The 144,179-nt window shown below is 41.6% G+C and overlaps 3 protein-coding genes and 1 pseudogene across 9 annotated transcripts; 3 read left to right on the plus strand and 1 right to left on the minus strand.

The window, feature by feature from the left end:
- Positions 1-10,646: 10,646 nt before the first annotated feature.
- On the plus strand, positions 10,647-11,240 carry LOC114037548 (annotated as a pseudogene).
- A 3,308-nt stretch (positions 11,241-14,548) lies between these two features.
- Positions 14,549-81,054, plus strand: TMEM150C (transmembrane protein 150C). 3 transcript variants are annotated; one of them, XM_027854459.1, is made up of 8 exons: positions 14,549-14,620; positions 54,588-54,677; positions 57,644-57,697; positions 57,827-57,859; positions 57,965-58,032; positions 64,521-64,648; positions 76,281-76,458; positions 79,022-81,054. In XM_027854459.1, exons 2-8 carry the CDS (start codon positions 54,598-54,600, stop codon positions 79,228-79,230), a joined length of 750 nt encoding a protein of 249 aa, XP_027710260.1. In that variant the 5' UTR covers positions 14,549-14,620; positions 54,588-54,597; the 3' UTR covers positions 79,231-81,054. The 3 variants fall into 3 exon arrangements, with proteins under 3 accessions (XP_027710260.1, XP_027710259.1, XP_027710258.1); XM_027854458.1 differs by having other exon boundaries at positions 14,604-14,670; XM_027854457.1 differs by having other exon boundaries at positions 14,606-14,678.
- Positions 81,055-88,657: 7,603 nt separating this feature from the next.
- On the minus strand, positions 88,658-115,612 carry ENOPH1 (enolase-phosphatase 1). Of its 3 annotated transcripts, none has more exons than XM_027854587.1 (6): positions 115,456-115,612; positions 106,987-107,088; positions 106,094-106,293; positions 100,384-100,516; positions 98,630-98,753; positions 88,658-89,764 (listed from the first exon to the last, which is right to left on the minus strand). In XM_027854587.1, exons 1-6 carry the CDS (start codon positions 115,537-115,539, stop codon positions 89,625-89,627), a joined length of 783 nt encoding a protein of 260 aa, XP_027710388.1. In that variant the 5' UTR covers positions 115,540-115,612; the 3' UTR covers positions 88,658-89,624. The 3 variants fall into 3 exon arrangements, with proteins under 3 accessions (XP_027710388.1, XP_027710391.1, XP_027710390.1); XM_027854590.1 differs by having other exon boundaries at positions 115,485-115,568; XM_027854589.1 differs by lacking the exon at positions 115,456-115,612 and adding an exon at positions 108,415-108,485.
- An 813-nt stretch (positions 115,613-116,425) lies between these two features.
- On the plus strand, positions 116,426-122,605 carry HNRNPDL (heterogeneous nuclear ribonucleoprotein D like). 3 transcript variants are annotated; one of them, XR_003568468.1, is made up of 9 exons: positions 116,426-116,885; positions 117,296-117,464; positions 117,564-117,725; positions 118,035-118,166; positions 118,309-118,423; positions 118,955-119,125; positions 119,512-119,603; positions 119,972-120,076; positions 120,753-122,605. XR_003568468.1 is itself a non-coding variant. In XM_027854527.1 (8 exons), exons 1-7 carry the CDS (start codon positions 116,452-116,454, stop codon positions 119,580-119,582), a joined length of 1,254 nt encoding a protein of 417 aa, XP_027710328.1. In that variant the 5' UTR covers positions 116,426-116,451; the 3' UTR covers positions 119,583-119,603; positions 120,753-122,605. The 3 variants fall into 3 exon arrangements, 2 of the variants coding, with proteins under 2 accessions (XP_027710328.1, XP_027710329.1); XM_027854527.1 differs by lacking the exon at positions 119,972-120,076; XM_027854528.1 differs by lacking the exons at positions 118,955-119,125; positions 119,972-120,076.
- Positions 122,606-144,179: the final 21,574 nt, after the last annotated feature.

Raw genomic sequence — 144,179 nt, forward strand, 5'->3', positions numbered from 1 at the left:
TTAGATGTATTTCCAAATTACTTTACATAGAAAATTATTCATCCTATCACAGGTGTCTTCAATATAGCTAAACAAATTTAGGTGGAACGAACTTCCTTAACATGGGCAGCTAGGTGGTGAAGTGGGTAGTGTGCCAGGCCTAGAGTCAGGAAGACTCTTCTTCCTGGGTTCAAATCGGGCCTCAGACACTTACTAACTGGGTGACCCTGGGCAAGTCACTTAACCCTGTGGGCCTCGGTTTCCTCATCTGGAGAAGGAAATGCAAACCACTGCAGTATTTTTGCCAAGAAAATCCCAAATGGGATCACGAAGAGTCAGATATGACTGAAATGACTGAACAAAGATCCCATGTTTTAGGTTCGTTCATCCTTCATTTTCTTTTTTTTTTATTTTAATTTTTTTTATTTTTAACATGTGTTTTTAAAACTTTGGGTTACAAATTTTCTCCCTTCCTCCCTCCCCACCCACCCTCATTGAAAAGGCAACCATCTCGGTACAGGTTATAGATGTGTAGTCATGCAAGACACTTCTATAGTGGTTCTGTTGTGGAAAACTAAGTATATTTCCCTTCATCCTATCCTACCCCCCAGTTATTCTATTCTCTCTTTTGACCTTGTCCCTCCTCAGAAGTGTTTGCTTTTGATTATCTCCTCCCCCAATCTGCCCTCCCCTCTATCAACCCCCTGCTCTCTTGTCCCCTTCCCCCCTTATTTTCCTGTAGGGTAAGATAGATTTCCATACTCCATTGTGTATGTTATTCCCTCCTTAAGCCAAATCCTATGAGAACAAGATTCACTCATTCCCTCTCACCTTCCCCCGTTTTCCCTCCACTATAAAAGCCTTTTCTTGTCTGTTTCATGTGAGATAATTTACCCCTTTCTACTTCTCCCTTTCTCCTTCTCCTATATAATCCTCTCTCACCCCTTAATTTTATTTTCCAGATATTACCCCTTCATCTTCAACTAACCCTGTGCCCTCTATATATCTATCTATACATACATATAATTTTTTTTCTTCTCATTACCCCAATACTGACAAAGGACTCATGAGTTGCAAATATCATCTTTCCATGCAGGAATGTAAACAATTCAACCTTAATAAGTCTCTTATGTTTTCTCTTTCCTGTTTACCTCTTTCATGTTTTACTTGAGTCTTGTGTTTGAAGGTCAAATATTCTTTTCAGCTCTGCTCTTTTCCACAGGAATGCTTGAAAGTCCTCTATTTCATTGAATGACCATTTTTTACCCTGAAGGATTATACTCAGTATTGCTGGGTAGGTGATTCTAGGTTGTAGTCCTAACTCCTTTTTGCCCTCCAGAATATCATACTCCATGCCCTCCGAACCCTTAATGTAGAAGCTGCTAAACCTTGTGTTATCCTGATTGTGTTTCTACAATACTTGAATTGTTTCCTTCTGGCTGCTTGCAATATCTTCTCCTTGACCTGGGAATTCTGGAATTTGGCTACAACATTTCTAGGAATTTTCCTTTGGGGATCTCTTTCAGGAGGTGATTGGTGGATTCTTTCAATTTCTATTTTGCCCTCTGGTTCTAAAATATCAGGGCAGTTTTTCTTGATAATTTCTTGAAAGATGATGTCTAGGCTCTTTTTTTGATCGTGGCTTTCAGATAGTCCAATAATTTTTAAGTTCTCTCTGCCGGATCTATTTTCCAGGTCAGTTGTTTTTCCAATGAGATATTTCACATTCTCTTCTATTTTTTCATTCCTTTGGATTAGTGTTACAGTGCCTTGATTTCTCAAATTGTCCCTAGTTTCCAATTTCTCCATTCTAATTTTTAAGGAAGTATTTTCTTCAGTAAGCTTTTGGACTTCCTTTTCCATTTGGCCAATTTTGCTTTTTAGGGCATTCTTCTCCTCATTGGCTTTTTGGACCTCTTTTGCCCTTTGGGTTAGGCTATTTTTAAGGTGTTATTTTCTTCAGTATTTTTTGGGGTCTCCTTTAGCATCACTCTCAGTTTTTCCTCTTCTTCTCTTACTTGCTTCTCAAAATCCTTTTTAAGCTCTTCCATGGCTTTGGAGGCTTTGGATGTAGGAGCTTTGACTTCGTTGTCTTCTTCTGACTGTGTGTTTTGATCTTCTTTGTCACCAAAATAAGATAATATAGTCTGACTCTTTTTGCACTGCTTGCTCATGATTTCAGCCAATTACTTGAGTTATAGACTCTTTGTTAAGGTAGGGGTCTGTTTCCAGTGTGGAGAATGTACTGTCCCAAGCTTCAGGTGTTTTGTGCAGCTGTTTTCAGAGGTACTTCTAGGGACCTGAAAAGTGTCAGTTCTTCCAAGGTGCTATGATCAAGGGCCAGGTGTTTACTCTTTTCCTGGCCTGTGCTCTGGTCTATGAGTGACCACAAGCACTCTTTTCTGTCTTGGAACTGTGAGGAGGGTTTCCTCTCCACAGCTATAAGCTCCACCACATCAGCGCTCCTTCTCGCCCCAGGACTGCCACCCAGAACTGTGACCCAGATCCAAGCACAGGCAAAGCAAGAGAATCCTGCACCAGCAGAGAGATCCCTGCAATCCCCCTCTGATCAGCCACTCAATTCCCCCTCAGTCTGTGGGCCGGAAGCTCAGGAGGCAGCCACTGCCCCAGGCGCATTCGGGGAATGGGCCTGAAATCCCACCGTCAGACTTTTCCCACTGACCTTCCAAGTTGTCTTTGGCGTTTGTGGGTTGAGAAGTTTGGAAACCGCCACAGCTGCCCGCGATTCAGTCCTCTGAGGCCTGCTCCAGGGTCGCTGTGGCCTGTGTGCCCACGCCAAATTGCATTCCTCTCCCAGCCCAGCGTGATATACCTTTCCTATCAACCACCCAGGCTGTCTTGGGCTGGAAATTTGTTTCACTCTGTCTTTTTGTGGGTTCTGCTGCTTTAGAATTTGTTTAGAGCCATTTTTATAGGTATTTGGAGGGGTTTGGGGGAGAACTCAAGTCACTGCTTTTACTCTGCCATCTTGGCTCCACCCCCATCCTTCATTTTCAAAGAGGACCAATGACATCATTGGGGTGATATCTTGACTCATGCATGAATTGGATTTAAATGAGGCAGAGCTGCACAAAGTTGTCAGCCTCACTGTCTCTTCCAGAGTCATCAGAAGTCCAGGCCTAGACAAAAATCAGGACAACTGGCAACGGCGCAGGATGCAGCGGATGACCTTGGGGTCTTCGATGTCTGACCAAGCTCTTTGGGCTCCACCAGGCCTGCTTCAGATGCCTTCATGGCTGTTGGAACAAGCTGTCCTCATCCACCCATTCTTCAGGGAGAAGTCTTCACATGCTTGGGGTAGACATCCCCCTAACTCAGCGATGGGTTTGAAGCCTGGTTTAACTCATCTGCTGAGATGGTTTCACCAGGGTGTGGCTGCTGCTCATGTTACAGCTTCTTGGAGCCACAGGTGAGAACTGGGTGAAGGTGGACACCGAAGGTGCATGAGCAGCCCTCATACCAGAGGTACTTGTCCTCCCTCAACATCCCTTGCACCCCACAATCATCCTGACAGGGAAGCACCTTCAAAACCACAGTTTTAGGACATATTTTAACCAAACTAAATCTGGGTTTTATATCTGCTAATGGCAACATGTAAAAATCTCCAAAATTCTCAGCAGAGCTTCAGGATTAAAAACTCATTATTATTCTCTGTTTCATTCTTAAAAATGCATGGGGACACTCCCACTTCCCTGTAATTTTTCTCTATTTACCTTCAAAGAGCCTGATTAAGTTCTTGTCCCCACCCAGTTCCTTGGCAGCCTTGAGCCCCCATGCCCTGCTTTGGAGCCTGGGAACTTCAAGCTGCATATCGTAAAGAATAGCCAAATAAAGCTTCCCATTTCCTTTTTATTTCTATGAAATAAAAAAAAATTCCTAAAACCTTTTTTTTAACATACTTATACTTTCTCCCTTAATTTCTCTCTCCCCCACCTCCCTCTCTCTCTCTCTCTATATATATATATGTATATGTTTACATATATGTGTATGTGTGTATATGTGTATGTACATTTATCCTTTCCACATTGTGGGGGTAGGGGCACAGCACCCCTGGATCTGGAAAATCTATGTGAAATCTTTCATACCAGAAAAGATCTGAATTTTTTCTTTTTCTTTTATAGGGTGTTTGCAGTACCTTATTATAAAATTTGTGCTATTATATATTACTATACATATATTTTATGCATTTCTGAGTTTTTAAACTTCTGCATTGTCTTCTGGCCTTCACGTGTCCTCTGCAGCTTCTGCAAAACTCCCCCCAAATTCCCATTTAATTTCTTATGCTGCCCCTTGATATATCAAAACTGTAATTATATATATATATATAACATGTACATATATACTCACATGTATGTATATACACATATGATGTGTGTTATTTGTATAAACCTCAAAAGGAAGATGTCCTTAGTAATTGCAAAAATCTTTAGGCCATGACCTGTCAAGGCAGGAGGCCTACAATGGCTGATACTCCTGCTGGAACACAGTATGGGGAGGGTGGCAGGTTCTGAGTTCTCCTAGCTTAGTTAACAGCTACAAAAAAAAGAAAAAAGAAAGAAAAGAAAAGAAAAACAGGACTGCTTAGTCAAGATTGGTTACATCATTCACAAACATTTTTTCCAAATTAAAATGTGCTTACATTCTTTTCTTTACTGTTTACTTAACTCTTCACTTTTCAGAATCTGGATAGAATGAATATTCTGTATTTTCCAAATCAAGAGAGTTGCATTTTCCAATTCTTAATAACATTTCTTATACAAATAGCTCTTACAATAGTAATGTATGTCTTAAAGATTATTGGCTGACATTTTAAATCGATAGCATTTGAGGCCACTAGAGAGAAACCTCCATCAGAGTATACCTTAAAGGACAAAAGACTCACTTTTGCAGTTTTAAACACATTGCCCTGATGTTAGTTATTCGGCGGGCAGCTGGAGGAACAGAATAGCATACGGGAGCAGGGAATGGTACCTCCAGGTTTGCATACGAGATCTTCTTCCAAAGATTAGTTTAATATTAATCTTTGGGCATAATTCCATATTGCTCTCCAAGATAGTAGGATCAGTTCAGAACTCCACCACAATGAATTAGTGTCCCAATTTTTCCACATCCTCTCCAACATTTGTTATTTTAGACAATATGGTGGGTGAAAAATAATATCTTCCTCAACAGTCTTACAAGGTGATTTAGGTATAAGGAGAAAGGAATGTTCTCCAAAAAGGGGACTCATGGAGCCACACTTAGGGAGTCATTTAGGAAGACGCTGATGTTCCTCTGAAACCCCTCAAAACATTTAAAATTTAGAGGCTTTGGTATCAAGCAAATGTGTTCTGAACCTTAAGGCTAACATGGGTTTATGTGGATAACTGAGGTTAGGACCTTAGGTTCTGAGGGAGCAAAAAAAAATTCTTCTCCAAAAACAATAAATTTCACGCATCTCTAAGTCACATCTTTAAATAACCTTCCCCTGTTCATGAACCAGTAAAGGGTTAACATCTAAAATTCTGTTTGGCAGCCAAGAAGCTAGACAGTTCCCAAGATTTAAATTGAACATAATCTACAAACCTTAGTTTTGGGATCCAATTAAACCTGGATTTACTAACTTTTACTATTCAAGATCATTTTCTAATTAAAGTTTTAGTCTTAAAAATCAGGAAAAAAAGGGGCAGCTAGATGGCACAATGGATAGAGTTCAGCCTTGGAGACAGGAGGACCTAAGTTCAAATCTGGCCTCAGATACTTGACACTTACTAGCTGTGTGACCCTGGGCAAGTCACTTAACCCTGATTGCCTCATCAAAAAAAAAAAAAAAGCAAAAAGCAGGAAGAAAAGTTACCCTGTAGCTGTTTTCTTTCCACACTCCTTTTCAGTTAGTCAATTGCATTTATTAATTTTCTACTAGGTACCTTATCAATTGAAAGGGTAGTTATTTACCTTCCAAAATTGGTGGAAAGGGTGGATGAAGGGAATTTCCTGGAGAGAATTAGGGGCTAGGATGTTGGGGTATGGAAAATAAATCTGTTTTCAAAATCCACAGCTCTTACCCCTCCTGCTTCGTGCATTACTCCTCTTTAGGGATCCTACTGGTGCTATTTCCTTTCTTATATCTGGGGTCCCATTTTCTTCTTTCTACAATTTTGGGCAATATGGCCCTTTCCTCATTCCCCCTCACCCCTCATCTCAGCCCACCTCCACACCCTGCAGTGAGGCTCATGTATGTCTTCAGATATATACCCTGTCTATCACACTGTTGTGTCAGGGTCCCTGAGACAGCAGGTAAGAGACTCCGGATGACAGCCTGATCTTTTTCCAATTCCTGTCCCTCCTATTCCTCCTTTCCTCTCTCCTGTCGTTCTTTTTCTTCATAGAAAGTTTATAAAACCGCAGGTTCAATGTGCTCAGTGGTCAGATTATACCAACTGGGATACTGATTATAGAAACTTGCTTATATCTCTTTCCCGGATTAATTAACAAAATGGGTACAAATGAAAGATGCATCTAGGGGGTTAATTGGGTCTAAATGAGCTTATCACCTAGCACTTTCACACACTCTATCATCAAAGTGATCAGGATTCTCACTCTCTTCTTGCACTGTTTCCTGAAACTTATTCTAGTTTGCTGGACACGCTACACAAATATTGGCACCCGAAAACAAAGATTGTCTGGCCTGCTATAATCTGCTGTAATTATCAGCGTTGTTATGAGTCCTGTAAAGGTCAACGGGGGTCAACCCAGCAGTTGGGGGCTGCCCCTCCTACCAGAGTTAACCTATTCATTGCTTCGATGACAGGTAGTTTTTCCCTTGGGAAGAGCAGAGCTACCATTAAATCGGTTCTGTCTCTCCAAGTAGAATAGCATTAAACCGATCTATTCCTAGTCTGGGGTCCTCATCAAATCTAGGAATGTTCCTTCTCCAGGGAGAGAGGTCAGAGGAACTGGAAGGTTTGTGACATCTAATAACAAGTTACACTAATTGCTTTTTCACTTTCCGTTTTCCCTGACCCAGGGGTCTTTCCAAGGGAACCTCTTCTACCGTGTTGTTTTTTGCTATTCTTACTTCCTATTACACTGAAAAAAATTTTTAAAGATGATCTAAACCTGAATCTTTCAGTTTAATTTCCAACTCAGTTTTCTGAGTAGCCAATAGAGGTAAATATCCGAGAATGTCTTTCTAAAATTTCAATTGAGGGACCACACGATTTAGTGTGGGTGGTAAACTACTAATTAATCCCAATTGAGACCTGAGTGATATGTCAACCAAAAATTAAAGGTACAGGACACATAAAAATCCGGGGGGGGGGGGGGGGGGGAGGCAGACAACTCCCTTACCTTCTATAAATGAGTTCTCAAAGCCCTTTTGCTCAATCAGAGACATGACTGTCCATAAATTCTGTTCTCTGTTTAGGAAAAAAAAAAGTGAAGCAAAGAAAAAAGAAACCCAGAAGTAGCCTTTCCTTCAAAACCTAGACACCTAGGTCATCCTTGCTACAAGAAACTTGCCAGGCTGCATTAATTTTTACATGTTGCTATCCTTTATGAGTCCCTGGCTTGTTTATTAACATAGAGAAATACCTATAGCAAGCTACTACAGGACACTCCAGTTAGGAATATTATCCTCAACTCCCAGACTGATGACAAAATACTGGAGAGCACCAATGTTTCTCACACACACATACACACACAAATAGTGTCTGCATTTTGTTAGGAACATAGGATTTCCTAGCTAATTTCTCTATTTCTCTAGCTAATTAAAGAAACTGTCACTCTGGTGCATGCTTAAAAGTTGGTACCTTCACCTCCTTATCCTAATCTTAGGAGGTATGCCTGTGGAAGCTTATCTCCATGAAGGCTACCCATAGAGAGCAAATTTTAAAAATTGTAATCTAAATCTAATTATTTTCAAATTCAAAGCTGCAGCTTATTTTATTTACCTATTATTTTTGCTTAAAAAAACTTTTCTCTTTACTCTTGCTGCTCAAAAAAAAACCAAAACAACCAAAAAAACCAAAAAACCTAGTTTTATTTGAATATAAAACACATACTTAATAAATAAGGCTGGTCCCAAGCACCTTGATATTATCAGTTTGGCTTGCCAGAAGTCTTCAAATACCAGGTAATGGACTCACAGAGACAAAGACATGGTGCTCCTAAGAAATTCTTCTTACCTTAAACCTGGTTGGAACCGTGAAATTTTAGGTTGAGGGGAGAACCAGATCCCAGCCCATGGTCCTCTAGGAAAAGCTCTCCTTCCAGGTGAGAAAGTTTCACCAGTGAGCACTCTAGGAAAAAAAAGATTTTTCCAGGAAACATGAGCAAGACTGGCCTCTCTTCCTCACAATCCCACCACTGTCACCACAAATTGTGGTGAAGGAAATTCCAAGAGTCAGAGTTCCAGGTATGATTACTCAATTTATTAATTAGGCTACCATCAACAAATCAAGGTCAGTGGTCTCTTTTGGTGGCCAAAAACCCCAAATGAGAGTAGTCTCAGGCCACCTTAAATTCAGGTCCCCTTCTTCTGGCAGCACATCATTGGGACCTCCCTTGACATGAGAAAAACAATCCTGATTGGTGGACATTTAATGAGGAGTTGGGCTAAGATCTCTCAACTCCACATAATTACTTCATTGTTGGGGAGAAATGGAGGGAGAGTCAGCTGAGAAATGAAGCCTGGTCATGGGATTCAGCAGCCTCAATCAATCTTGGCAAGGAAAACCACCCCATTCGGGATCTCTCTAGCTTAGTTTTTCTTTTGTAGGATTGGTTGCCTAATTTTGATTAGGAATCAAGGACTCGAGAGTTACTTCTTAGTAGTGTGGACTAGCTCAAGTTGGCTTCTGTTTATGGGATACTGCCCATAACTGGTCCCTGCCCATGGAGATGCCTTGAGGCGTATCAACACTCCAGGTACCTTCATCTCTCCAGCTCATTTTTCAGCTGTTTTTTGTCTGTTGTTTGCCCTCATTAGGATGTAATGGGTAAGAACTCCATTTGTTCTGTATCCCCAGTGCTTAACACACCATCTAGTAAATGCTTAACAAATGCTTCCCACAAGGGCAACTCACCCTCTTTCCTCCCCAGCTTCATGTGAATGAGAAGGGTGAACTTCTATGGGTATCCACGTCTGGGAGGAGCCATGAGCTCTCTCTTACCAGAGCCACCATGAAACTATGAGTCCAAGACAGGGTTCTTCTGTCTCTATGAGGTTAAATCTTTCTTTTTCATAGAGTGTTGAACATGGTTATGAATTTGTGATCTTTGAGAGGTCAGATGAGTGACCCATCCTAGGTCCAGGAACTGGAATGCATATCAGAGTTTGCTAGCATCCCTAAGAAACAACCTGCTTGACCCAACCCATCATTAGATTACAGCTGTACAAGGTAGGGACTTATCCAGAGCGCAGGCTGCCTTATGAAGTGAATTTGGAGGAGTGAAGGCTTTGTAAGTGGTTTCTTTAAATTTGAGCCCACTGTTTCAAGGGATCAAGCTGGTACAGGGGAGAATGCCCTTCTGATGCAGAGGTGATCTGTTCATACTTCTATTCTTGCTGCATCTTCTTAGCAAATATCCCTTTACAAAAGTCAATTTATGTTAATTTGTCAAATGATAGTGGGGTGCTCATCAATGGGTCAACCAATAATTTTGAAGAGAAAACTGACAGAGTGGGGCTCAAGCTTGGAACATGGGGATGCCCCTTAGGGGTATCCCTAGAGCCTGAGTGAGGAGATATAGCCAGCCTTGCTCTGGGGCCCTGAAAAGTATGAGAAAGGATAAGGACCCCCAAGTCTATGTGGGCTACAAATATAGAATTTTAAAAAGAGTAATGCACATGAAACCACAACCACTACCTATAGCTTTGTTTCCTTTAAAGATATTTAATAGATTCGACATGGAACTTTCGAAGCTGTCCTGCTTGTCTGTCTTGATTCTGTCTGGCCTTTCTATTCTCTTCTGTACATTTAAAAAAAATGTCAATGACTTCCTTCCTTCCTATTTATCTATCTTTTTCTACCTTATCCCTACCCTTCTTTTCCCTTCCTCCCTCAGGAGGAATCCATATGGAAGAATCCATAATAATGTATTATGTAATAATGTAATAAGGCAAAATAAATGCCTATATTGGCCATGTGTAAAAAAAAGATTCTTATTCTGTGCCTTGAATTCTTCACCTCTTCATCAGGAAGCAGGCAGCATTCTTCACCACATGTCCTCTGAAATTGCATTTTGGTCACATAATTGAATTTTTCAAAGTTGTTTTCCTTCAAAATGTTGTTATTATATAAATTGTCCTCTATGTTCTGCTCATTTTATATAGGTCTTCCCAGGTTTCACTTTCATTTTTTTCTTACTGTGTAATAATAAAAAATAACCTTTTGTTATCTCTTACTGTACAATAACATTACATCATATTCATAGACCACACTTTGTTCAGCCATTCCTCAGTTAATGGGCACTTCTTAGTTTCTGGTGTTTTGCTATTACAATAATAATTTTTGTATACATGGGTCCTTTTTCTCTTTATTTTTTTTAAATGATTTTATTGGCCTTATTTCCCACACTGCCACTCGCTTCTTGCTTTTCTCTCTCTCTCACTTTGGCCTCTTCCGGTCAGTGGAGAGCCCGTTAGCACAGGCTGCAGTGTAAAGATGGCCAAGTCTAGGGCCCACACCACCCATAAATGGCACAGAAATGGCATTAAGAAACCAAGTCACAGAGATACGAGTCTCTGAGAGGGGCTGACTCCAAGTTTCTGAGAAACATGCGCTTTGTCAAGAAACACAACAAAAAGGGGCTGAAGGAGATGCAGGCCAACAACGCCAGAGCCGTCAAGGCCCTGAGCACCAAGGCCTCCACGGCCAAGCTCCCCAGGCCCAAGGTCCCCCAAGGCCAGTGCTGGCCACAAGATGGCTACCAAGAATCCAGGTCCTAGAGTCGGCACCAAACGACCAGGCCCCAGGATCACAAAGCCTGACTCTAAGGTTGCCAGGACCACTGACCCCAAGGCTGCCAAGTCTGCCCCCAAGATCAGTAAGTCTGATCCCAAGGCTGCCAAATCTGGCCCCAAGGCCAGCAAATCTGACGCCTAGGCTTCCAAGTCCAATCCCAAGGCAGCCAAGTCTGATTCTAAGGCCACAAAGCCCAGGGATTCCAAGGCTGCTAAGCCTGCTGACCCCAAGCCTGCCAAGTCCAAACCCAAAGATGTTGGGGCTAAAGCCGCTAGTCCCAAGCCTTCAAAATAGATGCTTCAGGACAGGACTTGTTTAAACCCTAAATCACCGTTTTTTCCCAGTCAGGGTATGATTATTCTATTCACTATTTTGTACAAATAAAGAAAATGGTGTCATAAAAATTTTTATTGATGTCCTTTTATATTACCTATTTTTCTTTTTTTATATTATATTTTTATATTACCTAAATTTCTCCTTGTGTCCCTCTCTTTTCTCCTCCCAGGGACTCATCCTTTATAACAAACAATTCTTTTAAAAAGAAAAATAGGAAGAAATGAGGGGGGGAAATCAGCTAATCCCATTAATACATTAAAAACATCTGACAATTCATGCAACATCCCAGATTCATGGACAGCATCGCCACCCTACTCCCAAACAACTTCTCTATGAAGGAGTAGGGGAGATGTCTTCTTGTAGCTCTTCTTTAGGGTCAAACTTGTTATTTGTCATTTTGTTACATTCATTTTTTACTGTTTTGCAGTGGATTCTTTCCACTTACATTCTGGTAGTTGTTGTGTATATTGCTTTCTTGACTCTTCTTCCTTCATTTGGCATCACTTCATGTAAATCTTTTTTTTTTGTCATCTTTGACAAACTGATCAATGTGTAGTAGAACTTCAAAGTTGCTTTAATTTGCTTTTCTCTAATTATTAATGATTAGGAGCATTTTTTCATGAGGTTACTGATAACTCATACTTCTTCCCTTGAGAATTTCCTGTTCCTATCTTTTAACCATTTATCTATTGGGGAATGGCTCTTGTTCTTATACATTTAAATCAGTTCTTTATATACTCTTAGATGTGAAACCTTTATGAGAGAAATTGGCTACAAGTATTTTTCCAATTACTAGAGTATAAATTCCCTAAGCAAAGGACCCTTATTTGTATTCATCTTTGTAGTTCCCCCAGTGCCTAGCACAAGAACACTGCAATTAGAAAATGCTGAATAAATGTTTTTTTGAATGAATGAGTAATAAGAAAAGAAGGACAATTTCACTAATTGTTACAGGGTTTTTTCTTTTTTTTTTCCCATGGGAGAGAATGGGTTGGGAGGAAAAAAAAAAGAAAGGAAAAAAGAAAAAGAAGAGGAGGGATAGGAGGAGAAGAAAATAAATATTTGTTAGTTTTTTTAAAAAAGAAAGAGAGAAAATTAAAATAGAAAAGAAGGGCCTTCATCACAGCACACCCACTGAGGTCAGAGCTATGTTTTCACTAGTCCAAGGGGATGAGAGGGTATTATTAGTAATGGGAGCAGCCAGGACAGTAAGCCTACCCACAAAAATAGCTCATCCCTCTTCAGGAAGTCTCCTTTTGGCAAGCAGCATTCTGCCTTATGAGACATTAGCATCAAGAGAACTAAAAGCCCTAAGGAAAAGTTCTGTGGAGATTATGGCCAATGTGGACTTTGGGAACAGGCTAGATGTTTTGTGGGGCTAGGTGTTAAAGAAGAAAGATGTAAGCATTGACTGGGCTTGAAGGTGGGTGGAGGAGAAGAGATAGAGATTGAGTGAAAAACAGAAACCTGACACAATTCAAGGAAACTTTAACCCAGTTCTAGGCTGGACTAGGGGGAGTAATCAGAATAATCAGATAGAGTGTAGACAGTGAGTGGACAAATTTGAAGGCAAACATCAGAAATTGGTGGAATATTTATTTAGAAGGTAATTCATAAAGTAGTAGAATAATATATAATACATTACATATATTGTACATGTTATAATATAGAATAATATATAATATGTTGTGTTATATATAATGTATCATAATATAATAGAATAACATATTATAATATAATATGAAATAATGGGTTCTGGGTGTAGACCTTAAGTTTAAATGAACAAAATGTTTAGGAGTTAGGTAAAAGTTGGCAGGCCAGCAAGAAAAGATGACAACAGTCCAGGTTCAAGTGACTATTGGACGAGGGATTTTGATTCAATGTCATGTTTTGTTGACTTGGAGAAGCAGCTTGGGACTCTCATTTTTGGTCTTGGAATACCCAGAACCTAACACAGTTTCTGGCTTGTTGGTAAATTGTTGGATTTGTAGGCCAGAAGATATGGGTTCAAATCCTGCTTCCCCTTTACTAACTATGCTTCTCTTTTTGACTAAACTTGCATTTATTTTTAATATATAGTTTCATGTCCAATTGCCACTAGTAGTCTCTGGATTATCTTTGTGGACTACCCAATAGGGCTCTTCTCACTGTGGTCCAGGATGTCAAATCAATATTTATTAAATACCTACTATGTGCTAGACACGGCAGTTAGATGGCTCAGTGGATAGAGCACTGGGCCTGGAGTCAGGAAGACCTGAGTTCAAATCTGGCCTCCGACACTTCCTGGCTGTATGACCCTGGTCAAGTAATTTAACCTTGGTTTGTCTTGATCCACTGGAGAAGGATCCCAGTTAGGGCTCTGTCCTGGTTCTCAGGTCTGCAAAGTCAAAGTTTCTCCTCTCCTCCAGCTGGCACATTTCCTCACTCTCCAGTGAAAAGTGGAAGATGCTTTAGCTGAATGCACTTCAAACACTGTCTGGGGTTCTGGAAGGATCCCTAATCTTCCGTGAGTATGCTGTAGAATGGAAGCTGCTTGAGAGCAGGGACCGTTGGTATCCCCAGATCCCAGCACTGCTCCCTGCACACAGTAGGTGCTCAAAGAGTTCCGCTGTCTTGACTAATGTCAAACTTTGTGGCCATGCCAAAATCCCTTAAACCTCTGTGACCCTCAAGCAACTCCCCCAAGACTTTATTTCTGAATTATAGAGGGAATTGCAGAGGAAATCCCGGATCATGGAGGTAGGAGAGGCAAAAGAGGAAAACCATTTCGAGGAGGGCCAGGTTTGGTTTTGTTAAAATTCCAGCAACCAGTGAGAAAGTCTTACGATGGAAATCTGTGTCTGGGAGCCGCCCTCCAGTTCCTAGAGAAGCCCCGGCCGTAACCCAGCCCACGGTGAGGGGGGCGGTGGTCCCCGCTGCTTCTCTCCACCTGTCCTTTCTCCTCTCTCTCCCTCCCTCTCTCTCTGTCTCTCACACACACACTCACTCTCACACACACTTTCTCTCTCTCTCTCTCTCTCTGTCTCTCACACACACACTCACTCTCACACACACTTTCTCTCTCTCTGTCTCTCACACACACACACACACACAGACACACACACACACACACAGACACACACACACACACACACACACACACACTCTCTATCTAAGAGGAGGAGTCGGGAGGCCGCCCACCACGCAGAGTCCGGCTTGAGCAAATCCCACCTCCTCTTCCTGAAGGCAGTGCCCTCCTCCCCCTCCTCCCCCTCCTCCCTCTCCTCCCCGTCCTCCCTCCAGGCTCGGCTCCGGGCTCTGCGGCGTTGCGGCTGTGACGGCTCCCGGCGCCTCCCACGGTGAGCTGCAGCCCGGACGTCAGTCGGTGGGGACCAGACCTCCTCCGCAGGTGGGCAGGTAGGCCAGGGAGGCAGGCGGCCGGGCGGCCAGGTAGCCGCGGGCTGCCGCTCCCATTCCGCCCTGTCCGCCCCCCACCTCAGCCCCAGCCGCAGAGCCGGCTCGCTCGCTGCCCGGGGCAGCAAGGGTCGGAGGGCGGCCGGAGGCTTGCGCGCCTTCATCCTGGCAGTGCTGCGCCCTCCATGGCAGCCACCGGCCTCTGGGGTGGCACGGGAGGCGGTGGGGCGCCGCTGCTGCCGCAGTGGGGCTGGGGCCGGGTCTGCCACGCTCTTGGGGCTCCTCCTGGGTAGCTGCTCCTCCCCCCCAAACCCTCACTTTAAACCCCTGCGGGCGCTGGACGGTGGGATGCGTTGGAGCTCCCCTCCGAAAGAAACGTGCCGAGCCCAGAAGGCTTGGGAGGTTCGCTCCCCCCGATCCTGCTGGGATGGGTTGGGACACGCCGGTCCGTTAGTGTCCCCGAGCTGCTGTGGCTACCACCCGCCGCCGGCAGCCCTCCTGCTGCATTGCTGCCGCTGGGGGAGCCCCTTCTGCCCCGTGCACCCCACCCCACCTGCCTGCTGGCCAGCTCTTCCACCCTCTCTCCCGGGACAGGTGTCTCGGCCCTTCTCGCTCTCCCTAGCTGGTTTATGCATCTGTTCAGCAGGCACTCCAACTAACCCAGGCCTCCCTCGCTTCCCGGTCTCATCAGCCCCACCTCTCTTTTCCGCTGATCAGCCTAGCCCGCAAGTTGCCTTAGGAAGCCTGTAAGCTGGGCCCTTGGCTCTCCTCTCCCCCGATTTGTTTTCTTTCTCTCTCTCTCTGTCTCTCTCTTTTTTTTTTTGTTGCACCATTGAAAAGAAACATGATGTTCTTCTTCTCGGGGATGCAAGAGTTTGGTCATTCCCTGTAATAATTACTATGTGGGGAGGCTTAGGTATTATGGACAAGGGTCTATCTTTCCTAAAAAGGAAAATAATCAAGCTAGATAAGGTGGATTGAAATGGGCTTTTAGAGCCACCTCCCCTTTCTACCCACCCAGAAGGGAGCTGTCCCCCTCGCCCCACGTCCATAGCAGCTCTCCAAAATGCTACAATGCAGTACCATCCTTTCACAGTTATTTTATGGTGCAGGCTCCTGCCAGACCACCCTTCGGCAACTGAGTATGAAAGAACAAAAGAATGAAAGGATATAGGTTTTGCAACTCAACTCCTAAACTCACAGGGAAAGCTAAGGCATTGTTAGATATGTGCCAGAAGTCTCATCGAATTTTAAAATATATCTAAGCTATATATAAAACCTCAAAAGCAATATTAGGTTCTGTTTCCCTCCCTGGTTTGATCCCGTTAAAGACAGATCTCCAGTAATGGAAGATTGTAACTCGTTCAGGTAGGCAGTGGATGAAGTGAATCCCCCATAGCATTAAATAAGCTTACCTAGGTCAAGCCTTCTCTTCCCAAGGAGTTTGCAAAGGACACCCGTCAATCAAGGAACCTTCCGGTTAGTTGCAGCAGTCATGAATCGCCCCAAACTTTTTTTCCTGAGCACCACAAATACAATCTTTCCAAGATCAAGTATAGTTGACAGATCCTCAATAGGCTAGGAATTTGATTATCCAGAATTTCCAGTGGTGTATTCTTAGTAGAGGATCGAGAACTGATCTAGAAAAGACCTGAGTTTGGGACTCTTCTCTGACAATTAAAAAAATAAATTAAATTAAAATTTTAAAAGTGTGTGGCTCTGAAGAAATCACTTAATTTCTCAGGGCTCTATTTAACTAAGATTATACATTGATAGAGGGAGTCTATCTTACCTCATAGCTCCCAACAGTAGTTCAACCCCTTTCCTACTTCTAATTTTAAAATTCTTCAATGAGCATATAGAAAGTTTCCATAGCTGATAGCTCAGATATGGTAAGTAAGTGTCATTAACTTCACAGAATTAGCTTTTAATATCTATTTGCTAAACAGTATTTAGAAAAAGAGTACATGTTTATGATAACTATTATTATTTATTATATGATTATTTTTATTATAACAACCCTGAATGGATAAAGGAAGCTTTTCTCTTTCTCCAAATATATTTGGATGCTTCTGATCTTTGTGATAAATCTTAATACTTTTTATCAGGTTGTTTTGCTTAATGTTCTAACTTCTCTCTGGTCTCTACTTTGGCCAGCTTGCTCTGAGAAGCAATTACAGTTTTCTGTCTGTCGTATGTTTTTGTTTTTTGTTTTTTAAAACATGGACATAGTCACATTGTCATTATTTCCTTAGGCCCTGTATCTCTGAAAAATGCCATATGATTTAGAAAGATGCCTCATCCATGCTTAATGTATTGTTGGCAAGATTAAAAAAATAAAATATGTGGTTATTTCTGGCCTACCTATTGTCAATAAGGCATGTGCTATGAATTGTTTCTCCAGGAGATGTGGTTAATTAGTACAAATTCATCCCCTTTTCAGCATACATACAGGCATCCACATGCACATACATACACACACTTTTAATATTTTTCTTCCCTATAAAACATAGAATCTGTATGTTTTTAATTAGCTGTTCTTTCACATTATTTTTGCAGTAAACTAACAGTTATTGGGATTCTCTATCTCCAAGTACTTTCCAATGACTTTTGAATTTTCAAAGAGGACCCAGGTAATGGATGTACTTTAACCCAAGGGAATGAATTTCTGATGGTGGAAATTCTAGGCAGAGGCATGCAAGAGAGATTTTTTAAATAGTGGGATCTTTCATGATCACCCTACCCATGACTTCATGTAGGGTTCTGTAAGGACAGCCCTTTGTCAGGAGGGCTGTTTATACAAAATAAGGTACAGTCAAGCCAAATTTCAAGGTTGCCTCTTGGCCTTTTCTTCTCGCATTCTCACTCTTAGTCCTCTCTATCTTCATGACTAATTTAAGAATTTGTGATAATCCTGGAATAAGAAAGAAAGTAAATGTTGGTGTCTGATGGGAAACATGGTTCCCAAATTGACCCTATAACTTGGTTATTATGATACTCATTTTCACTTTGAAGGACGACCTTGGTATTGGTGAAATTCAACTCTACTCTTGACACAATTAAGGGCCCTTTCTTAATCCCAACTGTGTGCATATGTGTAAATCAACCAACATGGAGGATTGTTGAGATGCTTGGACACTTTGGAGAAAATTCCTCAGTTTGTCCAGTCAAGTCAACAAGGGCTTAATAAGCACCTATCATGTGTCAAGTGTTGAGAGGGCACTTATATCCCCAATGATGAATGCTGGGGAAAGAAAGAAAGAAAGAAGAAAGAAAGGAATGGAAGAAGGGAGGGAAGAAGGAAGGAAGGAGGGAAGGAAGGAAGGAAGAAAGGAAGGAAGGAAGGAAAGAAGGAAGGAAGGAAAGAAGGAAGGAAGGAATTATTTCCACTTCAACGGAAACTAACTTTAATGGAAGTTGACAATTGTGTATAACAATCCCTTCATTTCTAGACACTCAATATGGTGACAAAAAGTTAATAAGATCAAATGGGATAATATCTATAAACTGCTTAGCAGAGTGCTTGGCACGTTAGGTGCTTAATGAATTCTTGTTCCTTCCCCTCCCCCTCCCCAATAACTGATCTTGTTCTCAAGGATAGTTGAAGATGGGAAAAATGAGATATCCCAAAGCATAAAACAGACTCCTGTGTCACACAAATACTTACCTAAAGAAATGAATGGATAAAAAAAATTAATCATAGGCATGAGAAAAGGGATAGGTGAACATTGTGAATTAGTGGAAGTCTTGGATGTTGCATGTTTAAATAGAGGGCTCTCTTGATGGCCTGTGGACTCATTGTGGAAGTGCTTTCTAGATGAGAATCTTATAAGGCAAACTAGAGCTATACCTCCAGGACTTCATGTTCTGAGAACCGGTGTTCTCTTCCCAATATCACACACTAGTTTGTTTGTAGACTTCATTCTAAAGAGTAACCTCAATCCATTGGTGAGAAATCCATTCTTAAGTCCATCTCCTGGATTCTCTACTTTTGTGTCAATGCCTTAAGTGGCATCCTGTTTCTTTAAATTAAATTTTGTTTTGTTTCAATCAGCAAAAACTCAAGCTTATCTCCCTCCCACTCACAAATCCCCAATTGAAAATGAAAGAAAAGCAAAATCCCTGTTACAAGCATGTGCAGTCAAGCAAAACAAATTTCTGCATTGGAGATACACATACATACGTGTATACAAACACAGACACACAGTTATGTATGTGTGTATGTCTGTATGTATGTATGTACATCCTGTACTCTGAGTCCTTCACCTCTTTATCAGAAGGTGGATAACATAATTTCATCCTAAGTTGATCAAAGTTCCTAAGCCTTTCAAAGCCATCTGTCTGTATGATATTGTTTTTTTCTTTTTCTTTTTTTGCACTTAATAGTATTTCATTTTTTCTAATTACATATAAAGGTAGTTTTTAATATTCATTTTTATAAAATTTTGAGTTCCAAATTTTTCTCCTTCCTTCCCTTCCCTCCCCTCCTCAAGACAGCAATCTGATATAGGTTATACATGTATAATCATGTTAAACATATTTCCACATTTGTCATGTTGTGAAAGAAGAATCAGAACAAAAGGGAAAAGCCATGAGGAAAAAAAAAAGTGAAAATAGTATGCTTCGATCTGCATTCAGACTCCACAGTTCTTTCTCTGGATGTGGACAGCATTTTCCATTATGAATCTTTTGGAATTGTCTTGGTTCATTGTACAATAGTTTTCCTTTTATAAATTGTTCCTCTAGTTCTGCTAGAGGCAACTAGGTGGCATAGTAGATAGAGTGCTAGCCCTGTAGTCATGGGGAACTTGAGTTCAAGTATATTCTAAGACACTTACTAGCTGTGTGACCCTGGGCAAGTCACTTAACCCTGTTTGCCTCAGTTTCCTCATCTATAAAATGAGCTAGAGAAGAAAATGGCAAACACCACAGTATCTTTGCCAAGAAAATCTCAAATAGGGTCATGGAGAGTAGGATATAACTGAAACAACTCAACAACAAAAAGTTGTGTTCACATCACTCTATAGTCAAGTATTCCAATACATTTCTATAACATAACTTGTTTAGCTATTCCCCAATTAATAGGCACCCCTTTGATTCTAATTCTTTGCATCAGGGCAGCTAGGTGGTGAAGTGGATAGAGCACTGGCCCTGGAGTCAGGAGGACCTGAGTTCAAATTCAGACCAGACACTTGACACTTACTAGCTATGTGACCCTGGGCAAGTCACTTAACCCCAATTGCCTAGTTAAAAAAGAATTTGAAACTAATTCTTTGCACCAAAAAGAGCTACAAATATTTTGGTACTTCCATAGAGCTTGTTTTAATTAGGACTAATCCTTCCCTTAATATATTTTCCCTCTAATTCTCCCTTCTCCCCTTTCCCTCTATTTTCCTTCTTGAGTGAAATGTATTTCTGTGTATGTATTCTTCCCTCTCTTGATCAGTGAGAGTGAGTTTTAAGTGTCAGCCACTCTCCCAGTCCCTAACTCCTTATTCATATAAACTTCTACATGCACATGTTGATGATATGAGAAAATTTTCCATGACCTTCCTCCACTGCACCTCCTCCTCTATTCCCCCCACCCTGCCCCTGTGGATTTCTTTTCCATTCTTATTTTAAGGTCTTCAAGATATAACAGAACTACTCCCAGGCTTTCTGTCTAGTTAGACTTTTTCTTTGAACACTGATGGTAGAGTTTAGAGAAAATGCATCATATCTTCATATTAGAATATAAGCAGTTTATCCTTGCTTAGTCCCATACAGTTGTTTATTTGTGTTTACTTTTATATTTCTCTTGACTCCTGTGTTTGCACTTCAAAGTTTCTAAGCAGCTTTGATCATCAGGAATGCTTTAAAGTCTCCTATTTCATTAAAGGTATATTTTAAAGTTATTCTTGGTTATAAGCCTATATCCTTTGCCTTCTAGAATATTGTATTCCAAGCTCTCCATTCCTTTTTAGTGTTGGATTCTAACTCATGTATGATCCTGACTGTGACTCCTTATTATTTGAATTTCTCCTTCTGGGTGCTTGTAGTGTATGTGTGTTGTGTGTTGTGTGTGTGTGTGTGTGTGTGTGTGTGTAAAATATACACACTTATATAATATGTATACACAAATACATACACAATATGTACACACATACATATATGCATACAAGTATACAGGTAAATATGAATGTGTGTACATATGTCTGCACATATGTGTCTATATGTTTGTATATGAACATACATATACAAACATATACACATGTAAATGCAGCTATATGCACATGTGTATATGTATATATGTGTATGTATTTATTTATTTTACTTAGAAGCTGTGGATTTTGGTTATAATGTTCCTAGAAGTTTTCATTTGGAGGATTTTGAGGAAGTGACTGGTTGATTCTTTCTATTTCTTCTTTGCCCTCTGGTTTGAAGACATCTGGGCAGTTTTCTTTAATGATTTCTTGAAATATATGTAGGCTTTTTTTTTTTGGTCCTGACTCTCATTATCTTTAAATTATTATCTTTAAATTATTAAATTATCTTTCCTTGATCAGTTTTCCAGGGAGGTGTTTTGCTATAAGACTTTAGATTTCCTTCTATTTTTTTCAATATTTTGGCTTTATTTTGCTATTTTTTATTATCTTCATAAAGTTATTAGCTTCTATTTGGTTCATTCTATTTCTTAATGATTTATTGTTTGGGTAAGATTTTATATCTTTTGTACCAAGCCGTTAATTTCTTTTCTAATTCTTTCTTCCATAGTTTAATTTCTTTTCCAGTCTTTTTCTCTAGTGCTCTCATTACATTTATAAAAAAACATTTTAAAGTCTTTTTTTTCACTCTTGCTTTGTCTCTTCCAGAAATTCTAGTTGAATTTGTGTCCAAGCTGTGTTTTGTTTCGAGGCATTGCTTGTAGATGTTTTGGAGTCATTCTCTCTTTTTTTGGTTTATGTCTTGAGCATCCCTATCGCCATGATAGCTTTTTATGGTGGGATTTTTTTTTGTTTGCTCATTCTTCTAGCCTGCTTCCTAAATTTGGAATTTATGCTAAAGTCAGGCTTTGTGCATTTCCAGACGGACTGTCTAGTCTGGTACTACTGCTTCTCTCTTGGCAATATTGAGTATTGTGTTATTCCAGGCTTTTAGGGACAGCTCAGGCTGGCACCTGAAACTTTTCAGCATTCCCAAAATTGTCTGATCCGGGAAAAAGTTGCTGCCCCCTGGTCTGAGTTCTGCATGTTCCTGACATGGTTTTGGGTCTAAGCAATATGTCTAGTCCTCTCTGGAGCTGTGACCTAGACCTGGGCAGTAAATGAAAGTGTTGCCAGTTGGCACTGGTTCCTGCACTCTGCACAAACCCTTTGTGCTGGATCTGCCCTAATATATAGCTTTCCCTCGCACCAGAATGTTCCACACAACTACCTTCTGGCCAGACCCTGTCCCCAGGGTCCACAGACCTTTTGTTTATTCTGACCTGATTGGAAAAATGACTCACTCATTTTTTTTCCTTGGATTTCCTGATCAAGATTTGACTTCCAACATTTCTTAGATTTGTTTAGAGGAGTTGGGTTGGGGGTGGGGGGCTAGAAAGGGATTCTCATCTGGAAGAAGATACTGCTACTCCTCTATCTTAGGGTATGCTATTTCTAAGATCACTCTCCTCCTTTAAGATGTTGCATACAATAGTGATGCTTTTACAAATAAAAATGCATGACAATTAGTTTTGTTTGGGGAATTTCACGTAACATCAAGAGAGAGACAGACAAAGAGAGAGATGCTATGGGGTACCTCAAAATTGTTGTTCGTTGCTACTCTGTCTTACGCAAGCTAGAATGTGAAATTAATTTTATTTAGGGGTCACGTTCTTGGTTTCACTTTAAGATAGAAAAATGGGAGTAGTTATGTGTTTTCCCATGGCATTGTAACATGCTAGGAGGATGTCCCCTCATATGTAGCAAGATATCGGAGGGCTATAGGTCAGCCTTCAGCCTACTACTTTACCCCCAAGAGTTTCATATAGAGAGACCTGACCCAGGACTACAGTATCCTATGGTCCATTCTTATGTGAGACTTCAACTAATGGCATGGGCCATTTTCAGCTGCCCTCTTAGTAAAATGTAGAGAGGGGGGAAAATGGATTGAAAGACCCAGGAAAAGAGTTTTAACGGGTGTCTTACCTAAAACTAAGATCATGCAGTTGTGTTCTTATTAGAAGAAATAGAAAAAATTAGTTATTATCTTCCAACTTTAAAATGGTTAGAATGCTTTTCAACTGAAAATCAGCTTAAATGTTCCCAAAGATAGCATAGTTCTATTTGTTAATCAAGCAGCTGGTATGTTAACATAAACTTGTTCCTAGTTTTATTTTATTTATAAAGATTTACTCCCTGATAGATTGTTAATCTAGTGATTGGAAATGCTGAGTTTTAACACAGACAGCCGTAGTAAGGGTTATTGTTCAGTTGTGTCCAACTCTTCGTGATTCCATTTGGGGTTTTTGTGGCAAAGGTACTAGATTGGTTTGCCATTTCCTCCTCCAGCTCATTTTTACAGATGAGGAAACTGAGGCAAACCAGGTGAAGTGATTTGCCCAGGGTCATATAGTTAGAAAGTATCTGAGGCCAAATTTGAATTCAGATCTTTCTGACTCCAGGCTCAGCACTCTATCTACTGTGCCACCTAGTAAGGGTTACTATCACTTTAAACCTGGCTAGTTAATAAAATTGTTCTTCAAATTACTTTTCATTTTGTTGATTCATGAGTCAAAAGGAGTCAATATGGAGCAGTCCAAGTAGGGAAATTTCTTCTGCTGTGTAGAAAGAACTCTTATAAACAGTAATTATGGGAAAGTTTATTTAGCAACAGTAATTATGGGAAAGTTTATTTAGCATAATGTATTTGAGATTTTCTAAATGCTATCCTTCACAAAAATTCTTTAAGGTATATTACCTTTATAGTACTGATAATTAAAATAGTATTATTAATTAATAATATTATTTATAATAATATCTAATTAATTAAATGCCCCAAACAGGCAACAACCTTTTGTTACTGTTGTGCTTATCTGATGTCACATTGTCACATGCTTCATTAAGGCATTGAGAATGTGGCATTTGGAAAGATCTGGTAGGATTCTTCACGGAGGGATAGTTTTATTTGAAATCCATATCTGAGGGTCAAATCTATAAACTGTAGGCCAGTGAGCTTGACTTAGACTCATGGGAAAATGTTATAATATGCTAGCAAAGGATGGTTGCTGATCATCCAGAAAAGAGTAAGGATAGATGGATGGCTTCATCAAAAACAGGTAGTGCCGGTCTAATCTTATTTCTGTTTTTGAAAGGCTGATTAAACTGGGACATGAAGGTGATGCTACAGATAGACTTTACCTAGATTTTAGCAAAGTATTTAACAAAGTATGCCAAGTTATTTTTATGGGAAAGACAGAGAGATGAGAGGAAGGAAAAAATACAATTAGATATGTTTGGAACTGTTGAATGGCTGGCTGAAAGAATAATCATTAACGGTTCCATGACAATTTGAAAGGAGGAATCTGGTGGAGTGCTCTGGGGAGCTGTGCTTGACCCTGTGCCAGGTAAGATTTTTATCAATGATTTTGATAAAAGGATAGGTAGCCTCTTTATCAAATTTTCAAGTGACATAAATCTAGGAGACAAACCTGGCACACTTGATGATAGAATTAGGATCCAAAAGTATCTTGACAGGCTAAAGCATTGAGTCAAATCTAATAAGAAATTAGAATAAACACCTAATAAAGAAATTTGATTAGGATAAATGTAAATTCTTATACTTGGGAACAAAAAATCATCTTCCCAAGTACAAGGTGGGGAAGGCATGCTTAGAAAGCAGTTCATCAAAGAACCTATTTGTACAAAAATATTTATAGCAGCTCTTTTAGTGGTGGCAAAGAACTGGAAATTGAGGGGTTGCCCATCAATTGGGGAATGGCTGAACAAGTTGTGGTATATGATTGTGATGTAATATTATTGTGCTATAAAAAATGATGAGCAGGATACTTTCAGAAAAGTCTGGAAAAACTTACATGAACTGATGGAAAGTGAAGTGAGCAGAACCAGGAGAACATCGTACACAGTAAAAACAATATTGTATGATGAACAACTGTGAACAACTTAGCTGTTATTATCAATACAATGATCCAAGACAATCCCAAAGGACTCATGATAAAAAATACTATCTGCCTCCAGAGAAAGAACTGATGGAATCTGAATACAGAACGAAGCATGCTATTTCTTTCTTTCTTTCTTTCTTTCTTACTTTCCTTTGAGTTTTCTTCCACAAAATGACTAATATGGAAATGTTTTACATGACTGCATATGTATAACCTATATCAGATTGCTTACCATCTCATGGATGGTTGAGGGGAGGGAAGAAGGGATAGAATCTGGAGCTCAAAACTTTAAAAAAATGTTAAAATTGTTTTACATGTAATTAGGAAAAATAATATTTTAGGGAAAAGTAATTATTTTTTAAAAAGCAGTTCATCTGACAGACTGGGGGGGGATCTGAATCTCATTTCATTATGAGGCAACAGTATGATAAGGTTGCCAAAAAAAACTAACATAATTTTGGGCTGCACTGAGAGAGGCATAGTTTCAAGGAATGTAATTAGATAGTTCAACACAATGGTCTGGTCATATGAGTGATGGTTTAGAGTTCACACTCTCTCTACCTTGAACTTTGTGTAGCTTTTTCTGAGGGTACTTATATGTGAATTGGGGGTGGGGGTGCTCCCAGGAGCTATGTTGATATTTTCTTAGCATCCATTTTTGTATTAATCACATCTGGGATTTCCTTCCCTAGGCCCTTAATAGCCTCTCCTCTTTCTCATACCTTAATAATATATCCCTCAATGCCCTCAAAATTGTGTGCACCTCCATCAGCAACTTCCCCTGTGCATTTATTCTACTTCTATTTATTTATTTATTTATTTTGGCTGGGCAATGGGGTTAAGTGACTTGCCCTGGGCCACACAGCTAGTAAGTGTTATGTGTCTGAGGCCAGATTTGAACTCAGGTCCTCCTGAATCCAGGGCTGGTGCTCTATCCACTGCGCCACCTAGCTGCCCCTCTCCTTCTTCATGTAGCACAACAGGAATGGGAATGTTAAGATCCAAATGCAGTGGTTGCTCCTCTGTGATTGATAGAGCTAATCATTTGTTACAGTAATATTGACAGATCTTTACCATTTTAAAAAATGATTTTTGTCCTCCCAATTTCATTAAGTGTATTCTTGTTTATCTGGCTTAATTAGGTCTTGCCAAGTTTTATGTGAACTTTCCCCCCTATCACTCATTATACTTTATAAGACTATATTTCTCATAATCTTCCACAGCCTTGCTCTCCAAGATTTTACAAATGAACTTATTTTCTAAAATGATGTTGCCATTGGCTGCCATATCTTCCTACTTGGCAGGAGGAACAAGTATTTGCTCGCTGGGGTTCTTTTAACCTCCTTGTTCTTACAGTTAATTAGAAATAGCTAATAAAGTTAGCAAAATTTCCTTAGGAAATTATCATAGTCTCTACTGATATCTGCTCTTTTACTCGTTTTCCACTTTTCAACTTTAATAGCTTCTTTATGATGTTGGAGTACTTCTCTGGGCAGTAATCATTCTTCATCCATTTGGTTTTTCCTGTATGAATGGTTAGGGCAAACTCTTTTGTGTGGTTATAAATTTCTTTGAGAAAGCTTTGCAGGGTCCTGGGGCTTGGTGCAACCAACACAGTGACATCTACAAAGAGGAGCATTCAGAGGATCTCATCACCCATAGGGAATCTCCCCTCAGCTTGGACTCTACCTCCTGATTTATGCCTTGCTGGATGCTTATGTTGAGAGGGTCATCGAACAACATTATCTCTAATGAATCACTCAAGAAATCTTCAAAAACTTTGATGTATGGATCTGAGATACTTTGCTAGAAGAGAACTTTTGAGGAGTTGTTTTGTTTCACTGAATCAAATTCTTTAAAATAAAACCTTAGTCAGTCATATAATAAACTTTAGCCAATCATGTAATAAATAATGTAATAAAGATACGGTCTGCTGTGAAATTTCATTTGTGAAAGTTTGCCTGTTCGCTGCTTATACCCTCAGAGAAGATACTCTCAAGGCACACATAGATATTCCCATACAAATTTTTATACACATGGGGAAGTTAGCATCTAGGTTAATAGTTAGCAATGCTCTCTTAAATGCTTTATTAATAAAGTTGAAGATTTTTTTCCATGCCTTTGGCGTCTTCCCCTTTTTCAGACAGATTGTGAGTGGATCCATTAAAATCCTCATAGTACATATGTATGTATGTATGTATATATGTATGTATGTGTATATATATATATATATCTGGTACAGACAGTCCAAATGGGCAATGAGTTTAGTCCAGAATTAAACATGAGAAGGAGAGTAGGCTGGATCTCCTTGAGGAAATCACAAAACTCCTTTAATGGTCCCAACCGGTCGCAGAAACAAAGACCCATCTTTTTACTATTGGTATTTTAACAGTGGTATTGTTATGTGTGACATGGAATACAAAGGTTTCAAAAAAGCTGTAAGTTAATAACATAGATGGCAATGGAAGTGTGCATGGGGGTGTGAGTAGACTATAACATAGCCTAAGGAACTAATTTCCTAACTAGTAACTAAGTACCTAATAAGGAACTTAGAAGAATTATAGTGATGTCTTCAAGGAAAATTATGATTGAAAAAGGTGGACTGGCCATATGGGAAGGGCACGGACAAGAGATAACAGCTTCCCTGTCCTACTGGTATCTTCATAATAATAGGAGAAATCAAGAAAGATCCCTAACATGACCCTCTGTGACAAACATATAGGGAACATATGTGAGAGTTGCACAGGATGGGCAGCCATGATTGTTATAATCTGTATCATTAGAAGTAACATCCAAATTGATGAGATCAGAGAAGTATTTGGGTAACTACTCATTTTTAGTCTTCTAATTTGTGGGGTTTTTTTTCCTTTGCTCTAACAAGTTGATGGTCTGTGTACAAACAACTGATTTGGAAATCACTTCAGCATCCAGTCATTTCCTATCTGTTAAGACATAGTCAATTTCATTTTGGAAGCACCTCTTGTCTCTCTTCTTGAAGAAATATTCATAATATATAAGCACGAGGCTTTGAGGGAGTCTTAAAATTTTTTGCCTCTTTTGTTTCTCAATTCTGAGCCATGTTTTCCAACATTTTTCACCATCTTCCCCTGTGCACATTTTTGTATCTAAGTGATCCTTTTGGTTTCAGGTCCATATGTTATCTGGTTTCTTTTATAGTAAGAATGTGAGGATATGTTATCTTACACCTCCCTAACATACAGCAACATCAGTAGAATGTTGCTATAGATGGGCCATCATTTCCATGGGAAGCGTGAGGTTATTAAAGGAGTTTTTCACTTTCCTAAAGGCAATCCAGCCTATTCGTCCATTGGACAGTTCTGGGCCCAAGCCAGTACTGCCGGTCCTAGATGGTCAAGTTCTATAGGTCATCCATGTGTGACATAATCTGAATATAGTACAGGTGTGACCAGGTATTCCTTCTCTCTTGATTCACTTTCTGGGCTAGCCAAGATGATACCATTAACTCTTAATGATTAAACATTAAACAAGAAAGCAAAAGTAAGACAGCTAGATGGCATGGTGAAAAGAGCGCTGGACCTGGAGTCAGGAAGACCTGAGTTAAAATCTGGCCTCTGACACTTACTAGCTGTGTGACCCTGGCCAAGTCATTTAACCTGTCTCAGACTCAGTTTCTTTATCTTTAAAATACAGATGATAATAACAGAACTACCTCTCAGGGTTGCTGGAAGGATAAAATGAGATATTAGTAAAGCCTTGTCAAACCTCAAGTTGCTATATACATGCTAACTCAAGTATAATCCTAGCATAACAGTCCAGCTGGATCACACTTGCTTAACCAAGGCATGCAGATTTCAGGGGGAGAGTGGGCATAAACTTGCAGAAAACTATCAGGAAGGCATCGAACAGGGAAACCAATGTGTCTGGGACAACTCACATCTCTGCACCATATCCCTTGACGTCCTTGATCTGCTAAGAGAATGGTCTTCCTCAGGGAGGAGTTCCTTCCTCACTCTTCAGGAATTCTCTGCTCTCCTATAGGACAAGGTCACTTCTTAGCTGGATAATACTATCAGACTGTTGCCCAGCTAACAGTTATATGGAATTTTAAGGTCTGCAAAGTACTTGATATTCTGTAAAATGATATTAAACTATAAAAACTGTGGAAGCCGTTACAAGGTCTTTCAGAGAAAGCAGAGAACTGCTCCCATGGCTGGTCTCTGATGTAACAGCATGAGCTGTTGCAGCAAAACGCTCCGGAATCAATAGAGCTATTCAGGGCTCACTAAGGTCTGAGAAGCTTCCGCATCTCAAGCCATAGGTAGCAGTAAAAAGCACGGAGGATGGAGCTCTGAGGATTCCCGTCTTTCAAGCTGTAGGTGACGGTAAAGAGCTCACCTTTCCACATTGTGCTTTTCACAAAGCTTTTATTCCAATCCTCAAAGCTGCTGCTTCCCTCTCATCATCTCTTCTGTCTCTTCCTTCTCCTGGGTTTGCCTTTGGTGTCTCTGCATCTTCTGTCTCTTTGGCTTTGATCATTAAATCTCAAAGCACGATTTCTTGTGAAATGCCCCACCTTGCTACCTTAGGGTAATACACCAAAATTCACATTTCTGCCCTGCCCAGCATGGACAGACAATATACAAATGTCCCACAGTTACCCAGAAGCTCTGGATAAGAGGGTTTCCTGGGTATCTGCACAACAGTTTCATGTAAATGAGCTACTAAGAAATGAACCATTTTGGACATCTTTGCCTCTGAACGTGTTGCTTCCTCTAAGCCCTTTTCCCCTGAGAGGCTATTTTCTCTCAGATCCTTTCAAAATTGTTTTTCCCAAGTATTTCTCCCCTAGAAGCTGCTTTTCTCAATGATTCTCAATGATTCCTGAATTCTTTTCGATAAATAAAAATACCCAAGTGAGCAGTAGACATGCTTTATCTAATTCTCTTCAAAACGGCTCTGTGATATTCTGGTGATGACATCACAATGTATTCAGCAAACAGAAGCATCTGAAGAAAGTCCCCATCCACAGGAATCCCTAACTTAGCCTCCCTGCTAGATTCACAATAGTGAATCCCTGGAATGAGTCTCCAGCTTCTTGTTTTATATCTCACTTTATGTTTATAATCAGAGAGTCAGTGCACAGTGTTATTTTTGTTATGTCCTTCCAGGAATCTTGAATGATCTTGAAGCATTATTCTACTGGTTTGGCTGTTTGGCAGGGAGGCGGGCAAGACAGTCTCCAACAAATTAAAAATTTCTATCATCTAGAAAGAGGTGCATGATGGGTGTGAGTAGACCGTCATGTATGGCCAGGAAGAACTTTGAAGAACAGGAATAAGAGATGTCAGCAAGGAAATGGACAATGTAAAAAGAAGATAGGCTGATCGCGTATGGAGGGCAAAGGATGACAGGTGTATACCCAGCGTGCTTCCTTTAATGTCGGGGAAAGGAAGGAAGGCTTCCAACACATTGGAGTCAGTCAATCAACAAGCATTTATGCAGTGCCAACTATATGCCAGGCATTGTGCTAAGTGGTGAGATACAAAGAAAAGCAAAAAAACAATCCCTGCTCTCAAGGAACTCACAGGAAAATGATGCTCACCATGCGTGAGCTGAAGTGAGCAGGCAGACAAAAACAATGCAGGTTGGGACAGAACTGAATGGTTTGCAGTTGGCATCTTTGAAGGGGCTTCCTAAAACGATCCATTTGAGTATGTCAAGATAGAAATGATTCATTTCCTCCAATTTAATTCTATATCTATTCAGTGGTCGCTGGACAAGGGTCTCAGATATAGAGTACCAGCACTTAAGTCAATGCCTATAGCCCCCTCTGAATCCCCTTCTCTTTCTTTTTTTCACAATTTGCAAGTTTTATTATTGGTCATTTGTAGTTGGGAAAAATACAAATGTTACCTAGGCACAGGCTTTGTTCACTAAATTCAATCAGCAAAGACTTCTTGAGCTTCTACATTTTGGGCACATAAAGATCTAGTCCTTTAATGTCCAGAATGAAAATGACATAAAAAGTTTTACAACATAATCCAAGATTAACTGGAGTCTTTGTTCAATCTATTTTCTTTCTTTTCAGGGAAAGCCTACTTTGATAAAGTAATCCTTTTTGTAATTTGATATGGCACTCAATCTATAAATCAATTTCAGTTGCATTTTCATTTTTAACATACTTGCACAGCCCAGGCATGAGTAATTGATATCTCACCAATTATTTGTCTGTCTCTATTTTCACAGTTATTTATCAGGTTTTTATTCTTCAGCAAATGGTCAGTTTTATAAATATGCTATTTATAGCTGAGAAACATGTATACTTTATTATTCCCATTTAGTAATCACCAGAGACCCATCATCTCTAAATTTTCTAAAATTCTGTTTAGGTCCTTGATTTTTTTTCTTCATTATATTTTTGTTAGATTAATCTAGGTCTGAATGTGGACCTTTGAGATCCCCAACTATTATAGTTTTAATGTCTACTTCTCATTCCAATTTGTTTAACTTTTCCTTTAAAGTTTTTAAGTGCTATGCCTTTTGGTGAAATCATCACATATTGATATTATTTCATTACCTATGGTGCCTTTAAACACGTACTTTCTCTGCTTATCAGTTTTAATCATTTCTATTTTACTGTTGTCTGAGAACATTTTCATTACTCCTCCCTTTATGAGTTTGCCTAAAGCCCAATATATTGTGCTGTGACCCTTCATTTGAAATCTGGGTAGAATCTTATGTTTCAAGTGTGTTTCTTGTAAACAATATGTTGCTGGATTCTGCTTTTTCATTATTATTTATATTATATTTATAATCTTCTTTATGTTTAAGAAACCTTGTCTTCCTAATCTAATTCTAACTTTCTTTCTAATATCTTTTGTGTATAATCTTTCTAATATATTTTTGTAACGTATTTGTTACTATTTTATTTGAAATGTTGTATCAATATTCATTAGGGATATTGGTTCATAGTTTTCTTCCTCTGCTTTGTCTCTCTCCAGTTTAGGAATAAATTCTTGACAGACCAAGGGATAAATAAGATTACAGGTAAATAGGCATGGACAATTCTGAGTACATAAAATTAAAAAGTTTTTGCACAAACAAAATTAACATAGTTGAAATTAGAAGGAAAATAGTTAACTGGGGAAAAATCTTAGCAGCAGTCATTTCTGATGAAAGTCTGATATTCAACCTATAAAGGGAACTGATTCAAATATATGACTAGTTTCATATATTTTTTTAAAAATTTGGAAGGGTGCTTCTTTGCCTTTTATTGTGAACAGTTTACATCATACTGGATTTAATTGTCCTTTGAATATTTGATAAAATTTACTTGTAGATCCATCTGGCCCTGGAGTTTTTTTTCCTTTGGGAGTTCATTTATGACCTGTTGAATTTCTTTTTCTAGTATTGTATTACTTAAATAGTCTATTTCTTCTTTTGTTATATATTTTTATATTATATATTTTATATTTTTGAGTAAGAAATGTTTCCCTAAGTTGCCAGTTTTGTTGGCTGGATGAAGTAGCTGTCATATAACTGTAATCTCTAATTCTGGGGAGGCTGAGGGTGGTGGATGACAGCGACAATATGATGAGCTCTAGGAAGCAGGGGACCACCAGACTGCCTATGGAGTGGCAAACCCTGGGCAAAGCCCAGGTCAGAAGCAAAATAAATCAGAGCTTCTGTGTCGATCAGTAGGATCAGACCCATGAATGGCTGAAATAGAGAGACCCATCTGAGGGACACAGACAGAGACAGGAAGACAGACTCAGAGAGACACAGAGACCAAAAAAGAGGGGGTCAGGGAAAGAGAGAGATACAGAGACAGAGAAAATATGAGCATATTCTTGTGGGTATCTCAAACTTGCCATGTCCAAATTAGATATTTACCCCAAACACAACACTCTTCCTAACTTTTCTATTTCTATTGAGGGCATTCCTTTCAGACACCCAGGTTCTCAAGCTCAGGGTCATTGCCCATTCTTCCATCTCCCCCACTGCCCATATCCAGTCAGTTGCCAAATCCTGTCAATTTTTCCTCTACCATGTCTCTCACATCCATCCTCTTCTCTTCAATCACATAGTCACCATCTTTGCCCAATCTCTGATCACTTCTCATCTAGACTGTTATAACAGCTTCCTAATTGGTCTCCCCTTGCTGTTCCATCCTCCACTAAGCTGCCAAATTGATATTCTTAAAAAGCCTGGGTCTAGGGGCAGCTAGGTGGTGCAGTGGATAGAGCAGAGCACCGGCCCTGAAGTCAGGAGGACCTGAGTTCAAATCCGACCTCAAACCAAACACTTGACACTTGCTAGCTGTGTGACCCTGGGCAAGTCACTTGTAACCCCAATTGCCTAAAAAAAAAAAAAAAAAAGCATAGGTCTGATCACATCACTCCCCTGCTTAAGAAGGTCCATGATTTTCCTCTTGCCCCAGAGTGGTGGCAGCGTCACAGGAGAGAAGGGGGCATATAGAGAGATAAAGGTAGCCTTTTTAAAAATAATAATGATAGCACTTTAAAACATTTTACAAATATTGTCTCATGTGATCCTCATAACAATACTGTAGGTGATATTATTATCCTCATTTTATGGATGAGGATAGAGGTTAACTGACTTGCCTAGGGTCACCCAGCTAACTGAGGCTAGATTTCAACTTAGGTCCTCCTGACTCCAGGTTCAATACTCTATCTACTATACCATCTAGCTATCTATTATGATGCTTTCAGGGCATTTTTCCAAGAATCAATGATTAGATCAAAGAGTATATATATATATTTTTTTGTAATTTTTACCATCTATCAACAAACAGCTATGGGGTGCTGCAGATAGTGCTAGGCTTGGGTTTAGTAACTCTCCACATTCAAATCCAGCCTCAGACGCTTGCTAGTTACCTGATCTTGGGCCAGGTTGTGGTAGGCATAATTTTCTAATGCCCCACCCCCATGCAAATCAGGCTAGTTTTTCCTTAAAAGGTTTCAGAACTATCCCTGAGATTTGACTGGCTCAGGAGACCAAACATACAAGATGCTCCAGCCTCTCTTTGAGTCTTGGCTGGCAGACCACAATGGGACCCTCGGAGGCAGGAAAGCTTAGCTCCACTGAATCTACTCAGTGTACTAGATAAACATCCTTGTTGAATATCCTTCCCCTGCCATACTAAGTAAATCTCCTTTTTAAAAAGTGTTAAATGACCTTTACCCCAATACTGAATCTAAACTACCAGGGAACTAACCTGAGTCAGGACTAACCTAGAACATAGGTACTGTGTTAGGTTCTGGGATCACAAAAACAAAGTTGAAACAGCCACTACTCTCAAGGAGTTGACATTCTAGCTAGAAGAAACAATGTTTATGTAGAATGCTTTTCTCTATAAAACACACACAAAAGATACAAGATAACTTGACAATTTGGTAGGAAAGACACTAGCAGCTAGGGAATCAGGAAAAGCTTTAATAGAAAATGGCAGATGGGCAACATATATTTATTAAGCTCTGACTATGTGGCATGCAGGCAGCTAGGTGGCGCAGTGGATAGAACACTGGACTCAGAATCAGGAAGACTCAACTTCATGAGTTCAAAGATACTCATTAGCTATGGGGCCCTGGTCAAGTCATTTAACCCTGTTTGATTCAGTTTCCTCATCTGTAAAATGAGCTAGGGAAGGAAAGGGCAAATCACTCCAGTATCTTTGCCAAGAAAACCTCATGTGGGGTCAGGAAAAGTCAGACGTGATTGAAAAATGACTAAACAAATAGTCTCAGTTACCCCCTCTGTAAAATGGGGATAATAATATTACCCACCTCCCAGGATGTTATGAAGATAAAATGAGATAACATTTATAACGCACTTTGCAAACATTAAAAGTCTCCATATGGGCTAGCTTTAAAAATTGATACCTCATTCCAATTTTTATAGAGTTCTCTCTCAAGCAACAGGATTGGTTGCTGTTTGTTTTTTTATCTTTTGTCTCTCACTGCTGGAAATCACTAGAGTATATATGTTGTAACATGTGGGTCTAAACCTCTTTCTCCTATTGCCATATCCAAATGCACAATTGATTTTATTTTAAATGAATCCTTTCCCTGGTTTTTCTTTTCTCTAGATTGATCACTCACTACATATTTCATATACACTCAGGTGGATGCCTGATGTATCTTTTCTATTGCATTAATCTGTTTCTTTAATTTTTTTCCTTGTACCTGATAGTTTTGGTGATAACCTTTTTCTCCCCTTGATTTTCTTACCATTTTGTTGTTTTCTCTTATGCATTTCATGATGATTCTGTCTCATTCTATGAAGAAGTCGCCTGGTATTTTGATTGCTATTGATGCATTTTTATAGACGCTTTTGATGAGATTCCTTGACTTTTTGAATTGTGCCTATGACTGGCTAACATGTCTTTGTCCTCAGCCTGTTTGCACAGCATTAAGTCCTCCATGATTCTCCCAATGACAGTTCTTTGTTGCTTTTTTCAAATCAGCTGCCCCCCTCGTCTGATAATGGGACAATCAGACTCCCTGATAAGAAATAGGCCAGCGCGAGTACCACATACAACCATCACTTAATTACCTTCACAGCCAAGCACTGATTGCCCAAGTTAAGCTAGAGATGTGCTGCCCTCTGCTGGTCCCTGATTATGATGGAAGCAGACAGCATTTACAGGTGTGGAGCAAGCACCATAAATCCCAGAATCTTTCCTGACTGCCTGCCACACTAAGTTGAATGAAAAGTAGATGATCTATCTGTGAAAATAGATTATATGGAAAAAAGTTATAAATAGAAATATTTATGGAATGATTTTACATATATACATACATATATATATATATATATATATACACACATATTTATATCTAATGGTAGCCATCTCTAGGGTAGGGGGAAGAGAATAAAGGGGGAAAAAAGAAATAGCAATTTGCATGATAACTTTATTATATATTTAAAAGGAATAGCAAGGGGGCAGCTAGGTGGCACAGTGGATAGAGCACTAGCCCTGAAGTCAGGAGGACCTGAGTTCAAATCCAGCCTCAGACCAAACACTTGACACTTACTAGCTGTGTGACCTTGGGCAAGTCACTTAACCCCAATTGCCTAAAACAAAACAAAACAAAACAAAACTAACCAAAAGAAAAAACAAACCTAAAAGGAATAGCAAGTTTTACAATATAGATTTGCAGTCTCATGTGCAATCATTTTTTAAAAATTGTATTATGGTATGGAAATGCTTGCTTTTTTCCATATATTAAAAACAAAATACATTTATTTTTTTAATTAGACAATAAAAATAAATAAGATAGAAATTAAAATTTGTCAATAACAGTTCAATCTCTGATTTAGGAATCTAAGATCACATTATATACCCATTGTTTCTGGTGCTGACCTGGTCTGGATGGGCAGGTACAGGAACCAATGAGACTTTAGAAATGCAGAAAAAGGTTTGGGTAGGAGTTGGGGGCATTTAATTGCTTATTTTTTAAATAAAGGGAGTGGTTTGGAACCCAGAGGAGAAAAATATTTGAACTACCTATTTCTGTCCTCGCCTGCCCTCAGGCAGAACAATTTTCTGTTCATTTTTGGTTTTGCACAAACAAAATTAATGCTGTTAGTTTAGAAGGGAAAGAGATTACTTTTAGGGGAAAAATCTTTGTAGCAAGTTTCTCTGATGGAGGATTCATCTCCAAGATGCATAAGGAACTGAAAGTCTAAGAACCCCAATTAAAAAAATGGCCAAAGGATATGAAATGATACACACATTGTTGGCCATGGCCAACATGAGAATTATTTTGCTGGATGATGCATGTTTGTTATTTTTTATTTTAGTTTTATGTTTAATCTGGGCAGCAGTAGGAGGGAGAGATCATAAATGATTATAAATTAAATAATTTCAACTATTCATTGTTTGTTAAATTACAGTATTGGTCAAACAGGCATTGTATGTATGCTCTGTGTTTAATACATTTTTGGTGCTCAATTAATGTCTTAGTGTAACCTCCTTTGCCATACCCACAGGTGTACTGTTCCTATAATAAATAATAATAATAACTAGCATTTATATGATGGTTTAAGATTGGCAAAGCACTTCATATGCATTATCCTAGTTTATCCTCCCATCAACCCTGGGAGTAGGGAAGTACGTGCTATTTTTATCCCCATTTTATAAATAAGGAAACTGAGACAGAGGTTAAGTGATTTACCCAGGGTCATACAGTTAGTATCTGAGGCAGGCTTCAAACTTAGTTGTTCTGGACTCAAGTCCTTTAGGAATAGCAAGTGGAAGGGTTCTTGATTGACAGCAGAAGCTGCTTCACTCTGGGTGGATACAGAAGAGGCAAGGAGGCTAAGTCCCTCACTGCTACTGGAGGCAGGTTACTGCTAAGTTGTGCTTCCAGCTCACTCTTGGTCAGCCTGAATGCTTCTGAATCCTCTCTCCCAGGCTAGTGATCCAGGCCATGTTCAAATGGCCCTCAGTCTCCTTCCATAACTTGTGCAGTCGTCTTTTTTTTTTTTTTGGTGAGGCAATTGGGGTTAAGTGACTTGCCCAGCGTCACACAGCTAGTGAGTGTTTTATGTCTGAGCTCGAGCCCACATTTGAACTCAGGTCCTCCTGACTCCAGGGCTGGTGCTCTATCCACTGCGCCACCCAGATGCCCCTAGAGTCATCTTTGATACCTTCTTCCTACACTCAGTGTCTGCACCAACATTGCCAAGCTCATACTCCAGAGCACCTGGGAACTCTGCGTAGTCTGCCCCCGGCTGAATATGAGGCCCTTGAGAATTCAGGAATTCTTGGAAACACACCCCAAATAGCAGGCAAGTCATTCCCCATATCCCCAGTTTCCACAGCAACATCTCTGAATTTAGCAGGTTACATGTGCCAGACTACACCTGAATCTTTCTATGTGCCTTGCACAAAGGGGCCAGGTTACTGTTGCTGTGGAAACCACAGGTCTGAATTCTCTGATTAGGGGAGCATGTGAATTCTCTCCTTTATCAATGCATTAAAACCATTTATTAACATTTATTTTTGGAGACTCCTGGTTAAGATGGGTATGTCAAAGGTCACAGAAGAGGCTAGTGTCCCATATAACATCCATCAAATATGTCTAAAAGGACACGAGACAAAGAAACACTCAGTAACGTTGGCTGAAGAGAAGCAAGGACGAGCCCCTGCATCTCATCCTGGTCTACACAAGATGACAGCCACAAGTCTTCCTGTGCTTGGGTTCCAAAGGGGAGGTGGAAGCCAGCAAGAGCCTGAAGTGATGACGTCTGGTCAGGGATGAGCGGGGGAGGCTGGGAAGCAGTCTGATCTCAGGTCCCAAAGGTTCTATGTGCTCCGCTCCTGAGTAAGCATGAACCTCACAGAATTTAAAACATGCTGACAAAATGAGGAGAGAATCAAGCTTACAGGCTGGTCATCCTCCTTTGGAGTCCACCTGTCACCCAGCTCTTACCTGGGGCTCCAAGAAGTTGTGGCGTGAACAGCAGCCATCTCAGCAGATGGGCTAGACCGGGTTGAGGGTTGTAAGGATTAAAATTGTCCAACCTACAATCAAAGAGACTGAGGCAGAGCTCTGAGCCAATGGCACTGTATTAAAAGGTCCATGGTCCCCTCTAATGAAGTGGACCTCAGATCTTTCTCACGATCTGAGATGCCCCCTTCTTCCAGTACCTTCTTTTTATAGGGTTTGGTCCCCAAATATGCAAAAGAGGCATGGTGAAATACAGAATCTCACTGGTTGCTCTTGAGGGCCAAAAATGACATATTAGCAGGGGTGTCACAGGTTGGGTGAAGCCTTGGGTGTCCCCCCCTGACTAGGTGGTCATAAGACGGTCACCTGCTTGCGTTGGACAAGAGAGAATGGTCCGGAGGAACAAAAATAAGTTGGGGTACTTTCCAAAGCATCAAGGCATCCCACCCATGCTGGGTTTGGACATGGAATTTGAGTAAAACAGGATGGAGACACCCTTGTCAGCACTCTTGTGGTTGTACAAGTGAGCTTCATAACTTAGCAAACAAGTAGTGAACATTACAATGAAGGTTGACACCCACTATAAGAAACTATCTATCCATATGTGATTTATGTAGAATATCAAACTGATTAGTACTGGTTGGAATAGAGTAGAGGTCCAAATGAATTATTTCTCACAGGGTGACCAACAGACCTCAAACCTGTCAGTGAGTTAGGGGGGGTGTCTACCCCAAGCATGTAAAGACTTCCCCCGGCAAAATGGGCGGATGAGAACAATTTGTTCCAGTGGCCATGAAGGTGGTTGAAGCAGGCACTGTGGAGCACTTGGAGCTTGGTTAGGCATTTAAGATGCCAGGGTCATCTACTGAATCCTGGCCATCATCGGTCATCTTGACTTTTGTCCTGCCACTGGACTTCGATGACTCTGGAAGGAGTGAGGCTGATGACTTTGCACAGCTCTGCTTCTCTTAAATCTAATTCACACAGAAGTCAAGACATCACTCTGTGATATTGCTGACCTCTTTGAAAATGAAGGGCAAACAATAGGGGCAGAGGCCTGTGTATGCCATGAACAGTAATGAACCAGGGGAACCTGTAAAAATAACAGCTAGTATTTGCACAGCTAATGCATTAAGGTTTGCAAAGCACTTTGCAAATGTTATTTCGTTTGATCCCCATAACTACTCTAATAATAGATGCTACTATTACCCCCATTTTACAGATGAGGAATCTGAGGCAGGCTGTCCAGGCCACAGAGCAGAGAAGTATCTGAGGCAGAATTCAAACTCAGGTCCTCCCGACCCTAGAAGCTTGGGATTCTCTAAGTGGAGGCATTCCAGTGAGGGGCCTGTGCCCAGCCCCCTCTCAGAGGGCGGAAGTCTGTAAGCACACTGTAGGCTCATGTCCACTTGTAGCTTGTCAGAGCCACAACAGGGGAAGGGACCATTGCTGCAAGTAGAAGAAGACTCAGGGATGCAGAGGCCTAATCCCTTCACCAGGCCACCGGGAAAGATGGCAGGGCCTGCTCCCAGACAAGCCATTGAGAACCATGGCAGTGATGTCATCCAAACTGTAAAGGAAACATAGCCAGACAGGGCCTGCTCATCCCATCTAAGGGATGCCCAAAATCCCAGTAGAGAACTGAAGCTGAGGATATGAGCAAACAGAATAAAACTCTGAACACAGTAAAGAAATATCATGGGTTAAGAGAATTCCAAGTAGTTATCCCAGAAGAAGACAGTATCTTCACAAAAATCAACAAGCTAAAATTCAAAGAAAAAAAATGGCTTGACTATAAGGACTCCAGGAGTGATTGAAAGAAAAAAGGCAAGGTTTAAAAAATAAAATTAGAACTCGAGGGAGAAAATGGAAGGAGAATAAATAGATTAAAAGAGAAGATGGGGCACCTCACTCAGCCAGTGTTAGGAGATTCCCCGAGAAAGAGGGGAGTAAACCAAATTAAATGATTCCATGAGACAACCAGAAATATTAGAATAAAGTCAAAAGATTAAAAAAATAGAAAATGTCAAATATCTACTGTCAAAAATGATGGGCATTGAAAACAAGTTAAAGAGTTAAGTTAACCTTAAGAATAATCAGACTTCCTGAAATACATGACCAAAAAAAAGCCCAGAAAACCACCTGGCTAACATATTTTTAGAGATCACAAAAGAAAACTGCCTACACCTATTTAAACCAGAGGGAGATGTGAAAACAGAGAAACTCCATCTGTCACCTGCTGAAAGAAACCCCAAACTGAAAATATTCGGGAATGTCATAGCCACAATTCAAAGCTTACAGGGTAAATAAAAATACTGCAAGCCACCAGAAAGAAAGAGTTTGACTATGAAGGAGCCACTGACATAATCAGACAGTGATCTAATGCTCTGATTACTTCAAAGGTGAGAAAATCTCGGAATACTTTATTCCAAAAGGCAAAGGATAAAGACTTTTGGGGTAAGAACAACTTACCTTTGAAACTGAGTGAAATCCTCAATGGAGGGAAATGGACCTTTCAAGTATTCCTGATGAACAACGCAAAACTGAGCAGTATCTTTGACATGCAAACATTGGAGACAAGAGAAACCTAGAAAGAGAAATACATTAGAGAAATCAGAAGGAGCTAAATGATGATAAAATGTTTGCATGGAGATAGAAGAAAAAGAAATGTGGGTCCATTCAGAATCCCATTGCCTTTCAGAATGAGAGCTAAGAAAGACAAGCATAAAACCAGCTAGATCTCTGGCAATCACTGAATAGGAACTGGAGAAAAGAAAAAAGATACTATTTCTCATGCCTTTGCAAAAATTGAACACATCCTAGGGTATTCAGAACCTCATTAGCAAGTTTAGAAAAATCTTTTACTGACTACAATGCTTGCTAGAGATGTAACATATCGCTATTCAGTACAGAATCCCAATGGAAGAGGAGTTCCCCATAGATAGTCTTCCAGGATGCGTCTTCCTAATACTAGGAACTGGTAGGAGTACCTTCCATACACTCCTGTCTACAGAGGGGTCTATTCTAACTCCTCAAGCCTTAAACGCTGAAAAGCTTTTAAAATGAGATCCGTAATCATGTATATGACTTCGACATTACTGGCCACACAGGTATAACCAGATCAATGAATAATTATAATTATAATAACTATCACTTGTGTGGGGCTCTAAGGTTGGCAAAGTTCTTTTCATATGTTACCTCATTTGAGCCTCTCAACAACCCTATGAAGTACGTGCTAGAGGTTTTGTAATCCCCATTTTACAGATGAAGAAATGGGCTTAGAGTGATGGGCCCATAGTCACACAGTCAGTAGAAGTCAAATGTGGGATTTGAACTCAAGTCTTATTGACCCCAAGTCCAGCCTTCTTTCCCCTGCATCTGGAGAATGACTTGTCCAGACCTGATAGGCATGTCTAATTGACTGGCAGAAGAGGACTGGGCAGGACTGCCTTTGAGAAATTGTTTTTAATGTGTATTTAATGGACCTTTATTTCTCCCCTTTCTTGAAGGCTCAATCACAGATTGAGTGATAGAGAGAGAGACAAACAGACTGAGACAGAGATGGAGAGAGACAGAGACAAAGAGACAGAGAAAGACAGAGATAGAGACAGAGAAGTCCTGAATTCCCTGATTATGAGGACATGTGTACTCTCTCCTATCTCATTGTCCATGTGTTCCATTGGTAGCCGTACAAAATCAAGGCAGTGGAGAATCTACGGGAGGATACTGACCAGCTTTGGGAAGGTATGGATGGGTTACAATCTCCATTGTTGTTGGGAATAGACCGTCAATGAGATCATCGATCCGCCCAAGTATTTAAAATATATATTAGACCGGATGACTTCTGAGGTTCCTCCTAGCTATAACATTCTATTATTCTAAGAACTTTACAATTTTTAAATGCTAATAAACATAAGTTATTATTATTATTATTATCATCACCAACAAATTACAATTTGTTGAGGTCAGATGACTTGAATCTATTTTGATTTGCTGCTTGTTTTCCATCTTTGGCTCTAATTCTCTGTTTGTTCTAAATTATCCAATCTAAAAATAATTCTCCTTGATAGAAACAAAATGGAAATTGACTAACCCTCTTTTTTCTCTTTCATTTAAAATTTTAATATGTGCGTCTTTCAAAGAATCCAGTTTATTCTTGATTTCAAAAAAATAAAAAAGTTTCCTGACAATGTGAGTTATCCATAAAGCAATGGGCTGCCTTGAATGTTAGTAAGTTCCCTCCTCCATTGGAGATCCCGACTATGTTCTAATGTAGATTCCTTTCCAGACATACATTAGATGAGGAAGTCATTAAGGTTCTCGCCAACTCTAAAATTCTGTGATTTACATGACACTGTTACAGGAACACGACCCTTCTTTGTTCTTTTTATCACAGACAAACATTTTTTCTTTTTTTTGGAGGCAATCAGGGTTAAGTGACTTGCCCAGGGTCACACAGCTAGTAAGTGTCTGAGGTCACATTTGAACTCAGGTCCTCTTGACTCCAAGGCTGGTGCTCTATCCACTGCACCACCTAGCTGCCTCTTGTAGACAAACTTTTGAAAGTTTTTTTGTAAGGTTATTCTTGTTATCTTTATTATTTATTGAGCTAAACTTAGTCTGGGATTTGCACTTCCCAACATTATTCTTACTGGCTTTATGTCTCCCTTTTATATTCTTCTTTGATTTCATACTTCTGCTTTTACTAAAAGGTATAATAATATATGCCCTTCTTAAATCTGAGCTCATCAGGGATCTCCCTGAGGAATCATTAAGGTTTCTTTATGTGTCCTTTCCTTTGCTTCTCAACCCCTATAGAAATGTGAGCTCTCATCATCATCGTTACTATCCTTAATTCACTATTCTCTACCATGCTCCCCTATCCAAGTTTTTGGATTAATCTTACTGACATATGGCACTACTCTGCCTCCTTTTTCATTTAGAGTAATGTCTTTTGAAGAAGTGAAATCGTAAGGTCTTGGTCTTCTTTGACAGAAGAAGCTGCCAAGGTTCAAGCTTACTAATAACATCCTAAATTTTGGTTAGGACAGATTATCATTGTATTTTACTTGATGGTTATAGGCACAGATCTGGCATTCTTTAACCTTAGTGTTCTACCAGTAATTATTCTTCTTACTCGATTCTACTTCTCAAATCCTTATATATTTTCCCTGTGCTTATTGTATTTAAGGACTCTAAGTCAAGCCAACAAGCATTTATTAAGCACCTACTATGTGCCTGGCACTGGGCCAGGACTGGGGATATAAACAAAGGCAAAAATAATCCCTGCACTCAAGTAGCTAATGGTCTAACGGATGAGACAACATGCAAACAAACTAGATACAGGCAAGATAAATAGGAGATGTTCTCATAGGGTAGGCATTAACCTTAAGGGAGATTGGGAAAGGCTTCTTGTGGAAGGTGAGATTTGTAGTTGAGACTTGAAGGAAGCCAGGGAAACCAGAAGATGGAAATGAGGAGGGAGAGCCTTGCAGGCATGAGGGAGACAGCCTGATATTGGTGGTGCATTTTTTTATTTTAACATACTGGTTTGGGAGTCATCAAACTAGTCATCTTACTTTCATTGAATAGTACCTGTTGGCAGTGGCTCCTAGAACCCAGCAACCAGGGGTATAGCATCGTGAAGGCTCAGTGTTTGCTCTAGTACCCGTAGCTGTGACCAGATAGGACTACTGTCATAGTTTTGCAGAGCTATCAGTCAATGGGTTAGGGCCACAGGGATTTCAAATCGAGTCAGTTACTGAGCCAGAAACACCCTTTGCAAAATGCCCTGGCAGAGCACCAGTGAACATTTGACTGTGTAGCATAGTAGAAAATGGCGAATGTTCAGAAGAAATCAGGTGAAGCTTCTACAGCCTTGTAGTGTGTCAGATAGATGCTGCCAGGGTTGGGATTGACCATAATCCTTGTACCTGATTTCCTTCCCTGGAATGTTGTGAGTACTAATGGAATTTAAAAGTCTATAAATCATAGCTGACTCTTTGAAAAGAAAAAAAAGGTATTGGTTATACATTGTGCTCAATCTTCTTGGGTGAGGAAGTCACTCTTTGTGGTTTTTTCCCTGGACCTATAGAGAAATAACCTACTCCTAAAATGAGCTATTATTTGGTGCATTGGTATAGTAATTCACTAAAGATGATGTGTGTGTCTGTGTGTGTGTGTGTGTGTCTGTGCGTACTATGTATATATGTGTATATGTATATGCATATTTGTGTATACACACACTCAGTTATATGGACCTGACACGTGTATTTCAGGTACTATGAGAGACACCTCAGTTCTTTTATGGTACCAAATTTAGTAAAGTACTATATCAATACACCAAGTAATAGTTAATTTATGTATATCTCTATATTTTTATATACATACATGCATACATACATACATACATACTAAGGGGCTTATTTATCTAGTAGAACTTAACTTAAGGAGAGAGTTGCATTGGTTGTGGAACGTTCACTACCAGAGATGTTTCAGAGGGTCAACGTTTCATGTGACTTCTTAAATTCGTTATCCTGTAACTAGGGAAGAGAGGGGAAGAAAGGGAGAAAGGGGAGAAAATGGAACAAGGGTAAAAGAGAAAGAACAGAAGAGTGTGGTAAAAGAGACAAAGAAGGACAATAATTTTTTGCCCTATAAATGATGAAAATGGTGAAAAATGATGACATAAAATTACTGGATGAACACAAAGGGATTCTCCTTATGGAAGAACTTGTTACAAGATACTAAAGAAGGTCTAGAATCTTGGCAGGAAGGAATTGTGGGTGGTAAGAGGAGATGTGGGTGATGAAAAAATAAATTCAATATATACTGAGTGACTTATTTTTTTTCTTTTCCCTACAATTATTTTGCCAATTGAGTGGATATGAACGCTAAGGTGTCAAGATAATATTGAAGAAAACCCATTTTCTGCTCAGAAAATGTAGTATTCTCTTGAGCAACACAATCTTTTTAAAAAAAACACCCACCAACTTCTAAACGCATCTAAGCAGTTATTAAACATTCAAGAGGTCAGTCTGATTGGGGTAGTGTTGGGACTGTACTGTCCTTCAAGAGGCTACAATCAATCTAAGCAAAACCATGAGGTGGGAATTTCTCAGAAGGATACCTAGAACATCTTTTTCCTCTGGGGTGAAAACAGAAGTTTAAAAGGAAATGTGGTGGATATGATATTATTTTCTGGAACGTTCCTGATAGTGCTTGCTGTCAGAGAGCATGTAAATATTTGAGGAAAATAAAAATATATTATTAATGCCTATGTTCTCAGAAGGATCTTTACATAAAGATTATCACACTTAGAAACCTTGGACTTGGAAAATGACCTACCCAAATTCAAAGAAATAAAGAAAGAATGAAGAGAAAGAGGAAAAGAGAAAGAGAAAGAGAGAGAAATAAATGAATGAATAAACATAAAGAAATAGGAAGAAATTAAATAAGTAAAACTGAATAATTGTAAAGGAGTAAAAATGAATGAATGAATAGGCTGATAAATAGAAATCAATAAGCATACAAATATATAAAGAAATATATAAATAAATGTATGTATACATAAATAAGTTAATATAAATATACATATTAATAAACATAAATACATACCTAAAGAAATAGTAATAAGCATGCATGTATAAATATAAGTTAATATAATTTATAAAATAAATGTGCATAGATTAATTTATATTTATAAATATATTCATAAATAAATATACTTATAAATAAATAGCACCCAGTCCACAGCAACAGGGAGAGTTGTGCCAGTTTCAGAGGAATGTGCAGGGAACTTGTGTAAGGAACCAATTCTGAATTAATTTCTTCTACTCCCCTTCAGCTACTCCCTTCCAAATGAAAAAAATGCATGTGTCAGGGAGCTCAATCCTAATAACTCTCAGAAGGAAAAGGTGAACATTGAGGAAAGAGAGCATAGTACTGAACAGCCAAAGTAAGGCCATGTCCACAGGAAGTAAAGAATCTTTCAAAACTTGCTTTGAGTCATCCCTCTCTAGAAACACTGAACATTGTCTAATTGACATGGCATATCAAGTTTTTATCAGCTTTGTCTTACAAAATTTTTGTTTTGGAGAATTCCCCACAAACATCAAATCTAAAAGGGTTCAGTTAATGAGGGAGAAACAAAACCAGAGAGTAACACTGCATTACCTTTGACATCAGTCAATTTACCAGAAAGGTCAAGCAGTCATTTGTGGATGTTCAGAATTTGTTTTTTTTTTGTTGTTTGTTTTTGTTGTTTTAGGCAATTGGGGTTAAGTGACTTGCCCAAGGTCACACAGCTAGTGTCAAGGGTTTGGTCTGAAGTCAGATTTGAACTCAGGTCCTCCTGATTTCAGGGCCGGTGCTTTATCCACTGTGCCACCTAGCTGCCCCGCTGTTCAGAATTTGGAATTGAAACAGATTTGGCAGAATATTTCAAGAACTAACAAACCTTTGTGGAAGGTCAGTTACACCTGACCTTTTTTTTTTTTTTTAATCCATTTGAAAGCATTTGAGGGTAGCTACTCCAGACTAATCAGTATCTGTGGTCTTCTCTTAGGCATTTGGGTTCAAAATTTTCTCTGCTTAAACAAAATGGAAAAGCCCCAAGGATGTCATGTCAAAAAACAAAGGTACTAGGGAGAAGACATGGTAGGAAGGCCAGCCAAGAGATTCTTGGATGAGAAAGAATAGGAAAACATTAGCCATTTCAACTCAATCTACAATTGGGTTAAAAAAACAAAGATCATGAGATTGTTGGGGAAACATTTATGTTAGAGGATAAGTAGCATTCCTAGAGTAATTTCCCTTTCTTCAATACGCTAATGTATTCCACTAGGTCAGATGGAATACAAGTGAATTCTAGCAAACATCTAAATACTCATGCTATGGAAATCATTTTCAAAAATAGATAAATTCCTTTTATCAAACAAATATGGTCCTGATACCCGAACCAGGAAGAGACAAAGCAGAAAAGGAGAACTATAGACAGTGTCACTGATGAAAAATGATGCAAACATTTTAGATAAAATCTACCAAAGAAATATATCCAAAAAATAATTTTCTATTACCAAGTTAGAGCCACATCAGGGATAGAAGGATGATTCAACTTAGAAAAATAGTTAGCATAATTAATCATAAAATCAACAAAAATAACAAAAGCCACATAATTATTTTGCTAGATACAAAACAAAAGGGGCAGCTAGGTGGTGCAGTGGATAGAGCACCGGCCCTGAAGTCAGGAGGACCTGAGTTCAAATCCACCCTCAGACCAAACACTTGACACTTACTAGCTGTGTGACCCTGGGCAAGTTACTTAACCCCAATTGCCTAAAAAAATAAAAAAAAAATAGATACAGAAAAGAAAACTTTGATAAAATATAGTACTAGTTTGTTTGAAAAAAAAAAACTAAACCAAAAAACATAGGCAAGGAAGCTTTGAATGATTAAAAGCATGTATTTAAAACCAAGAGCTAGCATTATTTGGATTGTTTATAACAGAAAAGCCTCTAGTATTTTTCCTAGAAGCTTTTTTGATATAAAGAGAAATAAAGCCCCTCTGCCCACTATTATTTGACATAGTTCTTGGATGCTACCTATAGCAATAAGGCAAGGGTACAAAATAAAAAGCATAAATATCAGCAAAGAGAAGACAGAATTATTCTCATCTGAAAATAACATGATGTTCTACTTAGAATATCAAGTTAAAAGTATTGGGTCCCAGAGAAGATAATAAATCGTGCCAACCTGAGGATGTCCTTTTAAACCAAATCTAAATGATAGAATTTTATCATGAAAGTTTACAACACCTCCATTTCATTCTTCCCTTTGTCATTAAATTCATTTTGGTCATTTTGTATAAGATGTAGTTTCCATCAAATAAATAAGAATTTATTCATTCTTTGTTTGTTTTTGGTTAGGACTCGTGATTTCATTGGCATAGAAAATTCCCAATAAAGTCACTCCCTCAACTAACGCTCAGCTACAACCATTCTGCAATTTATAATCTTAGAAAAGGAGGAAGCATGTTAGTGTGGTAATCGTGGCAGCACAGGTCTTCCTGGGCTCCTGGGCTCAAGGCTGTCTCACTATCCACTATACCACATTGCCCCTCACATCCATAGCTCATGTAGAGAAAAGAAAACTAGATTTGGAGCCAGAGAAGCTGCGTGCTTTTTTGTGTGACTTGTATCATACCTTCTATTTATAAATATTCTTCCAACTATCCTTTGATTGAGTGGGAACAGCTAGTATTTTCCTTCTTTCTTAACACCCAGAATCACATGGTTGGTCTTCCTGACATGAACTTGGTTTCCTCACCCATAAATTGAGGGGGTTTGAGCAGATGATGTCTGAGGTCCTTTCTGTCTGTAAATCCTATATTACATAAATCCTATACCTAATTCTACAGTCATCCAGGCTTTGATAGCTGAGTTTTCACCATCATGGTCCTCTTTGAGGAGAAAGGACAAACAATAACAATAACAGCCCAAAACCAGACCTCCACATCACTTGCAGACATCTCCAACTCAAAGTTGTGGGGACACTGCCACCCCTTCCCAACTCCCCTTCATGTATTGCCTTTCCCTATTAGAATGTAAGCTACTTGTGGGCAAGGACTGTCTTGCCTGCACTTAGCATAGTGGTTCAACCGTCACCAACCACCCATCTCCTTCACTCCTATTCACCTGCCACAGAACAGAGCTGGAGGAAATCATGCAACCATGCTGGCTGGGTCCACAACAAATTTATGTTGTCTCATCTCCCAGGGGTCCCTCACTACAAAATGGCAAACTTTCTATTACTCCCAAATCAGTGAAATCATTCATGACTGCTCCATTTTGGTCAAACACTGGGTCAAGTGCTACATAAATAGTTGTTGGTTGATTGATTGATTTGTAGACCCAGGATCTAAGAATCTAAGTCTGATTCCCAGTGTTAAAATAGACTGTGTTGTTTCACCACAGTGAGCTCAGGTACTGCTCCAAAAATTATTTGTTCTGCATTATAGATATATGTGCCACTGCCGTTTACTTATCTCACCAAAGGCAACCATTGTTGAGAGTGTCATTATCAATAATATGTACTAGGTGATAGAGTGGATAGAGTACCTGGACTGAAATCAAAAAGAATCCAAACTTTGAAACTCACTAGCTGTGGGACCCTGGGTAAATCACTTGACCTCTGTCTGCTTTGATTGTCCTTTTTATAAAATGGGGATAATCATAACACCTACCTCCCAGGGCTTAAATATTAAATGAAATACTACTTTTATGGTGCTTTGCAGACTTAAAGCCCTCTATAAATACTAGCTATTATTATTAACAACTCTCTGGGCACCATGTAGCAGCAAATTGATAGTACTTCCCCTGAAGCAAGTGTTATCACTGGGACCCAAACCTTTTAACTTTATATTCTAAGTACACCATTATGGTATTTGCCAAAAAAGGATAACTTTGTCTTCTCTTTACTGATGTTTTTCTCTTGGTAGAGTATAAACAGAAGCTAGCATTTCTGTATATTGGGATACCCCACCCATTCTAACAGCCTCACGAACTCTAGACTTGAGCCTGAGTGGCATATAACAGATACTACATCAGTACAGACTAATGCTGCTATTTAATACTTTTAGACCTCAAAGTGACTCCGAGGTCTTTTGCTTCCCCTAGAGTGGTGGTTCTCAAAGTGTGGTTTGAGTTCCCTGGAGGATGATCCCCAGACCTTTTTAGTGGGTCCACGAAGTCAAAACTAATTTCACAATAATACTAAGATATTATTTGCCTATTAAAATGTTTCTCTCTCTTCCATAACTGTGTTACCTAAAACAATATATCTCAGTAGTTTAAACACAGAAGCACATATGGGAATCCAGCTGTCTGAAGCCAGACATTAAAGAGATTTGCAAAAATATGTAAAAATATGCCACTCTTCTCACTGTTTTTGTTCTGAAAAACATAGTTACTTTTCATGAGATATATTATTTATGTTAACATGTGATGAATTTGTTTATTTTAAAATGAATCGATAAATATTTTAGTTTTGATTAATTAAATTATTATTTGATTATAATTATAAAATATTTTATTAATGTGATTAATAAATATTTTCCTTTTCATTTCTATCACATAAGCATCAATTGATACAACCAACATTAACAAAAACTCTTCGGAGTCTTCAATAATTGAGGATCACTGTCCTAAAGATATATCTCAAAATTACAGTGACTTTCTCCAAAGATTGACTGTTCAATAGTTTTAAAGAGTAGGGTTCTAAGGCAGCTAAGTGGTGCAGTGGAAGAGTACCAACCTTGGAGTCAAGAGGATCTGACTTCAAATTTGGCTTTGGACACATACTAGCTGTGTGACCCTAGGCAAGTCACTTAACCCTGATTGCCTTAAAAAAAAAAAAAAAAAGAATGAAGGAGTCCTGAAACCGGAACATTTTAGAATCACTGCCTTATAACCCATAAAGATATGTGTCAAAATTAAAGTAAATCTTATTCCAAAGATAATATTATTGGCCCTTGAAGCCCCTCTTCTCAAAGACCTCGGTTAGTGGATCTTTTCTGGAATCTTTCATGGCTATTTTGAACTGAACCAAAAGCTTTCCTAAATATAGCCGGTTCCCAGGAGATCCCTATTTGCCCAGACTAGGGCCATTGTAGCCTAAAGCTTCTAGCCCTCCAGGTCACACTCTAGAGCTTGGCCAATGTGTCTTGAGGCCTCAAAGAAGCCCCAGTCTCTGAAAGCTCATGCCATGGGGTGCTGGTGGTGATGAGAGCCATCTTGAGTCTTCTAGTAAATGACTCATGAGGTCATGAGGGTTACAACAACCACCAAAAAGAAAATGGTGGCTAATCACGGGACACCCCGAGGATGCCCTTCAGACATGGTGTTATTCCATGGGGTTAGGTCAGTCATGACACCCTCCAGGGTTCCTGAGATGTCAGGGACCCTTGTTTCCTGAGGTTAATTTCTATTGTGAAGCTGGAGAAGGCTGAGGGGTGGTCTGCTGTGGGAGTCAATGACTCTCAAGTGCCTTTCACTGGATGATGCCATGTAGGAGCAGCATTTGAGCATCTAGAAAACACTACTGATAAAAGGTCTTTCCATTTCAAGTACAGAAGAGATTATGGTGTGTGTGTGTGTGTGTGTGTGTGTGAGAGAGAGAGAGAGAGAGAGAGAGAGGGAGAGGGAGACAGATGGAGACAGAGAGAGGGAGGGGGAGAGAGGCAGAAAAAGACACAGAGAGAGCTTCTTTGTTCTTTTTCCCTTCCATTCAGTGACTGTCGCCTTTTTAAACCCTTGTTTCTAAAGCTGTTTGGATTTCTATTCATTTCCTTTGTGGCATTTTTTTACTGCGGAGGAGGGGAAAGTGAGATTTATATTGTAATACCCAGAATGCTTGACATGTAATTCCTCACGTATATTCTGGTACAAGTGACTTGGTGCTCTGTACCCCTGCTGCTTTGTCTGGTATGTCGATCTTCATTGTCTCCTGAGGGCATTGCTCAGAAGTTTCCTGACAGATGCTCCAGTTTCCAAACTTGTAATTCCTTTCTTCAGTTGCCAGAATGAGTGGTATTCATTTGTTTCTGTTACTATTTTCCCTAAACATTTAGTACTGTGAGAACCCTCAAATATTAATAATAGCACCAGAAATGGAAAGCTGGCCATAAGGGCAAAACTTGGGTACCCGAGGTTTCTCCAAAGGTCCTAAACAATAACAAAAATACAGTTATTGAGGTTGGTGATGATTCTGCCTGTCTGCAACAGAAAGACAAAGGCCTTGTTAGGAGCACCACCCTCTGTCTTTTCAGAGAAGACAATGAAATAACTGATTTCCTGCTGTGGGTACCATGCCCATAACTTCCTGTAGGAGAAGGAGCTCTCTGTGTGTGAAGTTATAAGAAACGGACTTCCTTTGCTTTGTGGCTAAAATTAAAATCTATAGGATTTAACTCTAGGAATACTGTTATTTCCATTTTCTTCTATCTCTTGTCATTCTTTTGATTTTGTTTGACTGATTCCCGGTGTCTCATAGAGTCATTAGCTTCCACTTGTCCAATTCTAATTTTGAATGAATTGTTTTCTTCAGTTAGCTTTTGTACCCCCTTTTCCATTTGGCCAGTTCTACTTTTTAAGGAGTTGTTTTCTTCAATGTACTTTTTTTCCTTTTTGTCAGCTGTATTTTTAAAGGAATTGTTCAGTTTTTCTTCCACTTCTCTTATTTGACTTTTAAAATCCTTCCTGAGCTCTTCTGAGAAGGTTTTTCGGGCTTGAGGCCAGTTCACATTCCCCTTTGAGGTTTCGGGTGTGGGTATATTGACAATGTTGTCCTCTCCTGAATTTGTGTTTTGATCTTCCCTGTCATCAAGATACTTCTCCATGGTCATTGTTTTTCTTTGTTGCTTTTTGGTCATGGTGTTTGCCTTTTTCCTGGCTTTTAAAGTTGATCTCTGCTCCTGGGGCACAGAGTGCACTGTCCCACGCTTCTTGTGCCGGGAGCTAGGGGCCTGGTCACTGACTTTGTGTGGCGGGCCTCAGGTGCTGGCGGCTGGAGGCTGTAGGAGTCTGGTAGCTTACCTAGTGCTGAACTGGAGCTGGTGGTGGTGTGTGCTGAGGCTGGGTGGGGCCCTTCCGCATTTCCCTGGGGTTACACTGAAGCTCGAGGGGTGCAGCCTCAGGGTGATCTGGCTGCTGGAGGTTACCCCTTCACCTGGGGTTGTACTCGAGCATGAGTAAGTTCAGCTGTTGGTGGATGCTTGTCCACTAGTGCACGTGGTGGTTCCTTGAGCTTGTGTCTACCAATTCCCCTGGCTGTGCCAAGGCACGTGGGTCAGGGGGAGGGTCCTGGTGTTGGCACTTGTCCGCTCCACCACCCTGGGGCTCAGGATCTCCCACTGGTTTGCTGAGGTGGGGCTTGCCACTGGCTTGCTGGGATGCCTCTTGTTCTGTACCGGTCCCCTTCAGCCACAGCAAGAGGGACCTTTCCGTTAATCCCCCTAGCCTCCCAAGCTAAAAGATTGCTGTACCTTGTCTTTCTGCTGGCTCCACTATTCCAAGATTTTTCCTGAGGCAACATTCTCCGGGTTTTTCAAGGTCAACAAGGGAGGGTGAGAGTGATTTACTGCTTACTCCGCCATTGTGGCTCCCGGAAATCTAAATAGGTGACTTTCAATAACTCCGTCTGTGGGCTGATAGCTCCAGAAACAGCTGCTGCCACTGCCTATTCAGTCACTCCCAAGGCCTGCTCCTGGTTTGCTGGGGCCAGAGCTGTACTGGTACAGCCTGTACTGGACTGTGCTACTCTCTCATCCGGGTCCAACAGACTCCTCCTGCTGACCTTCTAAGTTGTTTCTGGAGTCTGTGGGTTGAGAAATTTGGAAACCGCCACTACTGCCAGTGAGTCAGTCCTCCGGGGCCTGCTCTGGTTTTGCCGGGACTGGGTCTGCACTGGCACAGCCGACTTGGGCTCTCCTCCTCTCTCAGCCTGGTGCAACAGACCTTTTGACCTTCCAGGTTGTCTCGGGCTGTAAATTTGTTTCACTCTGTCTTCCTGTGGGCTCTGCTGCTCTAGAACTTGTTCAGTCACTTTTTAAAGGTATTTGAAGGGGTTTGGGGGGAAAGCTCAGGTGAGTCCCTGCCTTCACTCTGCCATCTTGGTTCTACCCCAACACTATTGCTATTTCAACAATCATAATAGCTAGCATTTATATAGTGCTATGAAGTCTACAAAGCACATAAATATGATCACATTTTATATTCAGAAAACCTGGGGGTAGGTACTATTATTGTCCCCATTAAAAAAAAAAGTGATTAGTTGTGTCCAACTCTTCATGACCCCATTTGGGGTTTTCTTGGCAAAGATACTTGAGTGGTTTGCCATTGCCTTCTCCAGCTCATTTTACAGATGAGGAAACTGAGGCAAATAGGGTTAAGTGACTTGCCTGGGGCCACACAGCTAGTAAGTATCTAAAGCCAATTTTGAACTTAGGTCTTCCTGACTTCAAGGCTGGTACTCTAACCACTTTGCCACCTAGCTGCCTCATTTTGCAGGAGGAGAAACTGAGGCAAGCAGAGGTTATTGAGTGACTTGCCCAGGACTGAACAGCTAGTAAGTGTCTGAGACTAGATTTTAACTCAGATCTTCCTGATTTCTTCTGGGCCCAGGGCTCTATCCACTGTGTCACAAGGAAAGTAAATATGGTTGAACCCTCCCCCCCAAAACCCTGAAAAAAAGTGAGCTGTATTTGTCAGGAGGGAATTATTCCTCAGTAATCTGTCTCTTTTCCCTTTATTTCAGTGGAGCAGGCATGGATGGGAAGAAATGCAGCGTGTGGATGTTTTTACCCCTTGTTTTCACCCTGTTTACTTCAGCTGGACTCTGGATAGTGTAAGTGGCTTGCCATTCATTCAGGTATCTGGGGATCCAGATGCCAGGATAAACATGGGAGAATGAACATGGAAGGATTCTTTGTCCCATCCCACTGCTCACTACCCTGCATTTCATGGCCTCAGTGAAGTTGATAGGAACCCTAGCGATCCCTTCACTTCACAGATGAGGAAATCGAGGGCCAGGGAATTATGAAATGCTTGGCAAAACATACTCCCTTCTTCTTGCTAAATTCCTTTACGGGGAGGGAGGGGGAAGGGAAAGAGAAACTATACAAGGCATCTGTTGATAACTACTGATAATTTATTTAATTTTATTAGTAAATGTAAAACAGTTTATGACCTGGTAACATTTTAAAAATTTACTTGTAGCAAAATGACTAACATGGAATTGTTTTATTTGATTGCATGTGTATAACCTGTGTCAGACCGCTTACTGTCTCAGGAAGGGAGGAGGGAAGAAAGGGAGGGATGGAACTCAAAACTAAAAATAAAAAAGAATGTTAAATAAATAAATGAATGCATACATGGATTGACTTGCAAGTTTTACTCCTCTGACCTTGGTAGAACAAGGATTTATTCCATAGTCTCATTCATAGGTAGTGATCCATGCAGAGGTAAAAGTTAAATTCGAGTCATCACAATAGATTTAGAGCAAACTCCTTCATCTTACAAATGAGGAAACTGAGGCTCAGAGAAATGAACATTCTTGCCCAAGATCACACAGGCAGTGAATGACAGAGCCAACATTTGAACTCAAAGCTTCTGATGCCAAAGTCAGTGCTTTTCCACACACTAAATATTATAATGAAATCATACACACACACATACGTGTAATACACACATAAATACATTCTCAATAACTCATCATTCAATAAACCAATCTCATAAGAGCATTTTTGGCTTAACCTTTGTTGACAGTGAATTTTTGAGAGAACGTAACTGATTCCATCCTGTATGCGCCATTTTGAAACGTATGATCTATCCAAAGGCAACAGCTAATTCTCTTCAGTGTCTTTCTTTGCTCCCCTAATTGGTACAAAAAGATTTGCCTTAACAAAAGGGTGGATTTCAGGCTCTGGAATGTTCCCTTCACTTATCTAATCTGTCAGATAGTTCCCTCTGATTGAGTGAAAGCAGCCATCCTAACAAAGACATATCCCTCATCTATCTCCTTAACAAGTATATTTTATTTCTTTTTATAACTAGTTGCTCTATAGCAAGCAGCTGTTTTTTCTTACTTTTTTTCATGTAATAATGTATATAATAGTATATATTATTATATATAATAGTAGTATATAACATATAGAATATAATATATAATAGTAGCATAAAATGGTAGTATATATGTATATGTGTTATATATATATAAAATAGTAGTAGCATTAAAACTATATCTAAATATATATATAAAATAGTAGTAGTAGAAAAACTATATATATGTGTGTGTATATATATATATATAAAATAGTAGTAGTATAAAAGCTACTAGCTGACTTGTGAAGGTTATTCATTCCCATCACCTGTTGGTAGGGTGGGTCATATGTATTCTGGATATAATAAAACTCATCATTCTGATTCATTCTTATTTGCACTAGCTAGTCAAACAATGTCTAAATTCACGCAACAGTCAAAAACACAAATTACCTGAGGAAGAACTCTGTATTTGATACGAATTAAAAAGTACTGCTCCAAGTCACTAGGGAGAGAAATGCAAATCAAAACAACTGAGGTTTCAACTCATACCCACTAATTAGCAAAGATGACAAAAGATGGGAAGAGTCAGTGTTGGAAGGGTTATAGAAAAACAGGGGCACTAATGCATTGTTGGTGGAGCTGTAAATTTGCAAAAACTATTCTAAAAGGCAATTTGGAATTGGGCTAAGAAAGTGACTCAAATATTCATATCCTCTGACCCAGAGATCTTCCTGTCAGGCATATAATCCAAAGAGGTCAATGATCAAAAGAAAGGCATACATGGTAAATGCCAAGAGGTATATGATTTACAAGTATATATGGAACGCCAAATATTTAGAACAATGTTTTTTTGTAGTAGCAAAGAACTTGAAACAAATAGGTGCCCTGTGGTTGGGGAATGGCCAAAGAAGCTGTAGTATGTGTATATAATAGAATTTCACTCTGCTGTAAGAATTGGTGACCATGATGAACACAGAGAAGCCTGGGAAGACCTATATGAACTGATATAAAATGAAGTAAGCAGAACCAGGAAAATAATATAAATAACGACTACAACAAAACGAATGGAAAGAACAACAGAACAACCAAAACTGAATGTGAAATAATAATGATCAAACTTGACCCTAAAGAAGAGACGTGAGAATGCACCGCTGGCACCTCTTCTTGTAGAGGTGGAGAACTGTTGTTGTGGAACACTGCAATGTGTTGGCTAGCATTTGCTAAGCTTTCCCCCCTCTTTTTTATATGCTTTGTCATAAAAGATGGCTTCCCAGAAAGGGAAGAAATGGAAGGGAAATGTAGTTGATGTAAAAAATATCAATAAAAAGAAAATGCCAGGCATGCTCCCAATTCCTAGGAAATGGCCACCTGATTTCAGGCAACTTAAAGGCAAGAAAAATTCGATTTAAGCCAAAAAATGGGGGGCAGTTAACTGAACTGCCCTTTGGAGTCATTCCCTTATAATCCTGGTTTTGCCGCTTGCAAAAGAGAGAGGTCTACTCTCTTCACATCTCGCTTCCTCTTTCCGGAATGATTTTATGTCATCTAGGTCAGGGGTATGCATTGAGGACTAAGATGATATTAGTGGAACTTTTGACTTCCATGGTTAAATGAAATCTAGTGATAGTCATTGAGAAATCAGTTAATTAGATAAATAATTTCATTCATTTTTCTAATAAATTTAATAAATTTCTAATAAAACCATGAACCAAGAGAAATCATTCTCATCTCTCTCTTTCTTTCTCTCTCTGTCTCTCTCTCTCTCTCTAGATACTTCATAGCTGTGGAAGATAACAAAATTTTCTCTTTAAATGCACCCGAAAGGTAAAGTGTATCTCTGTTGTTTTACTTCTGTTCATTAAGCTCAGCAAAAAGTTCACCAGTGGGTGAAGCTCACCTTTGAACTAAAAAATCAGTCCTTTAATGTGGGCTTCCCTGTTTTATATTCTCTAGGAAACCTGGTCAGAAACACGCACCCTATATAAGGTAATTGGCTGCTTCCTGTTTCGGGTCTTTGTGGAAGGGAGGGGGTGATGTGCCCACAGGGAAGGAGAATTTGAGCCCAGCTCTAATGAAACTTTTTTTTTTAAGTATTGCAGGTGATGAACCTCCTGCAAGCTGTGTGTTTAGTCAAGTGATGAACATGGCAGCGTTTCTTGGTAAGAACAACATGAAGAATGGTTTGTTTACTTATGGGGATATATGTTCTTTTAAAAGATTCTTCTTTTTTAATTTAATATTTTATTTTTTTCTCCAATCACATGTAAAATAGTTTTAACATTCTTTTTTTTTTTCCAAGTTAAAAGATTCTTCTAAGCCCGAGTCAAGCGCATTTCATGCTGCTCTTCCAACATGCTGAAATGGCCTTTTGTTTCTGTTCTGCACAAAAATGCAATTTAATGTGAATGCAATTATATGGCAAAGAATGTCATCTTTACTCTTCTCCCTTCCCACTCCCTGCTGTAAAGATGAAAAGCATTCCAGGGTTCTTTTGAATGTGGCAAATGAATTCAGAAAAACATTTGGTTTGTGCAGATACTATTAGCTTTATGTCCAAAGCTCAATAGTAGCATCAGAGAGGCATCCTCTGATGTTGTCCTAGAAGCTGTGAAGTAACCAAAATAATCTCTCTTGTTCATAGCCTCTTCTCTAACACCATTTTGGGGAACATCTGTCTTCTCTTTCCTAGGATCCAATGTCCCCACAGTGTAATGCATCAACCCTAATTGAATCTCCTTTATGGGTAGCACATGTAAATGGAGCCAGCAGATGTCGCTATAGTGGGCAAAATTGGCAAACCATTACTGACTTTTTTATTCCCTCCTCCCTTTATGGAAGGGGGCAGAGGGAAATCCTGCCTGGCCATGCCCATCCTCTCCCATGGGCCGGCTCAGCTCGGAGAGGGGACTTTCCCTTGTACTCCCCACCCTCTTTCTCCTAATCCCTCCCTCCTCGCTTTCCTCTCTGGTCCCCTCCCTCTCTTGTTGAGAAATTAAGAGTGATTGATAAAGTTATACCCCCAGGAAGGCTGTGGCTGCCATGCTGGAATGGAAAATTCTGCATAGTCAACTAGGTAATGACTTTCCAGCCAGGTTTGAACCTATAAGACTCAGCTTTTCATGCCCAGCCAGAGGTTTTATAATATGCAGAAAAAGTAAAGTCATTCTGAAGGCATAATTAAAGCACAGCAAAGACAAATCACAAACTGAAGCCAGATAGTAAAATAAAGCATAGGAGAGAGACGATGGAAGGGAGAAACATGTCTGGAGTTCTTGGGGTCTCAAAAGGGTGGCCACCCCCTGGCAAAACATAATCGGTGTTCCCTTGTTCAAAGAGGGAAACTCTTGCAGCCAGCAGCCTCCAGGCTTAGTTGGTAACTGTGATCAACATAACGGATTGCCACAACTCAGCTCCCCGGCTGACCCGGAGAGATCTTTTAAAATCTGCATCTGGCCCAGCCTCGGCTCCCCATTTCTTCCCCAGGGTGGTGAATTACGACTCCCAAAACGCTTAGCTAGAATTCAAACACTGAACCTTGCAGGACAACCAGCCCAAGGCCTGATTACAGAAGCCTCCTGTGCTCCCCTTCTAATCCTAAAACTTGGGTTTCATAGCTCATTCCTTCAAGCCAGGCTTTCATTATACCTTCCACACTCTTACGACAACAATCTACCATCATAAATACCTATTATGATCATACTGGCATCTACCTTCTAGGGCCTGTGGGTATCAAATGAGGTAATATTTGTAAAGCACTTAGGACTGTGCCTAGCACAAAGCAGGTGTTTAATAAATACTTGTTTCCTTGTTTACTTCTGCCTTCCTCTCTCCCTTCCTTCTTCCTTCCTTTCTTTCCTTCCTCCCACCCTCCTGTCCTTCCTTTCCTCTCTTTCTTGCTCCCTCCATCCTTTCTTTCCTTCTTCCTTCCTTTCCTTCCTTTCTCCTTCCCTTTTTCCCTTCCTTCCTTCCTTCCTTCCTTCTAACTCCAAGGCCAATGCTCTTTCCATGACAACATAAATGAACTTTCCTCTATTTCATAAAGTAGTCCTACTGGGCACAAACCTACATATTGGACAATTTTAGGGCTGCCTTATCCTCATTCAAGTACAAGGATACTAATCCATATGTTGGAGTCACAAACTGCTCCTTCCGTAGTCTTAAAAATAGGTCTCACATTCTCAATGTTTTCCATTTTTCTTTAGTGTTATTTTTAAAAAATCATAGCTAGGCCCACTAGGTAGTGCAGTGGATAGAGCACTGGCCCTGAAGTCAGGAAAACCTAAGATAAAATCTTGTGTCAGACACATATCAGTTGTGTGACCCCGGGCAAGTCACTTAACTCTGATTGCCTCCAAAATAAAACAAAAAAAATTTAAAAAAATCATAATTTATGAACAGCCCAGCAAAGTGATTCATATGCAAAGCCTCCAGTTAATTGCTGAAGTATTACCAATTTTCTAACACCAAACACATCCTTCACTTTCTTAAATTTCAACCACTCTCTGCTCCCCTAGGATGCAAATGATGTGAATTGTTTTTTCCTAATTTTAGCACAAAGGCGGCATGTGGTGTTCTTTTTTTTTTTCTTTTTCATCTTTCATTATGCTTAGTGCCATATGGTACATGCAGAACTCCTCACAAGGAGTGTTTGGGGAGAATGGAACTCACGGGTGATGTGTCTCTTTTGGTGTGGAAGGCAGCTCTTCCCTAAATGATTTTTCTGCTCTAGCTGCAAATACTTTCTTTTCTCTGCTCAAATCCCTTACTTGGGATTATATCATCGATCCCCAACCGGAAGGGACCTCTGAGATCATCTAATCTAATAGCCTCATTTTACAGATGAGAAGACTGAGGGGCAAGGACGCTGACTGGCCTGACTTGATCTGACTTTATTCGGGGCACAACGGTAGTGAGTGATACAGGCAGGATTTGAACCTAAGCCCTTTGCTGCCAGAGCCTGGTGCTCTTTCCACTAAATCAAGCTAACTAATAACAACAAACAAATCACCTGCATTTGTCCATCAGTCGGCATGCTTTGGCAGCCTTATATGACACAGCACACCATTTACAAATGGGTCTGTACAATGTTTATTCAGATTCAGGGAGCCTCTATCTTCTAGACAGACTAAGCAAAGATTGAACACTTGGTTATTTTCCTTCCTGGAGTTAGGAAACCCAAGTTCAAATCCAGCCTCAAACACTAGCTCTGTGACCTTGGGCAAGTCACTTAACCTCTGTCTGCCTTAGTTTCCTCGGCTGTAAGATGGGGATAATAATAGCACCTAGCTCCAGAATTGTTGTGAGGATCAAATGAGAAAATTTTTTTGTAAATTTGTAAAATTTACTTTGTAAAGCCTGGCACACAGTAGGCACTTGATACATGTTTTTCTTGTCTTTCTTTCTTTCCCTCCTTCCTTCATCTTCTTCCTTCCTTCCTTCCCTCCTTCCCTCCCTCCCTCCTTCTTTCTCTCCTTCCTACCTTTCTTCTTACCTTCCAAAATTGACAACTCCAACAGGCCCCTATCTCCCCTAAACATTGAAGCAGTAAGACATTAATAAGCATCCTGTCTCCTAAGGGACATTATTGTATGCCTTAGAGTGGCTATGAGGAATAAGACTAAAACTGAATTATTTGTTACCTAAATAATGTCACTTTGCTCCCGCCTAACCTTTACCCCAAATAGATTGATTGCCGCATCCTGCTGCAATCATAAATAGAAATTACAGATGGATAAATAGTGAAACAAGAATTTGGCCATGGACTGGAAAAGAACTGCTGATAGAAGAATTTATAATAAGTCTTCCTCCGACGCAGATGATATGAATGGGGAAGGGGGAGGGGGGAGGGCGAGGATGTGATTTTCTGAGCGCCGAAAGCAGAATGGGAAAGATCTGTCTTTTCATTTCTTCTAAAATGTAATGTTAGACCTAAAAGCTAAAATGAAAATTGCTGGCTCTTTCTTTTAAAGGTTTTTATTTTAATTAATTATTCCTACTAAGTAGGTGCCATGCTCTCATCTTTTTTTTTTCAATGCAGAAAGCTAATTAGTGCCCTCTAAATTTCAGTGCCTATGTGACAAAGCCTCTGCCTCTCCACCCTAGTTAGGCTCCACTGGACACATAATTAGGGCCGTAATTAGGTAGGAATTTCTAGACTTTTTCGGTGTAACTAGTAAAGACCCAGAGAGTTCAGCTTTTGAAAAGTAATGCCAACTGTGTCTTTTCAACCCACCAGTACCGAGTCCAGTTAAGGCCCGAATCAATTTAGACACTGGATAGGTATCACTTTGTTTCGGGCTTTTATTGTATTCATATACGAATTGCTAGCTAAAGCCAGCAATTCAGTATCTTTGAGGAGTTGCTCACCAGCCCCCAGTGGCTTTGCCGTTTGCTTGGGTTAACCCAGTGGCCAAGCTCCTTTGTCATGGTGGACAAGGTCATGACCCCAACCCCCACTGGAACCTGCCCCAAAGAGTATCTCACTGCCAGCTGTCATGCTGATTTGGGGAACAGAACTTTAACCACAACATAACTGAGTTGTGCTATGTGGGGGGCCAGGATGGGGAGATACTGCTCATAATAAGGTGTTCCTTTCTAGTCATCAAACTCAGGGCCACAACTCCACCTTCTAAGGCCAGTTCTCTGCTCCAACGACCTAGATAGATGGTGTCTCCAGTTTTCAAATGTTAGTAATTCACTGAGTATTTTTCTTCACTGGTAAAGATTATTGAAATTAAACCAGATCAACAAGCATTTATTAAACTTTATATTACTATATATATGCTATACTATACTACTACTATGCTATAGTATATTCTACCAGTGATACAGCATATGCTATACTATACTATATATACTATATATTATATTATATATTGCTATATACATTATATATTACTATGTACCAGGTAAGCCCTGCTAAGCCCTATAATGAAAAGCAAAAATAGTTCCAGGACAGCCCGCTTGTAGAAGGTGAGATTTTATCTGAGACTTGAAAGAAGCCTGAGAAGCCAGGAAGTAAAGGTAAGGAGGAAGTAAACCCCATGGAGGACAACCAGTGAAAATGCCCAGTCAGGAGGAGTGCCCTGTGTGAGGAGCAGTAAGGAGGCCAGTGTCAATGGATTAGGGAGTACGTGGAAAACTAGGGAGGGGACAGGCTTCACAAAGACTTTACAAGTGGATTTCCTATTTGGTCCTTGATGTAATAGAGAGTTACTGAAGTTGATTGAATAAGAGGCGGACATGGTCAGAGCTGCTCTTTGGGAAAATCGCTGAGAGCTGAGTGAAGGATGAAGTGAAGTCAGGAGAGATTTGTGGCAGGCCCACCAGCGGCTACTCCAGTAGACCAGGCATGAGGTGATGAGGGCCTGCCCCAGGATGGTGGCAGTGCTGGAGGAGAGGAGAGGGCATGTACAACTGATGTTATGAAGACATCATTGACGTAACAAATTGGATATGGGAGGACAGAGATTGAGGAGTGGAGGATGATGCCTAGGATTTGAGTTGGGGTGACTGGGAGAATGGGGGTGCCCTCGAGAGTAATAGGGAAGTTTAAAAAGAGGGAAAGGCTTGGAAGGGGAAGATAATAAGTTCCCTTTTGGACATGCTAAGTTTGATAAGTCTATGGGACATCTAGTTTGAGATTTCCAAAAGGCAGTTGGAGATATGAGACTTTTATTGTTGTTCAGCCATTTCAGTCATGTCTAACTCTTCATGACCTCATTTGGGGTTTTCTTGGCAAACATACTGGAGTGGTTTGCTGTTTCCTTCTCCAGCTTGTTTTACAGATGAGGAAACTGAGGCAAACAGGGTTAAGTGACTTGCCTAGGGTCACACAGCTAGTAAATGTGCGAGGCCAAATTTGAACTCAGGAACATGAATCTTCCCGGGCCCAGCACTCTATCCACTGTGCCACCTAGATTAGGGCAGGATAAATCTATCCTGAGAATTATCTGCATAGAGTTGATAGATGAATCCATAGGAGCTGATGAAATCAAGTGAAATAATATAGATGGAGGAAAGAAAAGGGCTCATGACAGAGTTTTGGGGGACACTGATAATTAGTAGTCATGACCTAAATATAATTATTAATCTGAGAGTGCTTTTACAGGAAAGACAAATACAGAGGGAAAGACTTCACCATGACTCTTCACAACCCCCATCAATCACCTTTCCCTTCTACTTTCGTAACATTTTAAATATAATATATTAAAAATACCAGCCATCTACAGGAGAAAAATGTAAGTGACTTGCCCAAGGTCATGCAAGTAGGAAATGGTAAAGCAACAATCTGAGCTCAGATTTTGAACCCCAAGTAAAGCACAGTGTGAAGAGTATGAAGCTGACTTCAGCTGACAAGGGTCTCCTAAGCCTCTCTGGCCTGCACTGACCTTGTTTTCTGGAGCTCCAAGGATGTTATTTTGCAGCTCCCTCTTCCCTGCAATGCACAAACACATATGTCATCACTGCCCACTTGAGGTACAATCAGATTCCCCAAAGATAGCTTAACAACTCAAGCACCAAATGGAAATTTTCTCAATGATTATCAGTGTTGACGGGCATTTCTACACATATAGTATGAAGAGTATGCTATTGTGACTTCTAAATTTTATTTTGTGTTGTGTGTGTGTTTTTGTTTGAATTTTAGCCCTTGTGGTAGCAATTCTCCGCTTCATACAGTTGAAACCCAAAGTTTTGAACCCGTGGCTAAACGTGAGTGGCTTGGTGGCCCTGTGCCTGGCTTCCTTTGGAATGACATTACTCGGTAATTTTCAGGTACTTTCTTTTCTGCCTTTTCTCCTGCCCCATACTAGTTATGCTTTCATCTTACCTTTATTTCCAACATAACCACTAGATTCCTGCTTACTTAAATATGGCAGCCAACCATTTGCTTTTCCTGTATCTCTGTGAGTCTCTAGGAAGAAGTCTAAGGATGCTAATGGAAGCACATCACCCCCCCACCTCCAGTGGACTGAGAGGTCTGGATGGGTTTATTTTTGGGGGGAGGGGTATTCTTTCATTCTGTTCTGCCTTTGTTATGTATGTGTTTGGAACTGGGTGCTGGGAATAGGAGCATAGATTTCTCAGTGTCACTTAGACCAACCCCTTCATTTGACAGATAGAGAAACTGAGTCCAGAGCAGTAAAGTTAGTTACTAAGCAACTTGCTACCAGTAAGTGTCAGAGCTAGGATTTGAACTAAGGTTCTTCAATTCCAAATTCAATGTACTTTTACTATACCAGTGATGTCAAACTCTGCTAGCTGTATATTACCTTAGAAAACAACAAAGTAACATTATCTATGTTGTATTGTATTTTTATTTATTCTGTTCACATTTCCCAACATTGGCCCTCAATACAATGAACTTACTGGAAGGTAGCTGAGAAACAGGGCAGCTAGGGGGTGCCATAATGCATAGAGCACAGGGCCTGGAGTCAGGAATTCATCCTGAATTCAAATCTAGCCTCAGACACTTACTAGCTGTGTGACCCTGGGCAAGTCACTTCACCTTGTTTGCCTCAGTTTCCTCATCTGTAAAATGAGCTGCAGAAGGAAATGGCAAACCACCCCAGTATCTTCTGCCAAGAAAACCCCAAATGGCATCACAAAGAGTTGGAAAAACTGAAAAAAAAGACTGAAAAACATCTATCCCTATTTTATAAATTAGAAAACCAAGGTAGACAGAGGTGAAATGACTTATCCAAGGTCATGCCATGAGTGTCTAAGGCAGGGTTTGAACTCAGGTTTTCCTGACTTCAAATTCACAACCTAAACAAGCCTGAAGGCTATGAGATGAGTGAACCTGGTACTGGGTGGTTTCATCAAAGGATAAAGGAATGATCCTTGGAAGCATGATTATTATTCCAGTCAGCTGACCAGTAGCCATAGCTATTACAAAATGGATATTCTGAATGACTACACTGATTGTTCCATTACAGCTATAAATTTCATCTGGGGACTGTCCTTCCCGTTTTTTGTCCAAGCTAGCAAATTTTGTCATATCCTACAACTACATACTAATCTCTGATCATTGTGTGCTTAGCAAGTGAACGGTTGTACAGGTCAGAGAATTCTCTAGTTCTGTACTCCATACCAAATATCTGGTGTTATTTCAAGAACACTTGCTATGAATCAGCTGGGCTCTCTCAGTGCATCAAGCCCCAACATGTTACGGAAAATTATTCAATCTCACATGCATCTTTCCTAGCGTCCCTTTAGGCCCCTGTAAGTCAGGGCCCAGCTTCGCCTCATGAAAGTATAGGTATGGCAGGCACATTGTGAGTGGTTGTATTTCCAAACTGAGAATCTCCAGGAATAAATTCCATGACCATTGGTCAGAAGGGATCCCTAATTCATTATGTAGCTCAACAGGCTGATATTGATGACGAGGTCATCCTGTATGGACCACTGGTAGTCATTCAAGGAATCCTGGACCTCAGAGCACACTCTGACCCATTGGAATCTCAGGCCATCAGAAAGTCTCACACATTAATGAGGATTGTCCATGTGGAACTTACCCCCAACCCACCTAGACTTGATGCATTTGGAGTCTGGCCAGTGACTTGTTTTAATTGGCTCAACCAGTGGTATCCTTTTTATATAGTCCAGATTGTCACTGTAGTGTTGGCCTCCTCCCAGAGGTATCTAATTAAATCTTATTTACTTCTCTTAGTAAAGACACTCCAGTACTAGTCATGCCTCTAAGATGTGGCAATCAGTCATCCTCGTGAAGCAATAAGAACATTGGCAAGAAACGGGTTATTAAAGAAAGTGATTTCTATCATTCCTGGTTTATCATTTACAATTGTCTTACCTTCTTTCCCAAATTTTTTGTTATTTCATCGTTTCAGTCATGTCTGACTCTCTATTTGGGGTATTCTTGGCAAAGATACTATAATGGTTTGCCATTTCCTTCTCTAGCTCATTTTACAGATGAGGAAACTGAGGCAAACAGGCTTAAGTGACTTGCCCAAGGTCACATAGATAGTGTGGCCAGATCTGAACTCAAGAAGATGAGTCTTCCTGACTCCAGGCCCAGCTCTCTATGTGCTATGCCCCCTAGCCGCCCTTCCCAATATTAGAGAGAGTAATATGGTCCCTTTGCATTAAGATTACCAGTACCCAGGTACTCAGCTGTATCTATTTGCTTATAGAATGTAGTAATACCCATGCTTAAAACAGCGTGGTTTGATTTGCACATCAGTGAATACAGATATTTTGCATATCAGTATGTACTTTTATCCAATCCCTTCTTAAATAAATATTTGTGGCCACAAAGGTCAGGAATAGCAAGTGAAGGAAACAGTAAGGACAGCTATCTGGTATTGTGGCTAAGCCTTCCACAAAGGCACTCACTGGGACTTAGCCATAAAGGGATTCACGGACAGTCGTTTTTTTGTCCCAGAAGTGGTAGACACTACCATGGGGTACAGCCTTTTTGCTCCAGAGTGCCAATGCCTTATCTTTGGACAGGGGAGTGGTTACTAACCCAGTCAACTTGACCCTGTGCTCCAAGCTTTTGAGTCAACTAGGTGGCTAGCACTGAGCAGAGAGACAACAAGATCTGAGTTCAGATGTGACCTCAGACACTTGCTAGGTGTGTGACCCTGGACAAGTCACTTCACTTCTGTTTGCCTCAGTTTCCTCATTTGTAAAATGGGGATAATAATAGCACCTACCTTCATGAGTTGTTGTGAGGATCAAATAAGATAATTGCAGAGTACTTAGTATGATATTGGGCACATGGTAAGCATTATATGTATTAGTTATCATTATTATTATCTCTGTGGGGGCAAAGGTTCTTTTACAATGAGAGGCATGATTGAAAGATCTCAACTTAATGGGGTCATGAAGAGGCAGACACAACTGAAACAACTGAATAAAAAAAACAAAAACAAAAACCCAACATCTGCTTACAAAATCTTTCAGCCGTTACTTAATTCTAGTTCTTTTCCTCTGTTAATTATTTCCCATTTATCCTGTATGTAGGTGTAGATTATAAGCTCCTTGAGGGCAGGGACTGTTCTTTTGCCTCTTTTTATATCCCCAGTGCTTAGCACAGTGACTGTCTGTCACCCAGTATCTCTGGAAGTCTTTCCAAGCTCATGTTTGTTGCTTCTATGAGCTGGCACATAGTAGGCACTTTATAAATGTTTACTGATTGACAGCTTTGGAATCTGCTCTTGCAACAGAGTGACATTGAAAGATATTCTATTCATCCCCAAACATTCTATAACAAGAATATATTTATAACTGTAGCATTTAATTATTTGCATAAGATCAACCCATATTTTTAAAAATACCCATGATGCATGCTTTTCTCTTTATCTTGACTGGTTTCCCAACACGATATTCTTACCAATCAGTTTTGGACTAGAGCCACAGTAATTGCCCCAATGCCCTGAAATCTAGGAACAAGGGAAAGAAAGATCTTCCTCCTTCCATCTTAGATGGAAACAGGGGCTGGTCTTGCACAAAATCAAGGTCTTCTAGACCGGAAATAGAAGCTGAGGAAGAAGTCAAAGAAACTAATAATTGTTTGATCTTTGTAAAGACATTCTCACTTCATTTTACCCTCCGTGACTCAGTAATTTTTTCATAGCTGGTTGTATGTTGTCCTTTATGCTCAAAAAGGACCCAAATGACATCAGTACATTGGGGTCAGGGTCCAGTGTGTGCAACTGTGGCTAATCAGACCAATACAAGCTTAGAAAGACTCTACCACAAGTTGGCCCCACATTGTCCATATGAACATTTGGAATGGAGATGTCTCTAAATTTGCACATCTCACATTTCTTTTGAGCTACTACAATTTTGCTTTGCATTTTATCATGGTACCCTTAGGCCAAAAGAAATACCTAACAGTTCTATTTATTAAGTAGTCAGGTCCAACAATTGAATAAGTACTTATAACTTACTAGCCATCTGGAAAAATAATATACATAGATGGATAGAAAAAATAATATATTTCTTTCATTCTTAACCACAATTACTTATTCATGGCATGTTGTGCCAATTGGACACTGAACAACTCAAACCTTAGGATCAGAATGGACACCACCACTCTCATTTCCTGTTCCATGTTGATTTTTTTAGGGTACTCGCTTTTAAATCACAGCAACTACCCAAAACCCAGCTTCTCAAAGATTGATAGGACTTCTCAAATGGAAGCTTTAGCACTCAGCAGGAAATAGTTACTTTTATCCTCTGTCTTTTCCTAGAAAATTTAAAATATCCCTGAGAACCACAGCCTGAATAGGTGAAAAATAAAAGGCCATGGCCTTGATTATGAAGCCAGCGTAGGCCTTCTGTCTCTAAATTGCCTGGCTATTTTCAGGATGGCCTTGGATTGGACTTCTGAGAAACCACTCTGGACAGGCTATTCCTGGCCTGAATTTTGTTAAAAAATTTTTTTAACTTTTTATTCTCTGGAACCAGGCTTCTGCCTATAAAGTTTGCTATTTTCAGCATCAAGGAGAAGGCCTTGGAAATTGCCTGGGACTAATGGAAGCCCTATCAGAAACATCATTTGGTGAAAATTAACAATCTTAAAGCTAAAATGGAAGGAATTTGAATTAGAGGGAAATCACACAAATTTATTGCTCGTTTACCTCTGATAGTATTTCCAGTTTTCTGACATCTGCTGTACTATTTACCAAAACCAAATTAACTTTTGACATACTGGAAAAGACATGCTTAAATATTTACAACAATCATTAATGGGAAGAGCCCTATGTCTCCCAGACAAACTTTTATACTAAATATTAGCAATAAATTCGTAAGTCAAATAGCATTCAGATCAAAGAGGTTCCAACCTCCAAATTTTACATAACATTAATGTTAATATAAAAACAACAATAATAATAATGCTAGCATTTATATAGCACTTAAAGATTTGTAAAGTGCTTTACATATCTCATTTTAGTCAGCCAGTAAAGAAACAGTTATTAAGTGCCTATTGTGTGCAGGGCACTGTGCTAAGCACTTTTTTGTTGTTCAGTCATTTTTTCAGTCATGTCTGACTCATTGTGACCCAAATCTGGGGTTTTGGGGACAGATATACTAGAGTGGTTTGCCATTTCCTTCTCCAGTTCACTTTACGGAGGAGGAAACTGAGGCAAACAGGGTTAAGTGGCTTGCCCAGGGTTACACAGCTAGTAAATGTCTGAGGCTAAATTTGAACTCAGGTCCTGCTGACTCCATCGCTGGTGTCACCTAAATGCCTTGCTAAGCACGAGAGATACAAAGAAAGGCAAAAGACAGTCTGCTCTCAAGGAGCTCACGGTCTAATGGGAGAGACAGCCTGCCATGTACAAATGAGATTTAGACAAGATAAATTGGAAATACTCAATGGAGGGAAAGCAGTAATGAAGGAAATGGGATGGGAGGGACACCTTGGGAGATGAGTGCTATTATTATCACCGCTTTACAGATGAGGAAACCGGGACAAAAAGAGGCTGAGTGATTTGCCCAAGTTGATACAGCTAGTGAATGTCTGAAGCAGGATTTGAACTCAACTCTCCTTGTCTTGAGCAAAATGTAGTATCTATCTCACCATCTAAGGACATTACATATGCACAATTCTCTAACTATCATTCCCAAAGAGCAATAGCATTGCTTTGTATTGGGCTTCCGTGACACATCTCCTTTCCTTGGGGCTGTGTTCTGTGGGACTGAGCAGAAGCCACAATGTGGAAGATTTAGAATAGAATGAAAAGAGAGGAAGAGCACTGAGTGTAGGGGACTTTTTCATGGAGTTTAGCAAATGAGAGAAGAATTTTAATATGAGTGCTAGCTAGCAATAATAGGAGGATCGAGTAAGAGAGTTTTTGTTGTTGTTTTTTAACAATGGAGGAAACACAGGCATGTTGGTAGGGAAAAGGAAAAGTGCAAGTCGATAGAGATTGAAGAGAGAGAGGGAGAGACAGAGAGAAAGAAAGAGAGAAGAGAGAAAAAAGAGAGAAAGAGGAGAGGGAGGGAGAGAGAGAGAGAGAGAGAGAGAGGGGAGAGAGAGACAGAGAGAGAAAGAGGAGAGAGAGAGAGAGGAGAGGAGAGAGAGGAGAGACAGAGACAGAAAGAAAGGAGAGAGACAGAGAGAGAGAGAGAGAAAGGAGAGAGAGAATGATAGTAAACTCAGTCTGCCCTAGGAAACAGAGGAGATGGAATCATGAGTGCAGGAATCAAACCTGCCACTTATTTCTCTGCCAGCTCTGAAACCCTGGACCAAGAGCCACAAGGTTCATGGAACTCTCAGGAGCTGGCAGAGGTTAAGCTCCTAGTCACCAAATGAGGCCATTTAATTGTGGGGGAAATTCTGTTCTCTACACTTTAAGCAAAGTCTGCCCAAGATCGTTCCTTACTATACCAGTATTCTCACTTGGAGAGAGGCCCAGCTCTTCAAAGATTCTTCCTGCTCATTGGAATTCTCTCTGACCTGTGAAGTGTGTCCACTCACATCTTACTCATGAGATAAAATACAAAGATAAAAGATAAAATTCCACAGCACAGGAAAACAGAAGTACAGAGGTTAGATTTGGGTTTGGTTTTTTTTTTTTAATTTGTTTGCAATGAACAATAGTAATATTGAAGAAATATTTCCCTGAAACCAATTACTTCCTCTTTAACTACTCCCTCTAAGATTTCCCCTTTCTTTTGCTCAAAAGTATACAGGAAGATTAAGTCATTTAATTGGATTTTTTTTTAAAAGGCATTCCTGCTCCTAGCTGAGTCACCAAAGGCTAAGTCTCTTAGCTTCAGGAAATTAAGATCCTTCCCTTAAGCTGATTAAATCTTCTCAGGGAAAAAGGAAAAGAACCTATATGTTCTAAAATATTTATAGCAGCTCTCTTTGTGGTGACAAAGAACTGGAAATTAAGGGGATGCCCATCAGCTGGGGAATAGCTGAACAAGTTGTGGTATGTGAATGTAATGGAATACTATTGTGCTATAAGAGATGGTGAGTGGGTTGGTTTTAGAAAAACACAGAACGACTTGCATGAAATAATGCAGAGTGAAATGAACAGAACCAAGAGAACACTGTATACAGTAACAGCAATTTTGTTCAATGAGTAACTGTGAATGATTAAGCTGTTCTGAGTGATATGAATATTCAAATCAACCACAAACGACTTATGCTATCTGTCCTTCGAGAAAGAAATTACATACGCAAGTATATATTGTATGGTTCCATATATATCTATATCAAATGTTGGCCTCCTATAGTACGGGGTTGGGAAGGGAGGGACAGAAACAACTTGGAATTCAAAACGTAACAAAAATAAATTAAATAAATATAAGGTAATTTTTAAAATGATCAATTCCTCTATTCAAGGAAGGAATATCACTTAGGTTTTTTAACCAAGCGGCACCAGGGATATCAGACCAGGACACTGTGGTAATATTTTTTTCTTACTGCTATATGTTTCCACTGTCACCTCCAAGGTCATACAGCCCATCTTCCTACCCAATGCAGATATGCCTTCTACAACATTCATTTCAATTCAACAAACATTTTTTAATGTTGACTAAAAGAGAACAAAAACAGAAAAGCAGCCAGATTGGACCAACTAAATATAGAAATCTGTACTTGAAAGTAATATTGTTTGGAGGGCATATTGAAAGATCGGTTCAAAGGAGGAGATAATGGAAAAATCTTGCATCTTATTCACAGCTAAAAAGGGTGACTGAGAGGATAGCTCCATGCCTACTTTCCCAACTGTATAAAACTTCAAATAAAAGTCAAGGGCATCTGTGATAGGGATAGGGAATAAGCAGATCTTTCTGAGTATTCATGGATGAACCACATATTTACTATTTCACAGTTGGCAGGAAAAAATGTAGAAGATATAAGATCCAGTTGGGCTTTGTCGATTTTGCAAAAAGTATTTGACTAGATTGAGCAATACACCACCTTACAGTCTTTTCTTCACACCAAGTATCTCCCACCCACACATCAAAAATCGCTCAAGAAAGCCACCACAACAGAAATAATCCTGTTTGATGACCTTCTGACCACAAACATCAGGCACCAAGGCATAAAACAGAGAGCTGTCTCCTTGCCACAGGTATTCACCATTGTGACAGACGAGATCCGGCACAGATTTCAAGTTGAAGAGAAAGCTTCCCTGGGGATGTTGAGGTCCACAAGATACTCCTGTTTGCAGATGATCTTATGCTAGTTGCATCCAGCTCTGGAATCCAGCAAAGTCTCCTGGAAAGAGAGAGCCATGACCCCTCAAAAGAGTTTTTGACGTGACCGTCCCCAAGTAGGTAAGGAATGTCAATTGCCCGAATTATGACATGAAAATGGATGGACAGCCTAGAGCTTCTCTATCAGCATGGACATGTAGGACAAACAGGACAAACGGACAGCTTGCACCCGAAATTCAACAAGAAGAAGACGGCATAGTGGCTCTTCTTGGGGAAATCATGCTCTATGGGTTGTACTCTCCCTCCATTACACTTTCTCCTAAGTTAAATACTTGCTAACCTCAGCAAATCAGCTGAGGTATATTTGGCACATATGCCCGAGGTCCTAATTCTGGAATATTCTGAGAGACTGAAGACTAGAACGCTGTCTTTTTGAGTGCGTCACGGAGCACCACACACTGAAGAGTCTTCACCAGGTACACATGGCATAGTTCTCTCTTAATGCTTTCCTTAATGCCACACCATGTCCCAGCCCAGTCAGTCCCATACCTAGAATGCACTCTGTCCTCACCACTACCTCTTAAAATCTCTAGTTTCCTTCAAAGTTCACTTCAACTGACACCTCCTACAAGAGGTCCTCCCTGAACCCTCTCAGATGCTAGCTACCATCACCACCAAATTACTCTGTATACACAAGGTGTCCCAAAAGTCTTAGTGTGGTTTTATGCTTTAATGATTAAAACTGCCCTAAGACTTTTGGGACACCCTAATTTTTGTACCTGTATATCCATCTATTTCCCCAGAGAAGACGTAAACTATTTGAGGGTAAAGTATCCCTAGTTACACAGCACAATACTTGACACTTTGTTGTTGAGTCATCTTTAGTCATATCCAACACCTAGTGACCCCATTTGGGGTTTTCTTGGCAAAGGTACTGGAGTGGTTTGCCATCTTCTTCTCCAACTCATTTATAAATGAGGAAACTGAGGCAAACAGTGTTAAGTGACTTGCCCAGGGTCACACAACTAGTAAGTGTATGAGGCCAGATTTGAACTCAGGAAGATGAGTTTTCCCAACTCTAGGCCCAGCACTCTGTCCACTGCACCACCAGTGCCGGGCACTGAATAGGTGCTTAATAAAGATTTGCCAATTGATATTTTGATTACAAATAGGATGCCAAATTTAACCAAAACCTTTATCACCCATCTCTTTTGAAAGTTATACTCAGACAAATGAGATAAGCAGAAAATGCCAAGCCTTCATAAACCATTCCAGTGATTTGTGGTTTTATTTTCGTAGCCATATTAATGAACTATGCTAGTCCAATCAGCTGATTTAGTTTTTCAGAAGTAATTGAAATGACTAGGCCACAGCATTACTCTGCCTGGTGGCATAAATTTCAGATTTCTAGTTCCCAAGCCAAACTTTGCAAAGAGCCCCCCAAGAAAACTCCCTGTACCTTAAGACTCTCTCCTCTAATTTCTGTAGGTCTCCAATTACTGTAAGTGCTATTTCTATAAAAGCTACACTTAAGACAATATTTTTTAAAAATCTGCTCACGTGGCTAATTTTTCATACAAGATAGACATGGCCAGCCCTTGCCTCTTCTTTACAACAGAGAAATTAAGAAACACCCTGGGCTTTTATTAACATTCTATGCTAATAAAATATTCATCTTTGAGAATTTGTCTTCCTTTGTGAATACACAGCCAACTCTAAAATTTCATTTTCTCTTTGGAGAAGACAATACTTAAGGGTGTCTTTCTTTAAACCACGGAAAAAACCTTTTGGCATTTCTCCAACACACACAGTTTTTTTTTTTAATTTAAATTTTTAACTTTATCTCAAAGACTAGATCCTTATCTTCTTCCTTGTATAAGGGAGCTGATCAGTGACCAGTCCCACCTTCACCCCTTATCCCCACTCCCAGCCTAGAAAGCCCAGAATATAATCATAAGGTGTTTATAGCTATAAATATTCCTCTGAGCTCAGGTCCCTTTGGGGTATGTGAAGACAACTTTCTCTAGTGTAATCCACCAATGGAAGAGAGATGCTTTAAATACCTAAGCCCTGGGAACAGAGTTCAGTACCAAAGGAGTCAGGGTTCAGGAGCACTTTTGTGGTTGGGGGTGGGGAGAGTGGGAGGAAAAGAAGCAATTTCTTTCTCTTCCTTCCATCCCATTGGTCATGGTGTCTAGAAGTTGCCTAGACACTGATACCCTGTCTAGCAGTTACAGAGAGTTGGTCTGAAAGTATTCTATGGCCAGCAGAGGGAACAAAGACCCCCACTCCAGACAGACATAGATTCATAGAGGCAATCACCTGAGGGAGAAGACATGACCCATGGCATCAGAGAGAAGAGTCAGCTCTGGACTGGAGAGCTAGCCTCACCAACTGAAAGCTGGGCCACAGAGAGGATTTCTGGAGTTGTGAGTGATCTCAGCATTTCCCACATGTATCCTAAGTTGTATTCACCTTTTCCATTCCCCCACCCTGATTGATTCTTTTTTGAAGGCAAACTAGACCATCTTTTGCCTCCCTTCTTACTTAGCGCTTAACTACTGAATGGGTGTTGCCTCAGACAAACTGAGACCTGCCAAAGACGCCAGTTCTAGAAAGCCAAGGTCTCCTACTGCATCTGGGGCCATTGCCAGTCATCCTGACCTATGTCTTGCCACTGGACTCCAACAGCTCTGGAGGAAAGAGTGAGGCTGATGACTGCACAGTCCTGCCTCACTTAAATCCAATTCACTTGCAAGTCAAGACACCAAGAATAAAAGAAAACCAACAGCCAACATGTGTGTTTGTGGAAGAACACATACCCAGCGTCTGGGAAGAAATATTTCATAGTTACTTTGTTCTACTATCTATCATCTTATTAAATATCTTAGCTGGGAACTAATTCTATCTACTGGCTGACTGTTACTGGGAAACATAGTAGCAGTTTCTCATGTTAGCAAAAGGTAACCACAGTGTTAATCCTAGAACCCAAAGAAGCAATCACCTACTGGGGACCCAACCCACAGGTTTGAAAGCAAATTGAAGGAGTAGCCAGGAGGGTGTATTACTCTTGAACGTGTTTTCTCATAATCTCTTTTCTCTCTCTCTTCTCTCACGTTTTCCTTAATAATTTTCCCCCCTGGTGGGGATGGAGGGGTAGCACCAGAAGACTTTGTAATCATGAAAGAACTATATTTCTTTTTTTTTCTTTTTTTCGCAAACGAGCCTCCACATGCTATATTGTTTATTCTTCTCCAAGCTCACCAACGATGAAGAAATCCATAATGTGGGCACCTCCCTAACTTTTGGGTTTGGGACACTGGTTTGTTGGATTCAGGCCGCTCTGACACTCAAAGTCAACATCAAGAATGAGGGTCGGAAGATTGGGATTCCCAGAGTGATTCTAGCAGCATCCATAACTCTCTGTGTGGTCCTCTGTATCCTTTGAATAGAAAAAAGGTTTTGTTTTTGTTTTTCCTTTAGGGACGTTAGAATACAAAGCAAACATAGTTATCTATCTAGATATTTAGGACATTCCCTTCACAGCAGTCTACTCCACCAAACCCTCAACAAAGAAGAGGTTTGCTTTGTTTCTGTTTCTTATCATCAGCTTTATCAGACTCCAAAGGAGATGATGAGTTAGAATATAAGCTGTGGCTTTCCAGAACCGTTTTAGAGTTTATTTATGAGAACCGGGTAATTCCTTCTCCTCAAAACAAAGATAGTAGATTTCTCCCCTTTTGGAAAAAAATTAAAAAACAAAAAAAAACAAAATTTTTTTCTCTTAAAAAATTCCATTAATGTACTAGTGCATGATTCAATTGTTTCATTTAATAAATTATCCACTAAGAGGTTCAAAAGCAAGCAAATTTATATCTTTCAGAAAAAAGTAATTAAGTTATTCTAAGAAGTGAACTCACGAAGCACATGGTACATTGAGCCATCCCAGATAGAATGAACAATTAATACCATACAGTATGTGTGGTAGCAATTTGTTTAGCAAAAACAACAAAATCAACTTTTGTTACTCAGAGACTGATTTTTCCAGTTTGTGAATTTTCACTTCTCTTTTCTCTGACCACCTGCCCTTTGCCCATCTCACTAATCAATCATCTGCATCCTTTCCTAGTCAAATGGACCAGAGGATGTTAAAGGAACTGAAACTTAAATCAGCCATATTTGCTCATTTGCATCTTGATTTAAAAAATTAAGTTGATAGTTTAGAGGTTAAAGCTCTTTGTTAAAGAGTTTGCTACTTTGTTGCAAAAGCTAAATAGGAGAGGGAGAGAAGATATAGGAATATTCTGGCTTGGGAGAGCTGATTGTTAAATTTTCAGTGTGAACATTTCCCCCTCAGAAATCAGTAAACACCTCAAATGATTTTTGTTTTGATGATTGTCCAGACTTAAGAAAATGATAGAGAAAATGTTCATAATGAAAATTAAGCTTAAACATGTGTTGTGTTTTTCCGAGGGCTAGCTGTCAAACATTTACCAGGACACCCTCGGAGAAAGGGCCATTTCTAATTATCTGCAGATTTTCGTGGTCTAAGCTCTCTGGTGCGAAATTAGCATAAAGGTCTTAGCGATATTTACAACATCTGGACACTTCATCAGTAGAGCAATGGGAAGGCTTCAGAGGGTGTAGAGTATTGAGACCATTATTCTCAATTCCATCTGAGTCCTAAAAAGCTGTTTATTAGAAGCTCTCCATAACAGTAAGAATCCTCTCATTAACCCAAGGTGGTGGATAGACCCAGATATGCCAACTCAGACCCATGTGGTTCTGCCTGTTCTGTTGCCATTTAGGAATGCCACAGAGAACTGTTTTTCCCCTTTTGGTACCCAGAACCAAGAGAAGGAAGTACAGAGCCAGTGGTTTCCATCCTGTTAAATGTTGATATTAAGTATAATCTTGGAAAAGAACAAATTTACAAGCGCTTGCCTTGATTTAAAAAAAAAAAAATACCCCTCCTTGTTTCTTTTGTGAAAGTCTGCTGTGAACACACAAATGAATACCAATGACATTTGGGACTTTCAGTAAACCAATTACTTCATAATCTAATGGGCAGCATTGACTGCTGCTGAGTAAGCTCAAAGTACAACTTCCCTTTCTGTTAAATCCTTCTCCCTAAAAATTCCCACCCCAACAAATATTGTGGAAAGTAATAGATCAGAAGGGTCTCAACTCTTTTTTTTTTCATAGTTCGTTGCAAAGAAGGGTGAAAGTGGCCCTTGAAGAATAAAGGTGTATTCTCTGCTTCTGAATAGGAGAGGGGCCGTTCCTAACTTGGAGTGGGACAGCTGACAGCATTTCCAGGTTTGGCTTGAGACTCGTTACACCCAAAATAGTTTCAGAAATGTCTCTTCCCCCCACCCCAGACCTTTAAGTCACTTCACTGCTGTCTCAATTTCTTGTTTAATTGCTTTTCAGTTGTGTCTGACCCTCCATGACCCCATTTGGGGTTTTCTTGGCAAAGACATTGGAGTAGTTTGTCATTTCCTTCCCCATCTCATTTTACAGGTGAGGAAACTGAGGCAAACAGGGTTAAGTGACTTGCCCAGGATCACACAGCTAGTAAGTGTCTGAGGCCAGGTTTGAACTCAGGAAGATGAGTCTTCTTTACTCCAGGACTAGCACCCTATCTACCGTGCCACCAAGCTGCCCCTGCCTCAATTTCCTCAACCATAAAATGGAAATAAAAATCAGCACCTACCTCCCAGAGTTGTTGTGAGGATCAAATGAGATATTTGTAAAGCACTTAGCATGGTACCTAGCACATAGTAGGTGTTTAATAGATGCTTATTCTGTTACCCTTCCTTTTCCCTGTTTGTGAAAGGCTTAATTGATCTCATGGAGTACTTTAGGTATTATTCAGGTCAGTCTATCAGACTGGAATGAAGGCTTTACTTTGGAAAGGGAGGTTGAAAAACGACCTGTCTTTAAAGTGTCCGCTGACAATTCCCAGTGTGTTTTTCTTGACTTTTCCCCTTCTCCCAGATTTTATTCTCATGGCCCAAGAAATCCACATGCATGCGGCCCGGATTCAGTGGGGCCTAGTGATGTGCTTTCTCTGTTACTTCGGCACCTTCGCCGTGGAGTTTCGACATTACCGTTACGAGATCGTCTGCTCCGAATACCAGGAGAATTTCCTGAGTTTCTCTGAAAGCCTATCAGAAGCATCTGAGTATCAAACCGACCAGGTGTAATTTGACTTCCTTTGACCTCGTTGGTGACAGTGGGAGAGGGGGTTAGCGACTGACACAGGCAAAGAATGGCACATACGACTTCATGACACACACACACACACACACACACACCCCCGTCTGTTCACAGTTACTATCACTAGAGGGTCCTCTTTTCAGGGTGGATTGTTTCTTTAAAGGGGAAAATAAAAGCACAAACCCCTATATGAAGACATGGATGGAAGCTCTTGCATCTTTAATACAACAGACCAAGAAGTTTGTGCAAGACCATGTGTCTTTCCCCCTTTGCCTGTCCCCTTTTCCCAGCCCTCCCCACTCCCCTCTCCTCCTTGCCTATTATGACTTCACCATTCACACCCTTTACTGTTAAGTAGGGTCACTCAAAAGGGGAATGACAAAGCCACCAACTCCCTAAATCTTGCTTCGGGTCTAAGGAGGATTGGAACAAGCCACTCAAAGTCTTCAGTTCAGACCCGGATGATCTTCATAATGGATGATGGATGGAAACGATCCAAAGAACAGTGCCCAGGCGTAGGGGGGTTGGGGGAGGTGGGGGAGGGAATTCCCCAAGCACTGAGCCCGTATCTCATCCACCACCCACTTCATTGTGACAAAGATGGGGCCATGTGTGTTCCAATGAAAAATTGTGTTACATAATTTTAGAGAGAAAATCTACTAGGATGGATTACAGAACTACCATTCACAAGAAACAAGATGAAGATGTGGTTTCATTTTTAAATGTGCTTCCTATAGTCTGTCCTGGACGATAGCTTTTGTTTGCTTCTCTGCATCCCCAAAATTGCCTCTTTGTATTACTTCGGATCCCACGGACAGAAACGGATCTTAATATACAGATGTCTGCCTTGTATTGGACCCAACCATAATGAGGTCAGATTATTATCCGCTGAAGGCTTAATTTACTGGGTGGGGTTTGTTTTTGTTTTGTTTTGTTTTGTTTTTCCATTAGAAGAAGCTAAGATGACATATAGGAAAAGATAAGAGAAGGACCCAAAAAGAGCTGGAAGCTGTCTCAGACAAGCCATTTATGAAAAGGCAAACATTAGGTTATCTTAGCGCAAGATTGAAAGCCAGAGAGTTCCACTCTTTCAAAGAAGCCCACGAATGCCGAGACTCTGTTTCTTATTCTTGGTGGCCCGGCATCCCACAGACTTGTGGCTCCTGGAGTATAGAGGCAGCCACAACTCAAACACATCACCCATCTATGCCTGCCCTTTGTCCTAGAGAACCCCTGGTCAGCTCCTAGGAGCTGTGGGATTTCACAGAACTACACTTTTAAAAACCATTATTTTGGATCCAGTGAAGGAAACGTCAGGAAAAACCATTAAAAAATAAAACAAAAACCAATGAATGAGATTTTTTAAGCATGGTGGAACAACTGTCACCCATATGAGGTGCAGGAATAAAGGTAATTGTGAATGGGGTAAAAAATTAATCTAGAGAAAAGTGAATTTGGCTCCAAGTCAGCAAGCATAAGCAGGAAAAAGTTCAAGCAAAGAATAATCTTTTTATTAAAAGGGCATCTACTTGTAAATAGTCCAAGCCAAGGTAACATTTATTCTTTTTAAAAAGGAAAAAAAAAACCTGTTTTTGTTTTTATCATTTTTATATGGTAAAATTTTATCAAAGAAAAACATGAGGGTTTGTGATGATTTCTTTTACTTTCCACAAGTAAAAACCAAGCTGCTGACTTTGGATGGTGGGATATTGCTCTATGCTCATGGGAGTCTGTCTAATGGTGCCCTCTGGCAAAGCTAAGCAATTACCAATATCACACACAGGGTCAGGAATGCTAAATAAAGTGCTTTTATGACGAAATATGCATTGTTTTTCCCTTCCTCGTGACTCACACCTCCTTTGGAAAGGGAGTGAGATTTTGATGGACCCTCCCTAACAAAACAAACTACAGCAATTCAAAACTAATGCAAAGACCAAGTTTACCCCAGGATTAAGGGAGATGGACAACCTTGGTCCAGAAGATGGAGTCCACCAGGTATGAGTGAAAGGCCACAGAACTGAAGACCCTTGAAGGTGAAGGGAGTTGGGCACTGCCTTGCTTAGGAAAGAAACGACTACTAAGAAACTATGAAAATATAGTGGGATCTGGGGCAGCTAGGGGGTGCAATGGATAGAAGGCAGAATTGGGAGTCAGGAAGACCCGAGTTCAAATTAAGCCTCAGAGATCTCCTAGCTGTATGACCCAGTCTGTCTGCCTCAGTTTCCTTGTCAGAGGGGCCTGAAGGCAACAGCTTTCTGACCTCTGGTTACTCGGGGGGAGGGGGGGGGTCTGGACACCTGCCACAATTTTGAACACAGAAATTCCAGGGGAGGTGGAAAGCCTGATCATTCCATCCAAGAGTATGGGAGAAGTAGGAGCCTCGCTCTGTCATGGTCTGAATTCAGAAACTAAGATTGGAGATATGAATAAACAGATAATAAATACCACAGGTGACTTGGGTCAACCAAAAGGTGAAGCCTTTTCATATCTCACCACAGACACTTAGTAGCTGTGTGACCCTAGGCAAGTCATTTAACCCTGATTGCCTCCAAAAGAAAAAAGAAAAAAAAAAGGTAAAGTCTTTTAAGAAGAGTTATTTCAAAAGAAATAAAAGCAAAGCCTCAGGGGGAAAAATATATAACTTGATCACTCCAAGAGTAGCTGAAATAAATAAATAAGAGATTTTTTTAAATGAAATTTTAAATGAAATAAAAGCACAAAAAAAGAACAAAAGATGGGAAAACCTTACCCAAGTAGCAGACTGTATGAAAATTGAAACTGAGAAATCAGAATTCAGTGACTCCATAAAAAAACAAGACATGGCAGAATGAATAATAATGATAGCTAACATCTATTTAACACTTCTTATGGGCCAGGCACATTTAAGGCCATTTAAGAAAATCATACTTTTATTGTAGAAATTGGAGAAGCCTCCAGTAGGTAGAGAAGGAAAGCATTTAGTAAGCGCCTACCGTATGATGTACCACCTACTAAGTGCTTTACGATTATCATCTTATTTGATCCTCAAACCAACCCTTCGAGGTAAGTGCTACTCTTATCCCCATTTTATAGATGAGGAAACTGGGGCAAGTTAAGTGATTTGTCCAGGGTCACACAGATAGTACGTGTCTGGGGCCATATTTGAACTCAGGAAGAAAATGTAAGGTATCTACTTCCAGAAACAACTGACCTGTAGAAGGCGGCAAGGACAGAGTTTCAAAATTACGAACTACAGGGAAAGCATGACTCTACCAAAAAGCTGGATATTATACTTCAAGAAATCTTAAGTAAAAAATTGCCCAGAACTATTAGAACCAGACTGAAAGAATCCACCAGTTGCCTCCTGAAACTCCACATTGAAAAATCTCAGGAATGTAAAAAATTACAGGGCCTGGAGTCAGGAAAAAACTGTGTTCAAATCCAGCTTCAGACACTAGTTCTGTAAAGCTGGGCAAGTTACTCAAACTCTGTCTGCCTCAGTTTCCTCAACTGTAAAATGAAAATAATAATAGCACCTACCTCACAGGTTGTTTTGAGGATCAAATGAAATAATATTTGTAAAGCACATAGCACAGTGCCTGGTACGCCATACAGTAGGTGCTTACTAAATACTTCTCTTTTCTACCTACTGGAGGCTTCTCTAATTTCTACAATAAAAATCTGATTTTCTTAGAGGAGTTGCATGAAAATATGCACATGAAGGAAGTCCTGGTGTGGAAAAATCTCTCCACTAAAGCAGATCAGCAACTCATCTGAAAGTTAGTCTTAGAGGGCTGTCGGGGGCACCAGAAGATCAGCTAGCTCTGCCAGGGTCATAGAGATAGTATCAGAGGTGAGATTTGAATCCCATTTTCTCCTGAATCCAAGTCTAGGGAGGGTTCTTTTCAATACTCCATAAAGGCAAGAAGTGAATAACACAATAAAACCATGGCAAAAACGAAGTTGTTGTTTGTCCTTCGTTTTCTAGTATTCATTTTTTTTTTCTTTTTTGGTGAGGCAATTGGGGTTAAGTGACTTGCCCAGGATCACACAGCTAGTAAGTGTCAAGTTCTGAGGCCAGTTTTGAACTCAGGTCCTCCTGACTCCAAGGACAGAGTTCTATCCACTGCAACACCAAGCTGCCCCTTGTCCTTCATTTTTTTTTTTAGGCAATTGGGGTTAAGTGACTTGCCCAGGGTCACACAGCTAGTAAGGGTCAAGTGTTTGATCTGAGGTCATATTTGAACTCAGGCCCTCCTGACTTCAGGGCCGGTGCTCTACGCACTGCGCCACCAAGCTGCCCCTGTACTTCGTTTTCAAAGAGGATCAATGACATCACGATGTTGGGGTCAGGGTACAGTGCTTTTGGCTGTGGCAGATCAGGCTGACATGAGCTTGAAGGGTCTCCCGCAGATGAGGCACAAGTAGTCCTTTAGGACACCTGGGATGGCGGTGTCTCTGGATGTGCACAGCTCACGCTTCCTTGTGCAGTGATTGTGCTCTGCTCATACAGCACACAGCACCTTCTTTGACGCCTGGGCCAGTGTCTCCCATATCTCACAACTGATAATGAAGTTCTTCAGAGAGTCCTGGAGAGCTCTCAGAGTCGAAAACTTGTAGGGGAATCCAGCAACCTACACACACACACACACACACACATGCACACGCGCGCGCGCGCACGCGCACACACACACACACACACACGAGATATATCTCATTGTTATCAAGTGTCACTCATCTCCTTAGGAGAGGAAGGAGAACTCAGGTGGAAGTCTGTCTGCCTTCTTTCATTTTGGTTTCCTCCAACAAATTAAAATGGTGGGCATCCAGCAGCCCTGAAATCTAAAGGGTGACTGAAAAAGTAAGGATGAAGTAAGACAGCAATTGTCCTATCACTTAGACCATAGAAAATTTACCTTCCGCCCCAAACACTGCCTGTTCATGGCATTTTGGGAACATGGTAATCCAGCCACGTTTCAGAGAACTGCTTTCTGTGTTTTAAAGGATGTAAGAGAGAAATAAGGGCATGGAATTTGGAGAATTTTTCTTTTTTTTTTAAGGCAATTGGGGTTAAGTGACTTGCCCAGGGTCACATAGCTAGTAAATGTCAAGTGTTTGGTCTGAGGCTGGATTTGAACTCAGGTCCTCCTGACTTCAGGGCCGGTGCTCTCTCCACTGTGCCACCTAGCTGCCCCAGAATTTTTCTTTAATATCATTACTTATACATAAATTTCAACAGTCCCAAATACTTCCATCCAAAAGCCAGTGCTGGCACCTGGGTCTCTATTGCTTCTGTCTAATTAGGGAAAAATCCAATTAGCCTGAACTGCCTTCAAAGGAAAATGGCCCCAGAGCATTCTACCATACTATGTGAGATAGACTTAGGGACACAGGGCCACACTAAACTCATTTAGATTTGGGGAAGGTATTACTAATGGCAGGTGGAGCAATGAGGTCCCTACCAAACTCCATCGGGGGTCTTTTGAGGGGGTAAGAAACCAGGAGATTGCCCTACTGTGTAAGTCAGAGGATAAGATTGCCCTCTTTTTTCAAAGCATTACCTAGACTCTTATTCTGTGTTCAAATTAAATTATAATAATAACTAGCATTTACATAGTTTTCTAAGGTTTGTCGCTTTGTAAACATTCTCTCGTTTAATCCTCACAACCCTGGGAGAGGTAGGTGTTAATACACCCATTTTACAAATGGGGAAATAGAGGCAGAGGTTAAATGACTTGCTCAGGGTCATGCAGCTTAACATAAGTGTCTGAGGGGAGACTAGAACTCCAGCTTCCTGACTCCAAGCCCAGAATTCCATCCATGGTCTAACCACCCATTAGCTGCCTCAGTTCCCTTTCTTTACTGATATTCATTATTTCTCTTCGGTATATTTCCTCCCCTTTGGGAAGGAACAAAAAATACCCTTTTCAAGTAAAAAATTTGAAACTCTTGAGATGTTTTCAAAACAGGAGCACTTTGCTTATCTAATAATAACCTTAAGAAATTCTATTTCAATAACTGATAGGACACATGCAAAGGACTCCTAATATATAGTGGTATTAGAAAAAATCAAACATCAGAGATGTTTCAATAAAAGCCAGGTGATGCAATGGGGAGCATGTGAAATTTAAATGTGAAGAAGACCTCCATTCAAATTCCAGTCTTTTCTCAGACACTTACTAGCTGTGTGATCTTGGACAAGTAACTTAACCCCTGTTTGCCTCAGTTTCCTCATCTGTAAAGTGAGGATAAAAATAGCACCTATGTCCCAGGATAGTTGTGAAGATTAAATGAGATATTTATAAAACAGTATGTAAATGCTATTATTATAAAAATAGTTTTGATGGACTTTCAAGTCAACAAACATTTACTAACTGCAAGACATTATGCTGAGTGCTGGGGATATAGAATAGGGCAAAGAGAAAACCACCCCTGCTTTCAAAGAGCTTACATTCTAGAGAAATGTATAATCTCTGCCCCAACCTCTCCCACCCTTCAGCGATGCATCACCATGTGTGCATCTGAAAGGCAATCAATATGCGACCAAGAATCTCTTCTACCTTGAGTAAATGTGAAGAATCCGTATTTTAGAGCTTATAAAATCCAAACTCCTCACATTGGCCACAATATTAATATTTGTGAAGGATTCATTAACACAACAGGTATCAGTACTGCAACAATCAATTATGCAAAAGTTACTTCCCAAAAAAGGAACTTGTCTGTCTTGTACAAGAAAGTGCACACACACACACACACACACACACACACATGTACGTTACACTCTTGGTGCAGTTTTAAGCTTTTAACATCAGAAAATGACACCAAGACTTTTGGGACACCATACTTAATATATGGATGCCTATAAACACATACAAATAGGAAGACAGATAGGTAGTTGCCAACTTTCCTGAAAACTCAGTAACTAGATACTTACCCCAACTTTTGCCCCACTAAGTTAGGTTCCCAGAGGCTGTCTACATCTCTCTCTCTCTCCCTCTCAGGGTTTTAGGGATACCCCTGAGGATCTGTGGGTATCTTGTCAGTCTGAGGCCCCTTTGGTGTGTTCTCTCCAATATCACCAAGTAACTTCTTTAGTATCATCTAACCAGCACTGCTTAATCTCAGTATCCTCTATACCTTTGATTAGCACCCCCATATCACTTCACCAATTAACACCAATTAGTTTTTACCAAAGATTTGTAGAGAAGATAGAGCAAAACCAAGTTACAAAACATTTACGTCTTCACCAAGAGGCATACTCACTCTCTTCTCTGTACCACCTTGGTCCCAGGGAGAGAAGTCTGTGACCAAAACATAAAAATCTTGGTTTTTCTATATACATTTGCTATTTCTTAACACCTAACAAAGGATTGCACTGTGGTCTAAAGTCCCATTTCAGTTCCACAACTGCCCAATCTTGGTGTCTGTTCAGGAGTCCTGCCAGAATTTTGCCAGCTGTACAGAGCCAAGATGGCATTACAGCTGTTGGCTGACCATCTTACCTTTCTTCATGAAGAAGCTGATAACACTGACAACTGATTTGTGAACCAAAAAGCAGTCTGCGATTTGCTAAAATGCTCATAGAATGAAATTAAAATAAGATCCTAGGGTCCACTGCAGTGTTTTCCATTATGGTCAATAATAGTGCAGAGAATTCAAGTGTGTGGGGCGAGCTTTGGGTGACTCAGAAGGAAAGATGGACTGGACATTTTGGCAACTAAAGTTATTTGAAGTGGTGGCAGAGGCTCTGTACTAATCTGTAAGACTGTAGCCAAAACCATGTCTAAAAATGAGACTGAAGCTAAAAACTTTGACCAACTTGTAATTAAAATCTGCAAGGAAACTGAAAACATTTTCTATCACTATAATGGGAATAAACAGACATCCAAAAACTACTATGAAGGCGGGAGGTGGGGAAGATAGGGAGTAGTCGTGTAGGCAAAGAATTGTGTTTAACATTATGCCAAAATGTGTTAATTTGCCATTATATTACAAGCATTTTCCTGGGCAGACTTTTAAAATAGCCCAAATTTCACAAAAATTGTCATTTTTAGATAAATGAGCTATAATTCCTTAAGTTTCTTCCTTTCCTTTCTCCCAATGCCACTTCCTGAATCTGTCTCAATAAGGCAGCTCTGTTCACCCAACAGTAGCACCACACTTGCCACAGAGGTAGTAGTTACAAATTCGTTTCAACAATCTTTACTCCACACAATCTTAATGTGAACACCAGTGAGACTTCACTACTCCAAGACCTCAGAGAGCCATCAGATTCCCATGTCATTCCCCCACTCCACCCTCAATCTCCAAAGCCAGGCAAGAACTGTTTTAAACTGGGGATAGTTTACTGCACCTTGGAATATTACCGCTGGTAGGAGACATTGGCTTGTGGCTGGTCTGGCCATGCTCCCATGTTTGGCAGTAAGACTTTCTGTGGGATTTGACATCCCAAAGCTATCAAGTTTTAACTAGTGTTTGAATATGAACTTTTTTTGTAATTGTTTTAAAAAAAAAAAAAGGGGATGCCATGAAAAATCAATTGTCTTTATGGAAGAGTCTCCAAAAGCTGGCCTCTTCCTCGGCCATTCTCTCTTGTTTGAGCTGGACATTGTCTTTTTTTTCTTCTTTAATTCTAGACTCATTAACTTCTTTCTTAATCAAATACTTCTCCTTACCCCATCCAAACCAAGTTCCCCAACCTTCATATTTAAAGACAGATTTCCTCGATATTTAGGGAACGTTCGTCCCTCTCACATCTCCTTTTCTTAAGGAACTTGCTTCGGCTAAATTGCATTAAGAATCGAGCCTTAATCTGACTTGTAAGTCACCCACAAACGCTCTCCCCCATTGCTTTGTTGTGAGATGGTGTAGATGCTCAGTTCTTACAGCCAGCAGGGAGCATATACTCCAGCAGGTCCACGAGCCATAACAGCTCCGGCCTAAGGTCTGATGAGGATGCTTCATTTGGGGGAGGGTCATCAGCACACTGACCATAGGCTAGGCAATTTTCCAGCCATAGCAACTCCTCCAAACCGTTTACTAAACAACCTTGGGGTGGAGACCCTGAACCAATGAAATCCCACATTACCAAAGGGTCCAAGAATGTAAGTTCTCCGATTTTGAAAAATTGAGAATTTTTCTCTTTTCGGTCCAGACCTACAATTTAATTAGTGTGGACAACTTCCTTCAGAGAATCTCTCTCCAACAAAGTGGATTAAATATCATCTGTAACATAGTACCGAGAGACTCATGCGGGTAAACTGCACACTGACAGGTGACCTACCCAGTGCTACAACACAGCCAGAAATGTGCGGGAGGCAAGCCTCTCTGACCCTTGGGAGAGCTGCCAATCTATTCTGGCCTCCTATTTGTTTCATTAGTCACTCGAGGGCATCTGTATGTACTGTCTGGCACGATAAGAATTGGGACAGCAAAGGACGTCAACCAATCAGCCCCTAGGGTCATAAATAAACGACCAGGGGAAATTGGTTTTTATTAATCACAACATGAAGTATCACAGGAACACGCATATCAGAACCGAACTGGGATAAATAGTACTTCTACAGTTTACATTTCTTCTTTAACAGTTCTGAGGGAAAGGGATCCTTTACAAGGTATTCTCGATCTGAGGGATGACATGCCACGCACTCAAGCCTTGGAGGACACTGATAAGCAGCACCAAGCTTTCCTGGAGTTAGAGGTTAAAACCACATTTTGATTTCGCACCTGGACAACAGGTAAGGTTATTAAGGGCCGCTGTCAGAGCCATGGAATCACAAGCTATGTCCTAACAACAACATCAGCACCTGGCTAGTCAAGGCCTGGGAGCGATTTTCATTCTTAGTTTTCTTCTTCTTCTTCACTAGATGCTAACAACAGACTTCTGGCCTTCTTGTAGGCAAGGCTGGCTACACTTTGGTCACCTAAGTGTTTGCTCCCATCACCATAAAGAGGATGCTTGCTGTAGAAAGGTTCTAAAATCATTAGCAAGTCTGCATGGAATGGTTTTAGGATCGTGAAGTTTTAGAATGACTTTTCCAAATTAGCTTTCCACTTAGTAAAGAACCAGCTACAGCAGGCTGACAAATACATCTTCCTTTTTTCAGTAATTTTACCCACTGTGCTTAGCAAATGCCACCCCACAGGGGAGCAAATACTTTAGTGATGCAGCCTCTCAATAACTCCCGTATCTTCATAATTTTCTTAAAATAGGCCTTCATTTTACTGAATTAAAACTCCCCTTTCCCTCTCCTTTAGGGACCCCTGGGGAAGGCGATCTGAACATGTGATTTTCTGCAGATGTGTGACTTTATCAGTAGGATAAACCTAGAAAACAAGAGCAGAGGTACAATTCTGAGAAGTAGTTTTGATCTCTCTTCAAAAAACAAGAAAACCTCTTCCTCTAAGTTGACGAAGGCAAGAACAGTTCATTGAAAGAAGTGATGAGGTTGAAATAGGATTTTTCATCATCCGTCAATCCCGCATTGCCGGGCCTCACTACCACCGCCACATGGACATCCGCCTCTTCCGCCGCGTTGGCCTCTGGGGAAACAAAACGGGACCAGACCTTCCTTAAAACAGAGGAGCAGACACTCAGACTCAGCTGTGCCTGAGCAATGTCACCATTCAGATGAGGCTACTTAGCATCACTCGGCGACTGCACACAAGTGAGAAGGGGCCCTCTGTCATCCTGACAAATGAAAACAAGATGATTCCACCCTTCTTGCGGCTCACCCCACGTACAAAAACGAGGACAGGATGTCGTGAATGGATCTGGGACAAATGCTCAGGGGAACCTCGGCTTTAGGTGGAGGCAATTTGGTACCAAACCTTGTTCTTCTGCTAACTCTTCAAACAGGCCACATTCTCCCACAAATAAATGGGCTTCACAGATCTCAAACCACCCACTGGGCTCTCCACCCCTCCCCCCAACCCCAAATCAACTCTTCCTGGCAGTAAGAGCCAGGCGCGTGCATTCTCAGGCCTGGCACTACAATACTAGAAGCAGGATCTGCTGCAAAACTCATCATCTGTGACCTCTTTCCCCCAAGCTCCTAGCTGGGTACAACCACAGCAAACTTGAAAAGCATCTGGGCAGCCTGGTGAAGTGAAGCAAGCTGTGGACTGGGGCGGAGATCACAATGACCCCGCCAAGTGCTGAGGAGGTAAAGAGTGAAACAGGCAACAAATGCATAAATCTCTGTGGATCCATGGAAGTCCAGAAGACCCGGGCAGGACCTTCCTTCATGCAAGACATAAAACCTTGGGACTTGATCTCGAAGCTTCCAAACATGTTCTGGGAGAATACAGCATTAAAACACCCGAACTGTTGTACTCGGACAAAGAGCTGTCTTAGATGCTTATCTGCGATCTAGGGATCCTGTTGTTTTCAACAAAATCTAAAACCCATGGGCCTTCGAAAATTTCACCTAAAGTATTCGTAAGACTTAAAGGAAAAAAGGAGGCCAGGAAAGAGAAATGTTCAGGGGAATAATTTAATGGGCATTTAACACATTTTCAATTCAATAAATATTAAACATACAGAATGCTGCTAGGTGATGGATAAACAAAGATGGAGTACACTGCCCATGTGGCTAAAAGGATATTACATTGTAAAGAGGGAAAGAAGTATAAAGTAGAAAGTGATATGGACAAAGGATCTGCTCACAGCTCGTGGGAAAAGCTAGAGAGGGTCTGGGCCCCAATGAGCCACATATGGCATGGTGACCTCTCTCTCGCTCTCATTATCTGACCTCACTTGGGGTGGGGGGAGGAGAGTGGGCTACTGGGAATCCCTTATTGATCTAAACTGTTATTTGCTCTACTTGTCCATCCGCAGAGGGCAGGGCATTGTGGTCTAAGTGAAGAAGAGGGTCTACACGCTGAGAGCACACTGAACCAGAAAGCCTGCTCTGAGCACCCTAAAGAAGCCAGTAACCTGAAGCTTGGGAAAAGTGGCCATTTACTGCTGTTGTCTTTTTCTTAATCCACGTCTGATTTCAATCCAAAAGTGTCTTAGGAACTGATAGAATTAGAGCTGAAGTGACCTTAAGGGTCATCCAGTCCATTTGTAAGTGACTTGGACAAGTAAAATGATCCAAGCCAACACCAGCAGCCCAGGCCAGCCACATTTAGGAGAACCCCCTTCCTTCTCTTAAGAAAACTGAAAAAGTTAAGGGCCTTTAAATTCCCATTCCCTGAATGAACCACTTCGATTCCCCCAATCCAACACGTAATTAAAGATAAATCAAGATTTTTCCTAATCCAAGCACACGGAACATTCAGGAACGAAAGTGAATGGCAGTTAGGTATCGGTGAAAGAAATTAAACAAATTCAAAGTGCAATCTACAAGTCAATGCTGGAGGTGGAGCCAAGATGGCAGTGGGAACTCTAGAAAATCACTAGATCAAATCCTGATGGGCATGTCCAAAGGTTTTTTTTTTTCCGCTATTTCAGATGGAAATGGGGAGACAGAGAGAGGTGTGGAGAGCCTCCGGGAGCACACTGCTCCGGGCAGCCCACTACAAGGTAAGGCTGTGCACCAGGGCAGGAGGAGACGGCAGCACGGGCCAACGGGCAGCTGAAAGTCACTGTCCAGTTCGAGGTCAGAGGCCCGGGACATATTGAGGAAGGGACCTGCACCCAGAGGCGGCATTTCGGGGCAAAGGGCTCTGTACTGATCTAGAACCAGGAATTCAGAAGCAATCAGCAGTAACATGGCTTGGAACCCAGAGTAGAATGGGGTGTCAAAGTCCAGCTTTTAGCCCAGTTTCACTGAAGCCAGCAGAGGAATGACCAGGGCAGGAGTCCCAGATGAAAGCGGCGCCTGCAGTCCTGCTACCCTAGGCCAGCAGAGTTCCCCAGCTGGCTGACCGAAGCCCAGGTCAGGAACCTGCAGAGAGACAGCAAACTGGAACACTGAAAGTCTGCGGGTCTCCAGCGTGACCCCAAGAACAACACAGTACTCAATACTCTAAGAAAGCAGCAACAGAACTAGTCCAGACCTTCCCCCAGAAATGTGCAGAGCCCGGTTCTAACATCCAATTCAGTCAGGAAGGAGGCTGGAGGAGTAAGCCAACCAAAAAAGCAAGCCGTGTGAGCAAACCATAAAATCACCATGGTGACGGGGATGCTCAAGACACGAGTCCAGAAGACAATGACTCCAAGACATCCACAAGCAAAACCTCAGAGACAAACACAGCTTGGAAACAAGATGCCCATAATCACCAATATTATTCAATACTGTATTAGAAATCCTGGCAATAGCAGTAAGAGAAGAAAAAGAAATTGGAGGAATCAGAACGGGAAATGAGGTCATAAAACTATCTGTTTTTGAAGATTATATGATGATATACTTAGAAAATTCTAGAGATTCAACTAAAAACCTGGTTGAAATAATAATTTTAGCAAAGTAATAGGACATAAAATAAATCTACATAAATCATCAGCATTTCTACGTATCACCAACAAAACCATGCGAGAAGAGAATAAGAGATACCCCATTTAACATAACCACAGACAGCATAAAATACTTGGATGTATACCTGCCAAGACAAACCCAGGAACTTCATAAACATAATTATAAAACACTTTAGAAATATTAATTGTTCATGGGTGGGCAGAGCCAACAAAAATGACAATTCTACCTAATCTAACTTATTCAATGACACCCCAATTAAATTACCAAAAAATTATTTTATTGAGCTAGAAAAAATAATAAAATTCATTTGGAAGAACAAAAGGTCAAGAATATAAAGGAATTAACCAAAAAAAAAAAAAAAAAGTAAAGGAAGGAGGTACCAAATCCTGAATTGTATTATAAGGTGGTAATTATCAAAACTATTTGGTATTAAGAAATAGAAAGGTGGATCAGTGGAACAGAGCAAACAAATAATACACAGTAGTAAATGACTACAGTAACCTTGCTTTTAACAAATGTAAAGATTTAAGCTTATGGAATGAGAATTCACTATTAAGTGAAAAAATTATTGGGAAAACTAGAAAGCAGTCTGGTAGATAGTAGGTATTGACCAATATCTGACACCATTTAACAAAATGAATATATGACCTAGATATAAAGAGTGATATTATAAGTAAATCACAAGAACATGGAACTTAGTACCTATCACACTTATGGATAGAATTTATGAATAAACAAGAAATAGAATGAGATTCCAAAATGGATAATTTTTAGTCCATTATATTAAAAAGCTCTTGAACAAATAAAGCCAATATAGCCAAGATTAGAAAGAAAACAGATTACTGGGAAATTTTTTTGTACATAGTTTTTCAGATAAAGGTCTCATATCTCAAATATATAAAGAACTTTGCCAAATCTAAAAGAATAGATAACTCAATTAATAAGTGGTCAAAAGATATGAACAGGAAGTTTTTGGATGAAGAAATCAAACTATATATAGTTATATGAAAAAATGATCTAAATTATTTTTGATTAGAGAAATGCAAATTAAAACAACTTTGAGATTCCATCTCACACCTATCAGATTGGCTAAAATGAGTGAAGGGGAAAATGATAAATGTTGGAGGGGATGTAGAAAAACTGAGACACTGACACACTGTTTGTGCAACTGTGAACTGATCCAACCATTTTGGAGAGCAATCTGGAATTATGCCCAAAAGTTATAAAACTGTGTATATCATTTGACCCAACAATACCACTATTAGGTTTATTTCCCATGGTCATCAGGGAAAAAAGAAAAGAACCTGTATATTCTAAAATATTTACAGCAGCTTTCTCTGTGGTGCCAAAGAACTGGAAATTGAGAGGATACCCATCAGTTGCAGAATGGCCAAACCAGTTGTGGTATATGATTATAATGGAATACTACTGTGCTGTATGAAATGATAAACAGGTTGATTTTAGAAAAACATGGAAAGACTTGCATGAAATAACAAAGAGTGAAATGAGCAGAACCAGAAGAACGTTGTACACATTAACAGCAATATCGCTCAAAGAGTAATTGTGAACAACAAAGTTATTTTAAGTATTATAAACACTCAAATCAACTACAAAGCACTCATGAAGGAAGATGCTAGCCACCTCTCTAGAGAAAGAGCTAATAAATAGAAGTATGCAGAGTATGGTTTTAACACACACACACACACACACACACACACACTTCTGTGTCAAATGGTGGCCTTCTCTGCTGCAGGGCGGGAGGGAGGGAGGAAGACAGTTCAGAACTTAAAATGTAACCAAAAAAATTTTAATTTAAAAACAACAAAGAAAAAGAAAAACACAGCTTGGGCACATAAATTCAACTAGAATTCCTGAGAGATGAAAAGTTTTTTAAAAAAGTGCAAAAATATTTGAATAAATGAAATGAGAGTGCTAAAGGGAAAAATTGGAAAAGAAATGAGAGCTGGGGCAGAAAGAACTGGAAAGGGAATTAACAGCTCAACACAAGAGGTAAGAAACCTTGCCTAAGCAAAAACCCTTTGAAAATTCAAATGGAGGGGCAGCTAGGTAGCGCAGTGGATAGAGCACCAGCCCTGGAGTCAGGTGGACCTGAGTTCAAATTGGGCCTCAGACATATAACACTCACTAGCCATGTGACTCTGGGTAAGTCACTTAACCGCAATTGCTTTCACCAAAACAAACAAACAACAACAACAAAAAACAAAACAAACAAAAAATAGAAAGAAAATTCAAATGGACCCAGAAGAAGACAATAACTCCATGAGACAAGAAATATTAAAACAAAAGACTGAAAAAACTAGAAGAGAATCTAAGTTAACTCACAGCAGAAATAATCATTCCTGAAAAGAGAGCAAGAGGAGAAAGACAATTTAAAAATCACTGGATGACCTCAAAGCCATGACCCAAATGAGGGCCTAGGCATCCTATCTCAAGAAATCTTAAAAGAAAATTATCCAGACCTCTTGGGACCAGAGGGAAAAGTGGAAAGAATCCACCAGGTGCCTCCTGAAAGAAATCTCAAAATGAAAACTTCCAGGAACATGGCAGCCAAAATCCAGAGCTTCCAGGCCAAAGACAAAATACCACAAGCAGCCAGAAAGAAAGAATTCAAAAACTGAGGAGCCACAGTTAGAAGCACACACGCAACCACTGCTATAAATGAAGGGAGAACTTGGAACACGGTATTTCAGAAGGCAAAGGATAGGGGCTGACAGGTAAAATGAGGATAATGCTACAGGGGGAAAATGGACCTTTAATGAAAGCCAGGACTCCCAAGCCTTCCTGATGAAAAGACCAGAGCAGGGCAGAAACTCTGACATTCAAACCCACAGGTTAAAAGAGCAGAAAGGTAAATGTAAATAAATAAATAAAAAGGTAAGCATGACTCAACAGTGATAAAGGATCAGACAAGGACAAACTGCTTATATTCTAACACAGGGAGATGATCCATGTGGCCCCTCTGGGAATCATAGACAGGGTCCAAGGCCTGGGAGGGCATCTGTCACGTCTTGATCTTAAGAGAAGAATGGAGGGAGGGGGGGGGGGAGAGAGTGAGAGAGAGAGAAGGGAAGAGAGAGGAGAGGGAGAGAGAGGAGAGAGAAAGAGGAGAGAGGGAGGGAGGGTGGGAGGGGAAGAGGACTATGATGGGGAGGAAAGGAAAGGAAGGAAGGAAGGTTAGGGAAAATGGTTTCACATAATCAGGGTGCACAAGCAGAAGGGGATGGAAGGAGCATCTAAGTTGCTTTGCCTTGAACGGGTCAAAGGATGGAAGAACACACACACACACACACACACACACACACACACACACACACACACAGAGTTGGGTACAAAAATAAATCTCACTCAACAGGGAACTAGGAGGGAAAAGGAAGAATCAGAGGGAGCAGATGAATCTTTCTACATTTTCACCGAGCTCCCACACAGCCCCCTGGCAGCCTCCCCCCCAACTCCCACAGAGCATACGTTTAAGTCCTCTTATTTTCCTTAGATTTGCTGCTCCTTTCCTGAAAGGCAGCTGGGGGAAGATGGTTGAGAGTTGAAATCAAAAATAAAATTAGATTAAGGGAGAGATTAGTCCTAAGCAAAACAAAGTCTAACTAAATACATACAAAAATATGTATAGCTCTTTATGAGGTGGCAAAGAGTGGGAATCTGAGCGGTGTCCAATTGGAGAATGGATGGACACATGACGTCTCTAAGTGGGATGGAATACTACCGTACTGTAAGAAATCACAGGAAGGGGACGGTTCTGGAGAAACTCGGGAAGACTCGCGTGAACTGATACAGAGTGAACAGAACAAGGGAAACAATCCTGTGAAGACAAACAACTCTGATCGCTGTAATGAACAGCTAGGATTCCAGAGGACTAATGATGAAAACACTACTTGTCTTTTTTTTGGGGGGGGGGGCTTTCTGGTAAGGCAAGTGGGCTTAAGTGACTTGCCCAGGGTCACACTGCTAGTAAGTGTAAGTATCAGAGGAGAATCTGAACTCAGGTCCTCCTGACTCCAAGGCCGGAGCTCTACCCACCAAGCCACCTCGCTGCTCTGCTACTTGCCTTTTGAGAGAGGTGAAGGACACAGTATACAGAAAGAGATTTTTTTTTTGGATGTGGCCAATGAAGACATTTGTTTTGCTTATAAATGTTCCTAGCAGGTGTTTTCATTTTCCTTCCATACTCCGGGGCGGGGGTGGGGGGTGGGATAGCTTACTAATGGAAAATAATTTATTTTTAGAAAAACAAATGTTAACTAACAGGTTCACGTGGTTGGCTAAGAAGAAATAAGTCTTTTAAAAGCACCAATCTTCCCAAAGTCACCAAACAATGAGCTTCAAGGCTCTGCGCCACTCCAAACTTCCACATCAGAGAATTTATTCTTTACCTGTACCTCAAACCCACTTAATCTGCTTTTCCATTTACTGCCCTACTTTCTTTCTATGTTGACCACACCTATGAATGTACAAAAAGTTTAACAGTAAGAAACATATTTGGCCCATTTTATGCTGAAGAAAGAAATCCATTGTTCTGCACAGACTTGCAAAACCGGCAGAACTGGCTTTTCCAAACGCCAAGTTTCCCGTGTCTTTTCAGCACTGGGAGGGGAGCATTTCTCCCACTTCAGACCGGAGTCTTCCAAGGGCTCCCCAGGCAGGCATCTGGGTGGATGCAAACTGCACTGTGTGAGCTTGCCCCAGTCCTTCTCTTCCGCCTCAGTTTCCCAGGCTGGGCACTTGAGCCTCCTCTTTCCTCCTCACTTTTAACTTCCCTCAAGGCCTTGTGTTTCCTGACCCATCTGGACTCCCTCATGTATAAGTATTTGGGATGCGCTGGTCTGAAAAGGTGTGAATCCCCCCAGATGCTCCTCCGTGAGAAATGAAATTGATCAGCTTCCCTGCTAACCAGAGAAAGGCCCTGTTTGCACCTGCCGTCAGAGGGGTGAATAGCAGTCAAGGGGAGCAACGTGCTCATGCCCTAGTGGGGCACAGCCTCTGGGCCTCGAAGGTGATTCATGCTGCAATATGTGAGGAAAGGAGCTGATCAAGAGTGATCTGAATTAATTAAGTGTAGCCCAGTGTAAAATTCTGGCACTAACTCCTACACAACTGAGTGTTAGTTGCCTCTCCAGACACAGAAACCCCAGCTAGTTTACTTTCTGCCTTGGCCGAATACTTTGATGTAAAATGAACCTGAAGGTACTAGATAGTGCAGGATAGGAATTAAAAAAAAAAGTTGGAGGTGGCCCAAATGTCCACGACGCCTAAGGATGTTAGCCAGAGCAAGGCACCAGAAAAACCTTGGATGCTTCAAAGAGTTTCCAGTGGGAAAGCCCTCTGAATTTAAAAAAAAAAATGTTAAAAATTGTCTTTACATGTAAATTGGGGAAAAAATAAAATATTACTTTAAAAAATTAGCACTAGTCTGATCCCATTTTACCAAAATCAAGGCTAGTTCAAGAGTCAAATTTAGTTAAGACTCTTTCTAAACTTTCATTGCAGACCCATGGCAACTTCCTACCCATTCCCCATAATCATACTTTTTTTTTGGGCAATTGGGGTTAAGTGACTTGCCCAGGGTCACACAGCTAGTAAGTGTCAAGTGTTTTAGTCTGAGGCCAGATTTGAACTCAGGTCCTCCTGACTTCAGGGCCGGTGCTCTATCTACTGCACCAACCAGCTGCCCCCCATAATCATACTTTTAATAAGTCCTTTTATTTTCCTTAGATTTACTACTCCTTTCCTGAAAGGAAATGGGGGAAAGATGGTAGGGAGTTGAAATCAAGAACAAAAATGCCAGTGCTCCACAACCCTACGGAATGGAGAACTAACCTCAGTGGTTGAAGAGATTAGGTTTTTAAAATTTCTTTGGACATATTTGCATTAATTTCCTAAGACCCCACCTGGCATTGTCCCTCACAGGCCACAACGTCCGCTGCCCAGAATCTAGAAAGGAGGAGTCACCTACCTCGGGTAACATCCGTCAGAAACAGGATGTTGTTGGGGGAGCAGCCGATGCTCGTGGCAATTCTCCTGTAACTTTCACTCTCTATTTTATGTCCAATCTTAGTATCAAAATGGCCATCAAAAAGCTGGATAGAGGAAAGAGAAATGAGGAAAATTAAAAAACCAAGTGAAACAGGTGATCTCAATCATATGATAGTGAGATGGAGTAGATCAAACCACGTGCCTATTTCCCTAGTGTTCCCCAACCCCAAAATGTTACCGATACAATGAAATTTACATAACTATCCATATTCACTAATGGTATGAGGCAACACAGTGGCTAGATCCTCTTTGAGGAATTCTTTTTGGGCCTGAGACCAAGTCACATTTTTCTTTGAGGCTTTGGATAGAGCCGTTTTGACATTTTTGTCTTCTGAGTTTGTTGTGATCTTCCCTGTTACCATAGTAACTTTCTATGGTCGGGTTATTTTTTTGCTGCTGTTGTGTGCTCATTTTTCAGGCCTATTGCTTGACTTCTAACTGTATGTTAGAGTTGGGCCTTGCTCCTGAGGTGGGGGGGAGAGCACTGTCCCAAGCTTTGGGTTTTTTGTGCAGCTAGTTCTGGAGGGTGTGTAAGTTTGCAATTCTTCTAAGATAGTATGACTTAAGGAGAGGTGTGGCCTTCCATCCCGTACTCTATCTGTGAGTAACCACAAGCATTCTTTTCTGCCCTGGACCTGTGACCAGAATCCCCACTCCTCTGGGGGTTTCAGCGTGACTGCAACCTGAAACAATGCAACAGAGTCTGAACCCAGTGCTAGCAAAGGGTCCCCTGCAATCTCCTTCTGACCAGCTGTCCAATCCCCTTACCGTCTGTGAACTGAGAGCTCCAGAAGCCACCTTGGCTGATTCAGCTGTTCTTCCCCGCCCCCCCTTCCCAAGGCTTCCTATTGGCTTTGCTTGCATTGGGCAGCCTACACTGGACTGTGCTCCACTCTCACTCCAGTAAGACTGACCTTTTCTGCTGATCTTCTAAGTTGTTATGGGCTGGAAAACTGTTTTACCCTGTCCTTTCTGTTCTCCTGCTCGAGAATTCATTTTGAGGTGTCATTCTAAATTTGACTGGAGGAGAATTTGAGAGCTCAAGCCAGTCCCTGCTTTCACTCGACCACCTTTGGCTCCAGGCACTGCCCCCCAACATTATCTTAAAGATGAGCACATACAAACCCAGAGAAAGTAGGTATCTTGTGCAGGGACACACAACTAGCCAAGTCTTTCTGACCTGACTGCTCTGTCCACTACGTACCAGGTAGTTATTACATGCTGGCTTAATAGCTGATCTGCTGCGATCTTCTTTGCATAATTTTCCACTCTGTCAGAGTGAAATGCAAACTGCATCTACAACATTGGTACCACACAAACCCATTCTTCCTCCCCCCCACCATGCATTCCAAGTATATCCGGCTCTCCACTCGTCTTCCCCAGACCTCCAGAGAGGATGTGAAGGCAGCTTTCCACATTCTGGTTTGCTTTGTAGTGCTGACTTATACCGTGCAATCACCCACAGCTTGATGGTTCAAGAAAAAAAGCAGGTTGGGGGCAGCCAGGTGGTACAGTGGATAGAGCACCAGCTCTGGATTCAGGGGGACCTGAGTTCAAATCCGACCTCAGACACATAACACTTACTAGCTGTGTGACCGTGGGCAAGTCACTTAACCCCATTGCCTAACCAAAAAACAAAACAAAACAAAAGAAAAAAACAGGTACATGGCTCACCTCGAGTATGTCTCCTTCTGTCGAATAGCCGAAGAGCAGCTTCTGTGCCTCAACACTCCCTGAAGAATAAACGTACACCTTCATGCCTGCTTGTCTCCATTTCCTGATTGCTGGAACCACATCCTCAAAGAACCTAGAAAAATGAGGCAGCTGAGAACCTCTCCGCCAGTCTCACCTCTCGATCAGAATGAGAGTGTGAGAAACTCTTGATGACAAAGAGCAGGGTAGCCCTTACTGCCACGACTTGCCCAGGGTTAGCCTCCCTGTGTCAGAAGTGGGGGTCTCGGTCTCTCCCCCTCTGCCCACCGTGAGGCAGCTGCTGACTCTCTTATCTGGCTCCACTTACCTGACCCCCCCCACCCCGCAACTAAAATGGAGGGAATAAGGTTGATGCCCTTTACTTGGAAGACAGCCCCTTTACCCCCACATGAGGCACACTCGCCCTTCACCCAACTCTGATAATCATGTTGTCCAAGTTGACAGTAGATTAGAATCAGTCAATTAAGAGGGGAAAGTGGCCACTGCAGCCAGCAGATGGACAGCAAGGACAACAGGTGAGAACAGGCTTTGAGTTCATGCCACAGGAGAACCGTGCAAAGGAGGCAAAAGAGCGATATTCAAGGATCGAAGGGCTTGGGGAAGAGGGATTAGCCTGGCTCCATCTGGGGCCAGAAGCTAGAACCGTGACACCGCAGAGAGGTAAACTTAGGCCCCCGTGGTCAACACGTACGCACGCAAGCTAACCTCTCAGTCCTCCTTCATTCACTGTCTTTGATAAATGTGAATCGTTTCCTTTACACTTCTCGTATGTGCTATTTTTAATTGCAATGCAACATTCCTTTACATCGATGAGTTTCTTGAGTCATTCTACTAACGATGGACATTTAGGCTGTCTATAGTTTGGGGCCATTACAAATTATGTGGCTACTGAAAAGAAAGTGGTTTTTTTCCCCCTTTCAGTTAACAAAGTGCACATTTACAATAATCAGATTAATGGGTGAAAAGTTATGATTATTTCTGAAAGTCATGTAGTATATAACAGTAAACTGCATGATAGGGACAGTTGGTTTTCTAAATGCTTAAGTCTTTTAAGACTTAGCACAATGTTCTAGAGACAATTAAAAATGTTTGTCAAATATTCGAATATGCCACTCTTCTGCCAAATAAACCAATAAATTTTGTTTCAACAGAAACGTAATGTAAGTTTCTCCACAACCTCATTACCATGGAATTTTGTTTATTTCTTCCCAATTTGGTGGGTATGAGGCCAAAGTTATTTTAATTTTGCATTTCTTTGACTTGGAAATGTGGAAGTGATTATTTGTAATCTATCTTTTATTTATTCATTTATCCATTGACCATTTACACAGTATAAAAAGAGAAATTCCATTTAAAATAATTACAGAATGTATGAAACACCTGATGATCTCAAGGCACAGAAAGGAATCATATGACTGTAACTATGATACCACTTTACACAAATAAAGATCTAAATAAGTTGGGGAAGATTAACTGCTCGTGGGTAAGCCAAGCCAGCATCATAAAAATGACAGTGCTACCCAAACTGATTTATTTGGTGCCATATCAAACCATCAAAGGATTCAACTGTTGAGCTAAAGACAGTCACAACAAAATTCATCTGGAGAAACAAAAGGTTGAAAATTTCAAGGGAAAAAAATGTAAAAAAAAAAGTACCAGAACTCAAACTATACTACAAAGCAGTAATCATCAAAACAATATGGTACTAGTTATAAAATAGAGGTCGATCAACAGAACAGACTAGGTACGCAATTTTGTTGTTCAGTCATTTCATTCGTGCCTGACTCTCTGTGACCCCACTTGGGAATTTCTTGGTAAAGATACAGGAGTGGTTTGCCATTTCCTCCTCCAGCTTACTTTACAGGTGAGGAACTGAGGCAAACAGGGTGAAGTGACTTGCCCAGGATCACATAGCTAGTAAGTGTCTGAGGCCATATTTGAACTCAGAAAGCTATGTCTTCCTGATTCCAAGCTGACTGCTCTATCCACTATGCTCCCTAGCTGCCTCAGGTACACAATATACAGAAGCAAATTAACCTAGTAGTCTAGTGTTCAAAAAAAAACCTCAAATCCCAAGTACTGGGGTAAAATTGTGACAAAAATTAAGTATAGCTAACACCTCACCTTCTATGACAAGATTAGTTCTAAATGGATACCTGACCTCAATACAAAAGGTTACATCACAAACAAATTGGAGGAAAAAGGATGGAGTTTTCCTTCTGGATTTATGGAGACTTCACGACCAAACAAACAATGGACAGAAAAGCTCATGGATGATAAAATATGCAATTTGGATTCCGTAAAATTAACAAGTTTTTGCACAAACAAAACCACTACAGCTGAAGTTAGTTACTTGGGGGGAACAAACCCTTTGTAGCAAGCATCGAGAGTCTTATACACAATATACATAAGAAACTAATCCAAACTTATAAGAATAAGAGCCATTCTCCCATGGATACATGGACAAAGAATATGAACACGAATTTTTCAAAGGAAGAAATCCAAGCTACCAACAGCCAAATGAAAAAACAATCCAAAATCATTAATAACATGAGGAATATCTCGGAGGTTACTACGCTTCATACTCATCAAGATAGGCAAAGATGTCAAAAAAGGACAATGACAAGAGTCTACAAGAAAACAGATGCATTAATGCACTGCTGAAGGAGCTGTGAACTGTCTAGCTATTCTGGAATAAAATTTGGAACTCTGTCCTTGAAGACACTAAACTGTATATATCCTCTGACCCAGCTATGCCATCATTAGGCCTATACCCCAGATATCAAAGAAGGAGGTAAACATCCTACATTGAAAAAATACACACACACACACCCACACACCCCTGCACCAGAAAACTAAGGGGGTACTCATCAACTGGGGCACCTCTGAACAATTTCTAGTACATAACACTATTACACCATGCAAAATGGTGGAATGGAAGGTTTCAGAGAAACCTGGGAAGATTTGTATGAACTGATTCTGTGTGAAGTGAGAAGAACCAGGAGAATGATTTATACAACAACCACAAAAGTGTAAAGACACCAGTTCTTCCAAGTTGGTAACCTTTGGCATCAGTCATTCCCTCCCATTCTACAGATAGGCTCAGGAGCAGGGGAAGAATGAACTGTGGAATATTTGGACTAGAGAAAAAGAAACTGGGGGAGAAGGGGGAATGGAACAGGACATCACAACCATCGATAAAAATCCTAACAGATTAGATTTGTTCTACTTGTCTTCAGTGGGCAGAACTAGGAGCCACAGGTAGAAATGGTAAGGTCAAATTTAACCTGAAATAACTAGAGCTACTGAAAAGCAGAGGAGGCCGCCTTTGAAGGGATTGAATACCCTCACTTAAGGCTCTCAACAAAAGGTTGGGTAACCATTTAGTTTCTATGTTATAGACAGGATCGTGGCTTAGGTATAGGTGGGTTGGCTTAAACGACCTTGGAAGTCCTTTCCAATGCTGAGATCCTACGACTAGGCAAAATCAGATGAATACTGGTTAATTTCAGAAGGTTTTGCAGCCTTGTTTTATCCCGAAGCCTGAACAGCCCTAAACAGTTCCTATACTGATCATATGCTGTTATTTAAGCACTCAACACGATAAACATTCTTTCCCTCCCACTTCTAAAATTTGCATTTCCAACTGCAGTGGAAAAAATACATCACTGTCTCCGCAAAGACAACTACAAGGACAGCTTCAGTATGACAAAGCATTCAAATTAAGAAGGGGAAAACAACCTATAATACACGGCCAGGGAAGGGAGTTACAGTATGGGAAGTAACCAAGATGGTGACTATAAAAATAGGACAGACCATTGTCACAGCCAGTGGCAGGTGGAAAAGATCCAGGATGCATGGATACGCATGCATAGCCAGGATACGGGACGCCATGGGTGCCTTCCAGGCATGGTCTCCGGTGGTCTGGTTTGGAGGGTGCCGGGGGAGCAGCAGCAAGGGGGATGATGGCCAGGGTGGAGACTAGTAGCTTCCCTCCTCCCAGGAATGGTCCCTGGTCATGCCCGTATATAATAAGATATATCTCCTGCTGAATGATCACAGAACTTTTAAAGAGGTGGGATAGGAGAGGGGAAAAGACACTTCAAAGATCATCTCTCTGAGTCTTCAGATTATAAATGAGGAAACCAGAGAGATAAAGAAAGAAGCCTGAGGTCATGGAATCAGGTATCAGCAGGACCGGTACTGAACACAGACTCCTCAGGCTCAGTCCAGAACTCTTCAAGCCTTCAGAAATCTGATTGCAGATGTGACCATACCAGCCATTCTGAAACTCTGGAGATCTCTCAAGAAGCCAGTTGGAGTATGGACAGCCAGAAACACAACCCCAGATGACACCACACTGACTGCCCAGGCTCGCGTTTGGCAGATAGCAGAGTTTTAAACAGCCTCTGGCCGCTTCTGGGTCCCCAAGCTTATTTTTAACAGAGTCATTCACTGTGTGCTGCTCTATGGGTTTAAATCATGAAGCACCAATCAAGGTAGAATCAGCATCACAGGCGACCCAACGGGCAACAGAAAACCGTACGAAGGGAGGAAATGACCGATGACGTCTTACCAAAGGTCACCAGCACCAGAACTGGTGTCAACGACGCAGCTCCCCGACCAGGTGGCTTCCCACGACCTCTGCCACCCCCCCCACCATTCTGGGGTAAAGCTGCCGGGAAAAGGCTTCCAAGGCTACTTAATAAGGAAATAAATGACATCTGGAAAGCGCTTTGCCTACATCATCTCATTCGAACCTCACAACAACCCTGTTATTATTATTATTATTTTTATAATTATCATCCCTATTTTACAGATGAAGAAGTGGTGGTCCAAGGTCACATAGCTATTAAAGCAGGATTCAAACCCAACTCTGTGCCTCTGAAAGAGGAGAAGAGCCCAATCCTGGAGCTGGCTTCCAATGTCAGTCTGAAAGTTGATGGAGTCGCGCCCCCTTCCCGCCCCACCACACCCCCTTTCTCCAGGCTCCCAGCACACAGGAGTCCGACCCTCCCTGCGGTACAACACTAGCAGAAGAGCCGCACGTCCAGGCAGCGGCTCAGCCCGCCTTCAGCGGCCCTTAATAGGCTGTCACTCTTCATCAACAGACTTGAGGCTGGTATTAACGCCCAGATGCCCAGGAGGCCTGGGTAGGTATGCCTCTGGGGTCCGAGTTAAATGGACACAGCTGCTACCATTGCTTCACAGAGAGGGAGAAATCAAGGAACTGCTCCTTGTCTGGAATAATCTAGGCCACCCCCACCCCCGGGAAACTTTAGAACAGAACAAATATGACTGGCTAGACAGCTCTAGCTAGACACTGACCTTGCTAAAATCCTAGAATTCAGCCGTAGAAAGACAAGACCAAAGCCCCCGGGTCACCTCGGAGCTGCCGCACAACATGCCAGCGGAGGGAACCTAACTAACCCCCTCCGACACCTTGGAACGGGATCCTGAGCTCCGCAAAGGCCGGGGGTGGCAGTCCTGCCCAGGCCTGGAGACAGACAAGGCCTTGAGGACCATCTCAGTGAGATCTGAGGGGGCCAAGACGCCGCAGACTCTGGCAGCGCTGGAGAAATTTAAAAAGGCCCCCGGGGGGAGGAAAGGCGACTGGGGGAGCAGGTAGGCGAGGGGACGGGATACGAGGCCCTTTGGTGGGGTCACTTACTCGGCCTTCACTGTTCCAGCCGCGAAGGCGGCCCGCCATATGTGGCCCTGGAGCTGCTTCAGGGCTGGCGTCTTCCGGTCCAGAGCCATCTGCCAGCAGACGTTGTCCACCACGGCCTGGATCATCTGCTCCGTGTCATCGGCGCCATCAGATCTGGGGGGAATCAGCACAGCTCCATCCAAGTGAGAATCCTCTTCTGCCTTTGAGTCATTTTGAAAAACGATTGATTTTGTTAAACTCCTTTCAAAATGAAACCTGAAAACCAAAGCAGGCACTTTCTTCATATACTTCCAGTCTCATCATCCCAAATGGAAACATATCATTTCCTATTAAAATCAGAAGGTCACGGAAGCCAAGACTTTGAAATCATCCACTTCAATGCTCCATTTTTATAAATGAGGAAACGGAGGCCCAGAGCAGGGCTGTGGCCTCTCTCAGGCGCAGACAGCAGCGGAACCAAGACCCTCCAACTCCGTCCAGAGGACTTTCTACCAGATTACCCAGCTCTCTAGAAGGACAGTACATGAGATATTCCAACTAGGAACAGAATGGTTATCCTTCATTTTCTCCATGCGCCTACTTTAGTAAAGGTACAAAATGTAAAACCACAGACAGTGAGAAGAAAAGGAAAGATGAGAGAAAGAGAGGGAAAGAGGGAGAAAGCGAGAACAAAGCTGGGAGAGAGGAGGGAGAAGTGGGGAGGAGGAAGAGACACAGGGAAGAGGAGAGAGGGATAACCAGGGTGAGCACATACTATAATGGACAAACATTCACTAAAATGAAGGGGCACATGCAGAAACAGAAGGAGCTGTCGTGCACGCTGGGAGCACCCCGGGACGGGGCACCTCGCTGGCTGGGGGAATGGGGGAGGGGGGACACACAAGATTTCCAACCTGTTTTCTCAGCAGACTCACATCCTCTTGACATTCTTCTTCTCCCCAGTGAGCGTGCAGATAGTCCTTAACATTCTCGCGAATGTAGGAAAACAACGTGTCCTGGACAAAAATAATCATAGACAGAAAAAGATGGATTTCAGGCCTAGAAACGAAGTCATGTTTTTCTTCCACAATCTCAGCTTAGCACCAAGACCATTTACCAAAAATGTGACTAAGGTTCCATTTACAGGAGGAAAGATGACCCCCTGAGGAAAAATATCCAAGAAGGAGTACTGTGATCAGAGGGGTTATTTCTTAGTAGTTAGGCTACATATTAAGCTCTCTATCAGAAAAATGAATATATTTTTAAAATTCCTAATATTACATCTATTAAAAGTAGGGATTATATTAGTAGACAGCTCAGTGGGGTCAGGAGGACCTGAGTTCAAATCCAGCCTCAGACACTTCCTAGCTGTGTGACCCTGGGCAAGTCACTTAACCCTGTTTGCCTCAGTTTCCTAATCTACCAAATGAGCAAGAGAAGAAAACTGCAAACCACTCCAGTATCTTTACCAAGAAAATCGGAAATGAGGTCATAGAGTCAGAGACAACTGAAATGACTGAACAACTACAAAGAAGATTCTGAGATCTCTCTGGATTACTAGGATTTTTTAATATGTCTAGAACTCCATCTTGTCGTCACACTGGGTTTGGCAAGTTTTGTTTTACTTATATAGCACAAAACTGTTGTAATACATGACATTTCCCCAGGACGTGGGAATTTAGATTTAACCCACTACTAACCACCTATTCAAATACTGGGCTCCCCAGGGCACGGAGGGAGTACAATTCTCAAAAATGATTCTGGCACAGCTGTAAAAACTGAAGAGGCTACCTGCATATATGGACCCAGCAATCGGTCTGCAAAGGCTCCTTGCCAGTCAACTGAGTGCCCACCAGAGACCGTCCACAGGCCGTGCCAGGGAAGAAGCAGTCACACTGATGAAATCAGAGCTAAGTACGTCTTGGCTACTGGTCAAGTGGTTGGATGGTAAGATGCTGGAATATTTCTCTCTCACAAGACTACAATTCAATGACCTTACACATCAGAGGCCTTGCATAAATGGCCATTTATGCTACAGAGAATACCATATCTCGGAAAGAGCTCTGTTATGGGCACGGTGGACACAGCACTGGCCCTAGAGTCTGGATGACTGGTTAAAATCCGGCCTCTGATACTAGCTGTGACACCCTGGTCAAGCCACTTAACTCTGTTTGCCTCAGTGTCCTCATCTGTAAAACGAGCTGTAGAAGGAAACAGCAAACCACTCCAGTATCTTTGCCAAGAAAACCCCAAATGGGGTCACGGAGAGTCAGACACAACTGAAAATGACCAAACCACAACAACATCAAAGGATTTCTGGAGAGCAAATTAGGCTATGTTACCTCTTGGAGGTTAAGAGGTCCAAGTAGAATTTGTTTCATGATCGAGTGACTGCTTGAATGAAAAGCTTGCACACTTGATAAAAAAAAAATGAAGTATATTTACATCTTCAGACATGGCCACGGTGTTGGTTTATTTTACTTCACTCTACTTCTGTAATATATGGGAGGGTTCTGCTGAAAGAGAAGTCCCTGGGAATGAAAGAAAGCCCACCAAAAAGGGAAAGGTAAAGACTTGGCCATCTTCATAACACAATTTTTTGATTTCCATAACTGACCTAGGTGAAAGCTGATTTTTATCATTTATTAATTTTCAATTACAAAAGTAATTTGTCAAATGCTTCATTTGTTCAAATAATTATATTTTACTGAAGAAAATACACAGAATTGCTTTCAGCCAAACTGGCCGTGAGACCCTCCCCAAACCTCTTGGGAGGCTCGGTGTCTACAAACCTACTAGAGCAAAAACCTGAAATTCACAGCCTCTAGAGCAGTCACTTAGAAATGCAGTGAGAGGCTACATCGACTTCTCCCAACCCAGAGCTGCGTCCATCCAAAGTCAGCCCAAAGTAGTGTCCAAAGGCAACAACAGAAAGAGGCCAGCAGCCTCCCCTCTTGTCTTGAGAGGTAGGGCCTGCAGGGCTCTGGGTTTAGAGGCAGCAAGAGAAAAGGGCTCCCCACTGAGACCGCAGAGGTCAAGAGTGACCTGAGCCACCCGGCAGTGCTCAGGCCCAGGCGCTCCAATGTCTCCAGCACTCTACCCTGAGATGCCATAGAAATGCCTGGAGATCCGTCGCCCCGAACCCCAAAGATGTGGGGGACCTACTTCCAGGAGTCAGCACAGGAATCCAAGGAAGACTGACCAGGGCAGGGCAGAGGACAGAGCTTGGCCCTGAAACAAAGCCCCAATTCAGAAACAAAAACTGGAGACATAAGTGGGCACAGACCAGTATGAAAAATTAGTGTAAATCCAGAGATCTCCTGATGGAAGGAGAGAAGACCTCACTAAGAACAGACTGGATTTTCAAAGGAAAAAATGCATTTTCCACAAGGACATGAAAATACCAAAGACCTGGGGAAAAGGTCAAAAAAAGTTAATTTCTGAATTATTGGATTCCTTAAAAACTATGATTTTTAAAAAAGTTTGTCCACTATATTTCAAGAAATCATAAACAGCACGTCCTGACCTAACACAACTGGAAGGCAGAGTGACCACAGAAAGAGCGCACCAATCACCCAGGAGGGGCGGCGGAGAAGGCCCGGGAGGGTGATGGCAAACACAGCCAGGCCTCCAACCCCAGGCCCCAGGGATGAGTAGGCTGAAGGCTCTCTACAGCCCCTCCCCTGCCTGCCCAGGGCCTGACAGGAAGGCTCTGGTAGAGTCCATTTTCACCTATTTCTGGGCTGGGGGTGCTGGCTGTTTCTGAACAAAGGGGGTGGAGGAATTAGCCGTCCGGCCCAGCAAAGGGGCAGGAGGCACCTAGGGGTTGAGGCAGCTACAAGCGCACCCGCAGGAGGCTGGGAACCTTAGGATTTTCTACCTGCCTAGAGATTAAGAATGGCTTTGCAACATGAAGTCTGGAAGACAGAAGAAAGCCCTCAAGGTGACGCGGCCCCTTCTACTCGGGGAGCTGGGCTGTGGGAGCCGGTCGGGCACTCAGACTTATTCGGAGGATATCACTCCAGAGGCTGGACGTCAGCTGGAGTTCATCGGCAAGGCATTCCCCAACCATCCCGAGATAAGACTGGTGTCTGGCAGCATCCAAAGCAGCTCATCTACTTGGGAGGTTATGGGGGTTTACCTGAAGATAAAACCACCGAGCGATTGTGAATGGGATGAACCGTCTTTTTGAAATCCAAGGTGACCAAGAGGACAGGACGCTTTGGACACAGAAACTCTGACCTGGAGGCAGCTGCTCACTCCAGGCAAAGCTCCCCTACCTTGGAGCCCTGTGGGAAACAAAGGCTTTTGTGCCTCGGGCCAGACACCAGGACTCTGGAGCGAAGGAGCTTCCTTATCCTCATCGGGACACACGGGACTAGAATAAATAAATTCCACGAGATGCAGGCCTCAGTCCTGCCTGGCTTTCTCAAATACCAGTTTCTCCAGATCATTTTTTTCTCTCCAAATGATTAGCACTAGGACAACCGAGTAATGCTGATCTTAACTGGATCCCTAAGAATGAACAGATAATGTTAAGCTCATCTGTGATAAAAACAGACAGCTTGTGTGCATGATGGAGGAGAAAGGTGTTTCCAGTGCAGAACAAAAAAGTTCCCAGAAATAAAGCCCTTGTGTTTTCAGTACACCTAGAGTTTTCCTCTCGGCGCTGAGGCTAGGAGTCATTTGCTATAATGAGGTGTTAGCCAGCTTGGGACCTGCCTTTCAAAGCACTTACTTCACAGGGTTAATCAGAGGTTTGGTAGTAACCACACATCTGGGTCCTAACACTCCTCCCACATCTGGGTCATGCCTCCAATTCTAAGAATAATAATTTCACAAAGCATGTATCATCTTCACAATCTGCAGGGTTCTAAGTAGCGGTCTTCTGGCTTTAATTTGCATGTGAACGGCATAGGAGATGGTTGAATTGTTTACTGAATGCCCCCTCCCAGCTCTGAAGACATGAGGTTTGTATGAAGCAATGCAGAGCAAGGAAAGCAGAACCCCAAAGCGTATTTTCTGATTTCTAGTGCAGAATTCTATATCACATGGCTCCTTGAACTTTTATATTCTAAATGGATAGCCCTGCTGCAAAAATACAGCATTTTAGCATTTCAACTTGAAAACGCTAATTTTTTTTTAACGTGCCAAATATAGCCACCTAAATATTACCCGTCAAAATGGAGGAGGTGGGAGGAGAGCCAGAAATAGAAAAACTATGATGGAAGCAGCAGGCGGTGCAGTGGATGGAGCACAAGGCTTGAAGTCAGGAAGATCAGGGTTCAAATTCAGCCCGAGACACTTAATAGCTGCTGCGTGACCCTAGGCAAGTCACTCTACCTCTGGTTGCTTCAGTTTCCTCATCTGTAAAATGTGGCCCACAGGGTCAGATGAAATAATTATTGTAAAGTACTTCATACAGTGCAAGGTACACAGCAGGCACACTACATCGTTAACTACTGACTGCAGCTGTTATACTAATAACTACAGGTAAAGGATCTGGGTCCCAGGCCTGTTCTGGCCCGGGGAAAATCCTAACCTGTCGGAGTCAGTTTCTTCATCTAAAACAAGCAGGGAACACGACCTCTATGCTGCTGGGATTTCAAGCCAGCTCCTCAGCCTCCAGCATCTCTTTCCAGAGGCTCAGAGTAGCTAATGAGCTAATGAGTTTTCAGCCAAGACCGTTTTTCCTCTAAACAAAGGGCAACAGAGTGCCGTCGTATCTAGCAGAGTAATGTGTCAAACTGAATTTTCTCTAAAAATTGCTATTTCTTACAGTGAGAGCAAAGCCCTCCAGCTGAGAAGCCCCCAGGGGCATGTCTGCAGGGGACCCTGGGATGGGGAGGGCCTGGTTTGGCAGGCTGGTCAAGGAAAACATGCACGTGCCATTGGACCTGGAGAGCCTGGAGAGCAGGGCTGTGTTTTCATCTTTCATCGTGTCCCCAGCCCTTAGCACGGTGACTGGGGCACAGAGCATGACTGATCAAGGCCAAACAAACCCAAAACCTCCAGGGGGGAAAAAACCCAACCTATTTTCTGCATACTTATACACAGGGTTCCTCAAACTGGGTCTGGGAATGGGAGTTTCAAAGGCAACAGTTTCCAGTTCTTCACCACCACACAAAGGGCATGGCCCCACACCCAGGCGCTCCATGACCCCATTTCTGTCCCGGGATGACCGGGCTTGGCTCTGCATTCAAAGCCCTCTCCAGCTGTGGTCCTTAGCTCTTCGTGTGTCCTGGACCCCCTGGCAGTGTGGGGAAGCCTAGGGGCTCCTCAGCATCATGGTTTTAAATGCAATAAAATTAAGTACACAGAATCACCAATTATGGTGGAACGGTTACCCACACATTATAAAGAAGCCATGCCCCAAGCCCTCACCGTCCCCAGGAACTAACCCTTGTGCTTTGCCATCCTGCCTGTGCTCCCACGGTTCCTCCTGCTACTCTACTTCTTCTCCAGAAGTCCACGGACCCTGTTCCAAGCTGGGTCTGACCCAGTTCCCTGGTACTTTGGGTTCAGTATGGGGACAAAATATTCACAGGTCTGACAGTAATTAACAAAAGACCTGCTAAATGAAGGATGTTCCAGGAGGACAGTGGCTGCCTGGGCTGAGCAACGTTCCCTGAAATGAGTCACGCATTGCAATCTCCCATCTAACAGGAAACCTCACCCCCTTGGGGCTGCTTCGTGCCCAGACCAGGCATCGATGTCCACAGCCCAAGCAGTCAGTCCCCAGGGCCAACCAGGCCTGGAGGAAAGCTAGCTCTAGCTAGCTTTCAAGGAAAAACTGGCCTAACTTGCCTGGGGGCAGGGGTTGGGATGTTACTCTTACCACCTACCCTGAGGGGTCTGTGGATAGAGTTCCGGGGGTTCTGTGATCTTGGGTAGGGAAAGAAAAATGACATGTTCCACTATCTTATAACTGAATTTAGGATGTCCATCAACTGTTGAAAAATATTATTATTAGGTTTTATCACACTGCCAAAAGAGTCTAGGATACAAAAAAGTGGGCTCCTGGGAATAACAGACCATTGTTTCTTTCTTATCATAACAGATTCCATCTCCAACTGTTTCTTTTCCCTGCACCAGTGTTCTTCCTTCCCAAGCAGTTCTAGGCTTTAGAAATGTTACAACCGTTCTAATACTCCCCTAATAGGTCATGGTCACATCCTGTGCTGCTGAGGCCCAGCCTGTCCCCCTCCCTGTCCTAGCCTGGACCTCAGCCAATCTTTTACAGACCCCCAAGGCCTCTACGGTAACCTGTGTGTCAACAAAGACCCCTCTGACAACATCCCTAACTCAGTTATCCAACTTTTGTGGGATGACCTCCGGGGAGGGACAAAGAAGCCACCAGCTTTCCAGACTCGGCCTGTCACACTTCTGGATACCTCAGGACTCCCCCGAGCCGCCACATCTAACTTCTCTGCAGCGTCCATCCTCTGCTCCTACATCAGCCCCCGGGGCGAGACAGAACAAGGCACAGGCTGCCCGTTGGAAGGAGCCTCAAAGTGCATCCCGGCCAACAGCCTCATTTTACAGAGAAATTACATGCTCACAAGGGAAGATTACACGTTCTCAGATCTTCTGTTCAAGCCTAGCTGTAGAACAGGGTTACACCAAGGGTGGAAAAGCTTCTGGTGGTCAGGGTGATGATTTAGGGCCTTCTCCTTCTTCTTTCAGGGCTCAGTAGGGCAATAAACAAATGTTTACTGACCGACTCCAACTGAATTTTAGCATTTCTTCCAACTGTTAAAAACACTCACCAGACTGCCAGAGCCCATCCACAAAATGGATACTCCTGGTGCTTCTGAGAAACTATTACAAAAGAAATACAGACTATTCTTTGTCTGGTTTCCGAATCTAATTCGGCATCGCTGTGTTACAATCAGGCCTTTAAAAATGAAACATTTGGCACTCAGACTCCTCGTTCCTCCGTGGGGAAAGCAATTCTCCTTAGTGCATACATCTGTAAAAAGCATCCCACGTCTTTTGAAAATCCTCAGGTTTTCTCATCTTTAAAACAAGGGCCTGGAACAGGTCATATGACCACGGGGCAGGGAAGAGGACTGTCCTTCCAACGAGGCCTCGGCCAGTTAGTGACAAATCACGCTCACGTCCTGACACTAACACGTCAAGATGCCTGGTAAAAAGAACCTGCTGCCGGCCAAAAGGATCTACTCGCTATCAACCTTTAAATAAGGCCAGCCCTACGGGATTAGCGGTCATCAAGTTCAAACACAAACCTTTGTTTTATTCTAGCTAAAGCTTTCTTTCAACTTAAGTAGTTTTGCTTAACTTTTTTCAGGGATGGGGCCAAACGGCAGGGGTGATGCTATCTGCGAGTCCAAACATCAACAGAAAGGTTAAAAAATCCGCTTCTAAGGCAGGGCTCCAGAATGGATTCCAGCATTTATTAAGCACCTACCACGTACCGTAGGTTTGCAGAATGAAAACCACTCTCCCCTGTGCTGCGCACATTTTGGGGGCCGCTGTGTCTACTCTCCAGGACCCCCGTCTGCAGGGGTCTGCCATTTCCTTCTGCAGCTCGTTTGCCGGATGAGGACACTGAGGCAAGCCGGACCTGAACCGAGGAAGCCGAGCCTTCCTGCCTCTGCGGGCATCGTCCACCGCCCAGCCCCGCACACCACGCACACGTGGGCGGCGCGGGGGCGGGGCATCAGAGCTGCCCCCCCCCTCCCCCCCCCCCCCCCCCCCGGGTGGAACCCACAGCACCGCTTCCGCCCTCCCGCTACCGACCAATGTGCGGCGGGGGGCCGGGGCGCCTAGGCCGACCCGAGACTCCCGGGCCTGGCCCGTGCCCAGCCCCTACGTCCCCTCCGGCATCCAGGCCCCTCCCCCACACCCAGGTGCACGTGGGGGTGAGCTCCTCGAGGGCATGGCGCGCAGCGCGGAGCCCCGCACACAGTAGGCGCTTAATACACACACCCCGACCTGGGAAAGGAGGACGCCGGGAGGAGGGGGCCGTCGGGAGGAGGGGTCGTCGCAGGCCTCCAAAGGCCCCAACCGCAAACGCTGCAATTAATCGCTAAGCATTTTTTTTTTTTTGCTTTTGGGCGAGGCAGTCGGGGTTAAGTACGGGCCCAGGGTCACACAGTGAGTGTCAAGCGTCAGCAAGCATTTATTAAGCGCCCGCTCCATGCCAGGTCCCGCCCGGGGGAGAGGCTGGTGCATGGGGAACGGCGCGACCCCACCCTCCCCCAGGGCGCCCCGTGCACAGCAGGCTTTCCCCGGACGCCGGCCTCGCTGCCCCCTCCTTCCCGGTACACAGCAGGCACCCCCTAGATGCTTCTTCCTCCCCACCCCCGGTACACAGCAAGCGCTTGCTAGATGCCGGCCACGCCGCGGCCGCCCCTCACCTTCACGAAAGCAATCGGGGTAGTGGTACCTTCGATATCCAGCAGGATCACGGTCACCTCCGGGGGCACCGAGAGCACCACCATGGCTCCGCCCCGGCTGCGGCCGCTGTAAAGAGCGCGGGAGAAACCCGGCAGCCCAGCGGGAGACGCTCGGGGAGCTCTGTGCGCAGGCGCGTGGGGGCTGGACGGCCGGGGACACGTGGGGCGGAGGGGGCGTGCCCGCGCGGCGGCGGGGGAGAGCGTCGATTGGCCGGCGAGGCCCCGACCCGGAGCGGTCCTGGTGGGAGGGAACAAAGAGCACGCCTGCGCGGAGCGTGGCGGGCTCCGCCGGGGGACTGCGGGAGCGTTCTGGGAGCACGTGCCGAGAGAGGCTTCCCCCTCCCCTCCTTCTGACGCTCCCTCGACCTTCCCCCTTCTCATGTTGGCAGACGGTCCCTCTCCCCCCGCCCCGCCCCCTTTCGCAGCCGAAAGCCTCCGCGAGGCCTCTCGCTCCCGCAGCCCGAGCTAGGCACTTTTTAGGGGGGGGGGGACTTGCTGCGTTGGCGTGCCTGGGGTGGGGAGCGGAAACGCCTCCCGGGCCGCGCCACCTCCGAAAGGCGCTCCCGGGCGCGCACGCTTCCTGTGCCGCTGGTTCCAACCCGCCCGCGGGAGGACCCAGCACGCGTGCGCGCTCGGCGGCTAGCGCCGGCCGCAGCGAGCGGGCGCCTGGCGCAGTCCCCCCAGCCTCGGCAGCGGCGCTAGCTGAGCCCCGGACGGCGGGAGCGGCCGCGCGCCGGGGACCGCGGGAGGAGGAGGAGGAGGAAGAGGAGGAGAGGCGGGGCCAGACAGGACGCCGCCGCGCAGACCCAGGTACTCGCGGCCGCCGCCCGCCCCGCGGCGGGGATCGGGAGCGCCCGGCGCAGCGGCTCGGCCCGCCCGGCGGCGTGTTTTTGTTTTGGTCGTTGCCCCCGCCGCCGCCGCCCCGTGCAGCGGCCGCAGCCGGGAGGGCCGGCCGTTATGGAGGTCCCGCCCCGGCTGTCGCAGGTGCCGCCGCCATTGTTCCCCTCGCCTCCCTCCGCGCTGGCCCCCCGCAGCCTCTCCCATTGGCGGCCCCGGGCGCCCCGGCTGCTCGCCCCGCTGCTGCCGTCGCTGAGTTCCGGCTCCGCCCGGCAGGGGGCGCGCCGAGCGCCGCGCCACGTCACCGCCCCCCAGCCCTCGCGATTGGCGGGCGGGGCGTCTATAAAGGGAGGGCGCAGGCGGCGCCCGGATCTCTTTCGCCGCCATTTTAAATCGGGCTCCATCCAACGCGCCGCCGCTGCGACTGCCTCTCCGCGCCGCCTGCCCCCGGCTGACAGCCCCGCCGCCATGGAGGACGTGAACGAGTACAGCAACATGGAGGAGTTCGCCGAGGGCTCCAAGATCAACGCGAGCAAGAACCAGCAGGACGACGGGTACAGCACGCTTCTTTCCTCCCCGGTGCTCACCTCCCTTGCTCCCGTCCCTGCCCGCCGGGCCTCCGCGGCCCGGGCCTTGCGCGCGCCGCCCGGCCCGCGCGCCGGCTCCTCCGGTGCCGCCTCGGGCACGGGAGCGGGGGGGCGGGGGGAGCCTGGTCGTCCCCTCCCCCTTCCCGCGCGGTGGGGGAGGGGCGCGGGAGCCCGAGGGCCCTGGTGCGCAGGCGCCGCCGGAGCCGGCTGGGGGAGGGGTCCCCGCTACACCTCATGCTGCAGCCGCGCCGCCGCCGCCGCCTCTTTGTGCGCGCCCGGGGGGCGGGGGCGTGTTCCCGGGCCCCCGGCGGGGCCGCCTGCACGGGAGCGCCCGTGAAGGGCCGCGTGGTAAAAGGCGCAAATAACTTTGTTTGCAGTAAAATGTTTATTGGAGGGCTAAGCTGGGATACGAGCAAGAAAGATCTCACTGAGTACCTGTCTCGTTTTGGAGAGGTTGTAGACTGCACGATTAAAACAGATCCCGTCACGGGGAGGTCGCGGGGCTTCGGATTTGTGCTCTTCAAAGACGCTGCCAGCGTGGACAAGGTTCGTGCGCGCCGCGCCGCGTCGCGGGTGGGCGGGCGCCGCTGCGGGCGGGGGCGGCCCCGGGGCCGAGGCCGAGCTTCAGCCTGTCCCCTCTTCTAGGTCTTGGAGCTCAAAGAACACAAGCTGGATGGCAAGTTGATAGACCCCAAGAGGGCCAAGGCTCTAAAGGGGAAGGAGCCCCCCAAAAAAGTGTTTGTCGGCGGACTGAGCCCGGATACGTCCGAGGAGCAGATCAAGGAGTATTTCGGGGCGTTTGGAGAGGTGCGTGCGGGCCCGCGGCCCTGCGCCGTAGGGGAGCTTCCCTCCCGGGAGGCTTGGTCTGGGGGTTTGGCCAGGATCGTTGGGACCCCCGGGAGGGAGCCTTGTGTTGGGCCTGCAGTAATTCCGGTGTTTGAATTTTATAGGGCTACAACACAAACGGGCTAGTAGGACTTCAGAGGCCCTGCTGAGATGGTGCTCAGATCAGTTTAGGAAGATAAAGCTCTCTAAGAAAGACTTAACTCAGGTGTATGTGTAGCTCTTTAGGGTTTGTAGTAGTTTTAGACGTTGATTTTATTATTTTGATTTCAGATTGAGAATATCGAGCTTCCTATGGACACAAAAACAAATGAAAGAAGAGGATTTTGTTTTATCACATATACAGATGAAGAACCAGTAAAGAAATTGTTAGAAAACAGATATCATCAAATTGGTTCTGGGAAGGTATGACTTGTTTTCACTGGATTGTGTGGTTTAGAGTTTTTTAATGGAAACCTGTTTTTAATCTGATAAGTTGGGTGGCAACAGTGTATAATTTGGAGCCTGCGTTAGTTCAGTTTTTTCTTATTTGTGCTTTATTCTGCAGTGTGAAATCAAAGTTGCTCAGCCCAAAGAGGTATACAGGCAGCAACAGCAACAACAGAAAGGAGGGAGGGGCGCTGCAGCTGGTGGACGAGGTGGGACTAGGGGTCGTGGCCGAGGTAAGACCTGGCACTTGATGTAAAGCCTTTGTGAATTGCCAAATCTGAGCAAGCCCAAAAGACTAGAAAATGCTCATATCCAGGGGTGATTTTTAACTTTTTTTTTTTTTTAACTTATTTTTACTTTTTGAAAAGCCAATCTTTTTTTAAGGAATAATTGCACTGAAATTTAGTGTCATCACTAGTAGGATAAAGATAAAGGTTGTTAGGTACACTATGACGTTTGAAATTTCCTTGGGAGGGGGGAGTCCTGTAGTCTAAGTGCAACAGCCCACCATCTATATTAATTTTGTCCTGGTTTTCCATTAAATTTAGGAAGCATGATATTGGCACAATTGGACTTTCTGCCCCCTTTTATGTCAAATGAAAAAGATTACTTTTAAGCAGATAGCACCAAAGGTGCCCATTCTGCCACTTAAGATTTGTAGAATGAGGGACAATTTATCTTTACTAGAAATTCAATCCACTCAATTTTATGTTAGACCTGGGGGTCAGAAGTTATTTCCTAACAATCATTGTGCATTGTTTCAGGTCAGGGCCAAAACTGGAACCAAGGATTTAATAACTATTATGATCAAGGATATGGAAATTACAATAGTGCCTATGGTGGTGATCAAAACTATAGTGGCTATGGCGGATATGATTATACTGGGTATAACTATGGGAACTATGGATATGGACAGGGATATGCAGACTACAGTGGTAAGAATATTTAACTTAATTTCATTGGCATTAAAATTCAGTGTTTAAAATACAATCCCCCTCTGAAATTGTTTTGGTGCATAGGTTTGTCATTTTATCAAAGTGTTTGGCTCCAATAAAAACAGCTTTTAAGACAGCCCGTAGAATGCATACATTGACAGTGAATAGCTCTGAATGTAATGAAATGCACATTTGGAAGACTAGTTTGCGGCAACTATGAAACTTACTTTTTTTTCCCCCCCTTTTTTTTCTTTTTTGCTTTACTACAATGTTGGGTATGTTAAGTTGTGGGGCACTTAGTGATTTTTTCCAGCAGTAGTATTGTTAGTAGAATCTTGCTTAACCCATTGCATACGCATCTAATTCTTTTGATCTTTTCATAATAGGTCAACAAAGCACGTATGGCAAAGCATCCCGAGGGGGTGGTAATCACCAAAACAATTACCAACCATATTAAAGGAGGACACAGAGAAAACAGGTGTGTGTGAGAATGCAAGAAACATTTAAAATGCTTACTGTTATTTAAAGATCAATAGACAAAAATAGGTGAAAGTATGTCTTATGTAGCCTTTTTACTAAACTTTGTTTAACTTAAAACCTTTTTTTAAAAACTTGTATTTTTTTAAAGTGTCTATAGATCTTTAACTTTAAAATCTGATCTCGCCTTCCTTAGTACTCAGAAAAACTTAAGAGTTTTTCTGTTCGCTTTGTGTGCCAGGTGATCTAAAGGAATAATTAAACATTTTTAGAGCTATTAACAGGTAAAGTACTGAAATGGGTACAACTTAAGGAAAGCAGGAATGTTGTCTTCTAACTCTGACATTATACCTTGTTTGTACCCGCCAGCGGGAACTTCATTGCAGGCCGTGTGTCACCCTGACCACGTCTCTCTCTGGGGGTCGCACGTTGCGGGCAGAGCGCAAGGCACACACCAGAAAACGCTGTCCTGTGGTATGGTCTCTTCCAACTTCATGTACCAGCGTAAAGATTAAAGTGGAAAACTTCAGACTTTGGCTTCTTTTTTTAATCTTTTTGAAGATTAAGTCTCTTAACTTAAATGGTTTTTTACAGGAGTTAAAGTACATAAATGCCTTTTTACAGCTTAATCATTTTGGTCTTCTGTTTAGTGTTGTATTTCAATTGTGGAGCCTCATTTTAAGTGTGTATTCTTTAAGATTTAATGCTTGCTTTTTCTTTTTATAGCTAATAGTGAAATCTGCAAACCAAAACAACTTTTAAATCTGGGGAAAAAAAATTAAAGATCATATGCACAAACAAATTTTGATACTTTATGATTAGCCTATTGAAAATCCAGGTGTTTGACCAGGATTGTTGAAATTTTCACTTTAAACTAGAGATGCTTCTAAATAAAGCTTGCCTAGTTAATTACTGCTTGTGAAGCTCCAGAGTTCTTAATGCCTGGAGTCAGAAGAGACTTACGTGCCATTACATTGAAGGCCCCAGGTCAACATTTCAAACTGGCAACAGCATTTTTCCAGCACACATGCATATGATCTTTAACTATGGAAGAAAAGAATAAATTGAGGACTTAAGCAATTCATGAAAATGGACCTTTGGAAACTTGTGATGATTGCACAGATCTGATGGGCCTTCTGCTTTATTTTAGGTGCAGTTGCTACCGCAGCCTACCTTGCAGGATGACGACATTGAATGGAGAGTGGTCTTCTATTGATCTGAGATGACTATTTTGTAAAAGACTTATAGTGTACATGACACAACTGTGTCCAATTGTATATAGCGGCCGATTTAGTTTTCTTGTTTTTGCTTTGTCCTTTGCCATCTGTGTTATGACAAATGTGGATTTGTGTTTATACAAATTTTATTTGTATAATTTCATGTTAAATGATTCTCAAAAATAAATTACTTGTGATTGTTTTTCTGTGTCAGGTACTAAATAGCTCTGTAAAAAATGTAATTTTTAAATAAGCAATAATTGAGGCACAGTTTATTTTGGAGGAGTCATGGACAGTGGGGAGAAGCGGTGGTCTTTCGTAAATGATGAGCAGCAAACTTTGCCTTAGTGTCCTAATTCCCTTGACAAAGGTCTATGCTAAGGGTTCGTGTCCATGTTTAAAATAACCATAGATGATACCATGCAGTTGAACAGTGTTTGTCCCTCACATGAATTCTTGGGATCTTTGTGATGAGAAGTGTTAATTCAGCATGTTGTGAATAGCTGGAAATTGTTTCTATTGGGATCATAGATCCCTCGACTTTTATTTTCAAAGTAGAGCATCTTTTTTATTAAACACCATAAAATAAGGCATAGTTAGTAACTGCTTTTATGAGTTGAGGAGATGCTTTGAGCCTATTTGTAAAAAAAAAAACAAAACAAAAAAAAACTTACCTATTATGATTACTTGACATTTGCATTGAATGTGAGTAATTCAAATTGCAAATTTCTACATCCATTGAAACTGGATCAAAGATTAATATGGGCAAGATTTTCACTGTAGAATTGTAAGTAAACGAATTGTACTCTGAAATAGTGCATTATGTCACTGTCACTGCCAAACCATAAATAGCTATTTCCTATCGGAACACATACTTGGAAAGCTTTGGTAGAGTTACAGCTTTTGTCTTGGAAGTTTTTAGGAAAAGTCATGATAGTAAATCCCATAAACTCATGTATTGTTTTGTATTTTAAATAAAGGTTATTTTTCCATTTTTAAATGACATTAGTAGTGCATGCGCTCTGAGTAGTGAAGCATTTTCCATATTCAGACAAAGGGGGAGGGGTAGGTGGTAACTAGAAACTTAAGGCCATATTTATGTGACACATTCTGTGTAATTACAGCAGGGCTTCCTAATAGTATACTGCAATAGACTCAAGGCTCCATTAACTCTTGCAGGGACCCAAACCTCAGCTTGACATTCAAATTGACTGTTAAGGGTCTATATTAAACAACTGGTTTGTATGCCTGCTGAACCCCCTGCAGATTATGGTCTGTTAGACCTGAAATATCAAGTCTGTTTGGGCCAATTTGGTGGGAGTATGTCATACAAAAGGGTTGATTTCTCTTGTACCATCCCTGAAGTTTATTTGTAGTTTTATGCAATCAAGTTAAACCTTAATCTGAGGCCTGTTGGTTTTGTCCACACTGCCTTTTTTTTTCTTCTGTCTTCTGGAGTAAGTCTTCCTTCTCATTCACTTTGAGGGCTGTCAGGTTTCATTCTACTAGCTTTGGTCTGTCTGCATGTTACTGTTGCTAAATTGGCCTTTCTTATAAGTAGAGTGATGAAATTGGGTTTCACCAGGAATTGTTTCCCTGATTGTTCACTTGGAACCATAGGAAACTGGAGGGAGATGATTGGGATTTGTGTTGTCAAAGGCAATAGGTGCAGTGTATTTAGGGGAGTGATTCCTGTAAGTAGTTTGCAATTTTATGATTAGGTGACAAGTTGACATTGAAATTGTCCTTTCCCTAACTACAAATGAATAAAGGTTTTTTATCCTTACTCTTCATTCAAGTCTTGCTATATTTAATTTTGAGGAAGTACTTTGGAAAATGCTAACTAAATGCCTCCCCCCCAAAAAAGCCAGACACTTGTTTCAGTAAGAAGTTAAAGCTACTTGAATTCTAAATTAAGTTTTTGGTAAAGGCAGCCATGGATTATGTAGGGGAATTCTTTATGTTTGAGTCATGGGTAGCATGCAGGAAGGTGGGATCAGGATTTAATTTCATGCCTTAGGACCATAGATTGAACCAGTACCATTGGCAAATAAGGTTACCAGTATGCAGAAGAGGCATCACGAGTAGTGATTGAATACTTACTGCCCAAATGTTCTAACCAAACAGTACTTTATTTAAAGTGGGCTAAATTTCATGCATTTGTGGGAATAGGACCATTGGGAAGAAGGGGGTTTCTTGATTGCTTTCCAAAGAGGATCACCTGTTAATGTCCAGAGAACTGTTGGAACGTTGTCAGCAAGTTGGGCTTTCCCTATCCCTATCAAGTCTGGAATTTGGGGATCTTTCTCTGAAACTTGTAACCCTGGTGTATCCTGAAGTCATTAAAACCCGCCATTCAGTGGTGATCGAGGCTCTTCTTCTTGGCCTGAAGTTAGACACTTGGGTCAGGGACGTGTAATGTAGCTGTGCATCATTTCAATTGTAGATGATGACATGGTGCCAGGGGACGGTCCTAACCATTGCTACTTGTGGGACCTGATAGCGACCACCTCACTAGGCCTGTTTGCTCATCAGTAAAATGAGAGAATGACGTCCGTCTACCTCTGAATCTGATTTCACACCCAATTGCATGTTTCATGGGAATTCTAAAGAGCAGAGTTGTTTGGGTTACAAGAATCGCAGTCAACTTTGGAATCTCTTGTAATTGTTTCAGTCTTGTGTCATGTTCTAGGTGATCGCAATCATATAATAATACTGCATGAACCCCAGTCCTACCCACCTTCTCTACCAACAGACTAAGCAGGAACCATAAATCAAGAAGCAAAACGTTGCATTAGAACACGATAGCAAAGTAAATAAATAGAGGGGAAGGGGATAAGCATTTATAGGCGCCTACTATGTCATGCCTATTATCTCATTTGATCCTGACCACAACTCTGTGAGGTGGGTGCCACTTTGTCCTCATTCAACAGGCAAGGAAACTGGGGCAGATAGGTGAAGGACTTATCTAGGGTGACACAACCCCTCTAAGTGTCTGAGGCTGAATTTGACCTCAGGTCTTTCTGTCATCAGGTCCAGTGGGCATTCCTCACTCAGGAAGAAGTACAGTCTTCATAGACACACACAAACACACACAGACACACACACACACACTTGAGTGGGAGGTGGAACCCTCTGTGCAGCCCATGCTCCTATTAAGGGAGGAGTGTGGTGATGCACCTCCTGTCTCCCAGGCTCATCTCCTAACCCCTGACGCACCACCCCCTGCTACCCTATCCCAAATCCACAAATGCTTCTCTCTGCTTCCAAAATTACCACTCCCTGCCTTTGGTCGGAGCTGCCGGCCATCTGTCGCTTTAGCTTTTCCCTTCATCACATTATTTCTCTTTTGTTCATCACCCCATGCCTGAAAATGCCTTTTGTTAGTCAAGACCTCCTGGGCTTTGTCTGTCCCAGTTTAGGCCCTCAGGTCAAGGAGGTCAAGACCTTTGTAACCCGCTTGAATCCTGTATCTACAATGAAAAATCCCCCTGGCCTGAGTAGGGCAGCTGAGTTTAAGTGAGGGAAAGTACCCCAAAGACAAACTCCTGGCTTCATATCCTGCCTTGACCTGAGCTACTGGTTTTGCCTTGAAGAAATCAACTCACTTACCTGGGGCTCAGTTCTCCTCCACACAATGAAAGCGTGGATTAGCCTCTGGGGTCCCTATGGGCTTGTTATGGGGGTAAAAAGAGTTGAGGGGACGTCTTTGCTATGGATAACAAGGTCCCTGCACTCCCTTAATTGAGTTTAGTATTGAGTTCTTTGGAGATTCCATTCGATGAATGCATTTATTCATCTTCAATTGAACCGAACTGAATATGAATAAATCACAAAAGGGGGCAGCAGTGGCGAAGTGGATAGAGTTTCTGGCCTGGAGTCAGGAAGACTCATCTTCCTGAGTTCAAATGCAGTCCCAGACACTTACTAGCTATGTGACCCTGGGCAAGACACTTAACCCTGTTTGCCTCAGTTCCTCCTCTATAAAACTAGCTAGAGAAGGAAATGTGGTGCAAACCAGTCAAGACACTGTGCTAGAAACTGAGGGTGCAAAGACAAAAAAAAAAATGAAAACAATTCCTGTCTGGAAGGTCCTATTCATGTATGCAAATAAATATAAACAAAAGTAACTTATCGAGGGAGGTGCTAACCACCGGGGGACCAGGAAATGTCTCCGTGGGGAAGGAGGTGGTTCTGGAGCTGATCGTCGCCTACAGCGAGGGATTCCAAAAGGTTGTGAGGACGCAGAGCACTCTTCGAAGGCACTGAAGGCAGGCCTGGGAGGGAAACAGCCAGCCTGTGGAAAGTCACTGAAAAGGGATAAGGATTGTCCTATATGGAAACAGCGAGACCGGAACATTGGGTTCATGAAGGGAGGTAACTCACATGGAAAGATAAGTTGGAACCAGGTTATGAGGGGCTTTATAGATCAGGCAGAGGGGTTTGTATTTTATTGTACAGGCGATAGGAAGCCAGGGACGCCAGTCTTAAGGAAAGTGCTTTGCAAGCCTTAACTATGCTATATAAATGTGTGCTAATATTCCCATTTCACAGAGCTTAAATGACCAGTGGCTACAGAGCTGGTAGGTGTCTGAAATGGGGTTGAAATCCGTCCCTCCTGACTCCCGGGCCAAGACTCTTTCTACCATGTCTTGATCCAAATGGGGTCATCGACAGTTGTCTTGACTCTTGGTCTGCCACTGGACTCTGATGGTTCCAGAGGAGAGAGTGAGGCTGATGACTTTGCACAGCCCTGCCTCACTTAAATCCAATTCTCTTGCAAGTCAAAACATTCCCCCTCATGATGTCATTGGTCCTCTTCAAGAATAAAGGACAGACAATACTCTAATGCCAAATATAATAATAACAACTACTCATAGTTTGAGTTTGTCTTTTTTTTTCAAGGCTTACTTTGGCTTTTCTCACAATGACCCTGTGAAGTTGGTATTAAATATACGGAGAAATGAATTAATCAATTAATCCACACGCTTTTACTCAGCAACTCTGAGCCAGGCAGGTGGGGATAACAGGGACACAAGTGAAACAGTGCCTTCCTTCGATGAACTTAGAATCCAGCCAGGAGAGACAACACATACCTATATGTTGTTATTCAGTCATGTTCAACTCTTTGTGATCCTATAGACTGTCTTGTCCATGGCGTTTTCTTGGGAAAGATACTGGAGTAGTTTGCCATTTTCTTCTCCAATGGATTAAGGTAAACAAAGGTTAGGTGACTTACCCAGGGTCACACAGCTAGTACCTGATTTGAGCTCAAATCTTCCTTACTCGAGGCCCAGTGCTCTATCCACTGAACCACTTACCTGCTCCTAATCAAAAACTGCTGACTTTTATTGAATAGAGGGGGTACATGGTCAGACTGGTACCTGAGGAGCAATCCCCTTGGCAGCTTCCTGGAGGACTGTTGGGATTGAAGAAAGACTTAACAGGGGGAAATCAATTACAGGGGAGAGGGGTGGCCATGGGAGTAAAGAGAAGGAGATTGAGTCAAGAAATGTGGTGGACGTAGAGGTGACAAGATTTGGCAGCTGATTAGAGGTGGGGTGAGACAGTCTGAAAAGTCAAGGATAATGACAAGATTCCAATCTTGGGAGACTGGAAAAATGGCAGTGCCCTTGACAGACACAGGGAAGTTTGGTAGAGGGGGTGGCTCCTAGTGGCATACTATATTTATTTCATTTTAAAAATAATTTAATATTTTATTTTCCCCAATTGTATATAAAGACAATTTTTAACATACTTTAAAAATTTTTTTTGAGTTCTAAATTCTCTCCCTCTCTTCCCCCCCACCATTGAGAAGGCAAGCAATTCATTGTAGGTTACATATGTGCAGTCATGCAAAACATATTTCCATCACACAATATTTCTAATTTCCCCAAACACTGCTACCACCAAGATGCTATAAAATCATCTGGGGTTTTTTTAGATCTTAGTTCTCCATTTAGGGCCTATAACTTCAAAATTACTCCTATGTTAGGTCCAAAGAGTTTTGTGTATTGGACACATGCTTCACTTAGACATGCTTCATAGTAACACTTTCCCAAAGTTGCAGAGTTTTGGTTCAAGAATCCCCTAAAAGCTCCAGGGAACAACTAAGTATTGGGTCTCAGCCATTGTCCAGTTCTATCTCTTGGATGCTAATGATTCTCACCTTTTTTCTTCATTGGCAATTTGGCAGGCTGGATTCCAGTGGCATCTTTCCCTGCATGTTAACCTGTCATATGGGGACAAACAAAGCCATAAGGAGCTTTGGGTAAGCCTATATCTGATTTTTTAAAAAATCTGTCAAGAGAATGACCATTGACAGCTCACTTGTTTGGTGCATGTCAGCTTCATGTCAGCTTTTTCGGACAAAAGCATTTGCTGAGAGTTCTAAGGCAGCAGTTGGTGATTTGCGGATAACAGTTTAGAGAAGATATATTTTGTTCTCAACTGCTATTTGTTTCTGAGAAAAAGGAGGAGGAGGAGGAGCAGGAGGAAAAAAGAGAGATCTTTCTCTATATTGCACTTACTGCTAAGAGATAGAGAAGAAGAAAAATTCTGCTAAAAAGTATCTGTCACTTCTAGATTCAGGCAGAGTGAACACCCTTTACTGAAGTAATCTTTTCCTCAAAGAGTACAATTCTACTTCAGTAAAGGGAGTCAGCCAAGTTTGAATCTAGAAGTGAAAGGTACTACAGTTGCTATCTAGGAAGCAAGTTCAGCTGAGCCTAGTGTCTGAATAGTTTAAATTATCAAAGAAGCAGCGCTGGGAGTTGATCCATCCAGCTGAGATGCCATGCCTGGTGAGTTGTTAGTTCAAGACAGTGTAGATTAGTTTAGTTTATCGGTGGAATTACTTGTTCACTTGAAGCTATGTTTGTCAAACAACTTTTTATGGACAATTCCTGAGAAAGAAGAGGATATTAAAGTCTATTGTTCCTTAATTGTGAGTTACTTGGTCTGACCACATAGTAAGTGACCACATAATAAGAATAGTGAGTATTCCATACTATCTTGGTACTGAAATTGTATGCCTACTCTCTACACAAACGTGTATTGGTGGGAGAATGTGATGCAGTTATTGGGCAGACATATGTTATGTAAATATTATATATTTGCTTTGTATTTTCAGTAACTGTTTTAGTTAATGTTTAATCAAGTATTAGTTGCTGTTTATTAATGTAAAATATACCAGTGGGGGCTCATGAGTTTAGTATTAGGAATAGTCACTCATAAGAGTCATCCCTAGGACATTAAGAGTAAGATGTAGCTGCCATTCTTCTGGGGAAACCTCAACTTACCTTTGGGGAGGCAGGGAAACAGGCCATAGAGAGAAAGAGTACATTCCCCTAGTGTGGTGGTACTAGGTTGGTTTGCGCCAAGAAGGTACGAAAAATAAAAACCAAGACTTTTTTCCTTTGGTTTATTTTAGAAGGTAGACAAATATTGGGTAAAAGATTTCATTCTGTGAATATGTAGAGCCTATATCACGTTGCACACCATTTTGGGGAGGGAGGCGGAGAGAGAGGGGGAGAAAATTTAAAACTCACAAGCTTATGGAAGTGATTGTTGAAAACTAAAAATAAATTAATTAATTAAAATTTTAAAAAAACAGATTTCATTTTGTCAGTACACTGTTTGGATTTTGTAGGAACGGTGGTAGTTATTAGGTGTCATCACCTTGAAATATCATCATTTAGGGAAACCTTTGCTCCCTGTTAAGGTTTTCATTTGGAATTTCATTTCCATTTACCTGCCCCTTTTTATTTATAACTAGAAGACTTCCTATTAGCTAAGAAGGCAACTCCTTTGACTCGCAGAGAAGGTGGACTTGGAGTAACTTTTAGCTATAGCAACAAATTATTAAGGATGAGCTTGAAGCCAAAGGGATAAATCCCTGCTTGTATACACTAATCCTTGTAACCTGTGTGATCATGGAGACACAACCCCAGAACTGGTGATGCTGTGGAAACTGTGCTTCTTGGACGGCTTTTTAGGGTTTTCTGTGAGACATAGAGCCAAGTTAGGAGTGCAGAGATTGGAGTTCACCAAACCAAACGGTCTCAAGAGGGAGGGCAAACTCTGAACTTTGAACTCCTGATTCTACTCCTTCTGGTACGTTCAAATCAAGTCAAGTCAACAAGCATTTATTAAGCGCCTACTATGTTCCAGGAACTGTGCTAAGCACTGGGGATACAAAGAAAGGCAGAAGACAGTCCCTATTCTCTTTCTTTCAGAAATTCCCACAAAGCAATCCCAGAAGCATTATGGAAATGCATATTGTAATTAGTTGGTGGATTCTGGGGCAGTGTCTCCATGACAACGTGGATTACAACAGAAATACAAGAAACAAGGACAAGGAAGAAGACAGAAAGGAATGGTCAAAGCATAGTGTCCTTGCGTCATACTTTTTCTTGCCCACAAAAGGGAAGAATTAGGTTAGGTTTGGTTTACAAGCAGGAATAGAAGAGAATCATTTCATTTCCTTTTCCAATCATCAAAACTGTTTGAGGGGCAGCTAGGTGGCACAGTGGATAGAGCACCAGCCTGAAGTCAGGAGGACCTGAGTTCAAATCCGCCCTCAGACTAAACACTTGACACTTATTAGCTGTGTGATCCTGGGCAAGTCACTTAACCCCAATTGCCTAAAAACAAAACAAACAAAAAAACAAACAAACAAAAAACTGTTTGAACAGAGGATGTCTGTGAGAGGCATGTAAGTCAATAAAATGGGATTCTCATGTAAATTTATATGGGATTGCCCCACCAGTGACAAATACACACAGTAAATGTATTTGACCTGCCCCCTTGACTGGGCCCACAGGTAAAAGTTACTACAGGTCAAGTTGAAGCAGTCAGGTAACTCTTTGGTGAAGTACTTCAGACAACTGACCTTGTGTCAGCATCTGTAAAGGGTAAAAAGGGGACCCTAGAGTAATGGATGCATGGGAATGACTCCCCTTCCCCAACTCCTTTATCTCCCTTTTGCCCAGGGATTTTAAATCACTTTAGTTATTAATCTCTGTCTACAGTCTCTTATGAGCATGAAAGGTGTGCTGGCTTAGGAGAACAATGTCAGTGTGTCCCTCCAATGAGTTTGTGACCTCAGGAGGTAATTATCACCATCCTTGCCTCTCTGGGTTGAAGACCTTTCCCTTTCTAGTTCTCTCCAGACCATGCCCTGCCTCACTTAAATCCAATTCACTTGCAAGTGAAGACATCACCCTCCTGATGTCATTGGTCCTCTTCCAGAATGAAGGACGAACAACAATCTCTTTCTGGTTCTCTCCAAACCACACCCTCCCTACACCCATACCTGTGCTGTGTCAAACAACGAAGCTTTATGGACAATCAATTTTCTTTGATTATAAAAAGGAGGGAAATGATGCAATAGCAACAGACAGAAAGCAAAGGGATGGGTAAGGTTGACTAGATATTTGCAGAAGGAGAAATCATCTGCTTTTATCTCCTTTCCATTGTGGGAAGGAGTGAGACAAAATTCTGGAGGAGGGCAGTTAAAAGGAGCTGCCCCTATCCCTAATGCAGGTGCAAAGGGGTTGAGGGATACACCTCATTGACCATTACTCAGGTCGTAGTAGTGTGTCGGCAGAGGAATAACTTCAACAAGAGCAGCTGCCAGGCAAAGTACTTGGAGAGCAGAGAAGGACAAACCCAGGAAATGGACTTAGAGATCTACTACCCTGGCATGTCCAAATGGCCTCTCAGTGGAAGAGAACTCCACAGCTCAAACTACCCAATGAAAATGAACTCTTCCCATTCTTCTCTCTCTCCTCCAAAATCTGTTTAATGGGCATGCCACGGGTTATACCTGCAAAAATGCTACCAAAGTTCAAGAATCCAAAGTTCCAAAAAAGTCACAAAGTGGTGGAGCCAGAGATAGCGTCCACTTAAGCAGCCCTTGTCTCTGTGGCAGTGCAGATTTACATATGGATTGTGATATAATACTATTCTAAATTCATCAGATGATCTGACTTTCCATACTCTTTAGCCCCACTGTGATTTTGGCCCCTTACTAAAGGAGATGCACCTTTCCTTGTCCCAGGATAAGACTTTGCATCAAAGAAACTTAGCTGCTAAGTCTAGAAGAGAAGGCCACTCAAGGACACGCTAGTGCTTTCTTCTGTTCTGGTGAGCCTCTAGGAAGTCTGTGAGCCTGACTCTCAGATTCTCCACGATATGGGAATTAGCTTTGGTAGTGGCTCACGCTCAGCCTCAAGCACATGTACTGTCTGGAGACTGGATCTCAAGCCTGATTCTTTCCTCTGCTCTGCATTTCTTTCCCTAAGGGTAAGGAACAACAATCTGGAGGTGCATGCTTCTAGCCTTGAAGGCAACCATATGAGTTTGAGAGGTTAAGATCTTCTGAGTTTCTCAGTCAGAACTGACATGAAGTAGACATTTTCTACAGCTACATATTTCTGTGAAAACTGATCACAGATAAGAGAATGAACTCTGACCATGAGATATGGACCTTAAAGGATCTGTTTGGACAGTTCACAGCCTAGGTGAAGGTAAAAATGCTATTTAGCAGTCTCACTATGTATCTCATTTTTTTATATATATATGTCAGTCTCACTGGAGAATATAATGGAGTTATGGGTTGTTGGTTCATGTTTAATGACATTGCAGGTGATGAGGAGTCAGCCCTGAGTCAACCTGTTTAACCCAGCCCAGCAGTGAATTGACCTAAGAGCTGAGACACTCAACCCTGCAAGGAAAGGAGTGGCTTGTCCATCGGCCATGCCATCCCCTCCCTGCCCTGCCCTGGTGAACGTGGTCAGAGGAATGTTTGTAAGCAACCGTTTTAAGTCTGATTCTACTCTTCCCAGAAAAGGAGGTGGTAGAGTATGCTCCCACTTTGGGAAATTTTTGTATTTCTGGTTTTGCCATATTTTCTCAGTAACTATCCCTTTGTAAAAGCTAGCTGATGATAATTAGTAAATTGATATTGAAAAGAAATCAGCTTGCCAAATTGACATTGGGAGATATCAATCAGCAATTGATATTGAAGGCCATCGTAACCGTTGGAGAGTACAAGAGCAATAATACAGGCAAACCTCGTTTTATTGTGTTTCACAGATATTGCATTTTTAACAAATCAAATGTTTGTGGCAACCCTGCTTTGAGCAAGTCTATAGGCGCCATTTTTCTAATAGCATGTGTTCACATAGTGTCCTGTGCCACATTTTGGTAATTCTCACTGTATTTCAAACCTTTTCCTTATATCCATTATGATAGTCTGTGATCCATGATCTTTGATGTCACTATTGTAATTGTTTTGGGGTGCCACAGACTATGCTCATATAAGGCAACAAACTTAATCGATAAATGCTAGCTATTCCCATCTTTCTCCCTCTCCTTGGGCCTCCCTATTCCGTGAGACACAACAATATTGAAATTAGGTTGATTGATAAACCTACGATGGCCTCTAATTATTCAAGTGAAAGGAAGAGTCAATCGATAGGGCAAATTTCATTTTTGTCTTATTTTAATAAATTGTCACAGGCACCCCAGTCTTCAACAACCACCTTCTAATTTTTTGGTCTCTTGCTTTCAGTCTTTTTCAGTTTAAATATTCCTTGTCATATCATTGAAAATAATATGCAAATGACTACAAAATGGAAATGGAAATAAAAACAACTAATTTGAAAGTGAATAATGTGAAATTATAATTATCAAGCTTGTTCCCAAAAAGGGATATAACAATGCACTTCCTTCACTTCACTACAGTGGTGGAGGAAGAGGGAGAGATATATTTGGAAATAAAGACGAGGTAAAAATAGAAAGTATTTCCAAATTTTTTAAAACAAAAAAAATCAATGATATGATAAGGAATATTTAAATAAAAGCAAAAGATTGAAAAATTAGAAGGAAATATGCGGTAATAATGCTTCTAAAAAAAACTAACCCGGAAAACACAATGTGGAGTAATAATTTAAGAATCATTGGTATCCATAAAACCATGACAAAACAGAAGTGTAGGATGTGGTATTTCAGGATATCACTCAAAAATAAAAATTGCCCAGAAGCAGTAGAAGCATAGAGCACAGGTCACCACTGGTTCTGCTCACTTCACTTTCCATCAGTTTATACGAGCCTTCCCAGGTTTCTCTGAAACCATCCCCTTTATAATTTTTTACAGCACGATAATATTTTATCACAGCCATATATCATAACTTGTTCAGCCATTTCCCAATTGATGGGTATCTCCTCAAGTCTGCAATTCTTTATAGCTACAAAAAAGCTACCATAAATATGTTTGTGCCTATAGGTCCTTTTCCTTTTTCTTTGATCTCTTTTGGGCAGAGCCCTAGTATCAGTAATGCTGGGTCTAAGGGTGTGCCAGTTTTATAGCCCTTTTTTGAGCATAGTTCCAAATTATTCTCCAGAATAGTTGGACCAGTTCACAACTTCATGAAGAGCGAATTAATGTACCTGTTTTCCCAAATCTTTTGTCATGTGTCTTTGTCACCTTAGACAATCTGATGGGCATGAGGCGGTATCTCAGAATTATTTTAATTTGCATTTCTCTAATTATTAGTGATTTGGAGCATTCATAAATGATTTTTTTAAAAAGTCAAGATAAACTCATAAATGAATCCTATAAAATATTCAATAACAATAAACTCTTATGTTACATGGGTAACTCCATTTTTGCCCAAGCCTTTTTTAGTTTTCTTGAGAAATGGTACTGTGGTATTTCATGCTGTATACTCAGAAGAAAGTCTCACTCCTGATTTTCTTTCTCATTTTATCACTTGCTGGTTTGGGTGTCAAGACCATATTTATTTCATAGGAATTTTATGGAATGTTTCTCTTCTTATTTTTGCAAACAATTTATATGTAGAAAATATATATGGTTGGTAGCTGCCTATGCGATTGACCTGCTTATAGTATGGTTAAAATACCTGATGTAGGATCAGGCCCATTCTGTCTTCTGAGGAGACTTCAATTTTTTCATTTGTGGAGAGAAGGAAGAGGGCTAGCTTATCAGGGAAGGGGCAAGCAGTATCCGGGACCATCATGGCTGGGTAATCTCAGTCACTCTCTTATCTCCAAGAGAAGTATCAGGCTAGAATTATATCTATCTATCACACTTCAAAAATCTGTTATCTAAGGGGTATAAATCAGAATAAAAGTCATTTTCTCTGATTGTGCTCAAGGGGATGGCAACACTGTCACTAGATTAGCTCCTTCTCAACAAATGCTGGTTACACAGAAGACTGACAACTGATAATTGAGGAATGCTTAAATAAACTGTGGTATATGAATGTAATAGAATAGCTTAGTTCCATAGGAAATTATGAATATAAAGAATTCAGAGAAACTTGGTTAGATTTGTAAGAGCGATACATATCAGAGGAGTTTAGGAAGCTCTGGAGAGAGCAAGTGTAGAAAATAAAGAGCTAGCCTTGGAATCAGGAAGACGGATTCAAGTCTTTCTTTTGACACATATCAACCACCTCCTAGGGAAGTCATGTAACTTCTCACTGACCTAGTCAATTCCCAAAGACTCTAAGATGCAGACCGGTCTTCAGCCTCTATCATTGGAGGGGATGGAGGGATTTCTTCACCGAGGAGCTCTCTACATTCATGAAATCAATCCTGGACCAAAAAAGGAAAGAAAGAAACTCTGAAGAGTTTCGGGACTTGATGAAAACAGCCGGATATCATTCACAATCAAGAAAATGTGCTGGACCACACATTTTGTAGGGAATTTGTCTTCACATTGACTCTGCACTGGTTCTCCTCCAGCACCAAGCTTAGCACAGTGGTCTACTGTTGTGCGCATAGTAGTGCTTACTCAAAGTTTATTGACTGGTTGGTCTTCTGTGATAGTGGCAAACGCATGGCAAAGCATGGCCTTCTGCTTTAAACTTCACTAGATTTGCTGTATATCTTTGAAGGAATCTTGTTGAATTCTGATGTGGGCATGGGAGAAACTTTGTTGGAAGGGAACTTCTAAGTTGATGTTTTGCCATACTTTGAATCAAATATTTTTTGGCCAAGAAGTACATTGGATTCTTGTATTGTCCACAACACTTGGTTTATTCTCTAATAATAAAGATGTAGCTCAATGAAAGCCTGTCTGTTGCCTTCCTATACCTTCATTAGGGATACTCTTGATGGGGACTTGGGGGTGTTTCTTTTCTAACGCTTTTTGGCTCAAGCTCCCATTTACTGCAGTTCATACACACATATACAGTTAAGGTGCAAGTTACTAGCACCCCTATTTCATTCACTACTTAACATCAATTAGCTTTTACAAAGGAATATTTACTTCAAATATAGAGCAAAAACGAATGTATCAATATTTCCCCAATACCTCAAGGGCACACTCTCTCCTATCCCACCTTTGTCTCTGGGGAAAAGGGCTCACATTTAGTTCTTGTATAACCCTGGAACTACCAAGTTCACTTCCAGATGTGAGATGACTGCTGGTGAGTCTGTGTCTTGGCTTCCACTGGGTAGAGTCCCCAGGGTCATTCCTTGCTCTTTGGAAACATCAATGCTGAGATGGTTGGTTTTCATAAAATTTACATAGATTTCATTATGTAAGACACAGACATTGGAACTTCGATTTCATTAATGTAAAGAAATTCCTGGTAAAGAAGTTCCTTCTATCCAAGCAAACTGGTCCCTTCTCTTCTACTTACAGCCTTAGGGAATTGTCTACAGCCTTGGGAGATTAATTACTTTGCTCAGGGTCACATAGCCAGTCTGTGTTAGAGTTAAGACTTGAACCTAAGTCTTCATGATTTTGGGACTATGGCAGGATGCCTCCCTTAACGTTACAGATTTTAAAAAAAACTTTAAAAATAAGAAGAAATGAAATGAAATGAAAAAAACCTTGGCAGAAAATATCTTTGATAAAAGTCAACATTCAAAATATATAGGAAACTGATTGGAATGTTTAAGATTTAGAGATATTTCCCAATAGATAAGTGGTCAAATTATATGATTGTTAAGGCAACAAGTATTTCCAGGTGACTACTAAATGCAGTGCTTTGTGCTAAACAGTAGAGATACAAAGACAAAATGAAAAATAGGCTTTATTTTCTGGGAGATTATTGTCTATTGGGGGCCATACAACACATGTAAATCTAACCACCAGAGAGAGCTCCTGAGTTTAGATATTTGGTAATATGGCGAGTATGTTATAGTAGCCTGGTTATAGTAACCCTGAATTAGTAGTTTATTCCCTCCAGCTAGGTTTGAAGGGTCCTCATTCCCCACCCCCTCCCCTCTAGAGATCTAATTTGGAAATGGGAGTGGGAAAGCTGGCTGCTCCAAGTCTCAAAGCAAGGTCTGGTGGCTTTCCACTACAGCATCAGGTTTCTAGATGGCTTCTTCTTCTTCTTGGAGACTTTTTTCTATGCCTTGTGGAAGATAACGCTGGTTCCCCTTCTTTCCCTTTGCAGTTCCAGTTCCAAGACCAGCCTAACTGGGCAAACATGTCTTTCTTCTCTGAAAGGAGAATTGCTATCTCTATATTAGTTAAAAGATCCACAGTCCTGTCTTTCTTTTGTTGACTAACAAACTTTATTACACAGTTAAAGAATTAAAACAGTAAACATTTGGGAAAAAACAAAGCTTCCAGATCTCTTCCTTGCCTCCCAAACAGAGTCAAAAGGAAGCTGAGAGGGAGTTAGTGGTTACTGATGCCAAAAATTTTAAAAAGGAAAAAGAAGAAAAGAAAGAAATCATATCAATGAAACATTAAAACAATACAGAGAAGAGATCAGAAACTGGGCAGTTTTATTACTATTTTGCTAAATTTACCATGCCTTTTAAAAACAATGTAAAAGAAATCCAGTTTTACCTAAAAGTTTTTCTGTCCTTCATGTATTGAAATGTTCACATCGTAATTGCACTTGTATAATCTACATCAGATTGCTTATTATCTCAGGGAGGGAAGAGAGGAGGAAGGGAGGAATAGAATTTGGAACTTCAAACTTAAAAAAAACTCCACACCAAATGTTAAAAATTGTTTTTACGTGTAATTGGGGGAAAACAAAATATTATTTTTAAAAATCAATGTTCATGTTGGTTGTGAGTTAAGTTCATAATTAAAAAAGAAAATTTAAGTTCACGCCCCCAGGGTGTTGGGGTGGGGGAAAATGTCTGTACATTTGTTCCCGCCCTCTCCTTGAAGTAAATACCATTCTCTTGCTTACTCTGATCACGGATGAACAACATGCTTGTACTCATGGTTGTGCCATCTGTTTAGAGACAATGCTGTAAAAGGAGAGAGGCTTGGGGCTCTCTGCACTGAGGCCAACATATGGTCCTTTGACAACAGGCCTCGGTCTTCGCCTCTGCATTTGTCCTTTTCCATTTTAAGTGAGGAATCAGAAACTCTGATTATGTAAGTTTAAAAACTCAGGCGAGGGAGCTTTTGGTTTTGTAGGCAGCGAATGGTTGGGTAGGTTTCTGGGTCTGGAGTCAGGAAGACACGAGTTCAAATTTATCCTCAGATGCTTACCAGGTTAGACACATTGTTGGTGTGACCCTAAGCAAGCCACTTAGCCTCTGCGTGCCCGTTTCCTTATCTGTAAAATGAGGATAATAATAACACCAACTCCCCGAGGTTGTCGTGAGGATAAATATTTGTACAATGCTGTGTAAACCTTAAAGTGCTATATAAATGCTGCTCTTACTCATTATTACCATAGCCATCTCAGCACTGATACTCCAAGGAGCAAGGAGTGACCCTGGGGAGTCTGCCCGATGGGAGCTGAGGCACAGACTCACCCACATCTGGAAGGGAACTTGGTAGGACCAGGGCTATACAGGAACTAAATGTGAGCCCTTTTCCCCAGAGACAAAGGTGGGATAGGCGAGAGTGTACCCTGGAGAAATATTGGTATGTTTGTTTTTGCTCTATAAGAATAAATATCCCTTTGTAAAAGCTTATGGATGTTAAGTAGTGAACGAAACAGGGGTATTAGTAACTGCACCTCACGGTGTCTGTGAACCCAGCAAATGTCTTGGCTGGAGCCAAGAGACACCTCAAGTCCCTTAGGGGACTTAGAACTCTGAGGAGGAAGAAGCAGACCCCTGGTTCTGAGATACTGGACCAAAGCATTTTTTTTTTAATGAAAGGAGAGAGACAGCGAGACACACAGAGAGAGGCAGAGAGACAGCGAGAGAAAGAACAAGAAGAAGGAGAAAAGGTCATTGAGTCAGTCACCGGCTCTTCCTCCCAGATCTGCGCAGTCAGCAATGCAAATTCCGTTCAGCCCCATATTTCATGTCTGGAATGTCTCTGTCAGCTCCCATGCCAGCCCATCATGCTGGTCCCCTCTCCAGCAGCTGTGAGGGCTCTTTTCAGCAGCCACATGTGATGGCTCTCAGTAGTCTGTCTCCTTTACTTTTCACAAGCCTTTTCCAGCTAAAGGTTAGGAGCTTACTCTGGATTCTAGAAATGTGTGTAAACCACCTAGCCAGAAAGTTGGTTTCCTTTCCAGGTTATGAAAATAACCATTCTCAAAAAGGCAGCACCCCTGCCCCTACACATGTACATCACCAGATGGCCAATATAGAAATTAGATTGATTGTATACTTTGCCACCATAGAGAAGTTCTATACAGTCAGTTAAAACAAGACCTGAAGTTAACTGTGGCTCAGATCATGAGCTTCTTACCGTAAAATTCAGACTTCAGTTGATGAAAGTGGAGAAAGCCAGCAGACCTAAATAATATCCCTTATGAACATGAAGTGGAAGCGATAAATACATTTAAGGGATTTGATCTGATAGGTAGAGTACCTGAGGAACTACCGACAGAGGTTTGAAATATTGTACAGGAGGCAGCGACAAAAAGCATTCCAAAGGAAAAAGAGAAGCAAGAAAGTAAAATGGCGGTCTGATGAGTCTTTACAAATAGCTGAGAAAAGAAGGAAAGCAAAAGGGAAAAGAGGAAAGGAAAGATGTACCCAACTGAATGCAGAAGTCTCGAGAATAGTAAGGAGAGAGAAGGTTTTCTTAAATGAGCAATGCAAAGAAATAGAAAAAGTAAAAACAGTAGACTGGGGGAAGACAAGAGATCTCTTCAAGAAAATTAGAGATATCAAGGGGAAGGTTTCATATAAAAATGGGCACAATAAAAGACAAAAATGGTAGGGATTTAATAGAAGCAGAAGACATTAAGAAGAGGTGGCAAGAATACACAAAGAACTATACAAGAAAAAATCTTAACATCACCAATAACCATGATGGTGTGGTTATTGATCTAGAGCCGGACATCCTGAAGAACAAAGTCAAGTGGGCCTTAGGAAGCCTTGTTAACAATAAGGCTGGTAGGCATGATGGAATTCCAGCTGAGCTATTTAAAACTGTAAAAGATGATGCTGTTAAAGTGCTGCACTCAATATGCCAGCTAATTTGGAAAACATAACAGTGGCCACTGGATTAGAAAAGATCAGTCTAAGTCCCAATCCTAAAGAAGGACAATGCTAAGAAATGTTCAAATTACCAAACAACTGTGCTCATTTCACACACTAACAAGGTTATGCTTAAAATTCTGCAAGCTAGGCTTCAACAGTATGTGAACTGAGAATTACCAGAAGAGCAGGCTGGTTTTCAAAAAGGCAAAGGAACTATAGACCAAATTGCCAACATTGCCTGGATTATCCAGAAAAATATTTACTTCTGCTTCACTGACTAGACTGAAGCCTTTGTGTGCATCACAACAAAATATGGCAAGCCCTCAAGGAGACGGGAGTACCAGATCATCTTATTTGTCTCCTGAGGAACCCGTGTGTGGGCCAAGAAGCAACAGTTAGAACTGAATGTGGAACCGCTGATTGGTTTGAGATTGGAAAAGGAGTATGACAAGGCTGTATATTGTCACTTTATTTATTTAACTTATATGCAGAGTATGTCAAAGGAAATGCCAGGCTGGACACATCAAAAGCTGGAATTAAGGTTACTGGAAGAAATAACAACAATCTCAGATATGCAGATGATACCACTCAGATGGCAGAAAGTGGAGAAGAATTAAGAAGCCTCTGGATGAAGGTGAAAGAGGAGAGCGTAAAAGCTGGCTTGAAGCTTAACACAAAAAACCAAAAAAACCAAAAACAAAAAACTAAGATCTTGAGAACTGGTTCCATCACTTCCTGGCAAACAGAGAGAGAAGAAAGGGAAGCACTGTCAGATTTTATATTTGTGGGATCAAAGATCACTGCAGATGGCAACTGCAGCCATGAAATTAAGAGATACTTGCTCCTTGGAAGGAAAGCCATGGCAAATCTGGACAGCATACTGAAAAACAGACATCACCTTGCTGACAAAGGTCTGTAGAGTCAAAGCTATGGTTTTTCCGGGAGCAATGTAAGGCTGTGGGAGTTGGAGTGTAAGGAAAGCTGAACGCTGCAGCACTGACACTTTCAAACTGTGGTGCTGGAGAAGACTTTTGAGAGTCCCTTGGACAGCAAGGAGCTCAAATCCCTCAAAACTTAAATAAGTTAATTCAGACTATTCACTGGAAGGACACATTTTTTTTCCCCTTTTTGGGCAAGGCAATGGGGTTGAGTGACTTGCCCAGGGTCACACCGCTAGTAAGTGTCAAGTGTCTGAGGTCGGATTTGAACTCAGGTCCTCCTGACTCCAGAGCCAGTGCTCTATCCACTAAACCACCTAGCTGCCTGGAAGAACAAATCCTGAAGCTAAAGCTTAAATACTTTGGTCACATAATGAGAAGATGGGATTCATTGGAAAAGCCCTTTCTTGGGAAAGATTGAAGGCAAAAGGAGAAGAGGACGGCAGAGGATGAGATGGATAGATAGTGTCATGGAAACAATGGACATGAACTTGGACAGACTTTGAAAGATAACGGATGATAGAAAGGTCTGGCATGCAGCGGTCCACGAAGAGTCGGACACAACTGAATGACTAACAACCCCTGAGGTTACTCCTAGGTTACACTCGCTCTTGGGGGGTTGGGTCCCGAGAGAGTAGAAGCTGCTTCCAGGGTTCAAGGTTCAGTGTTTTTCTAAAACTACAGTTCATTGGGTGCTGTTTCCATTAATAAAGAGCCTGTGAACCCAAAACTGAGAACTGAAAAACCATTTACATATTCAAGACACTGCCTTGTTTTTGCTTCAGATCACTTTGCTTTTCTCTTGGGTAAACTGACTTTACATCACAAATGAAACTAAACTGCAGGTGACTGGTAGCCCAACCATCGTTTTTCTCCCCAAAGCTCCCCTTTGGGGGCGCTGCTCTGGTCATTGCTATGTATGTGTTTATTATCAAGATTCTAAGAGCAAAGGAAATCTCAATTGTTATGGCCTACTGCCGGATTCATTGAATGCCCACGATGTAAACACCCACGCACATCACAGAGTCACCATTAGTTTCTTTCATTCTATGACAGCTTGGCCCATGTCATGCATGATATACGTGGATCACACTCAGACACTCTGTAATGATATACAAGCTTTGTACATAATAGATGCTCATTGAATTTATAAATTTTAGAGTATTTGTGTTTTCTTTATGTTTTAGGTTTGGTTTTTGTTTTTCTAGTTTTTCTAGCAATTTGGTAGCCTTTACACAACGTCTTGTTTTAAATTATTTAAATTAAATTTGAAATTAACAAGCATTTATTTCCTCTTCCTCTCATCTTCCCTTGCTCCATTATTAAAAAGAGGAAAACAAAATCCTTCTATGAATATGCATAATCAATAAAAATGTATTCCCCCATTGGTCATGTCCAAAAATCTCTGTCTCATTGCATCTTGAGTCTGTCACCTCTGTCAGGAGTGGGAGGAGTTCTTCATCATCAGTCTTGGAGTCATGGTTGGTCATTTCATTGATCAGAGTTTTTAAGTCTTAAGTTGTTTGTCTTTACAATGTTTTATTGCATAAATTGAGCACTTAGTTCTACTCACTTCCCTCTAAATGCAAGTCTTACAAGGTTTCTTTGAAATGGTCCCTTGAGTCACGTCTTCTGGCACAAGAGTATTCCATTACACTCACATGCCTTAATGTGTTCATCCATTCCTCAATTGATAGGCACTCCATTAGCCATCAACAATGCATTCGTGTGACTATTTTCCTTTGACCCCTCCAACATTTAACATTTTCCTATTTTTGTCAACTTTGTCAATCTGATGGATGTGAGGTAGAACCTGGGTGTTGCTTTAATTTGCATTTGTCTTACATGGCTACTGATAGGACAATTACTTTAGCTGAAGATTTGGCATCTGCATCCAAATCTGATAAGCCAGGGAAAACTTTACATCTTTCTTAGCTAAGAGTTGAAATGTGAGCCCAAAGAGGAACATGTTGATATTTAAATGGATTTGTGATTTTATAAAAATGAGTGGATTGCAACCCATCCATACCTTACTGTCAACTCTTGTCCATGTGCTCCTATCAGTTCTTCAAAGGGGCTGTATCCAAAGTGGTGGATTAATAATATTAAGAGCAATATTGCAGGGTAGCAAAAGTAGCACTTGAGGTGTGCATTGCTATATTAATGACCTATCTACCTTTTTTTTTTTAAATTGGGTAAACTCCTTTTTTTAAAAAATCAAGTTATTTATTTATTTATTTTTAGTTTTCCACACTCACTTCCATAAGATTTTGAGTTTTAAATTTTTTCCCCTTTTCTCTTCTCCCCCCCAGACGGTGTGCAATCTGATATAGGTTCTACATACACATTCATATTAAGCATATTTTCACATTAGTCATGATGTAAAGAAGAATTAGAACCAAAGGGAGGAATCATGAGAAAGAAAAAACAAAACAAAACTGCAAAAGAAAAGGAGAGCAAATAGTATGTCTCCATCTGCATTCAGACTCCATAGTTCTATCTCTGGGTGTAGATAGCAGTTTCCATTGTGTGTCTTTTGGAGTTGTCCTTGCATTGCTGTGAAGAGTCAAGTCTATCACAGTTAGTCATCGCACAATGTGGCTGTTACCGTGTGCAACGTTCTCCTGGTTCTGCTCACTTCACTCATCATTGGTCCATACAAGTCTTTCAAGGTTTTTCTGAAGTCCTGCTCATCATTTCTTATAGCACAATAATATTCATTTATATTCATATACCACAACTTGTTCAGTCATTCCCCAATTGATGGGCATCCCCTCAATTTCCAATTCTTTGCCACCACAGAAAGACCTACTATAAATACCTTTGTACATGTGGGTCCTTTTCCCATTTGTATGATCTCTTTGGGATACAGCCCTGGAAGTGGTATTGCTGGATCAAAGGGTATGCACAATTTTATAGCCCTTTGGAAATAGTTCGAAATTGCTCTCCAAAATGGTTGGATCATTTCACAACTCTACCAACCATGTATTAGTGTCCCAATTTTCCCACATCTTCTCCAACATTTATCATTTTCTTGTTTTATCATGTTGGCCAATCTGATAAGTGTGATGTGATACCTCAGGGTCATTTTGATTTGCATTTCTCTAATCAATAGTGATTTAGAGCATTTTTTCATATGACTATAGATAGCTTTAATTTCTTCCAATGAAAACTGCCTGTTCATATCCTTTGACCATTTATCAATTAGGGAAGGACTTATATTCTTATAAATTTGACTCAGTTCTCTATATATTTTAGAAATGAGGCCTTTATCAGAGACACTGGTTGTAAAAATTGTTTCCTAGCTTTCTGCTTCCCTTCTAATCTTGGTTGCATTGGTTTTGTTTGTTCAAAAGCTTTTCAATTTAATATAATCAAAGTCATCCATTTTGCATTTCATAATGTTCTCTATCTCTTGTTTGGTCATAAATTCTTCCTTTCTCCACAAATCTGATAGGTAAACTATTCCTTGCTCTCCTAATTTGCTTATAGTAGCAGCATTTATATCTAAATCATGTACCCATTTTGATTTTATCTTGGTAGGATGTTGGTCTATGCCTAGTTTCTACCATACTATTTTCCAGTCTTCCCAGCAGTTTTTGTTAAATAGTGAGTTCTTATCCCAGAAGCTGGAGTCTTTGGATTTGTGAAATAGTGGTTATTATAGTTATTGATTGTTATGTCTTGCATACCTAATCTATTCCACTGATCCACCACTTTATTTTTTAGCCAGTACCAAGTAATTTTGCTGATTGCTGCTTTATAATACAATTTTAGACCTGGAATGGCTAGGCCACCTTCCTCTGTATTTCTTTTCATTAGTTCCCTTGATATTCTGGACCTTTTGTTCTTTCAGATGAATTTTGTTATTGTTTTTTCTAGCTCTATAAAATAATCTTTTGGTAGTTTGATCAGTATGGCATTGCATAAGTAAATTAGCTTAGGTAGAATTGTCATTTTTATTATATTAGCTTGGCCTACTCATGAGCAACTGATATTTTTTCCAATTCTTTG

This window comes from Vombatus ursinus, unplaced genomic scaffold (assembly GCF_900497805.2).
Source record: "Vombatus ursinus unplaced genomic scaffold, bare-nosed wombat genome assembly UNPS02010461.1, whole genome shotgun sequence".
NCBI lineage: Eukaryota > Metazoa > Chordata > Mammalia > Diprotodontia > Vombatidae > Vombatus > Vombatus ursinus.

What these genes read in the sequence shown, in the direction of transcription:
- TMEM150C (XM_027854459.1), top strand. Translation starts at nt 54,598, where the DNA reads ATGGATGGGAAGAAATGCAGCGTGTGGATGTTTTTACCCCTTGTTTTC. An exon ending in AAACACGCACCCTATATAAG is followed by an intron (nt 57,860 to 57,964) that starts GTAATTGGCTGC and finishes TTTTTTTTTAAG; the next exon opens with TATTGCAGGTGATGAACCTC. An exon ending in CATTACTCGGTAATTTTCAG is followed by an intron (nt 64,649 to 76,280) that starts GTACTTTCTTTT and finishes TTCTTCTCCAAG; the next exon opens with CTCACCAACGATGAAGAAAT.
- ENOPH1 (XM_027854587.1), bottom strand. Translation starts at nt 115,539, where the DNA reads ATGGTGGTGCTCTCGGTGCCCCCGGAGGTGACCGTGATCCTGCTGGAT. An exon ending in CCCCGATTGCTTTCGTGAAG is followed by an intron (nt 107,089 to 115,455) that starts GTGAGGGGCGGC and finishes ATTTTTGTCCAG; the next exon opens with GACACGTTGTTTTCCTACAT. An exon ending in TGAGTCTGCTGAGAAAACAG is followed by an intron (nt 106,294 to 106,986) that starts GTTGGAAATCTT and finishes AATGACTCAAAG; the next exon opens with GCAGAAGAGGATTCTCACTT.
- HNRNPDL (XM_027854527.1), top strand. Translation starts at nt 116,452, where the DNA reads ATGGAGGTCCCGCCCCGGCTGTCGCAGGTGCCGCCGCCATTGTTCCCC. An exon ending in ATTTCGGGGCGTTTGGAGAG is followed by an intron (nt 117,726 to 118,034) that starts GTGCGTGCGGGC and finishes TTTTGATTTCAG; the next exon opens with ATTGAGAATATCGAGCTTCC. An exon ending in GACTAGGGGTCGTGGCCGAG is followed by an intron (nt 118,424 to 118,954) that starts GTAAGACCTGGC and finishes GCATTGTTTCAG; the next exon opens with GTCAGGGCCAAAACTGGAAC.